The sequence below is a fragment of the Prionailurus bengalensis genome, chromosome D4, assembly GCF_016509475.1.
Source record: "Prionailurus bengalensis isolate Pbe53 chromosome D4, Fcat_Pben_1.1_paternal_pri, whole genome shotgun sequence".
NCBI lineage: Eukaryota > Metazoa > Chordata > Mammalia > Carnivora > Felidae > Prionailurus > Prionailurus bengalensis.
In genome coordinates this window covers 36,501,251-36,645,429 of record NC_057359.1, presented here as the reverse complement: position 1 = coordinate 36,645,429, position 144,179 = coordinate 36,501,251, and positions in this window count along the sequence as shown.

Here is a 144,179-nt window from a genome sequence, read left to right as displayed (position 1 = left end):
CAAAATCCAGAGTTGGATGCTTAACTAACTGAACCAGTCAGGCGCCCCAGTCATTATTGGATCTTGAACTCAAATTTTCTGGCTCTATAACCTGTTGCTTCCCCTTTGGCGCCTGTGCCTCAATTCTAAGTGCACCAGAGTTACAGGCTGCATCATACTTCCTTATTCATCATGTCTGAACACCACAGAGCATCTTGTTTGAATATATTCCATTCCTACCAGCTGATTTAATTTAAATTGGTGTAGTGTGATTGGAAAATCTTACAATATCTAAAGATTATTATAAATTATGTATCAACAAATATTTTTTGAGTATGTAAAAACTGAGTTGGACTATTTGTCCAACTGCATTTATAATTAGAAACAAGAATTTCTTCCATATTATAAATAAGAACTATACATTTATAATATGTATAATAAATGTTAGCTTGTCTAAACTTGGATATATTAGAATCAGACTTCTTTAAAATTCATAATTGCAGGAACTTGCATTTACCATAAACTTTAATCCAGAGAAATACAATTTCACTTAAATCATGTGTCTCTGCCATCTTAATATTCACTTTTTATTATTTGTATGTAATATAAGGAAAATATTGATGTTGCCTTGGTACCACTTTTCTAGGTCTCTATACCATTTCCTAAATTCATTTCATGAAAAGTATCCTCCTTGAGCTTTTAGAATCAAATGTCTTTGCTACTTTTTTTTTTCTGTCATAGTCCCAACAGTTTAAAAAATTACTCATCCACTCTTAATATTTTGCCTTCTTTCTTTAAAAAAAAGATTTTTTAGGGGTGCCTAGGTGGCTCAGTTGGTTAAGTGGCCGACTCTTGGTTTCAGCTCAGGTCATGATCTCACAGTTTATGGGTTTGACCCCACATGGGACTCTGTGCTGATTGTATGGAGTCTGCTTAAGATTCTCTCTCTCTCTTCCTCTCTCTCTGCCCTTCCCCTGCTCATGTGTATTCACACACTCTCTCTTTCTGTCTCAAAATAAATTTAAAAAGGATATTTTATTTTTACTTTATTGTCAAAGGTTTGAATTTTTTTCTTATTTAATGTGGCTTCACTTATGGTTCTTCTAGCACCTCTAAAAACATCTATCTTCTTCTTTTGCTAAGAGTTTACTTTGCAAGTGAAGTTGAAACCTCATCCACTGTACGCTAAAAATCAACTGGAAAAATTCTGACCATAAGAGAGAGCAAAGTAAATATTATTGTAATCCTCATTTGGTCATTTAGAAACAAAACATTTGAAGAAAGATTGAGTCTTTGAATTGGTCTCCCTCTGCATTTCATCCAGGGCTTAAAAACCTTGATGTGCTTGTGCTATTGATTCAGACCTGTAAGGCGCCATGACCTCATAATTGGAAAGAAAAAACAAACAAACAACAACAACAACAACAACAAAAAAAAACCTCTTCAAATGTAGTATACCAGACTGGCTTTTCCCTCTTAAAACAAAATAAAGCAAAAAGCTAGAGAAGGAGTTTGAAATGTTGTCTTAGGGAAAGACAGACAGACAGAAAGGGAAGAAAGGAAGGAAGGAAGGAAGGATGGAAGGAAGGAAGGAAGGAAGGAAGGAAGGAAGGAAGGAAGGAAGGAAGAAAAAAGTAGATGGTGTGATGAAGGTGTCCAAAGTTCCTTTACTACTGTTGATTGTTAAGTTGAGACAGAGGAGATTTTCAAGGGCATACCCCATAGCAGTCTAATTAAGACATAAGCAGTTTTCAAAGGATGTAAATCCCTTGTTGGTAAATGGACCACACGAAGTGTGGCTTAACAACAACAACAAAATTTATGAATCAGTAAAGCAATGTTAAAGAACTATAGCATTATCTTTAAACTAGGAGACTTTAATATATTAATGATAAAACTAATCAACAAAAGATCCTAGGCAGATAAATTACTTCAGTAACAAACCTCAGTAGTTTTAAATCACATTTCTTACCAAGTCTAGTTAATTCCTTCCTCCAAACTAGCTCTTTTTCCTTCCAACTCATCCTTTTTCCACCTGTCCTTCAGATTGGAAATTAATAGTCTCCCTTCTGTCTTATTTATTTTGTTTTTTGTTTTTTGTTTTTCCTTCAGCTTTTTTTCCCCCTTCCTTTCAAAACTCAGGACAATTTTATCTTGAACATATGTCTCCATGCATTCTTTTCTTCTCTACATGTTGTACCACTACTCTCTTCAGGCTTTTCTCCATCCTAGAGGTGAGTTCTGAGTGTGAACTGATACACTTCATTTACCTTCCACCTAAGCCATCCCTCATATTACTCCCAGTTAGGTCTTCTAAAGATACTGTTTTCCATGTGCTAGTTTCCTCACTATGACTTTTTAATCACTGGTTGTCTGGTGTACCATATCAAATACATAGTTCCTTTTCCTTCTTTGGAGATTTCCCAAAGCCTCACGCATGCTGTATGTCAGGAACTGTGCTAAGCAGGAAAGGACAAGACACAGCTCTTGCATTTTTTGATTTTGCAGTCTAATAGAAAAGACAGCCACTGAACAAGTAATTACAAGGACATTGAGTTTTATGAAAGAAAAGTGCAGCAAGCCATGTGAATATTTAAAGGGGACCTTATTATTTTTATTCTACTTTACACACTATTCCTCCCAGCACACTTTTCCCTAGCATGAGCATTCCTTTGCAGTCAGGCCTGTAAAACTACTTAACATTCACTAAACACATCCTGCTATTTTGTAACTGTGTGTTACTCTCCACCCTTCTGCTGTACCAAATCCTTAAACACCTAGGGAAAACAACATCCCCAGATACAAAACTTTCTTTTATGGTCCCTCTGTATCCTCTACATACCCTTCTATTATGGTACTTAACCACATTATAGTTTTATGTGTCTGTCTCCTCTCCCAAGTTGTCAATATCTTGAGGGAAAGAACTTTTTTATAAATGTAGCATCCTAGCATCTAGCATAATGCTAATCATTTTATTAATCACTTATAAAGAGTATGTTGGATTGCATTGAATTGCTTTTATAGAATGGTTGTTTTCTATCATCTTTCAAATAAAATTGGCAGGTAATTAATTAAAAATAATTACTATAACTCTTGCTTTTTATGGTTCTACACTAATGAACCTGGAACAGGTACATGTATACCATATTTTTCACACAGAAATCCCAAGCCCGTTTTTGCCCCCGTGGCCTTGTTCATACCATTTATTTCTTATATTGTGGGGGTTTGTGCTTCTCAAACTGCTATACATATCTCTATAATTTTGGAAGTACAAATCCCTGTATAATTATTGGACAAAATAACAGAATAAACAATGTAACATCTGGGAACATCAATTTATCTCTAATTAGCTGAAAGTAATTTTGAATATATTTTAGAACAACTGCAAATGTATCATATACTGTAATACAAAATGTAACTCATTTCCAAGGTGAAGCATGAGACTTCCATAAGATGTTAAACTTGCAGGGAGCTATTTAAGCTAAACATTGACATCTGTGCATGATTAAGGTACTTTGGTGGAAGACTATAAAGACCTGAAATGTAGTGGAATGAGCATGTGGGCTTTTATCTAAGTCTTTGTAAAAATCAAGGGTCTACTTATTAGTAGCCATGAGTTTTCAAAAAATTAATTGACCTCTTTGAACTATAGTTACTTCACCTATAAAGTGGTGATGGTAATTCAGATTACTCTGAATATTAAGTAGTATGGATGTAAGGTGCCTCATACATAGTAAACAAAGTATGACTGAGTTTTAGTAAGTAATTTGTAGAGAATATCAAAGTAACATCTAAAATATAGAGACTATCTTGTTGTCAATAATATAATTGTTTGTAAATTAGAACTTTTATAACTGTAGGTTTTCCTTGGGCACAATATTAAGAGAATTAGTAAAGGAGAACCATGTGTCATAAGGAAATGGGCTATGGAATAGTTCACATCTAGATGTAAGTTTAAATTCAGTTTTATTTTAACTAAAAGAACTACCATCTGGTCGGTGTCCAAGGTCTCTTGGAAATGAATTGGAGGTTTCAGTCCAATGCTTAAGGGACACAAATACCCATAATAGGATAAACCAGAGGCTACTACCAGATTTAGCACTCTTGTCAAACGCTCTAGTGGAAAGGCCAAGGTTCAAGTGGCACAGAACAAAACTCTTCTCACATTAATTACTTGTCTCTTAAGCAAGGCCTTTGAGAGCATTTCATTTCCTCAGAAAAGAGTGTTGCAAACCTTTCCACACTTACCATGAGAGCAAACAGGAATGCCAAGTGATCAAACTGGTAAACAAACTGAATAACATTAGATGGCTAAAGGCAAAAAAATGGTGTTCTGTTTTACCATTTCAGAAAAAAATTAATAATCCAAAATTAATAATCAACCTTCCCTCCTTATCCAGGGAAAAAAAGCTGGATAACATGCCAAAGTAGTTTACACAGCATGTATGCAAATGTAATGTCTGTTTTTAATGCAGAGAATTTTCAAATTTAGTATTTCCATAAACACTTAAAAGAGAAACCTTAGTAGTTTCCTTTTATTAGTTTTTTTCTTAAATTACCTTTTCTACATCCTCTTGTGAAATTGACATGATTCCACACGGGCAATTATAGTTCCATTTGAAACCATGGTTAGTCCTCCTATCACTGTTTCTCATAGAACCTACAGAAACTGTTGTTTATACTTCTTTTTTTTTTATGAAATTTATTGACAAATTGGTTTCCATACAACACCCAGTGCTCATCCCAAAAGGTGGCCTCCTCAATACCCATCACCCACCCTCTCCTCCCTCCCACCCCCCATCAACCCTCAGTTTGTTCTCAGTTTTTAACAGTCTCTTATGCTTTGGCTCTCTCCCATTCTAACCTCTTTTTTTTTTCCTTCCCCTCCCCCATGGGTTCCTGTTAAGTTTCTCGGGATCCACATAAGAGTGAAACCATATGGTATCTGTCTTTCTCTGTATGGCTTATTTCACTTAGCATCACACTCTCCAGTTCCATCCACATTGCTACAAAAGGCCATATTTCACTTACTTCTTGATAGTAGGAATTATAAGAAAATCACTGGAAACACAATGACATGATATGAAGTAAAATTGTTCTTTGAGTGTGTTTCTTTCTATAACATGTGTTATAAGTGGAGACTTTACCATGTATATCAATAGCATTCACTAGTGATGTGGAGTAAATTGATTTCCCTGCAGTCACTTAACCAACTGAACTATAATTTCAAGTACACTCCATTAACTGCAAGGACTTAAATTCCTTCTTCTGTCATGTTTTCTATAAGGTATGTGTGTGAAATTGTCTTACCAAACAACCGTTATAAATATCATTGCCATGTAAAAGAGTTCTCCATTCATGGGGGCCATATTCTGAACCAGATTTTTGTGGAACTGTAGTTGAGGATAGAACACTACTGGGTAGAATATCTGACTTTTTTTAAAATTGAAGCCAGAAATAAGTTTATTCTTCCCAGAATAAAGAGATGCTTTGGCATATTTGTTTGCTTTTTAAAAAACGGTATAAATAAACCTTAAACTATAGTATATACTGACAATGGAATATGATTGAGTGCTAAAAAGATGTGAGCCCTAAGCCATGAAAAGAAATAGAGCAATGTTTAATGTATATTATGGATGAAAGAGGGCAATCTGAAAGTGCTACATAGTATAAGATTCCAACTATACAGCATTTTGGAAAAGGGAAAACTATGGAGAGAGTACAATAAGTGGTTACCTGAGGTTGGGGTGGGAGGTGGGTTGACTAGGCAGAGTATAGATTTTTAAGGCAGTGAAAATATTCTGTATGATACTATAATGATGGTTATATGTCATTATACATTTGTCAGAACCCACAGAATGTACAATACCAAGAGTGAACCATAAGTAATCTATGGACTCTGGGTGACTATGACCTTAATTTGTATTCTCTTTATAATGTATCTCTTCTCAAAAGGTATGACTTTGATTGAAAGGGTAAATAAAAGCCATAGTCCATACATAGAAGTCTTTTGAATTTCTGGACAGAGTACAGATTTTTTAAATTTTTTTTAATTTTTTTTTATTTTGGATGGAGTACAAAGTTATAACCAATTTATTTCAAATTTCCTCTAGCTCTATCATTCATTGAAGAAAGTAGTGATGAATCAGTGCATTGAAATATGGCAGATTTCCTATCACATCTGGAGACCTAACTTATATGCTGATTTTTAATCACTATGGGTTAAGTTTCCTGAAAGGATATCATAAAAGGGTTCTCCCATACGCACACAAAATTATTGTCCAGGAATAGGCTGCTGGAATGAGCCTATGGAATATGGGGAGGTCTTTTGTAAAATTCAAGAAGATAGTCTCTTCCAAACCCTAGTCTAGGTGTAGAGACTCATGAATGTGTATAGCTAAAAGCAGGCTTTATTTTTGGTCATTTATTGGCTGATATCAAGGTCAGTGCTTCTTTAACTCTTCAGGGTATTTTACCACAGACCAAATGAGAGTAGAAAAATTTCAGACAACAAACTGCTTAACCTTCGAATTTTGCTGACAGATACGTGGTTCATTGTATAATGTAGGATTGTTGAAATTACACCTTTCATCATCCTACATTCTAGTGGGGTTAACATGACTAGTTTCAGAGAGTCAAATATGAGTAAAAATGTCACTTTCTGGTCTTAGGTCATTGATATGACCAACCTCTTATTTTCTAAAGTAAGCGGTTATTGCTTATATAGAAAATATAGAAGGTCTCTAAACTAACAGAGCTCTCTAGGCTCTGCTTTATGCATTCAACAGATTTTGATACATGGTATTTCATTTTCATTGAATTCAATGTATTTTGTAATTTTCTTTGTGGCTTTAACTTTGACCCATGGATTACTGAGAAGTGTATGATTTGAAAGTATTTATACGTTATCTGTATATCTCTTTTTTAACTTCTAGTTTATTTCAGTGGATGTCTCAAATATTTTTTATGATTTTTATTTTGTATTTTATTTTATTTTATGGTTCAAAATATCATGTATTTTGGTGAATGTTCAAAGTGCATTTGAAATAAATGTGTATTTTACTGTTGTTGATCGAAATGTATGTTCTATAGACTTCAATTTTTTTGCTTTTGCTTAATTTGTTTTAATATATGAAATTAATTGTCAAATTGGTTTCCATACAACACGCAGTGCTCATCCCAAAAGATGCCCTCTTAATTACCCATCACCTCCCCTCCCCTCCATCTCACCCTCCCATCAACCCTCAGTTTGTTGTCAGTTATTAAGAGTCTCTTATGCTTTGACTCTCTTCCACTCTAACCTCTTTTTTATTCCTTCCCCTCCCCCCTGGGTTTCTGTTAAGTTTCTCAGGATCCACATAAGAGTGAAACCATATGGTATCTGTCTTTCTCTGTATGACTAATTTCACTTAGCATAACACTCTCCAGTTCCATCCACGTTGCTACAAAGGGCCATATTTCATTCTTTCTCATTGCCATGTAGTACTCCATTGTGTATATAAACCACAATTTCTTTATCCATTCATCAGTTGATGGACATTTAGGCTCTTTCCACAATTTGGCTATTGTTGAGAGTGCTGCTATAAACATTGGGGTACAAGTGCCCCTATGCATCAGCACTCCTATATCCCTTGGGTAAATTCCTAGCAGTGCTACTGCTGGGTCATAGGGTAGGTCTATTTTTAATTTTCTGAGGAACATCCACACTGTTTTCCAGAGTGGCGGCACCAGTTTGCATTCCCACCAACAGTGCAAGAGGGTTCCCGTTTCTCCACATCCTCTCCAGCATCTATAGTCTCCTGATTTGTTCATTTTGGCCACTCGAACTGGCGTGAGGTGATATCTGAGTGTGGTTTTGATTTGTATTTTCCTGGTGAGGAGCGATGTTGAGCATTTTTTCATGTGCCTGTTGGCCTTCTGGATGTCCTCTTTAGAGAAGCGTCTATTCATGTTTTCTGCCCATTTCTTCATTGGATTATTTGTTTTTTGGGTGTGGAGTTTGGTGAGCTCTTTATAGATTTTGGATACTAGCCCATGTCCGATACGTCATTTGCAAATATCTTTTCCCATTCTGTTGGTTGCCTTTTAGTTTTGTTGACTGTTTCCTTTGCTGTGAAGAAGCTTTTTATCTTCATGAAGTCCCAATAGTTCATTGTTGCTTTTAATTCCCTTGCCTTTGGGGATGTGTCAAATAAGAAATTGCTGCAGCAGAGGTCAGAGAGGTCTTTTCCTGCTTTCTCCTCCAGTGTTTTGATGGTTTCCTGTCTCACATTCAGGTCCTTTATCCATTTTGAGTTTGTTTTTTGTGAATGGTGTAAGAAAGTGGTCTAGTTTCATTCTTCTGCATGTGGCTGTCCAGTTCTCCCAGCACCATTTGTTAAAGAGACTTTCTTTTTTCCATTGGATATTCTTTCCTACTTTGTCAAAGATGAGTTGATCATACTTTTGTGGGTCTAGTTCTGGGGATTCTATTCTATTCCATTGGTCTAGGTGTCTGTTTTTGTGCCAGTACCATGATGTCTTCATGATTACAGCTTTGTCGTAGAGGCTAAAGTCTGGAATTGTGATGCCTCCCACTTTGGTCTTCTTCTTCAAAATTACTTTGGCTATTCAGGGCCTTTTGTGGTTCCATACAAATTTTAAGATTGCTTGTTCTAGCTTCGAGAAGAATGCTGGTGCAATTTTGATTGGGATTGCATTGAATTTGTAGCTGGCTTTGGGTAGTTTTGACATTTGAACAATATTTATTCTTCCAACCCATGAGCACAGAATGTTTTTCCATTTCTTTATATCTTCTTCAATTTCCTTCATAAGCTTTCTATAGTTTTTCAGCATACAGATCTTGTACATCTTTGGTTAGATTTATTCCTAGGTATTTTATGCTTCTTGGTGCAATTGTGAATAGGAACAGTTTCTTTATTTGTCTCTCTGTTGCTTCATTATTAGTGTATAAGAATGCAACTGATTTCTGTACATTGATTTTGTATCCTGCAACTTTGCTGAATTCATGTATCAGTTCTAGCAGACTTTTGCTGGAGTCTATCGGATTTTCCATGTATAATATCATGTCATCTGGAAAAAGTGAAAGCTTGACTTCATCTTTGCCAATTTTGATGCCTTTGATTTCCTTTTGTTGTCTGATTGCTGATGCTAGCACTTCCAACACTATGTTAAACAACAGCGGTGAGAGTGGACATCCCTGTTGTGTTCCTGATCTCAGGGGGAAAGCTCTCAGTTTTTCCCCATTGAGGATGATATTAGCTGTGGGCTTTTCATAAATGGCTTTTATGATATTTAAGTATGTTCCTTCTATCCCGACGTTCTCGAGGTTTTTATTAAGAAAGGTAGCTGAATTTTGTCAAAGGCCTTTTCTGCATCGATTGACAGGATCATATGGTTCTTTTCTTTTCTTTTATTAATGTGATGTATCATGTTGATTATTTGCGAATGTTGAACGAGCCCTGCATCCCAGGAATAAATCCCACTTGATCATGGTAAATAATTCTTTTTATAAGCTGTTGACTTCGATTTGCTAGTATCTTATCGAGAATTTTTGCATCCATATTCATCAGGGATATTGGCCTGTAGTTCTCTTTTTTTACTGGGTCTCTGTCTGGTTTAGGAATCAAAGTCATACTGGCTTCATAGAATGAGTCTGGAACTTTTCCTTCCCTTTCTAATTTTTGGAATAGCTTGAGAAGGATAGGTATTATCTCTGCTTTAAATGTATGTTAGAATTCCCCAGGGAAGCCATCTGGTCCTGGACTCTTATTTGTTGGGAGATTTTTGATAACCGATTCAATTTCTTCGCTGGTTATGGGTCTGTTCAAGCTTTCTATTTCCTCCTGATTGAGTTTTGGAAGCGTGTGGGTGTTCAGGAATTCGTCCATTTCTTCCAGGTTGTCCAATTTGTTGGCATATAAGTTTTCATAGTATTCCCTGATAATTGCTTGTATTTCTTTTTTTTTTTTTTGCAACGTTTATTTATTTTTGGGACAGAGAGAGACAGAGCATGAACGGGGGAGGGGCAGAGAGAGAGGGAGACACAGAATCAGAAACAGGCTCCAGGCTCTGAGCCATCAGCCCAGAGCCCGACGCAGGGCTCGAACTCCCGGACCACGAGATCATGACCTGGCTGAAGTCGGACGCTTAACCGACTGCGCCACCCAGACACCCCAATTGCTTGTATTTCTGAGGGATTGGTTGTAATAATTCCATTTTCATTCATGATTTTATCTATTTGGGTCATCTCCCTTTTCTTTTTGAGAAGTCTGGCTAAAGGTTTATCAATTTTGTTTATTTTTTCAAAAAAACAACTCGGTTTCATTGATCTGCTCTACAGTTTTTTTTAGATTCTATATTATTTATTTCTGCTCTGATCTTTATTATTTCTCTTCTTCTGCTGGGTTTGGAGTGTCTTTACTGCCCTGCTTCTGTTTCCTTTAGGTGTGCTGTTAGATTTTGTATTTGGGATTTTTCTTGCTTTTGAGATAGGCCTGGATTGCAATGTATTTTCCTCTCAGGACTGTCTTCGCTGCATCCCAAAGCGTTTGGATTGTTGTATTTTCATTTTCGTTTCCATATATGTTTTAATTTCTTCTCTAATTGCCTGGTTGACCCACTCATTCTTTAGTAGGGTGTTCTTTAACCTCCATGCTTTTGGAGGTTTTCCAGACTTTTTCCTGGAGTTGATTTCAAGCTTCATTGCATTGTGGTCTGAAAGTGTGCATGGTATGATCTCAATTCTTGTATACTTATGAAGGGCTGTTTTGTGACCCAGTATGTGATCTATCTTGGAGAATGTTCCATGTGCACTCGAGAAGAAAGTATATTCTGTTGCTTTGGGATGCAGAGTTCTAAATATATCTGTCAAGTCCATCTGATCCAATGTATCATTCAGGACCATTGTTTCTTTATTGACCGTGTGTCTAGATGATCTATCCATTGTTGTAAGTGGGGTATTAAAGTCCCCTGCAATTCCCACATTTTTGTCAATAAGGTTGCTTATGTTTGTGAGTAATTGTTTTATATATTTGGGGGCTCCCGTATTTGATGCATAGACATTTATAATGGTTAGTTCTTGGGGCGCCTGGGTGGCGCAGTCGGTTAAGTGTCCGACTTCAGCCAGGTCACGATCTCGCGGTCCGTGAGTTCAAGCCCCGAGTCGGGCTCTGGGCTGATGGCTCAGAGCCTGGAGCCTGTTTCCGATTCTGTGTCTCCCTCTCTCTCTGCCCCTTCCCCGTTCATGCTCTGTCTCTCTCTGTCCCAAAAATAAATAAACATTGAAAAAAAAATTAAAAAAATAATAATAATGGTTAGTTCTTCTTGATGGATAGACCCTGTAATTATTGTATAATGCCCTTCTTCATCTCTTGTTACAGCCTTTAATTTAAAGTCTAGTTTGTCTGATATAAGTATGACTACCCCAGCTTTCTTTTGACTTCCAGTAGCATGACAAATAGTTCTCCATCCCCTCACTTTCACTCTGAAAGTGTCCTCAGGTCTAAAATGAGTCTCTTGTAGACAGCAAATAGATGGGTCTTGTTTTTTATCCATTCTGATACCCTATTTCTTTTGGTTGGCGCATTTAGTCCATTTACATTCAGTGTTATTATAGAAAGATATGGGTTTAGAGTCATTGTGATGTCTGTAGGTTTCATGCTTGTAGCAATGTCTCTGGTACTTTGTCTCACAGGATCCCCCTTAGGATCTCTTGTAGGGCTGGTTTAGTGGTGACGAATTCCTTCATTTTTTGTTTGTTTGGGAAAACCTTTATCTCTCCTTCTATTCTAAATGACAGACTTGCTGGATACAGGATTCTCGGCTGCATATTGTTTCTGTTCATCACATTGAAGATTTCTTGCCATTCCTTAATGGCCTGCCAAGTTTCAGTAGAGAGATCCGTCACTAGTCTTATTGGTTTCCCTTTATATGTTAGAGCACATTTATCCCTAGCTGCTTTAGAATTTTCTCTTTATCCTTGTATTTTGTAGTTTCACTATGATATGTCGTGCAAAAGATTGATTCAAGTTACGTCTGAAGGGAGTTCTCTGTGCTTCCTTGATTTCAATGCCTTTTTCCTTCCCCAGATCCGGGAAGTTCTCAGCTATTATTTCTTCAAGTACACCTTCAGCACCTTTCCCTCTCTCTTCCTCCTCTGGAGTACCAATTATACATAGATTATTTCTCTTTAGTGGATCACTTAGTTCTCTAATTTTCCCCCCATACTCCTGGATTTTTTTATATCTCTTTTTCTCAGCTTCCTTTTTTCCATAATTTTATCTTCCAGTTCACCTATTCTCTCCTCTGCCTCTTCAGTCCGAGCTGTGGTCATCTCCATGTTATTTTGCAGCATATATTTAGCATTTTTTGCTCCTCCTGGCTGTTCCTTAGTCCCTTGATTTCTGTAGTAATAGATTCTCTGCTGTCCTGTATACTGTTTTCAAGCTCAGCGATTAATTTTATGACTATTATTCGAAATTCACTTTCTGTTATATTGTTTAAATCGTTTTTGAACAGTTTGTTAGCTGTCTTTATTTCCTGGAGGTTTTTTTGAGGGGAATTCTTCTGTTTAGTCATTTTGGATAGTCCCTGGAGTGGTGCAGAACTGCAGCGCACATCCCCTGTGCTGTTTTGAATAACTTGAGTTGGTGGGCGGGGTCGCAGTCAGACTGATGTGTAACTAACTTCTCTTCCCCTCTCCTAGGGGTGGGATTCATTGTGGGGTGGCTTGGTCTGTCTGGGCTCCTTGCACACTGCCACGCTTGTGGTGCTGGGGATCTGGCGTATTAGCTGGAGTGTATCCGCAAGGTGTACAGGGGTGTGAGGGGCAGGCTCAGCTCGATTTTCCTTTGGAGATCCACTTTGGGAGGGGACTTGTGGCACCGGGAGGGAGTCAGACCCGCTGGTGGGATGGAACCGAAGAAGAAGAAGCACAGCATTGGGTGTTTGCGAGATGCAAGCAAGTTCCCTGACAGGAACTGGTTCCCTTTAGGATTTAGGCTGGGGCATGGGCGAGGGAGATGGTTCTGGAGAGCGCCTTTGTTCCCTGCCAAGCTGCGCTCAGTCGTCTGGGGCTCAACAACTCTCCCTCCCGTTGTCCTCCAGTCCTCCTGCTCTCCGAGCAGAGCTGTTAACTTGTAACCTTCTAGATGTTAAGTCCCGCTTGCTGTCCAAACACACTCCATCCGGCCCCTCTGCTTTTGCAAGCCAGACTCGGGAGCTCTGCTTTGCCTGCAGGCTGCCCCTCTGCCCAGGCTCCGTCCAGCCAGTCCGTGTAGCGCACACCGCCTCTCCACCCTTCCTACCCTCTCCCGTGGACCTCTTGTCTACGCTTGGCTCTGGAGAATCTGTTCTGCTAGTCTTCTGGCAGTTTTCTGGGTTATTTACTCAGGTGTAGGTGGAATCTAAGTGACCAGCAGGACGTGGTGAGCCCATCGTCCTCCTACGCCTCCATCTTCCCCTCTCTCCTCTATAAACTTCAATTAAGTCAAATTGACTGATAGTGTTTTTAAGATTGTCTGTATACTTTCTGATTTTCTTTGTATCTTTTATATTGATTCCTGAGAAAGGAGTGTTGAAGAATTGAACTGTAATTGTCAATTTGTCTATTTTCTTCAATCTTTTTTTTTTTTTGCTTCATGTATTTAGAAGTTCTGTTGCTAGTATCTAAACATTTAGTATTGTTATGTCTTCTTGGTGAATCCTCTTTCTTATAATTATACAGTGCCTTTCTATCCCCCTGTTAATATTCTTGTTCTAATGTCTACTTTATGTATTAATATAAACATTCCAGGATTCTTTTAGTTTTTCCATTCTCTTTATTTTCTACCCTATTTTGGGTTTTCACCAATCTTTCTTTATATTAAGAATGAATTTTTGGGGTGCCTGGGCGGTTCAGTAGGTTAAGTGTCCAACTTTGGCTCAGGTCATAATCTTGCAGTTTGAGTTTAAGCCCCACTTTGGGCTCTTTGCAAACAGCTCAGAGCCTGGAGCCTGCTTCAGATCCTGTATCTTCCTGTCTCTCTGCCCCTCCCATGCTCATACTCTGTCTCTCTCTGTCTCTCAATAATAAATAAATGTTAAAACAATTTAAAAATGAATTTCTCATAGATGGTATATATTTGGGTTCTCATGTTTTTAATTCAAACTTGCAACCCCTGCCATTTAATTCAAATTTAATATAATTATTGCTATGGATAAATTTAAATCTAACATCTTACTAGTTATTCTTTCCTTTTTTTCTTGGATAAGTTTTTTTGTTTCCCTTTCCTTTTTCTCTGACTTTTCTGAGTTACATTTTTTATAAAAAAATCCATTTTGTTTTAACTATTGGATTTTTTTCTTGTTCCCTTTTTTTAATTTTACCATATACACTTTACATATCACACAGTGTTTACAATATAGTGTTTACAATATATACTTTAACATATCACACAGTCTACCTTCATATGATATAATGCCACTTAAATAAACAGTAAAAATCTTAAACAATGTACGTCCAATTAGTCACTCTCATTTTGTGTACCTCTGCTGGCACAAGCTTTACATAAGCTATGTAACATGCAAACACACTACTGTTACTTGCTACTTTATATTTCATTTAAGAGCTCATTTCCTTTTGGAAAAATTGAAAACTACAAAAATATTTACATTAATGTTTGTGTTTATCATTTCTGGAATTCTTCATCTCTTTGTGTACATTCAAGTTTCTGCCTTCTATCATGTTGCTTCTGAATGAAGAAATGTCTTTATATTTCCTATAGCACTGATTTGCTGTAAAAGTGTTCATTTTACCATAATTTTTGAAATATATTTTCACGAGGTAAAGAATTCTAGGATTAAGGTTATAGATGTTACTTATTGGTTTTTTTTGACATGCACAGTGTATGAAAATACATTCAATGTAAATCTTAGCTTTGTTCCACTGAATATAATCTTTCTTTTTTTATTACTTCTGAATACTTGCGATAATTTCTTATTATATTTGGTCTGTAGTAGTTCAAATATAAGATGTATGTATAGGGGAGTTTTTAACCCTTCTTAGGGGTTCTTTGAGCTTCTTGGATTTTTTTAAAGTCTTAATATATTTGTAAAATTATTGACTGTTTTCTCTTTAAATATGTATTTTGATACATCCTCACTCCTTCTGGGACTCCAGTTACCTACATATCAGACCATTTGATAGTGTTCAACAGGTCTTGTGTATTCTGCTCTGTTTTTCTTGTTTTTTTTTTATGTTTCAGTTTGAATAATTTCTCTTCCCCCTCTCTCCGACTTTATTATGTACTTAGTTATGGAAAGCCTACTTGAAGATATTGAAGTAATAATTTACTGCTGACACAATGGATTATTTTGTTCCCTAATAATTCTGTTTTGCATTTATGTATATATATGTGTGTGTGTATATATATATACACACACACATATATATACATATATATACATATAATTTTATTTAAGTTACACAGTGTGATATCAGTGTCAGGTGTGTAATTTAATGATTCAACACTTACACACAACTCCCTGTGTTCATCACAGCAAGTGCATTCCCCCTCTCCATCACTCATTTTACCCATCCCAGCACACACCCTGTGGTAACAACCCTCAGTTTGCTATCTATGGTTTGGAGTTTGCCTTGGTACATAAAGAAGATGTGGTATATGTGCGCACACACACACACACACACACACACACACACACACATACATAGCAAGAACGAAATCTTGCCATTTGTAACAACATGGATGGAGCTAGAAAATATGTTAAGTAAAATAAGTCAGTCAGAGAAAGATGAATACCGTATAATTTCACTCATATGTGGAATTAAAGATACAAAGCGATCCTAGGCAAAAATGAGGGAAGCAAACTTTGTTCTTATATTTTTATCTCTCTACTGAGATTCCTCATTTGTTAATGGATGTTGTAGATCTTTTCCTGTAGATCCTCTAGTATATTAATAATGTTATTTTCTTTTGAGAGAGAGAGAGAGAGAGCACATGAGCAGGTGGTAGGGGTAGAGAGAGTATCTTAAGCAGACTCCACACTGAGCGCAGAGCCCAAAGTGGGGTTTGATCCCATGGATGGGAGATCATGACCTGAGCAGAGATCAAGAGTCAGATGCTTAACCAACTGAGCTACCTAGGCACCCTAATAGTAATTTTTTTCATGTATTTAGAGTAGAGACCCTATACTCTATAAAGCAGCTTGTGTGGTGGAGTTGAGTCCATCTAGTGAGAGGTTGAGCTAGATTTACTTTTTTTTCTGGTTTTGGCTTTGCTATTATTATCCTCAGGATCCATAGATTATATGTTCCTCCAGTAGTAGTATATTACTTTGTGATCAGATTTGGCCCAGGTAATCCTGAAAGTTTTATTCAGTGGTAGCACTTTACTTTCAGCCTTCAACCATCTCTCCACATTTGTACCTCAGATTTCTGTCCACACCTTAAACCTCTCCAGCAGCAGACTGGTGTTACCTGTTACACCATATTAGGCTTGTATTATGAAAATAGGGCTTCTTTTTGGTTTTGGTCCAGTCTCAGTCTCAGGCATGCCCGATGGATTTGAGCTGTAGGCATAGGAATTTCTCAAAATTCTTGTTTTACTTTGTGGCAGCCAAATTCTTTCTTGTACCTGTTGGTGGTCTTGGGCTGGAGTTTTATGTTTCTCCACCAGGGATAGAACAGTTTTCCTTGGGGCACCTGGGTGGCTCAGTCAGTTAAGCATCTGACTTCAGCTCAGGTCATGATCTTGTGATCCATGGGTTTGAGCCCTACATCAGGCTCTGTGCTGACAGCTCAGAGTCTGAAACCTGCTTCTGATTCTGTGTCTTCCTCTCTGCCCCTCCCCTGCTCATGCTGTCTGTCTCTGTCTCTCAAAAATAAACATTAATTTTTTTAAAAAAAAAGAACAATTTTTCTTGGTTTATGTAGAGTATCTGTATAAGTCAGGGTTCTACTACAGAAAATGAAGCAGTATTGTTATTATACATTCAATATATTATGCACTATATTATTTATGCAATATATTATATACGCAATATATATGCAATATTATTGTTTTATAGGCAATGTTATGTAATATTATATATATTATATTATATTATATCATATCTTATTATATTATATAATATATATTTTATTATAAAAAGGAAGAACATCAAAGTGGTGTTTTTTTTGTCTTTGTTTTTTATTTCACACCAACAGCAATCAGGATGGAGGACTGGGGGTGGCCCAAAGAAGCTGCAGCAACACTTTAGCCTGGTCATGCATTAAGGACACTGGAATAGCTTGTAAAGTAGCAGCTGCCATCCAGGAATTCCCTCTTGGGGAAGGAATGTTGATAAAGAGAAGGGTCACTCAACAGATGGGACAGTTGTAATTGCAGGACCACTTAATGGTTCAAAAAAAATTGCCTTTAACAGTTCAAACTGCCTGGATGCCTGGGTAGCTCAGTCAGTCAAGCATCCGACTTCCACTCAGGTCATAATCTCATAATCTTCTTGTGAGTTCAAGCACCGCATCAGGCTCTATGCTGACAGCTCAGCCTATATATAATTTACAAATAAATAAATACTTACAAATAAAATCTGGCTAAGCTAGACTGAAATCCATAGGCCAGATCAGCAGGATAGAAACTGTTGGACAGGAGCTAAAACCATAATCTATAGGTAAATTCTCTTCTTTCCTTGAAGAAAGAAAAATTGTTTTGTTGTCTCCAAACAAAAACAATAACAAAGTCATTTCCACCTAATACAACTATTCTGTGTGTACAACTAAAAATGTGCTGACCCCTTCTCCAGAGAAGAATTCAAAGATTTTGTGTGATGTTCACTTTTCTTGATATCCTGAAACTTAAACACTGTGATTTTGCTGTTATTAATATATATTTTATTATATAATAAGGGAATAAAAAAGGAAGAAAAGACCATTTGCTTAATATTTGTATTCAGAAATATTTATAACAAAGTAAGGAAGAAATATCAATAATAGTTATATGCTTTGTTTCTGCAACTGGTTACATGGTCATAGCTGGTGTTTAAACTACCTTCTTCCATTATGCATTCATTCCGTATTTCCTTTGGCCTTAGCTGGCACCTCAGATGGTCAAGGTTCTTTGCCTCGTGGGATCAGTCAAACCACTCCTAAAGAGTCTGGGCAATTAGCAGTACTGTCTGAATTGAGTTGTAGTTTTTCACTGACTTCAATTATAGGACTTGGAACTACTAAAAGATCCCTTAAGAGATGTCCTGTATTCCAGACATATTATTCCTTACTCCATGACATACTAGCATTTCAGTTTTCCCTTGGTAATCAGGATCAATGACCTCAGTCAGTTCAGTAATTCCTTACTTTTCTGGTTAATTCAAGGACAGGAGAGACCCTAAGTGTACATGTAATTTAAATTCTACTTTAATGGAATCGTTGCTGTCTCCTAATGGCAGCATTCTACTCTTTGAATGTAAGACGTCTAGGTCAGATGTGTATATGGTTATAGAGACAGCAAGTACAAATTTTTCTAGTGGATCACTAGTGGTAGTAGTGATTATCCCTTGACTCCTTGACCTGAGAATTGTGGTAATGAGAGAAGCAGCACCATATATGGGACACAGACTTAGAATATATACAACCTTCTGGAGGGCATTGTCCCATCCCTGCAAGATATTTTCAGGTAGCTAGCACTGTATTTCACTTTTCAAAAGGTCATACCACAGCTTTTATCAAGCCAGTTGTTTCAAGGTGATGAAAAACTTTATAAAATTAGTGAATTCTATGGGTATGGTCCTGTTGTCTCACTTCACAGTAATTAGAATCAGCAGTAATTTGCAAGGTCCTGCCATGAACTACCAATGTCCTCTTCACCACTGGAAATAAGAGTCTTTAGTGCCTTTAAATCATACTAGAGACCCAATTCCAGAAAAAATAGAGCTAATTCAGAAAACTCATCCTTAAGATTATCTTTGTCTAGGGGCGCCTGGGTGGCTTAGTCGGTTAAGCGTCCGACTTCAGCTCAGGTCATGATCTCCCGGTTCGTGAGTTCAAGCCCCGCGTCAGGCATCTGTGCTAATGGCTCAGAGCCTGGAGCCTGTTTCAGATTCTGTGTCTCCCTCTCTCTCTGACCCTCCCCGATTCATACTCTGTCTCTCTCTGTCTCAAAAATAAATAAAGGTTAAAAAAAATTTAAAAAAAAGATTATCTTTGTCTAGAACCACTTTCAGTACCAAAATCTGTGTTAGGGTTCTACCAGAAAACTGAAGCAGTAGGAAACATATGTATATATAAAAAAGGATTTATTGAAAGTTACTAATTTACGTGATTGTGTGGACTGACTAGGAAGTCCACAATTTGTAAGGCGGGCTAGGAGACCAGTAATTCTTAGGGCCTGACTGCAATACACAGGCAGGTTTGTTTTTTCTTCTCAGGAAACTTCAGTTTTTCTCTTGAAGCTTTTCATATGATTGGATGAACCCATTCAATAAACTCAGATTATTGGTGATAATCTCCTGCACTTAATGATTGTAGATGTTCATCAAATCCACAAAACCCCTTCACAGGGACATCTAAGTTAGTGTGTTTTTGAATAACTAGGTATATAGGTTAGCCAAGTTGACATATAAACTATACATCACTGTATTTTATGAGTAAGATGGTTTCCTTATTCACACCAAGGAATAGAGTTACTTTTACACTCTTCTTCCAACTGCAACACATCTTCGAGCCCTGATAAAAGGGGGAAAGGGTTGCAGGTTTTCTTTCCAGTTTCCACTAGCTTAAGGAGGTAGGATTCAGAGGAAGTGGCAAGGATAGGTGCCTCTCCTTCACATAGCTGATTAATCCCTTTGAGAGAATTTGTTTGTAACCCAGCATTTTGACGAAGAAGGGTTTTGGGAAGTGTGCAGTTTTTGTCCCTGCTACTTGCAAGTAGTTGATCAATTCCTGTCTACATGAACATGCTTTTTATGGCAACTTGCTCTGCACCTTATATTTCTTGAGAGCACCTGGTGGGGTTCTGTGGAAAAAAATGTGGGAGAGTGCAAACACACAGTGTGCCTGGAGCCCCAAAATATTCTGGATTGATATGCTACTACCCATCTATAAACTTTAGTGGTTCATTAACATTTTAACTGATTTATTTCTTATCACTGCATGGATACTGGTATCTTTTCCTCCTACTCTGTGTCTCAGGTGAAATGTTAGTGTGTCCATTTCCTACTTAGGGGAGCTTTTGTCTCTTTGAAAATCAGATTACATGTGTGTCTTATGACCACTGCTTACTAACAGCTACAGAAAAGTTATAATTTTTGTAGTCTATAAAGCTTTTGTCATATTTAGGATTAAAGTGACCTTATTTGCAGCTTTCTATATCATAAGTGGAAGCAGAAGCCTGTACATATATTCTTTTAATAAAATTATATTCATAATGTATGTAAAAGTGTATGTCTCTTACTCAGTTTGCAGTTACAGAGAGATTTTGATAAATTTCCTAGTCATTTTTAAAAGGAAATAAAAATTTAATATGGTAGTAAATCTATCAGCTCAAGCTTATTAGAACGTCCAAATTATAGTAGGTGAAGAGTGTAAGTCAATTGTTAATATGGTGCAACAGTGTGAGAAAACTTAATCGGGAATTAGAGCATGTCTTGTTTGTTTTGTTTTTGTTTTGTTTTTTGGTTTTTTTAATCAATACGCACAACTCATTAATTAATACAAATGTTCAGTTTGATCATTTGAGTGTTACTGATTTCTGTACTATATCACTGTTGTAAAACATATAAAATTGTACTAAGTGAAGATGAAAAACTCTTCACCATGGGAAGGCCTTGACCAAGGATTTTGAGTATAGGTGATATTGTATGGATTAATTTCAGCTGGTATAGATTGACAACATGCTTAGCTCCTGTGTTCCTGGAGTATAATGGTGACCTTTGGCTAACTGCATGGAATATATTAATCAAAGAGAAAAGACTTTCTGTATCTTCAGTCAGTAGTTGTTTCAGGACAGAGTATGTAATTCTGATTTTTTTATTTACACCTGATTTTGGAGACTCCTAGTGGGATTTGATTTTCAAGGCAGGTTAGGTAACTGGAAAGTATTTAATTTTCAAGCTCAGTGTAAGAAACCCCCACCTTGTGGGGGTGCCAGGCTGGCTCAGTCAGTGGAGCATGTGATTCTTGATCTTAGGGTTGTAGGTTTGAGCCCCACATTGAGTATAGATATTATTTGACTACTTAAAATCTTTGGGGATGCATGAGTGGCTCAATTAGGCATCCAACTTTTGATTTCAGTTCAGATCATGATCTCAGGATTTAAGGGATTTAGCCCTCTTTGGACTCTGCCACTGACAGCAGAAAGCCTGTTTGGAATTCTCTCTCTCTCCCTCTCCCTCTGCCCTTCCCCCACTTGCATGCTCTCTCTCTCTTTCTCTCAAAATGAATACATAAACTTAAAAAAATTAAAAATTAAATAAAATATTAAAAAAAGAAACTCCCACCTTGGGCTGATATTGGGTTTCATGGTACCTCGATGTTTCACACATACATCGATGGTTGTTTACAGCCTGGAGATAACATGAATCCCATGTGATGCAGGAGAGGAAGGCCAAAGATAAATGTCCTCTTGAGATCTCTAAACCCCTTTTGATAAAAATATCTCTTCTGCTATTGCTATATGTATCCTTTGCCTAACAAACCTCTTCTGTGAGGATAAACCACTTGAGTATTATGAGTTCTTTCAGGAATCAATATTTAAGGTAATTTATGTGCAAATAACACCATTATTAATAATGTGTTATATGTCTTGACATCACTGCCTTAAATTTAAACATATGCACGTGTATTTTCTTCTGTTGAATAACATAAAAGCAAGTTCATCATATATATGTTACTTTAAAATTCAACTTTTCAGTTCAACTGAGTCATTGCTTTTCTCCCATATCTATGTACAAGGAACTATTTTATATTCTTTCCAATAATTAACATTCCATATTAAATAGACACTTAGGTGGTCCCTAATAAACATTGTGTGAAAGTTCCCATATCTTTAAAAATCTCAGTTTTTCATCTGTTTGTAAATTCCAATTTGCAATATATAATTATAAATTTCAAAATAAGATAATATCTTCAAAATTCAGTTTTATTTTTTTCATATAAACTATCTATAGATATAACCAACCTAAACAACAGTTTTTTGGAATCCTCAAAAGATACTTTAACATATGAAGCATTTTTTGGATCAAAATGTTGAGAATCATTCCACTAGCTCATTAACTGTATCACCTTTCCTTTTTTTTCTGTGTTGTAGAGCTTTGTTATATTTTGGGTTTTTTGGCATGGAAGAATATATATCAGATTGTCTTGGATATATATTTTCAAATGTGATGTAGGTTGCACCAATAAGGTAAATATACAGGTGTTTTATAGTATAGAAATACAGCATTATGAGAAGGAGACCATTAATTTGATGACTCTGACCTTTCTGTATTAGCAAGCATAGTCCAAGAACCATTAGGTTTTACTATTGAGCTGTATCAGACTTGCTTTTATCAAACCTTTAACTTCATATGGGCAAAGAGAAAAATGCTGAATACCCATTTCATGCTCTATGTCATGGAGGAAGAGGCATAATCTTAGAAATAATACTTCAGAGACAGATTCTTGAATAAACACTTTCCAGCTTATATCAGGATAGAAAATTCTAGGGTGGCACTGTGGCTCTGGGAGTTGTTCCTAGAAGCTAAGCAAACTTCTAATTTTTTTAGTTTTTACAATACCTGTACAATTCTGTAAATCAATTCAACGAATCTGTAATACATTATGATTTATTATTCCCATGAAAATAGCTGGCATAGATTCTGTTCTCTGCAAGTGAATCCATCACATGCTGTTAATACACCTTCAAATATGCTAACTCCTGCTCTTAAATCTGTCAAGATCACAGCATATTTCGAGAAATAAATTTGGCCAATGTCTTCATTGATTTATAGCTGTCTTTATACTTTATAACTCTTCTTGATGAATTTTGATATTATGTACATTTCTAGAAAATTATCCAATATTAAAACATTTTGAAATCCATTAAGTATAGAGTGGTGCTAATTCTGAATATTTGTGATTAAGTGCTGCATGAATATTGTTGTCCTTTGTTTTTTTCTTTTTATTTGTTTTGAGCTATGCCCTAAAAATTCTTAATTCTTTTGGTCAATTCAAGAAATTATCTCTTGGGATAATTGGCCAATTCTAATTTCTGTTGTTTTTAAATTTATTTCTGTTTAAATTTATTAAATACTTTTGCTTTGTTTTGATAACGAAATCTGTAAGATTTACTATATGAATGGTTAGTTATTGACTTTATAAAATCTTTTGAAATAAGTGTAGTAATTATATGATATGCATATATGCATATATACATACAAATGTTATTTTTTTTCTTTCCCTGAATAATGACTGAAAACATTGTGTAGACAATTTGTTATTGTTTGGCTTTCAATTTATTTAAATAGAGTATATTTTAGAAATATTCACATTATATTTTAGTGCATAAATATTCATAAAAGATAGAGATAGAGCTTTGCTCTTAACAATTTGCTTTATCAATATTGATTTTTTTTTCTTTTAATTATTTTGCCTTCCTGCATTTCTGGATCTATCTACGTATCAATATGTGTGTGGTGTGTGCATATGTGTGTATACACGTCACACATACCATGTTCTTTTTTATTAGAGTACACAATAAAAAAAAGAGGGAATCATTTGTGTCATTAGGTGTACTTATAAAAATGTAAAGTATAAGTAAAATCAAATTTAATAGTTTATCAAATCTAAGTATTTATATTTTATAGAAGGTTTATCTTCTTATGTATGTTTTATATCCTCTGTTTTGTTATCAGCATGCAGAAAAGTTTACTGATTTTTTTCATACCTTTCAAGATTGAAAAACTCAATCTCTGTCAGCAATAATAGAAACAGTATTGGGCACCTAGGTGGCTCAGTCGGTTAAGCATCCAACTTTGACTCAGGTCATTATCTTGCTTTTCCTGAGTTTGAGCCCTGCAGGGAGTTCACTGCCATCAGGGCAGAGCCTGCTTGAGATCCTTTGTCCACCTCCCTGCCGCTCCCCCACTCACGCTCTATCTCTCAAAAATAAATAAACATTTTTTAAATAATTTTTCAGATGTTTATTTTTGAGACACAGAGCATGAATAGAGGAGGGGTAGAGAGAAAGGGAGTCACAGAATCCGAAGCAGGCTCCAGGCTCCCAGCTGTCAGCATAGAGCCAGACCTGGGGCTGGAACTCAGGAGCGGTGAAATCATGACCTGAGACAAAGTTGGATGCTTAACCAACTGAGCCACCCAGAGTCCCCAGTAAACACTTTTTTTTAAAGAAAAGAAACAGTATTATTTTGGGACTTATTATTAAAAAGAATGATTATATATTTTTATTTGGACTTGTCCTTGCTTAAGTAAACTTTCATTTACATATATATTACATTTAATACAGTTTTTATTATAATACTGTTTTAGCAGTATGTATTTTTTAATTAAGATGATATTATTTTGTTCAATATTAAAACATATACAACAATAATTTTATTATTTTACCCAGCTTTATTAGTAGAGTCACTACTTTCATATCTCTTATTTTATTTTATTTTATTTTATTTTATTTTATTTTATTTTATTTTGCTATTGTTGGCTTTTTTTCTATTTAAAAATTTTTCTGGATTTATTGAGATGTAATTGAAAGTTATAGTCTCTTCAATAAATGGGACTGGGAAAACTGGATATTCACATGCAAAAGAGTGAGACTGAAACATTATCTTACACCACATATAAAAAATAACTTAAAATGGATTAAAGACTTTTACAAGAGACTGAAGCTATAAAACTCCTAGAGGAAAAAATAGGTGGTAAACTCTTTGACATAGTATTTGGCAATCAGTTCTTTTTTTTTGACACCAAAATCAAAGGCAACAAAAGTTAACATCCGATGGGACCACATGAAACTAAAAGGTTTCTGAACAGCAAATGAAACTATCAACAAAATGAAAAGGCTGAATGGGGAAATATTTGTGAAGTATATATCTGATAAGGGTTTAATATCCAAAATATACAAAGAGTTCATACAACTGAATAACAAAACCCCAAACAAACCCAATTAAAATTGGGCAGAGGATATGGTTAGACATTTTTCTAAGGAAGACATACAGATGGCCAACTGGTGTATGCTAAACCAAACCACAATGATATATAATTCTACACCTGTTAGAATGGCTATTATCAAAAAGACAAAAAAAAAATCAAGTGTTGACAAGAATATGGAGAAAAGAGAATCTGTGCACTGTTGTTGGACACATACATTGGAACAGTCTATGGAAAACAGTATAGAGGTTTCTCAAAAGATTAAAACCACTATATGATCCAGCAGTTCTACTTCTGGGTATTTATCTGAAGAAAACAAAAACACTAACTTCAAAAGGTGTATGCACTTCCATTTCCTCTTGCTTAAAAAAAATCAATTTATTATAATATATATTCTTACCAGATTATTTGAACTCCATGCATGTAGTATAGGAACTTTTTGTCTTTGTTCAGTTTATCAGTTTAATTCCTAACTTTTCATTATATATATATATATATATATGGAATTGTACATAAATGTGTATATGTGTGTGTATATATACATATATATACATATATACATATATACACACATATATACATATATACTCACATACATATATATACATATATACATACATATACATATATATACACACATATGGGATATATATATATATACACATGTATATACTTTATATACATATATACTTTTTATTACAATTCATAAAATTTTGGTCAAAGATTTTGCCTACAATGTTTTATACTTACTCAGTTTATCCATATTTCCATATTTTCATTCCTTCCTCAAAACATATTTTTAAAGTGACTACTGTATTATAGGACTGGGAATATAAAATAAAAAATGGAAAGAGGCAGAGTAACCTATGCCTTCATGGATCTTACACTCCAGATTAGGGAGCCAAATATTATGCGATATAAAAATATATATACAGTATGTTGAAAAATTGTCTAACAAAAGGGCTTTGGTAATCGCCACATGTTTCATATGATGTAGAGTAGGATTCATAGGCAAAAGATTAGCAGTGAAATGACAAATAGATCCTGAAGACTTCTGTTGTGTTCAGAAAGGTGAACATCAGTCAGGTTTGGTATTATGCTGACTGAGCTGTAATCCAAAAGAATGACTGTCTTCCTTTGTTGTTCCACATTTAAAAAGAACTCTAGGGGACAGGTAGAATCTGAACATGTAGTTCAGGGACTTTATCATCAAGTGGTTTTGCCAGGGAGATCAAACTATCTTCAGCTGAAATCAGATGCCCAAAGGAGTTGCATACCTATGGTCATAACCTGGAGACTTTCATGAAGGTTAAGTCTAGGAGTAAAGTTTGGAGGATGGACTAGTTCCATTAGTTGCAGCTCTGTGTTGCCAGGCAACCAGACAGAGAGAAAGCTGCTGCAGTCTTTCAGTGGATGGCAGGAAAAGCAGATAAAAAGTGTCTAAAGACAGGGAAATTGATTTTTTTGAAAAGGGTGTTCAGGGAAAGTTTCATTTAGATGCTAAAATTTAAGTAAAAGCTTGAAATAGGTGAAGGAGTGAGTCATGTGGTTATTTGGTAATAGCATTCCCTGATGATGGAATAGCATGGATGAGGGCCCTGATCTTATAAGTCATTTTAAGGACTTTGGCACTTACTCAGAGTAAGCAGAAGAGCTATGGGAGGATAAAATAGAAAAGTAACATTCCAAATTACATTTTTAAAGATAATTCTGGCTGTTTAGAATATTCTGTTGGGAAATGAAAGTATAAAGAGGGAGATCATGTAGGATATTATTTAAATAATCCTTCTGTGTTGTCTCAGGTCTTCTGAGAAGTAGATGTCAATGTACAGAATTCCATGTACAACAGATTTTTATCGAAGGAAACATCTGTGAGGGAAAATGGAAGGGGACTAGTGGGGGGCTGTAAGAGCCCAAAGACTGAAGATCTGACCTCTGTGAAAGATGGAAGAAAGGAAGGGAAGGAAACCAGGAAGACAGAAAGGTTGTTCTTGGATTGCATTGTGATCTTAGTGAAAGTTTTGGAAAGATTGACAGGCAATTTATAGACTCAATGTCACCTGTGACATGAGTCCCACATCTCTCAGGAATGTGTCTGCCTTAAATCCCTGCTGTGTGCAGTCATTGGCTGGGAGCAGCCTATGGAAAGCATGGTTTAGCACAAATGTATATTGGGATTTCTAAGTGTGGCAGTTGGAACTATTTCAGTTAGCTTTCTGTAGTGGGAATTTGGGTATGCATATTTTCCTGGCCACCACCCAGATTAGCAGTGACAGTAGTTGGTCCAGTAGGGGTGATAAGAAAGGAGTCTACATATATTTAGAAGATAGAGTAAACAGTATTTGATGAAGGATGTGCTGTATGATGAGAGAGAAATAAGGGTGATCTATTAGTAATTTACCAGCACTAGCTAAAATTAATGTGTATGAAAATAATAATTCAAATTCATGTTTAATATCAATTTATTACCTTTCTCCTTTTAATGCATTTTTAACACTGTAGAACTTCCTAATTTTTATCCCATCTGAAATGATTTTGCTAGGTACTACTCTCACTGATACCAAACATGCTCTTTTTTTTTTAATCACCAGAATATGCATATCTTCAATGTAGATTAATTTTTCCATTTAAAATCTATTAAGTTCTCTTAAGATTTTTTTAAACCACTAGCTAATGAGTTTCTCTAAATTTCCATCTGTTAGAGGCAAAGATGTTACTTTATCTTTGTATCTTTGGAACCTAGAAAAGACCTTGAAGATGAGACTAAGTAAATGTTTTAGACACATATTGAACATAAGATACTTTTCATGGTTTACAAAGGTAGTATAAGGGTTTAGGAGATGCATTTTTGCAAATAATTCATACTTATAAAAATATTTTTACAAAATATATTTATTTATTGGATATGCATGTATCTCAGTATACATATACACACATTAGTAATTCTCAGATTTGCTGATACTCTTCCTGTAATTTGGAATATTATGAGAACTGTGAGTCAGTTGGAGAAATGACTTCTCATTTGAGGACCTGAGATTAGATGAAACATAGCCAAAGAAATCTGAAGTACAAACTTGCCAGCCATTGAAATGACCAGCATATTTTATTTCTCTTCAATAGCTGTGTTTAGCTGCAGCACTCAAAATTAGTATTTTTTCTCAAGAGAGGGCTTTTTTGTATAAACGTAAGTACTTTTCAATTTAGAATGTTACTTATTTCTCATGGTAGTACATTCCATTATTTAATAAGTTTTTTCACTACCTTAGACTATCAGAATTCAGTAATCCATATTTTTTGTATGTACAAATAATATAAATAACATAATCTTTGTATTCAGTAGTTCATTAGTAAAAGTAGAAAATTGCTATAACTCAAACCAATTACTCTTGGTCTTGTGTTCTTGCTGTAATTTGAGGAGAAAGGTACCCCTCTCCCCATCTTTTTTTCCATATTATTTCTTAGCAACAGCATCAAATCGTACACCCAATTGCTGACAAAGCTAATAAATTTAAAAGAAAGGTAACCTATGTTTAGTTAAATTAGAATTTAAGGAATTAGTGAAGATTAATGTGTACAACTAGCCCAGGTGCTTTAATCACCTTGATTTGTCTCCAATAATTTATAGGTAGATTTTCTTTACAGTTTCTTTTACCTAAGACTTTTAGAGCATTCATATTAAAGTTGGACTGTGTTTGTTCGAAACACTTTTATCTGACAAATAATGCCAGGATGGCCTGCTGATTTACTACTTAATGTTAGCAGATATCTCAACTGAAGTTTTCCAGTTGTGACTCCAAAGCATTATTCAGTTTTTCTATGATAGACAAAATCCTGAATGATGGCCTCTTAGATTTCTTATCACTAAGTCAATGAATGCTATTGTTTTTAGTCATTTACATAAATAAATTATGTGTACACAAATATCAAAAGTTAAAAGTTAATGTAAATGTGTAAGTACTTAATATTTGCCAATGACTATACTGTACAGCAGTTCTCAGTGGGAACATCTGTGTCCCTCAGGGGACATTTGTCATTGTCTGGAGAAGTTTTTGGTGTCACAAGTAGGAGTTGACACTGCATTGAGGACAGGGATGCTTCTAAGTATCCTGCAATGCACAGGACAGTGCCCTACAACAAAGATTTATCCTATTCAGAATGTCAAGAGTTTGGAAATTAAGACTCTATTCTAGAGGTTCAATCAGAAGCAAGACAGAATCGCTGTTCTCTCACATAAAAGTTACACTGTAACAAAATAATATGCTAGTAAGTATTAATTTTTACAATATTAACTCATGATATTTAAAAGTCGTTATGTTAAAATCATAATTAAAATTTACATTTTGGGGCTCCTGGGTAGCTCAGTAGGTTAAATGTCTGACTTCGGCTCAGGTCACGATCTCACAGTTCATGGGTTCAAGCCCCGTGTAGGGCTCTGTGCTGACAACTCAGAGACTGGAGCCTGCTTCAGGGTCTGTGTCTCCCTTTCTCTCTGCCCCTCCCCTGTTCACGCTCTGTCTCGCCTCTGTCTCTCTTGGTATTTCAAAAATAAATAAATGTTAATTTTTTTTAATTATATTTTGATAGTTTTTTTTTTCAACGTTTTTATTTATTTTTGGGACAGAGAGAGACAGAGCATGAACGGGAGAGGGGCAGAGAGAGAGGGAGACACAGAATCAGAAACAGGCTCCAGGCTCTGAGCCATCAGCCCAGAGCCCGACACGGGGCTCGAACTCACGGACCGTGAGATCGTGACCTGGCTGAAGTCGGACGCTCAACCGACTGCGCCACCCAGGCGCCCCTATATTTTGATAGTCTTAAAAGGCATCAATAAAATACCTTTTTTTCTTATTCAAGATTGGGACCAGTTAAAATGTAGAGATAAGGAGGAAATCATCAGTTTTGCACTTGTACATATTAGGTTGGAGGATGTTGCTTAAATATGCAACAACTCAACCTTCTTGTCCTATTCAATTTATTTTATATTTTCTCCATTCCATTGTGAGAATACTGCCATTCATATAAACCCTCTCCAAACTTCTGCAGGAAAAACCTGAAAGAGTACAATGATTAAAATTATGACTTGTAAAGTATGACTAGACCATTTATTAGCAATATGACCTAGGGAGAGTTACATTACCTTTCCGCAAAGCTAAGGTTCTCCAAGAGATAATATTACTTACAGCATATAGTCTTGCAAGGATTAGAATTGTTAATAAAATCCAAGAGTTAAGAATAAAAATCCAAGCCTCCCAGTACTTGCTGGTCATTATTATATTTTAAGTCTCATCTGAAACTAAGAAGAGTTTCAAAATTAAGCAAGAATTTATTTTATTTCCTCATTCTCCAAGAGGAAAACTTCTTTAAGCAAATATATGTATTTTTAAGGGAAGAATACTAATAAACATTGGAAGCTGGTTTATTTGTATCTTTATATTAGAAATCTAACTCATAAGAAAGAAAGATGAAAGGTCTACTGGTGAATCCTATCGATTATAATTTCCCAAAGAAATTCATTAGTTTTCCTATGGTCCTATGTTTGTAGGAAAGAAGCAGAAATAAAATGGATCCAAGGACCAAAAAATTGTGTGGAAAGGAAAAGTTCAGTAACTCGGCAGATAACCACTTTTTCAATTGAAGTAAGGGAAATCATAATGCTATCTACTTATTTTATCTACTTATCTATCTACTTATCATATATATGTATATATATGGTATATATATGTATATGTGTATATGATATATACATATATATGATATTTGTGAACTAAATGAACTAAATAAATGATTTAAGTACATCTTTAGCTAAAATATTGCAGTAAAATCTTAAGTACAAACAAATCTTCAAAATAATAAAACATTTGAAAAGATTAATAATTAAGATGAGTTTTAATATAATAGTTTTACTATATCTTATCTATTACTTAGTAATAAATTCAATTTCATGTTTAATTTTGTTTTCAATTGCCTGCTAATTACTCAAAAATGAAATGAGACAGAACACAAGGTTAAAAGGTCTGCTCTTAGAAATCCAACTTTTTTTTCCTGCTTGTTCACAAAAGAAAGTTTGTAATCTTTCTAGTAATTCTACACCTAATTTTCATCACTGACAGTGTAACTGTCAATAGATACGTTTGTAACAATGCCTTTCATGTATTTTTTTACTTGAAATAAGGTAGTCCTGAATTTATGAACTATAAAGTCATAATTTTACTCAATTGTGATAAGAAAATTATTACTTTGTGAAATATAAATCATAATTTAGACAGGAGCATTTAATTACTATGTATTAAATAGCATTTTTTCCATCCTAATTATTTTTTTAATATATTTCCTTGCTAAGGAAAAATCATGCTACAAAAAAAGTTACAAGACATGATAATATAGCACTTGGGAACTGGGAAATATGTGCAATTTTACTCATAAAGACAATTTTCAGAAGATTATTATAATACTAAATATCAGATTAGAAAAATAAATTCAATCTTGTGTGATTGTCCTAAAAGAGATCATTTATTTGATTTACTATATTATGTTGAATATCCACCTAAGATCTAGTCTCTTAACTACCTGACCCTTTAATATATATATATATATATATATATTTTTTTTTTTAAAGTAATTGGAAATTCAGATTCTGATGCTTAGACTAGTGTGGAAAATAGGAGCTTTGTCAAATAAATGAATTATTTGATCCAGAGTGAAGAGGTGCTATGTAAGCCAGAGACAGAGTCCCAAAATAAATAAATACTTATTCTCATGAAGGAAATTCATATCCAAAATAAAATGATACATTCTCTGTAATTTAAATATTTTTTTCTGATTTATTTTGTTATACTATAACGTAATGCCTACAAAGTGACAATTTAATTTCTAAATTTCAGTGGAAATATTGATATCTCATTATCTTATTTATAATACACTACTGTTTAAAGGTAGAAAATTTCTTTCAAAGCATAAGTTATCTTTATTCTTCAATCCCAGCTGGCTTTTACATTTCACGAGCTTACTTACATTACTTTATTTAAGGAAACATTAGCCTTTTTTCTCAAAACTTCTGTAAGTCCAAGAAAGTATTAATTCAGTTAATATTTTTGTGTGTGTGTTTTGGCTAATACTTTTGGTTGATATATCCAAAAATCTTGACTAATCTGTTTCTTCCTTTCTTGTTTTCAATATAGACAATGGAAAAGCAAAATACTTACTGAAAACACTACCTTGAAACTAGGGATGTCCAGTATGCTATTAACAGAATCGTTAGGGACATTTTTATTTGCTTAAAAGGGGACAAAAGCCAAATGAAAATATGTTGGTGGCACATTTCATTCGTTTTCCTGCCGTAATCAAAAACGAGGTATCTGGGACTCCAGCAGCAATCTTGTATCCATGGGGACAAAGTACAAGCATAGAAAGTTAGCGGCTAAGATAGAGAAACAAAAACAGAATGAGTTTTAGTTCCTTGTTACACCACTGAGTAAGTTAACTGAAGTTTAAAAAGAAAAAAAAAGTGCCTATTTCAAGACTGTTAAGTGAGAAAAATAAACCCTTATGCATTTCAGCCACTATGTGTCCTTTTTCAGATACTTGCCCTTAAACACATTCCTTACTGAAACAAGAACCTACTATATAATATATGCATTAAACTTTAAAAAATTATTCCCCCTTCTCATTAAAAATAGCTCTCCAATGAAGGCACTACATCCTCTACAGAATGAAGTCCTTTTTCCTTTTTCCTCGTATTTCTAGACCATTCTTCTTTCTTCCTACTTCAAATGCTTTAGTTTTGAATTCATCTACAGTTATACCCACTATTTTTTACTTATTTGCTAATCTACTCACCTTTAATTGAAGATCCCTTCCCCTTCATCATTGCCACATTCTCTAACACTACTCCTGTAGAGGTTTTCTCTCTCAGGTACAAAATACCAAGTTTTTATATGGATAATCTAATTAATTAATAAGGTTAAGTCTTATAAACATGAAACACATGAGAAAGCAAGGTTTATGTGAGGGTCTCAAAACTCAAGAATTATTTCAGGGTCTGAATATAAAAAAAATAAACACATAGTACCCAGTCTTCCACTCCTTTCAGAATTCCAGTGGCACATTCCAACCTTCCAGAGAGAAATTCAGACTTTTTGAGAGCTTTCCCCAAAGATCTACACTTTGACAATAAGTAATTCCCACAAAAAAATGCATGCCTGCCTAGGGGTGCCTAGGTGGCTTAATTGGTTAAGTGTCCGGCTTCAGCTCAGGTCATGATCTCAGGTTTGTGTGTTCGAGCCCCACATCAGACTCTGGGCTGAGAGCTCAGAGCTTGGAGCCTGTTTCGGATTCTGTGTCTCCCTCTGTCTGCCCCTCCCCCACTCATGTTCTATGTCTCCCTCTCTCTCTCTCTCCCCCCAAAAATAAATAGACATTTTTTTTTTAATGTATGCCTGCCTTTTTAGTCTACTACTAATGAAGGCAGCAAAGCTCGGAGTCCAGCTGCAGTCATAGATATTATAATCAACAAGAACATAATCACTTTCTTTGGAATATAAAAAGAAAGCCAGAAACTGTCAGAAATATGAAGAAAATCTACAGCATGGATGAGATAGATACTCAAATAAACAAAAACATACAAAGAAGAAACATACCCCCTTAGGCCAGGAATAACAGACTATCTTTCAAAGTGAGGTTTTCTGGGAATACCTCAAACAGCAGAAATTCTCTGTTATGAACGATTTCCATATCATATTACAAAAGATTGCATAACTCACATGTTCTCTAGGAAGGCATACTCAAGTTTGTGTGTTTATTACGAGTAATCCTCTTGCAGTTAACATCTTATTAAGGACACTCAAGAAAGAAGGTCTCCTCCCCTAGCAAATATCATTAATCTCTTTACCCAGAGACCCAGTTAAACCAGGATATTAGGCTTAAGTCATCTGTATTTTTTTTCCATCTCATGGGAACATCCACCTGGTAAAGTGAACACATAGGCTGCAGGACAGCTTTTTAAAATCCTTTCTCCCATCTCCAAATCAGTGAAAAAGTAGAGAGACTGATAATGGTAATGTATTTTTAAAGATTTGGAACAACTGGATCTTTCACACATTGCTGGTAGGAGTGTAAAATACAGAATATCGTTCAAAACCCATTTGGTAATTGATACTTTAAAAGTCATGTATAGGAGTGCCTGGGTGGCTCAGTCAGTTAAGCATCCGACTTCAGCTCAGGTCATGATCTCACAGTCCATGAGTTCAAGCCCCGCATCAGTCTCTGTGCTGACAGCTCAGACCCTGGATCCTGCTTCGGATTCTGTGTCTTCCTCTCTCTCTGCCCCTCCCCTGCTCATGCTCTGTCTCTCTCTGTCTGAAAAATAAATTAAAAAAAAAAACTTAAAATAACATTAAAAAAAAGTCACTTATACATCTATTCTGTGATGACACATTTGCACTCTTAGAACCTGAAATGAAATTTAAAAGAATGATAAAGTATATATCTATGAAACACTTGTACAGCGGTGTGCAGAGCAGCTTAATTCATAATAACCAAAACCTGAAAACCATAACATGGAGCAGAATGAATAGAGAAATTGTGACATATTTATACTACAACACTTAACGCAGCAATGAAAAGGAATGAAGTACTGGTACAACAAGGGTAAATCTCAAAACACTATGCTGTGTGAAAGAAGCCAAAAACAAAGATTTTACACACTGTATCTTTTATATGAAATCCAAGAATAGGTAAAATGAATTTATAATCCTAGAAATCAGATTAGTCACTGCCCCTGTGTAGGGTCGATGGTTGGTATTAACATGATAGAATTGGTCAAAGGGGACAAGAGACAATATTTTGGAATAATTGTAATTTACAACTTGTTTTGGGCAGTGATTACACAATTGCATACAATTGCCAAAGCTCACTGAAGACACTTAAGATTTATTCACGTTTATTATGCTTGTGATTTATTATCCATCAATTTTACAGATGTGTAGTATGTTTATTAAATATGTTTAGGGGCGCCTGGATGGCTCAGTTGGTTAAGGGTCCAACTTTGGCTCAGGTCATGATCTCACGGTCCGTGGGTTCCAGCCCCGCATTGGGCTCTGTGTTGACAGCTCAGAGCCTGGAGCCTGCTTCGGATTCTGTGTCTCCCTCCCTGTCTGCCCCTCCCCTGCTCTCTCTCTCTCTCTCTCAAAAATAAAAATTAAATATGTTTATACATACATGGAGAATTTATGTTTATTGTACATAAAATATAGACAATAAAGTTTAATAAGATTATTAATATATCTTCAAAAATATTAATACATTTTTATGGAAAAATAGAAAATAATAACACAGGACAAAGAATGAAACTGAGGTTATATTTTCAACAGTTTTTCTAGATGTTAGAAAACAAAGATATGGGGGCACCTGGGTGGCTCAGTCGGTTAAGCGTCCGACTTCAGCCAGGTCACGATCTCGCGGTCCGTGAGTTCGAGCCCCGCGTCGGGCTCTGGGCTGACAGCTCAGAGCCTGGAGCTTGTTTCAGATTCTGTGTCTCCCTCTCTCTCTGCCCCTCCCCCATTCATGCTCTGTCTCTCCCTGTCGCAAAAATAAATAAACATTAAAAAAAATTAAAAAAAAAAAAGAAAACAAAGATATGATTTCATTGTAATTCTGAGGGAAATTATTTTTAAACCAAAATTTTATATCCAATTAAGCAACATGAGAGCAGAATTAAAACATTTGGATATGAAAGAATTCAGAAAGTTACCTTCCTTTGAACCCTTTTTCTAGGGGCACCTGGGTAGCTCTGTATGTTATTTGATCTCAAGTCATGATCTCAGGGTCATGAGTTCAAGCCCTGTGTTGAGTTCTGAGTTGGCCTAGTTAAAAAAATAATAATAATAAAAATAATAATAAATGAACCCTTTCTCTAGAAAGGAATGGAAATTGGGCTTCCTTGAAGGAGAAAGATCCTGGAAAGAAACATTGGTTTCAAGAATCTGGATTAAACATTCTTCTCTCACTGAAATCCAGACACACTGGCCTTCTTACTCTGTTTTATAATAAATTCATTAGGCATTCTTTGCTTCAGGACACTTGCACTTTCTGGTCATTCTTGCACTTTTGATCACTCCAATAAATTTTTGTTTCCTAGATATCTGCATGGCCTGCCTGTTAACTTATCCAGGTTCTAGTCAATCATTACCTAATATTAGAGGCCTTCCCTGACCATCTTGCATTATACAACCACCCTACCCTTACTTCCTCACTGTCTAATCACTCACCTTATTTGATTGGTCTTCTCAGGATTAATCTCCACCTGATATTAGATGTAATACATAAATGTATGTCTTAATAGTATATATTTTATTGAACAGATTTACATATAATTCTTTAAATATAGTGTTTGCTTATTATCTTTTCCCAAGAATGTAAGCTCTTTTGCTATCAAAGATTTTGTTACTTTTTTCACAATAATCTGATAACTCAGGAAATCGATATATAGAATAATGAGTATTTATTGAATGGATAACTTTTATATTGATCATTAAAAAATATCACACTAATATGCTATACTTCTCTTTGCCTCTCTGTGAATAGACCTTCTTGTTAATTCTATTATCATTTGAAAAAAATTGTGAGAAGGGGAAGGGGAGACATATCCAATCTTCAAACTCTTTCATGAATCATTTTAAAACAGTCTTACATGGTCAGACAAAATTTCCCAAAGGAATTGCTATCAAAGCTATGCTATGACAAATATGTAGAGAGCAACTTGTTAAAAAAAGAAATGGTGAAATGTGAATAATACAATTTTGGCCATGCTGCCAGGATGCAATGGTGAGGTTATTATTTTGCAAAATGCTGTGCCAGTGTATTAAATCTGATCTGAGAAATGAAACTATCTAGATTACTGGGAAGATGTCCAAACAGTTTTTGGTGTTTTCGGGCACTGATGGTCATTTATTCACATTTTCATTTTACTTAGCTGAGAATATTGATTTAATTTAAACTGGGTAAAATTGTATGTACTTCAGTTTATTTCTTTGGATGTGAAATCACCTCTATGCTGTACCGTTATTTACTTTACATAGATGAAATATTTTTCCTCTCTTCAGTGTTTCCCAAGAGCAAGTGACATGTGTTGTATCATGTTACATGTTCACCATTTTTTGTAAAGGCCATTTGTGATTATAATTTCGCTTTATGGTTTCTAAAAAATTAAAATTTGAGGATTACATCAAGAAATTTAATCCATTTTTTGTGGGACTCAACAGATTACTTTGGCATTTTCTGTTGATTTAAGTGATGCCTTTCTTTCGTATATAGCATTGTATTTTTTGCCTTATTCATTGGAAAAGAAACTCTTAATAAAAGTCTTTTCTCCCTTCCCTTATTAGCTAACAAGCATTCCTTATTGGCAAACCACCTAACCTTTTTGCTATTTATTTTCTTTTTCTGTAAAGTAAGGATATTCATCTCAAAACATGGTTTTCAAAGTGTGCTCCTGGGAGCTCTTGTTGGAGTTCAGCATTTTCTTCAGGAACTGTCTTGCTGGGATCTCAAAATGCATTAAGGGCAGAAATTGACAGTATATATATATACTGTCTATACTATATCAGATGCATATCCAGTACAGAAACATGCCTTTTTATTCTTGTATCCCCAAAAGTTAGACTAGCACCAAGCTCCTATGGGTGTTCAACAAGGGGTTGGTTATTGACTGCTTTGATGAATGCATAAATACATTTTAGAATAAGTCCATTATCCAAACTTCCTCTATATATTTCACTACTAATATTTAAATTAACCCATATTCTCAGTTTAGAATAAGGAATATTTTCATAGCTATCAACTTCAAAACACTGACACCTTCATAATGGAACTGTTTATAGAATACTTGTTCTAGTGTCATTTCATGTGTAATTTCCCAATCTATTATCTGTTCTATCCATTAATATAGTTTGGCTTTTTTTTCTTGGGAATTTAATCAAATATTCCAAGTTTCCTTACTTTTTTATGACTACCAAGATTAAGTTAGTTTTGCTAACTTTGTCATAGATCAGTGTACTCACAGTACTAAAATTCAGGAATAAATAGTTTTCATTAATGCATAGAAAAAAATATATTGGATTAATTATAGTCCTGAACCTTTTCAGAAAGCCTACCCTACTAAACAGAATTTACATTTGTGAACTTCATGCTGAATGGAGCAGTTATTATCACTCACTGTAGGATTTTCAACTTTCCCAAACTGTCACAGCACAGAGATTAAATCACTAAGTAGGTTAAATCACAGAGGTTAAATCACTAAGTAGCCATACTGTCGTGAATTATATACAGATTAGGACAATTCTGAATAGATAATATCAACTACTTGTAAAAGCTAAATCCTCTCCATTATAAACAATGCTCAAGCCCATGGTGATAGAGAAATACTATTATTCCAAAGTGTACCATCATGATTAGAGAGGGGCAGATAAAAATGTGATTGTTATAGAACCATGAACTCACTCTGATGCATTCAAACATACCACTTTATTTTTTTTGGTCTCTAAACTATAAATTTAGGACCTCTAGGTGTTGGGATCAGTTAGTTATATGAAGTGGCAAGGCAGGTATTTCAGTATGTAGATTCACTATTTTTAATGTAACAATCTCAATTTGGGACCTGTGTTTTACTTGGTTTCAGCTCTTGTATTTAAATATGACAAAATTCATAATAAGAGAAACTGCACATCTCTGTGAAATAACTGCAAGAATAGATATTTAGAAATATCTTTTTAAAAAACTGAATAGGACACTAACAAAGACGTTTGGACAATTATTTTATCACTCATTTACTTCTACTTCCAAACCTCCTGTTTAACTTTCATTCATTCCTTAAGGTCTCTGCTCAAACTTAATTTTCTCGTTATGATACATCAGATTTCTTTGTTTCTCAGGCAACATCCTCTCTATCTCTGTTTTCAACTAATGAACATTGTTTTTTAAGCAGTTATAGGTTCACAGAATAATTGGGAAGTTCAGAGAGTTCTACATACCATTTGTACAAGTACATGCAGGTTTCCCTACTGTCAGCATGCCTGCATCACAGAGGTAGGTTCGTTAACAAGTGATGAACCTGCACTGACAGATTGTTACTCAAAGTCTATTGTTTACACTAAGGTTCACTCTTGGTGTTCTGTGGGTTTGGACAAATGTATAATGACATGTTTCTGAATCCACCACAGAATAGTTTCACTGCCTAAAAAATCATGGAGCTCTGTCTATTCATCCCTCCTGTCCCGCAAATACCCGGCACCACTAATCTTTTTACTGTGTCTCAAGTTTTATCATTTTGAAAATGTCATATAGTAGGAGTCATATGTAGTATGCAGCCTATTCAGATTGATTTCTTTAAATTAATATGCATTTAAGCTTCCTCCATGTCTATTCATCACTTGGTAGTTCATTTATTTTCAATGCTGAATAATATTCCATTGTCTGGATATACCACAATTTATACATTCACCTATTGAAGGATTTCTTGATTGCTTCCAAGTTTTGGCAACACTTTGAATATTTCACTCCATTCTCTTCTTACTTGGGTGGTTTCTGAAGAGAACTTAGATGCATATATTTTCTTTGCTCTTATATTGGTAATTTTTTAACTTCCTCTGGCTTCTTTCAAGGTTTTTTTATCTTTGATTTTCTGAAATCTGAATATGTTTGATATACCTAGGTGGAGATTCTGTTTTGTTTGGGTGTTTATTCTGCTTGCTGTTTTCTGAGCTTTCAGGATGTGTGGCTTGGTGTCTGAAATTATTTTAAGGAAAATTTACAGTCTTTTCTACTTCCAATATTGCTTCTGGTTCTTTCTCTTTTCTCCTCTGGTATTCCCATATGCATATGTTGTACCTTTTGTACTTCTCCCACAGATTTTGGATATTATGTTCTGATTTGTTTTTCAATTTTTTCCTTTGCTTTTCAGTTTTGGTGTTTTCTACAGTAATGTCCTAAAGCTCAGAGATTCTTGCTTCAGTAATGCTCCATCTACTATCAAAGGCATTCCCTAACATTTCTTTTTTGTCATTATTTTTTTTTAATTTACACTCCCTTTATAAATTAACCATTTATGCTTGTTCATTGGTTACCTCTTCCATTAAGCCCTTAACTTATTAATCATTGCTTTAAAAAAAAACTTGTTCTGATAATTGCACCATTTCTTCCATATCTGACTCTGGTTCTGACATTTCTTCAGTCTCTTCAAATTGATGTTTTTTCTTTTTTTCTTCTTGTAATTTTTAGTTGAAAGATGGATACGATATATTGGGTAAATAGAATTGATAAATAGCCCTTCAATGATATAGTGATAAGGATTGTGGGGAGGGGAACCTTTCTATACTCTTATTATCAAATCTCAGTCTTTGGTGAGATATGCCCCTGGACTGTTAATTTCACTCATGCTTCTCAATCCCCTCCTCTTCACTCTGTTAGTGATAACTGGATGGCTATGTCTGTAATTGACTATTTCCCTTCCCACATGAAAGGCTAGAGTCAGTTAAAGTTTGTTATTTCCCTTCCCCTAGGTAAAACCCCAGCAGGTTAGGCTCTGATAAATTACTTTTTCCTAAGGGCAGGCTTTATGAAGAAGAATAGAATACTCTGACATATTTTAAAATATGGTTACTTTTCCTCTCTCTCCTACAAGAAACAAGAGGGAATTTTTCTCTGATACTCACTATGAGAAACTGATAGAACATCTGGATATAGAACTCACAAAAGTGGGGACAATTGGGTGGTTCAGTTGGTTAAATATCTGACTTTGCCTCAGGTCATGATCTCATGGTTTGTGGGTTCAAGCCCCATGTTGGGGCTCTTTGCTGTAAGCGCAGAGCTTGCTTCGGATCCCCAGTTTCCCTTGGTCTCTGCCCCTCCCCCACTTTCTCTCTCTCTCAAAAATAATAAACATTAAAAAACTCACAGAAGTGTAAGTTCCTCTTTATGATTGAGTCCTTTTGGAGTTTTTAACACTCAGACTTGTCTACACTGAGTTTCTAGGAATTTGTTCATTGAGGGTTTCCTATTAAAGCACTGGTTCCTGCAGGGGTTTCTGTACCTGGGTTTCTACTATGATAAATTAGGATTCTCTGTATCCACCTATCTTTCTCTCCAGTATTGGGAGCAGTGGTTGCCCTGTGTCCTCACTTATTTGTAATCTCTAAAAAGAGTTGATTGTTTTTCCAGCTTTATTGGTTTATAATTGATATGTAACAATGTCTAACTATAAAGTGTACAAAATGATGACATGATACATTTAAGTATTGTGAAATGATTACCACAATAAGGTTAGATAACACCCACATCTCCCCATATAATTATTTTTTTTTGATGGTGAAAACATGTAACATTTATTCTCTTAGCAAATGTCATGTATATGATACATTGATATTAACTATATTCCCCATGGTGTATAGTAGATCCCTAGACTTATTCATCTTATAGCTAGAAGTCCGTACCCTTTAACTGACATCTTGCCATTTTCCCCACATCCCAGTCCCTGGCAACCATTATTCTTTTCCTTGTTTCTATGAATTTGGCATTTTTTGATTCCACATGTAAGTGAGGTCATGAAAATTTGTCTTACTCTTTCTGACTTACTTCACTGAGCATGATACACTCAAGGTCCATCCATTTTTTTGACAAATAGCAGGACTTCCTTCTTTTTTATGGCTGAATAATATTCCTTGTATATATACATATAACACATATTCCTTATCCATTCATCCATTGATAAGACTTAAGTTAATTCCATGTTTTTGCTATTATGAATTATGCTGCAATGAACATAAGAGTGCAGGTATCTCTTCAAGAGAATGATTTCCTTTGGATATATAGCCAGAAGTGAGATTGTTGGATCATATGATAGTTCTATTTTAAATTTTTTTTGAGGAACCTCCATATTGCTTTCCATAGTGACATGGAAACATACACTGTACAGGCATTCTCTTTTCTTCATGTTCTTGCCAATACTTGTTATCTATTATTGTCTTTTTGATAATAGCCATTCTAACACGTGAGAAGATATTCTTTTTGTGGCGCTGATTTGCATTTCCTTGTTAAGTAGTGATACTGAGCACCTTTTCACATACCTGTTGGACATTTGTATGTCTTCTTTGGAAAAATTTAGGTCCTTTGTCCTTTTTTAAATTGGTTATTTGGTATTTATGCCATTGAATTGTATCAGTTCTTTATATATATTGCATATTAATGCCTTATGAGATAACATAGTTTGCAAATATTTTCTCCCATTTTGAAGTTTATCTTTTAGTTTTGTTAATCATTTCTTTTGTTGTGCAGAAGCTTTTCAATTTAATATAGTCCTGTGTGTTGATTTTTGCTTTAGTTTCCTTTGCTTTTGGTGCCATGTCCAAAAATCATCAAGAACAATGTCTAGGACCTTTACCCCTATTTTTGTACTAGAAGTTTTACGGTTTCAAATTGTACATTTAAGTCTCTAATTCATTTTGAGGTATTTTTTGTGAATGGTGTATGATAGGGGTATAATTTTCTTATTTTGCATGGTGCAGTGTCCATGCACCATTTATGAAGAGACTATCCTTTGCCCATTGAGTATTCTTGGCTCCCTTGTCAAATGTTAGCTGACCAAATAAATATAAATTTATTTCAGGGCTTTTCATTCTGTACCATTGGTCTATGTATCTGTTCTTATACAAAAACCATGCAGTTTTCATTATCATAGCTATGTAATGTAGTGCAATGACTCCGGCTTTGTTCTTTCTCAAGATTGTTTCAGTATCCAGAGTCTTTTGGATTTCATATGTATTTTAAGGTTTTTTTCCACTGCTGTGAAAAATGCCTTGGGGATAGAAACTGCATTGAATCTATAGATGGCTTTGGGTAATACGGACATTTTAACAACATTAATTCTTCCAGTTTATGAACATGGAGTATCTTTCTGTTTATTTGCATTTTCAGTTTCTTTTATCAAAGTCTTATAATTTTTATTGTTCAGATCTTATTTCCTGGGTTAAATTTATTCCTAAAAATTTTATTCATGGTGATGCTATTGTAAATGAGATTGTTATCTTTACTTCTTTTTCAAGTAGTTTATTGTTAGAGTTTAGAAACATACTTGATTTCTATATGTTGATTTCATATCCTTCAATTTAACTGAATTTGTTTATTAGTTCTAACAGAGTTTGGTGGAATCTGTAGGGTTTTCTAAGTATAAGATTATGTCTGCAGATGGAAACAGTTTTACTTCTCCATTTTCAATATGTATGCCGTTTATTTCTTTTTCTTGCTTAACGTCTCAAGGTAAGATGCCCCATACTATGTTGAATAGTGTTGACAGTGGGCCTTATTCCTTTCCTCTGTCTTATTCCTGGTCTTAGAGAAAAAAGGTTTAATCTTTCACTGTTAAGTAGCATGGTAGCTGTGGGCTTGGCATATATAGTCTTTATTTAATTTTGTTTTTCAGCACCCAATTTGTCGAGAGTTTTAAAATGAAATGATACTGAATTTTGTTTAATGCTTGCTCTGCATCTATTGAAATGATCATATGATTTTTATCTTTCAGTTAATGTTGTATATCATATTTACTTATTCGCATATATTAAATTATCTGTGCATCCTGGAAAGAAATAACACTTGATCAGGGTATATGATTCTTTTAATGTGCTGTTGTATTTGGTTCGCTAATATTTTGTTGAGAATTTTGCACCTATATTTATCAAAGATACTGGACTGTAGTTTTCTTTCCCTTTTTTTTTTTTGTTTTTTTTTTTTTTTTGGTTTGTTTTGTTTTTAGTATCAGTCAGGGTAAGCTTTCCTCGTAAAATGAGTTTGGGAATGTGCCCTCTTGTTCTGTTTTTTGGAGGAGTTTGAGAAGGATAGACACTAATTCTTCTATAAATGTTTGGTTGAATTTATCAGTGAAACCGTCTAATCCTGGGCTTTTCTTTGTTGGGAGGTATTATTTTTCTTTTTATTATTATTATTTTTTAAGTATAGTTGACACACAATGTTATATTAGTTCAGGAGTACAGCTTAGTGATTCAACATCTCTATATGATATCCTATGATCACATGGTGTAGCTACCATCTGTCACCATACAACACTATCACAATATCATTTACTATATTCCCTATGCTGTGCCCTTTATTCCTGTGATTTATTCCTTGGATAACTGGAAGCCTGTATCTCACACTCTCTTTCACTCATTTTGTCCCTCACCCTCCCTTCCCTCTGTCAGTCATTACTTTGCTTTATTTATAGGTCTGATTCTGCTTTTTCTTTGTGTATTCATTCTTCTTAGGTTCCACATATGAATGAAATCATATACATATGTAAATCCTTTTCATAAGAAAAAAGTAACACCTAGAAACTTGCTCCCTAAATTCTACTTTAGTGTTCCATCCAATATTTCTCTTGAGATAGCTCCAGAATGGTTACTTCTGTGAATATTCAACTCTTTCCTAAATAGAATAATAGAATTCATTCTTTCAACTCCCCTTTTAAAATGTAAATGTGGTCTGATAGTATATACACAGGGATATACTACCCCTGCTAATATATAGAGGGACAGGTACCTCCTGCTGGATGCTTTTATTTTCTTTCTACTGCCCAAGTGGGTTCCTTTTTTTCTTTTTTTCCCAACCTTCATCGTAGTAGGTTCCTTCTGTTTTATTTTTTATTGTAGCCTTAACAAATTGATAAAATGTAAAACATTTTTATGTTGAAATCATATATAAAACATTTTTAAAGCATATGTTTTAAGGTTCCTCTCTCTCTCTCTCTCTCTCTCTCTCTCTCTCTCTCTCTCTCCTTTTGGACCAGTGTTTCTTTAGAACAATAACCTCATCTTTGGAGACCTCTGTGCCCTAAAACATCTTCAATTTCTTTTCATTATTGTTTAGGAAGACTACATATACATAATTATTTTCTGATTGAATGTCTGAGAATTTTTTTTTCATTAGTTCAATTCAACAACCTTAACTTCAAGTGAGTGTTATGTTTTGAAGTCAGAATATTTCCATATGACTATTTATATGCAACAATTTCTCTTTTTCTTTAGTCATATTAAAGAATCCAATTGAATCTGTGTCATTCCAGAAGATCTCATGTGTGGGTTGTCTATTTTTTCACACTTGTTTAGTTGACATCATTGAGGAAATATGTTCTTTTTGAGTATACAGGACATATTTTATAAAATGTGTATTTTTCTTTATTTAAATCTATTTCAGAAATTCCTGAGTTTTCTCTTAGCATTGCATCTTTTTTCATGATATCAGAATACATTCATAGGTTTCTTTTTTTCAATTTACTCATTCTTAAAAAATAATTGATTCTGATTACTCTGTATTGATTAATAACCCAGATGGAATTTCCTCCTAAAATGTTCCCACAAGATCAATAGAGAAAAATAAAAATCTGTTAAGTAACCTGTGTGGAGGGTGAGACAACCACTGAAATAGGTTGATTCCTTTCTTTCTGACTCTAGTTCTGAACAAAATGAGTCCCATTAAATGAACCCTTCAACATTACATTATTTTTGGGGTTTGTATTCTGGTACAGTTCTTGTGCAGATTTCATACAACCATAGTTTCAAAAACAAAAAAATTCTAAGTCTTATGTTTCCCAGTTAGTTTCTCCCTGCCCTTGCTGCATGTGTGTATCTGTGCATGTATGTGTGAGTGTGTATGGGGCACATATGCTCAGCCATGAGCATGTTAAATTAAGGCTGATAACTGAAATTTGTGGAAGGGAGTCAGAGTAGTCTATGGAGTGTCCAGTGAACTTACTATGCTACCACATTGCTTAACTTTCCATTTACTTTCTCAATCTCTACATTATTGGAGACTGCTGGTATACTTATATGTACAATGGAGAGAATCAAGAAGTTACAGTGCATGTGAGAATAATGATTGGAATTAGATATGCCTAATGAATTAGAACTAGGGACAAAAATTAATATATAGTTTGGTTATATTGGAGATAAGCAGGAAAGATCCCTTCAGAGTTTTAGGTAAGTTAGAATTTCTGTAGACTAGCAAAGAAGAAAGGGCAAATTTATAGTGTATTGACTATCCTAAAAAATACTGGCAAATAAAATATTTATACTATGTATGTGACAAGCATGTAGAATGATGAAATTGTTATATATTTCATGATTTAATAAAAATAATAAATTTCTTTTAAAAATAGTTTTATGAAATTTTATGCAATATAGAAAGGACTTCCTTAAAATAAGATGGTCTTAGACCTAGCTAGTTTCATTTCCCCTAGTATGTAGAGGGATAATTCTTTTACTCCTGATTTTTTTATTCTACTTGATTTATAAAGAGACTTCATAAAATTTTAATAAGACCTTATGTTGATTTCATATTTCATTGATAGTCATCCAAAAACTATCATTTACCATGTGCCTAAATCATGCACAGGGTAGAGTGGAAAGCAATTTTGTTGAAGTTACTTTTGACTTAAAACTCTAAGAATAACCTAATTTAGTAGAATCTTTGACTTCAAGTGACAATGTATCGCCAGCTGTCTCCTAAAAGATTTAGGCTTTTACTTTTTTTTTCACCTGCAGTAAATAAATAATCAAAATCCTCAGATGCCACATATAAGAACTTCAGAATTGGAAAAATTCAAGGCTATTTCCTGAAAGATTCCACAGAAATACTTTTGGCTGGGAGTAGAGATGGGGATTCTTGCCAGAGACAGTTCCTGGGGGCAAACCATGTGTGTGCATGTGCATGTGCACTCGTGCATGTGTGTGTATGTGTATGTGGTGTGTGTTGGAAAGCAGAATTGAAACTTAAATCAGATGAATTGTTCCACCAGCCTCCTACACAGGTGAAAATAAGTCAAACACAACTCATAGTTTTGAAGGTGGATGAAAGTTTAAAAGTGAGTAGGTTGGATTTTAAACTTTTACAAATTTTCACCCACTTTTAGGCCTAGCAACAGAAGGGAGAGATGGGAATAACTTGTAGAATGGTGTGTTGATTGTCATGAAATCATATTCCAGGAGAAATGATTTGTTTGTGAAGAGCTCACTAGACTTCAAACTCTTCCTTAGGCATTCTCTCTGGTCACCAATCAATGTGGTTTCCCATCAGTATTCTGACCATTGTTTATGGGAATGAATTATTTGAAAGATCTCCCATGATTCTGCCATCTTTTACCCACTAACTCTGGAACTTTTTTGGCTGGTAAATGCATCAGAATTGTAATTAGATGCATCATTTCTTTCTTGCTCATAAATATGACCAGTCAAGTATTGGTCTGATTTCTAATCTAGGGGGAAAAACAAAACCAGAAAATGAAAACAATAACAGTATAAACCAAAAAGTTGGGAGTAGGAGAAGGAATGATGAAAAAGAAAAAAAGCAAAAACTAAAACTAAAACAAAAAGACAGTATTTTCCCATGATCATTGGCTTGATTTCTGGAAATGTATGAAGAATAAAAAATATTGACTAGTATGGAGGTAGAATCATAACTCTGGAGTAATTATAAAAAGGAAAAATTACCAATTTCACCCATTAGGTTCCCACCACTCTACTCCCTTGCAATAATTTTGAAAAATTCTATTAATAGGAAAATAATAATGAAGAGATTATAAATTTGGGAACACATTTTTGATAGAAAAACATAATGGTCATTTTAGACAAAAACAGAAATGGTTTCTGTTTTATAAATTTATAAAATACCGAAAGGAGTGAATTTAGAACAGAATAAAATATAATGTGGCCATAAAGAGATAAACACTGCTAGTGTTCTGTTTTCTATCCTTCCAGTGTCTCTAATTCTGTTCACACTGTTTACTTATTGAGTGCTTAAAAAATGCCATGAATGATTTTGTGTGCTTTATATGTATAAACTAGTTAGGTTCGAGAAACTTTTGAAATATTGTTTTTGTTCTTATTTTATGAATAAAGAAACTATTTAAAGAATGACAAAACTTTTCTAGGCAGTGGTAATACAAACCCAAGTTGAAAGAAGATATTTACAGTTTTCAAATAAAACAGTAATACAAGAATGAGCATTTTTTAAAAGCAACCCTAGTCTACATTATGCAGCAGTTTGACTCATGTTGTCACTTAATAAAACATAGGATATAATTCCTAAGGTTTTTTTTATTTTATTTTTTTAATGTTTATTTTATTTTTGAGAGAGAGAGACAGAGTGTGAGCAGGGGAGGTGCAGAGAGAGAAGGAGACACAGAATCAGAAGCAGGCTCCAGGCTCTGAGCTGTCAGCACAGAGCCCGAAGCGGGGCTTGAACTCATGGACCATGAGATCATGACCTGAGCTGAAGTCAGACGTTCAACTGACTGAGCCACCCAGGCACCCCTACAATTCCTAAGTTTTAATCCTACCACAGTTTTTTATATACTACTGCATTTACACTCTCTTTCACCAGCACTATTCCACAAGGAATTCCTCAGCATAAACAGGTGCTATAGATTTGGCTTGGTGTTTGCTATCCATTGCCTCTCTTACCTTGCTGTCCTATAATTCATTCTTTACCAATAACCACTTTCATCAACATGAACGTTCATAAAGACACACAAACATACACACACACACACACACACGCACACACACACACAAACACACACACACATTCATTCCCTTACACACAGCTTGACCTTGCTGTTCTCTGAGGTCTCTGTTCATCATCCCTCACTAACCTTTTCACATGGAAATACAATGAACTCTTTTCTGTGTGTGTGTGTGTGTGTGTGTGTGTAACATGCATCATATATATATATATACACATATATATGTATATATATATATACACACACACATATACACATTATATATACGTTATAATTTCTCTTTATATTTCTATGTTATATACATGTATAAATTCTTTGTAAATAACTTTCATGTAATTGTCTCCCAATGTACTCTGTCATCTCCTTCCAACAGGGAATAATTTTGGGTATATTTGTGATACTGCATTTGTTTTATAAGTGGCCATTTTTTTTAATCATTTGCTTTATTCTCTCAATTGAAGAATACTGATGTGTAATTACAAATAATTCAGAAATTATATCAGTGTTATTTTTTCATCATATATCAATGTTCTTGTGAACAAGATATATTAAGCAGAATACAATAAATACAATGTTAATTAACTAGAAATTATTAGTAGGTTCAAATATTTTTCCACAGATGTCTAAGCTTGGAGTTTTTTTTTTAATTTTTATCTTCTTGCTAATTAGTTCTTATAATAATGGCCGATTTTTCTTATTAAAAGAGTCATACTATTATTTAATGGATTCTGATTATGTAACTGTGTGTGTGGGTGGGTGGGTGTGTGTGTGTGTGTGTGCGCGCGCGCCGCGCGTGTTTGTGTGTGTGCCTATAATCTGTTACAATATACTGTTCTCAAACTGGCTGAAAAGAGATTTCTCAGGGCACCTGGGTGGCTCAGTCAGATAAGCATCTGACTTCTCATTTTGGCTCAGGTCACCATCTCATGGTTCATGAGTTCAAGCCCTGAGACAGGCTCTGAGCTGACAGTGCGGAACCTGATTGGGATTTTCTCTCTCCCTGTCTCTCTGCCCCTCCCCTGCACTCTATCTCTGTCTCTCTCTCACAAAATAAATAAATAAACTTTGAAAATAAAATAAAATAAAAAAGTTCTTTCTCTCTCTCTCTTTCTTTTGGTTTAATTCCCAATCCATTGTGTACCTGTCTGGAAATGTTTCAAATGTGAAAGTTAGTCAGGAATTTGAATTTATTTTATTATTAATGATAGAAGCAAGAAGTGCCCATCATAGAGTGGTGATGTGGTGATGTGCAGCTAAAAAATATAGGATAATACAGCAGATACTTCTTTGTATGTATCAGGTAAAATTTAAAGTATTTTCTAAAATAGATCTGACTTACAGGACTACCGAATTTTAGGTTTGAATCTCAGATAATTTTGTTTTTCATATGGAATAAATGTTAAACTTAAATTTACATTACCTCCATTTATTTTCCTCTACCAAACTGGCCAGTCTTAGAATACTTTTTTAAGATGATGACTTATTACACTATATAAAACCTTTACTTTTCTTTAGAGAAAGTCATATTGCTAATAATAATGTATTTGGTATTGTAGTAAAGTGTTTTGATTTGTAAAAAGTTAATCTAGCTGTACTTCAAGTGCAAAAAACAATTTGTAACTTGCCTGTAAAATTTGTAACTTGCTTATAAAAATCATCTTTTGAAGAAAAGTTTTAATGAATTGTTACTGAGAAAGCTTGCTTGGTTCATTTATTAAAAATGATGCCTCCAATTATTAATGAAGTTTACCATGAAGAAATAGGATTTTATGTCATTTTTTTTTGCTTAGAATAACATTAACTTAAAAAAAACTTCAATAGAGGAAATTTAATAAGAAACCTGCTATTGTTAGATTTTGTTTTGTATCTAGTTGTAAATGAATAATTGAGTGGTGCACAGAGTGTATTACTTAATCAGTCTTTAAAAATAAATAAAGCATTGCCAGAAAAACTCAAGAGATTCCACTACATTTTTTATATGGAAGAGAAATACAACACCATTTTAGTAAATACATACATACATACACACAGTCAATTAAGTAGTCTTAAAATCCTTAAGAAATTTAAGGCATAACTGACTGCAGTACACTTAATTAAGTAAAAGCAATTGCTTAATCTGGCAAGCTTTTAAAATGGAAAATTACAAATAAACTAAAATTCATGATAGTAAAATTGAAAATTTACCCAACAAAAATTTCAAAACATCTTGGAAGTGCTATGCAAAGGTGTTTGTTGCAGTATTTTTTACTTTAAAATTCAGGAAACAATCAAAATATTTATGAATAATAATTTTCAAACAAATAACATCAGACAAGAATTTAAAACAATGAACTATCTTTATATATCAATGTGCCTAGATCTCTCAAACAGGAGGTTGGTGAAGAGAAGATACAGATTGAGCAAGAATAATGCAGTTTATAAAAAAAAATCATATAAACAATTTTATACATTGTTTATGAAAATCCTGTCTGTTTGTCAACATAGAAATTGTGGGCTGGAGAAACATGCCTGGTGGGGTAGGAGAATTAAGGAGACCAGTAAGGAGAACTTCAACTAAATTTGTTACCATAAATGTTTCTATTTTCCCTTTTCAAAATGGCAGGAAGCGATTTAACAAAATGTTTAAGGTGAACCCTCAAGTAATGGAAACATGGCTGTTTTTTATAGTCATCTTCATTTTTTAAGTTTCTCATACCAAAAAAAAAAAAAAGAGAGAGAGAGAGAAAGAGCTATTCATTCTTTGCAGGAAACAAAAGTTTCTACTTTCTAACATGTTTAAAGAAACTATCATCAATGTTATATAGAAAACATAAGTTTGTGGGATGCTGGGGTGGCTGAGTTGCATCTGACTCTTGATATCCGATCAAGTCATGATCTCAACAGTTTGTGAGTTTGAGGCCCACATCAGGCTCTGTGCTGACAGCACAGAGCAGAGCCTACTTGGGATTCTCTGTCTCCCTCTCTCTCTGCCTCTCTCTTTATCTCTATCTCTCAAAATAAATTAAGGAAAAAAATAGAAAACGTAAGTTTGCTTGATAATTGAATCAGAGTCAAATCATCAGAAACAATGTCAGATACATTGATGGTAAGTCAACCTGATTACTTTTTAAATAAGATTAAAAACTAGAGGGTTTCAAATGTGCATAGTTGCTCATAACCCATATTGGTTAAACATTTCTACCAAAGAAGTGAATTTCGATTTGGGTTCTTTTGTGGACTAAACATTTTATTGAAATTCATACATGGAACAATGGAAATTTCAAAAAAAAAATTCCAGGTCATAATGACTAAATTACTGAAAGGGAACAAAGGACATTAAGGGTAATTCATCTTCCAAAAAGAGTCTGTTATCAGACTCCTTGCCATGAACCTTCTCAGGGTTTGGATACTATTCATAATCCAAAACAAGATGTCACCAGAAATGATGCTGTTTGCCTTGGGCAGTATGCTTGCACAAGAGAAAATCTGATCATGATGTCAGACTTGTGAAACATTATAAAAATAGGTATGTTTTATTAAAACAAATAAACATGATACACTGTAAAAATACCAATATTTGTGAAAAGGTCCTTCTGGACAGAAACTCATCCTTTATGTTGTTCCTGGGACAAGAAATTTGGCTCTCATAAAGCATAAACAATCTGCCTCTTAACTCAGGAGAGGATAGAACTTATTTAAGATCCACCAACAGCATATTACTTGGACAGTATTACTTCTTGCCCTTCAGGGATGGGTGTTTCAACTCAAAGTAATATTTATTCCAAATACCACATTAAATATTTTGTAATCTTCGACTCTATTTCCTGAGTAATTCCTGTCTCATAGACTCATCAGAATGACTTTTAGGTTAAAGGGAGCCCTGAGAGTCAAGATAGACCAAGGATCTCAATGGAACGACATGACTTGAGAGGAGAACAGTTAAAATAACAAATTGTCTGCAATAAGGACAGTAAAAGAATTGCCTAAGACTCACAGGAGAAAACTGAGCCTGTGGTAATGAAACCACTTTGTCTATTGCTGTAAAACTGTTCAGTGAAATCCTCAGATCTCGCTGCCCTTACTGCCTCTAACAGGATCAAAGAATGCCTACTATAAAGAGTAAATAATTTCTTATTGTTTTTATCAAACATATATATATATATATGTGTGTATATATATGTGTGTGTGTATATACACACACACACACACATATACACACACTAAAGAATATATACAAAATATGAAGATAAAATCTTCAGCAAATGCATTTTAAACCATAAAAATATCTATGCAATTGAACCCTTCTATTAAAATATAACAGCATCATGTTCAGGACATGCTCTTAATTAGAACTCTAGTTACATAGATCCCAGAAGAGCTTTTTGTATTTCCAAGTTGAACTTTGAATGAAAACATTTATTTGCCTTCATTAGAGTAATCTCTATAGACACAAATGCTACTACAAATAATCTAAAAAATAAACAACACTAATATTTATTTTAAAAATTGTATTGTGTGTCCATTTTGCTATGTTGTAGGTATGTGTGTTTACAGTGATCAAATCTATTAACTTTTTTTTTTTACATTTTCCACTTAATTGCCCCATAGGAATAGTTCTAGTAATGATCTACTTAATATGTATAAAGTGCTTTCCACACAAAAAGCAGCAATTTTCAAAATGTTATTGCTAAGGAAGAAGACAATTGCTAAGTTTCTAAAGGTATATTAATCATGCCAAGCCCTCAGGGTATCATTTACTTTGTTGGGGAAAAGTTAATTGTTGAACAATGCTCTAATGACCAAAGACAATAATGCACTTTAAAAATGTGTGTTGATTTCCTTCGTAGCCATTGAAACTCCAGTAGGATTCTCAGTTTACATGCCTACATTTCCAATGCTTTCATTCCTGTTGAATTTACGCCTTACTGAACTTGAATTACCTCCTTTAAAATGGGATTAGTAATTATTTTTGCAATTTTTTATGTTGCCACATAAACAGTAGGTCACAATTTATGCACCATTAGCTTTTATCTTAAACTTTTTTTAAAAAATTAAGATTTTAGATCTCATGCTCTATTTTACTGCTCTCCACATAATGCATTTTATTATTTATTTAATTTTATTTTTTTATGCTCAAGTTAGTTAACATACAGTATAGTCTTGGCTTCAGAAGTAGAAGCCAGTGATTCATCTCTTACATTGGACACCCAGTGATCAACCTGAAAAGCGCCCTCCTTAGTGCCCATCACCCATTTAACCCACCCCCCATCAGCCTTCAGTTTGTTCTGTATTTAAGAGTCTCTTATGGTTTGCCTCCCTCTCTGTTCCACATACTACGTTTTATTTTATTTTTTTATTTTTTTAATGTTTATTTATTTTTGAAAGACAGAGACAGAGTGCAAGTGAGGAAGGGGCAGAGAGAGAGGGAGACACAGAATCCAAAGCAGGCTCCAGGCCCTGAACTGTCAGCACAGAGCCCAATGTGGGGCTTGAACTCACATGACTGTGAGGTCATGACCTGAGCTGAAGTCTGATGCTTAACCTTCTGAGCCACCCAGGTGCCCCTACATAATACATTGTGAAGAAAGCTTTCTATTTGGGGCACCTGGGTGGCTCAGTCAGTTAAGTGTCTGACTTTGCGTCTGACTTCAGTTCAGGTTATGATCTTGCAGTTGATGAGTTTGAGCCCCACGCCTGGTTCTCTGCTGTCAGCACTGAGCCCACTTAGGATCTTGTCTCCCTCTCTCTCTGCCACTCCCCCACTTTCTTTCTTTCTCTCTCTCTCTCTCTTTCTCTCTCTCAAAAATAAATATTATAAAAAATTAAAAAAATATTCATATTTTAATAGTGTACTTATTTTTTATAAATTTATCTTAGCAGTCATTTTGTTCAGGAGCTTATGAATTCTCTCCATCTGGTGGGATTTTATTTATCCTAAAGAGGCAATGCACTATTGGTATTATTAAATGTGATTTTAATATATATCTTTCCATCTTTAAGGTATCTATTCTAATGCATTCAGTGCTTTTTAAAATTTAGTTACAGTATTTTTCACCTCTGACTTCCATGTTCTTATTTAAGTCATATATATGTATATATGTGTATGTATATGTGTATATAAAGATGGAAATTTGTGTAGCTGTAGAATAGCATTGTAAAATTACTTCTCTTTTAAGGATGAGTAAGACTCAGAAAGAGACATACTTTCTTGCTCATTTGTCTTAACTAAAATTGTATTATCTTATTTGGAACAAATAATATATTCATTGTTTTTAGTGGAAGTTGTTTATTTAGAAATCATCTGAAGACCACTTTCATTTTCATCTTCTTCCTCCTAGTTTTAATGAGATACAATTGGCATACAGTATTATATTAGCTTAAGTTGTACAATGTAATTATTCAGCATGTACAAATTGGAAAATAATTCTCACAGTAAGTTACATTTATTACTTCACATAGTTGTACACTTTTTCCTTTGTGATGAGAACTTGTAAGATTTATTCTCTTAGATCTTATTTTATTTCAAATATAAAATATAGTGTTATTAATTATAATCACCATGCTGTATATTATATTGCCAAAACTTATTTATCTTATAACTGAAAGTTGGACCTTGTGACCACTTCTGCCACACCCCCATTCATCACCCCCACCACTGGCAAACCACCAATCTGTTCTCTATTTCCATGAGTTTGTTTATTTTTGTTTGTTTTGTTTTGTTTTTAGATTCTACATATAAGTGAGATCATACAATATTTGTGTTTCACTTTCTGAACTATTTCACCTGGCATAATGTCCTCAAGATCCATCCATGTTGTCACAAATGGCAGGATATTCTTCATTTTTATGGCTGAGTAATACCCAAATGTTGTTTGTGTGTATTATGTTTACGTCATTTTTCTTTATCTATTTACCCATTGATGGAAATTAGATTGATTCCATGTCGTGGCTATTATAAATTATGCTGCAATGAACTTAGAAGTGCAAGTATCTCTTAGTAATTTCATTGCCTTTGAATATACATCAGAAGTTGGATTGGCAGATTATAAGGTAGTTCTGCTTTTAATTTTTTGAGAAAACTCCAGACTGTTTTCATAGAGGTGTACCAATTTACAAACTACCAACCTTGGTTGAGGGTTTTCTTTTCTCCACATCCTTGCCAACACTTGTTATCTATTGTCTTTTTGATGACAACAATTGGAATAAGTTTAAGATGATACCACTTTGTGATTTTCATTTGTGTTTCCTTGATGATTAATGATATCAAACACCTTTCATGCACCCATTGGCCATTTGTATGTCTTTGGAAAAATGTCTATTCTGTTACTCTGCCTGTTTTTCAATAGGATCATTTGGGGATTTTTGCCATTGAGTTGTATGAGTTCTTTATATATTTTGGATATTAACTCCTTATCAGAAGTATGCTTTGTAAATATTTTCTCCCAATCAGTGGGTTGCCTTTTCATTTTGTTAACAGTTTCCTTTGCTGTGCAAAGCTTTTTAGTTTGATGTAGAGGTACTTGATGTAGTTGATTTTTGCTTTTGTTGCCTTTTTCTCTGTTGCCTTTAGCCAAAAGCTAAAAAAAATATTGCAGTCACTAATGTCAAGGAGCTTATTTCTCTCTGTTATCTTGTAAAAGTTTTATGGTTTGAGGACTTATATTCAAGTGTGTAATCCATTTGTGTTGATTTTTGTGTACAGTGTAAGATAGGGGCCCAGTTTCATTCTTTTGCGTGTGTCTGTCCAACTTTCCCAGCACCACTTACTGAAGACACTGTCCTCTTTCTGTTGTATGTTATTGGCTCCTCTGTTGTAAATTAATTGACCACATATATATATGTGTGTGTGTGTGTGTGTGTGTGTGTATATATATATATATATATATATATATATATATATATGAGTTTATTTCTAAGTTCTCTGTTCTGTTCCATTGGCTTATATGTCTTCTTATTTTTTAATACCAGTATCACACTGTTTTGACTACTATAGCTTTGCAATGTAGTTTGAAATCAGGAAAGGTGATGCCTCCAGCTTTGTGTTCTTTCTCAAGATTGATTGCTTTGGCTATTTGGGATCTTTTGTGGTCCCATACTAATTTTAGGAATTTTTCTATTTTTGTGAAAAATATCATTGTAATTTGATAGAAATTGCATTAAATCTGTAGATCACTTTGGGTAGTATGGACTGTCAGCAATTTTAATTATTCTAATCAATGAAACCAGAACATCTTTCTGTTTATTTGTGTTTTCAGTTTCTTTCATCAAGGCGTTATAGTTTCCAATGTACAGATTTTTGCCTCCTTGGTTAAATTTATTCCTAGTTATTTTATCTTCCTGATGCAATTGTAAATGGGATTATTTTCTTAATTTCTCTTTCTTTTTTAATTTTAAAAAATGTTTTAATGTTTATTCTTGAGGGGGAGAGAGAAAGAGAAACAGAGCACAAGCAGAAGGGGCAGAGAGGGGGAGACACAGAATCTGAAGTAGGTTCCAGGCTCTGAGCTGTCAGCACAGAGCCCAACATGGGGCTCAAACCCCTGAACCATGAGATCATGACCTGAGCCAAAGTCAGATGCTTAACTGACTGAGCCACCCAGGTACCCTTAATTTCTCTTTCTGATACCTTGTGGTTAATATACAGAAACATAACTGATTTTTATATATTGATTTTATATCCTACAACTTTATTGAATTTGTTTATTGGTTCTGACATGTTTATGGTGGGATTTTGGTGTTTTTTATATATATGATTATATCATCTGCCAATGAGACATTTTTACTCCTTCCTTTCTGATTTGGATGCCTTATTTTCATTGTCATCTTAATTGTATTGTTATTCAAAACCCACTCTAATTTTTGATTATGACAAATTATTAAACCTAAAGTGGGGAGGCTCTTGCTAAACAAAGTAAGTACACCTTCAGTGACCTTGTTTGGGGAAAAATATTTTTTGTTCTTTTTTGGTTTTGTTAATCAAAATAGTACTTTCTGAGATTAATGCTTTGCATTTTATTCCATTTTATGGACTGTGTGGTTTACTTGATAAGGGCAGTAACTTTCAGGCAGTCACATCACTGTAGTTTTATAATAATGGGAAATTGGAATAATTCAATTAAAACATCACATTATTTCATCATCTCAATTAGAAATCAGACCATATATTTTGAATCCCTCTGCCTAGCACAGTACCTGTAATATGGTGTGTATTCAACAAATGTTATTTCCAATGAATCCATGAGTTCTACTTTCCCATGGAAGAAAGTATTAAAAAGAGATATTTTTCCTTTTTTTAAAAGTTTATTTATTTGTTTTCAAAGAGACAGAGTTTGTACAAGCAAGCAGGGGGGAGACGCTGTGAGTGCAGAGACAGTCAATGAGGCTCAATCCCAGGAATTGTGAGCTCATGATCTGAACCAAAACCAAGAACCAGATACTTAGCTGACTGAGCCACCCTTGTGCCCCTAAAAAGATATTTGTTTTATTTTTTTTAAATTTTTTTTCAACGTTTATTTATTTTTGGGACAGAGAGAGACAGAGCATGAACAGGGGAGGGGCAGAGAGAGAGGGAGACACAGAATCGGAAACAGGCTCCAGGCTCTGAGCCATCAGCCCAGAGCCCGACGCGGGGCTCGAACTCACAGACCGCGAGATCGTGACCTGGCTGAAGTCGGACGCTTAACCGACTGCGCCACCCAGGCGCCCCTACAAGATATTTGTTTTAGATGTACCCTCACTGTGGACAGACCAGAGGTCTGTAAGCATAAATGTCCTCTTTACAACAAACACTACTTTTCGGTTGTAAGTGGCTCCTAATTCAATGCACATTTTTTTTCTCTTTTGGTTAGGATACTTAGTCAAGATTCCTAATAAACCATCCATTAGTTTTCTAGCTCTGATGTATTCTCTCCTACTTACTCCTGTATTGACAGTAAAGATTCTAAATTATTGAAGAGTCTGATATTTGTCATTTATTTTTGCATTAATGCTTCACTTTTTATGAAGCACATTCATATATAATTTTGAATATCATTTTTTTCCATTTATTTTGCAAGAGAGAGAGAGAGAGAGAGAGAGAGAGAGAGAGAGAACAGGGAAGGGCAGAGAGAGGGAAAAGAAAGAATCCTAAACAGGCTCTTTGCTATCAGTGCAGAGCCCGACAGGGGGGCTGGAGCTCAGGAACCATGAAATCATGACCTGAATTGAAATCAAGAATCAGCCGCTCAACCAACTAAGCCACCCAGGTGCCCCCCAAAATCATTTTTAAATACACATAATGTTAACATTCTCACTGTAAAATAATTCATACAATTCAATGGGACAGTTCCCCTTGGCTCCTTCCACATTGCGGGGCACCTCTTAAAGAATAATCCTTTTATCAATTTTGTGGGAATATTTTTGTATGTTTGTGTACATTAAATAATGTCATTTATTAATTTGCTATTATACAGAGCAGCAATATTATACTGTATTTCATCAATTTTATGGCAAATATTTTTCCAGTTTTAAACATCTCTGGATGAAAATGGGCTATGTTTTACAGTCATTGATAGCTCATGACTTAACTGGCCCTAATTTTTCTTTGTAAGAAATAAAAGTATATCTTTAACATGGTGAATTGTGGTATTTTTTTAAATAACGGTAGTTGTTTGCAAAATATTCAATTTCCGAAGACTGTATGGGGCACACAAACTTACTACTAGAAACTTGTTAGCTTACTGCTCTAGAGTAGTGGGAGGTGGGGGAAAAGAGAGGATGGTTTCTGTTTTTGTTTTGTTTTGGTTTTGTTTTCTGAATAGCTTCTGTGTTTACCAGTCACATTAACCTTGGTCTTGCAGTGACTCTTGGCACTGCAGTTTAGGGCCCAGTTTATTCTTTTCTCTTTTCCCAGGGGTATTGTTTTATTTTTATTTCCTTCCCCAGCTGCACAGAATTTTCACAGTGTCATTAGAGTAATGATGTTTGTAGCCCTTCTCCCTATTTACTAAATTCCTTTGTGCTGCAATGGAGATAGGAAAAGAGTTAAGGCAGAGATTTGTGTCCATCCTTCACAGCTTCTCTTCCTTTTCCCCCAGGTCACCAAAACAAAAATTTGTTGTGCTCTCCTTAAATTTGTGGGTCTGTGTGTGTGCCCAGTGGTATTCACAGAGAGTGAGCCTGCAAGTGTGTGGCTATCTCTCCATTTTCTGCAGCCCCCAAAACTTCACATTATTTTCTGGAACTTGCATTTTGCAAGCTTCTTGCTGGTTATGTTTACTCCAGTGACTACGCATGTGACTTTGTCTCTGTTAGATTTGGGACCAGTTGATCGCTTTGCTCCGTAATTTATTGATAAAGAAGTCATTAATTTCAATTTAGTATGACTTTTATTGTTCTCTTGTTAGTGTAAGGATGTAAGTGACACTCTTTCCAACTCTCTACGGCCTATAGCAGTAACCAGAATTCCCATTATGGTTTTGAAAAATATATTTTTCATAAAACATGTTATTTTCACTAATGTAATGTATTTTTGTTATTTTGCATGAACTAATTTGTATTTGAAATCTTATTTTAATTTATTAAAGGCTAATATGTAAAGATATAACCCACAAAACAAAATCTCATGTAAGAGATTGCTTGAGTATACTCGTTAAAAGCGTAGAGGAGTTTTAAAACCAAAATGTTGTAGAATCTCTCCTCTAGATTTATATGGGGACCAAGAAATACCTCAAGTAAGTGACCAGATCTACTTGTATGTTTTTGAGTCCTCTATGCCGTACTGTACCTCTGCTTGAAAAGGAGTGAGAACCTTGAAAACATCCTCATTTTTAGGGAGAATAATTCATATGAGGAAGGTTATATTTGAGGAGTTATAGAGGAATTAAAATTGCAGTATTTAAAAAAAAAGGGGGGGGCGCCTGGGTGGCGCAGTCGGTTAAGCGTCCGACTTCAGCCAGCTCACGATCTCGCGGTCCGGGAGTTCGAGACTCGCGTCAGGCTCTGGGCTGATGGCTCAGAGCCTGGAGCCTGTTTCCGATTCTGTGTCTCCCTCTCTCTCTGCCCCTCCCCCGTTCATGCTCTGTTTCTCTCTGTCCCAAAAATAAATAAACGTTGGAAAAAAAATTGCAGTATTTTTAAGCATAAACTTCTAACTTGTTAACTTTCTTCTTAAGAGTTACCACTATTTTCTCTGTGCTGTGAGCACAGAGCCTGCTTCGCATCCTGTCCTCCTGTCTCTGTACCCCTCCCCCGCTCTCAGGATGCTTGCACGTGCTCTCTCATTCTGGCTTTCTCTCAAAAGTAAATAAACATTAAAAAAAAAAGAATTAACACTGTTTTTTCTTTGGTCACTGATTTCTCTGAAAACATTGTTAGTTCTGTCTTAGGCAGAACCAGGTACATAATTGCAGGGCCCAGTGCAAAACAGAAATGTTGGGACATCTGTTTAAAATAATAAGGAATTTCAAAACAGAGACAGCTGAGCATTAAACCAAGCATGAGGCCCTGTTTGACTGAACAAGTAGAACACCATGAAGGCAGCTGTGGGCCTAGGTCCACCATTCAATTGAATTCTTTAACCACACGTTTATTCTTGATCCTAGACATCCCTTTTCTTACTTTTTTATTGTTTGTGTGCATTTTACTTCATGGTGTGTTCACCCCTAAAGAAAGCAGCTACAGGGGCACCTGAGTGATTCAGTCAATTACACATCTGACTCTTGGTTTCAGATCAGGTCATGATCTCACAATTGGTCAGTTCAAGCCTCACGTTGAGCTCTGAGCTGCCAGTGTGGAGCCTGCTTGAGATTCTCTCTCTCTACCTCTCTTTCTCCCCCTTCCCAAAATAAATAAATAAAATTTAAAAAAAGCAGCTACTAAGACTACCAAATACCAAGATTTTCCAAATCTTCACATTAGATTTTCAAAGCAGCTGCCTATACCCAAAAGTTTTAATGTTTTTATATTTTTCCCTTTGATCATCCTCAAACCAAGTGCATGTTTTTATAAAACTTTCTGATGATGGAATATTTCAGAGTTGTAGTTATGATGTCCTTTTAAATTATCCAAGCTGATTCAATGTCATGGAACATTGCTAAAGATAAGTTATACATGCAACGAGAGAAAAAAACACACATCAAATATGATAAAGCATAGATGAATATACATATATATATGTATGTATATATAAATACACATACTTAAAGCCAAGTGAAATTAATCTTTATAATTAAGAAAAGTAGTTACAGATACAAAAGAACACAACTCGATATATTTCTCTACCAAATGGTATCTGTGTGGTCTTCAATGAACCAAGACACCATTTTATCCACTTACATTTCACATTTGAATTTACAACTTTTATTCTGCTTATCACACTGGAATACTGTTTTGTTTTCATGAATGTCTCTCCCAGTAAACTAACTGCTTCCATGGGGAAATTCTGTCTTATTCATGCTCAGCCTAAGAAATGGTTGACATTTTAACCTAAAGAGATCAATCAGATAAATTAGACCATGATCTAAACTTACATTGCATGTACAAATGGAATTTATCATTTAATGACGGATAGTATTCTTAAAAGGAACTTCACTGAATGCAGAGGGTCCCCAGCTTAGGATGCATCAGCCAATAGATCGGCCCTCTTTTGATTTGAGCAAAAAATATTTTATCACTTGCAGCAAGTATGGAGACAGGGAAATTGGCCTCAAAGCATTGTCTCCTCTTGGGGTTAGTGCAGGAAGCTTTTATTCAGTATGCTAGGGGTCAAGGGCAAGAAGCCTGCATATTCATTAGGGAATTTACTCATATTCTATTAGTTAGACACCTATGTTAAATGCACATGCTTTAGCATGTTCGCATGCTAGTGCATATGTCATATGTTCAAAACCTTGCAGAGCATCTTGCTGCTGGGAGATTTTAGTATTAAAATGCACTAAGGTAACTGTAAGGCAGTTCATAAGGCATCTGTGTAGGTCTGGTCCAGCTTATACTGGTTCTGTGTTAGTGTCTGCATGTGCACCGCGGTGTTACTCAACTCTTCTAATGGTTTTGGTGGTTCAGTTTTTCATGGCTCCTGTGAAACATTTCATGGAAACAACTTTTACATACCTTGTAGATTTCTTATGCCTCATTAACAGAGCCACTTAAAGAGAATCCACTAAAAAAAAGCCAGAAAACTCATAGTAAATGTTGAAGAAAAAATGTGTTTGGAATTTTATCTTAAAAATAAAACTTAGCTTGTAAAAGTTATGTTTTCATGTGTTGGGCAACAATTAGACTTATAATTACATGTTTTCTCTAATACTTAAGACAAAATATGAATCAGGGATTGAACTACTGATTACATTTTGTCCAAAGTTATTACGTGGTATGATAAAATATCTCTTGCTTCATCTTTGCTTCCATTGCATATTCAGAGCTGTTATTTAGAAAAAAAATGTTCAGGATCTTTTGATCCCAAAGTCCTAGATCTTTTGACCCTGAAACCATTCTCTTTTGACATGTCATCCATTGTCAAAATAACTTCTTAAACTACTAATCCATTTTAATTCTCAAAAAGACTCCATTGTTAATGCCATGCTGATGATTTGAGCTGTTCTTCAACAGCACCTTCGTCTACCTTATGAAATCTTGCATCTTTCTTGAGATCTGTTATTTAAAGTTGCTCTCATTATCATATTTGCAGTCTAATGTCAGATGTTCTTCTGTTCATCTGAAAATTCAATAAAAGATTGACGGACAACATCCAGCCGGAATAAATTCTAATGTTAAGTGGTAAGTCTTTAGTTGGAGACTCATTTTAAGTCATTCATTAGTAAATATGTTTTCAATAAAATGTTTTTTATTCTTATACCCAGAGACGTGGATCATGCATGGTTAGATAATGAGAACAGCTCTATATTTGAGAGATGTAGCTTTTATTCAGTGAGAACAAAATTGATGTTTTACTATATAGGTTCAGAATATTTTCTTGGAAAAGTGGCATGCATTGTGTTCTTTGTGTGATTATGAGTGTTTAGATATTTATGCATTTCATACACATACACACACACACACACACACACACACACACACACACACACTATCTCTCAGGTTCTGCCCAATTGCCAGAATCATTAATTAGCTAACCAGGCTCCTAAGGATCACATTTATAAAATGGTAATGCATATATCAAGTAAAATATGATCCTTAGCTAGAATTTTAGCTTTAATGAATTTCAACATTAATCCCATATGACTCATCTGTCAGGAAGTGTGAGAATCAAAACTGCTCCTTTTGTTGCCTTTCACTCGCTGTAAAAACAGAGCAAAGAACAGTCCCTTTGGCACATTCATCAAAACTGTGATCAGGTTGATTAAAATGCACATATAGTGGGGCTTATCTTTTATCTGCAGTCCAACAGTGATATCTGATTTATTTGAATCTCATTAACACTCTGTTTCCATGTCCTTTTTACTATTGTTTTGCTGCTGTTGCTGGCATCTAATTAAACAAGCACAACTGGAAATTGTGTATGCGCATTTGCTCTATACGTTCCTCTGATATCATTTGAAACCTGTCTTCCTACCAGGAATGTACTCCTCAGGCATAGCATGAGTGTGGAATGGTGATTTGATGTTGTTCTACACTGTGTTACTTTTGTGTGAGGAATCACAGATCTTACAAATTTTAAATTGAACAATACCCTCAATCTGCAATATGCTTCCATTTATTTTAAAGAATTTGCCACTTGGAATAAAAGCTTTTGATGTCTGGATGACAAAGCCTGCATTTCACAGGATATTTATCTATTATTGGTCTGATTTCTGTAGTGATACACATTGTGTATTTTGTTTTTGTTGCACACATTTTCACTAATCTGTTTCCCATATACGTTTTCTGAATTGCTAAAATGCAATTCAGATCTTTGGAAAAATCAGGTCTGCTGAGTGTCCTCTTTTAAAGCACCATTCGCTTTATACATCACTTCAGGTTTCTCAGTTGCTATACGAAAGCACATTTTCTAGCCCTTTCTCTTTTGCTTTTTCTGAAAAGAGCCACTTAGCTCCCCAACCCCCACAAATAGAAAGTAGAAAAGGAAAATAGAAATACATCAGAAATATGAAGTTATTTTAAGTCAAGATCAACTTCTTCATTCTATATTAATTTTTATACTACAGAATTACAAATGGGAATCTTCCAGAGTTAATGCCCTTTATATTAGCTTCATGTCTATGTATTTGGTTCAGTGCCATGAACAGCAGGGAATACATCATGCAAACAATGATATACTTTTGTGATTGTGTCCCCCTATTCATATTAACCAAAATAATTGAATTTAAGCCTTAGTAATTGTGAAAGCAATTTGGATATAATCATATTTCAATTACTGTGATGTTACAACTCTATATTATACTATCTGATGCTTCTAGAGGACACAGTATGAACAAAAGGAGAAAATTTGCACCAAATATCTTTGCAATCAATTATTGTTTGCTTTTTGTTGGAAAGTACCTATCAAACATGCATGTATATAGTTGTTGGCAACCATTTTCCTACTTTGTTATCTCAGTGACCTTGTATATTTAAATTATTTTCTTCCTGCTTTTTTGTTCATAGATATCATGTGTATATAGCTGATCTTGTGCTACTGTAAGAACTATTTAATTAGTTAATTGCACTCTTCAGGTGAATACCTAGTAACATTTGATGGTAATAAGTAGAGAATAACCATTCAAATACATTATTTATGTGGCTATAAGTTGGTGCCAACAGTTTGGAGACAAGATCTTAGGATGAATTATGCTTGTTTTGTGGCAGAATAATACCTCTAGGATTTTGCTACAGAAATAACAGCATGAATATATAAAGACATTATCTATATACTACCTATTTATCACTTACTAAAACATATGTTGTAATAGAATATTGACAACAATTTAAATGGCCATGATAAATGACTCCTTAAATTTAGCGGAGGAATAAAATAAAATACTAAGCAGCATTTCCAAAAATTTTAAGGTAGATTTATATGTACCTATCTAGGAATCTGTTCATATTTTTTAATGAAAAATTAGGTTGATGAATGTTGTATGTTATATTATTCCATTCTGTAAATGGGTTTTGTACAACACATGTACATATGTTTATATAGAGAGGTATGTTTCTGTAACCTGGGTGAGGGAATACACCAAGATGCTAACAATAGGTACCTATGAGGTAAATACTTAAATAACGGAGAAGTTTCCTTTTCCTAACTTGTATAATTAGAAGGGAAGATGGAGGATTTTAGGTGAAAACTGGTTAATAGTTTTTAGTCCTTTACAAAGACATTATGAAATCCTCACAATAAGATTTTCTAGTTATGCTTTCTTGGGGTTAGGTAGTGTTACAAAAGTCTTAGCCCTGCATGTGAATGTTGGTGATTGACAAAATAAATATTTCACACGTCTTCCCTTGAAATTCTGAATCAATTGAAAACTAAGTGGCTTAAATAAGATAGATGATTATTCACCCACCCACTTCCCCCTTCTATCACAATCTGACAAATCTAGGCTAAGAAGGGGAAGCTATTTGATGAGATCATTTAGAGACCCATGTTTCTTCTTCCATATTATTGTTCTGTTCTCCCCGTAGTCATATGTCTTCAACATAGTCAGAATTGGGTGACTGCATATGTGGAAGGAGAAGGAGAGAGAGTCCAAGGAAACAATTTCCTATAGGTAGGGGAAGTCCTCAAGTGAGTGAATATTTTATTTCTGTTCTCATTCCATTGGTGATAACTTAGTCACACAGTCACACCTAGACAGAAGGAATGTTGTGTGTGTTTGTTGTGTTCATCCTAGACCAGCCCCTAGACCACTATGTAATGTGTTTCATGTACATACTTGAATGTAATCTTGAGATGTGTATTATTTGTGTTAAAATCTCCTTCAGTATTTGAAAGTGGATGGCTGTGTGCTTTAATTAGATGCTACCACAGTATGAAAATGTATTTGTCTTATGTTCATTAGTAGAATAAAGTTACAAATATTAGTAAATGAGAAAATTTTCTTTCATCTTTATGGGCCATAACAAGTGAAATATAAAACACACCAACATCCTATCTTATATTTTAATAGGTTTACTTCTTTCAAAGTTCAAATAATGTTGTGATTAATTAGAATTTTCTTTTTCTTCTTCTTTTTTTTTTTTTAAATTTTTTTTTCAACGTTTATTTATTTTTGGGACAGAGAGAGACAGAGCACGAACGGGGGAGGGGCAGAGAGAGAGGGAGACACAGAATCGGAAACAGGCTCCAGGCTCTGAGCCATCAGCCCAGAGCCTGACGCGGGGCTCGAACTCACGGGCCGCGAGATCGTGACCTGGCTGAAGTCGGACGCTTAACCGACTACCCCACCCAGGAGCCCCAATTAATTAGAATTTTCAATGAAAATATCAGTTATACAAATCTACTCACAAGTGCCCCAACAGTGTTTCTTAGCCAGACATGCTGTGAATGTTAGTATAATGTACCACCGTTTGTTATAAAATTACTCTCATGTCCTGGAAGAAGAAAAAGAAAATCAAGACTCTAGCCTTTTCTTCTTAATTTTAAAAAGCATCATCTTAGTTTATAAGAATATATTTTCAGATTTTTATAATTTTTGTATCTGTACCAGAAAGGGGTACAGTCCAAGTTTTATGGATACTAGTATGTCTTAAATAAAACAAGTATTTTTTACAAGATTAATATAATTCTTTTTGAAATCTGTCTATTTTAACATTTCACTTTCTTTAACCTCATGTATGTAATTACTTTTAACAAGGACTATCTAATTTTGGTCATTTCCTAGTGATGCATCAGTGAGCATAAATTGCTATTCAATTGTGTCAGTTTTCATCCCTGAGTCAATGACCCATAAACCACTTATACCACAAATGTGAAATGATTCTGTTAACACAGAGCAGTTTTCTAGTTTCTCTAATCATTTAAAAAAAAGCACTTAATATAAAATGTTTTTCCTTCTACTCCAGGAACCTATCAAACTAAACTATATCTTTATTTCAGTGCCCTATTTCTTATTCAGTGCCATATTTCTTATTGATGTCTACACTGTCTAATCTAGTCTGGTCACATCTCAATTATTTGTCATTAAGTTTCTATCCTGGTAAATATTCTCAAGCTGCTCATTCAGATCACTGTTTAGTTAACAAATACCCTTGGGCCTTTTTCATTCTCAATCTTAGCTTATAGTCATTATTGAAGACAATGTAGTTTAGTGGTTATATCACATTCATACAAGCTTGAAATTCAAATTCCAGCTTTGCCAGTTTGTGGATATATACCTTTAGTTCAGTTACTTAAACTGAGCCTTGTTACCTCATGTGGCTATTACTACTATTTAAGAGACGCTATGATTTTAAATGAGATAAGGTACCTAAAGCACTTAGTACTGGAACACAGTCATGTAACATGATGGTTATTACTATCTGATATGATTTCCATTCTCACTAATCCTCATATGTCATTTTCTGTGAGATATATGATACCAGCTCTCATCCTCCTTCTCTGATTACTTCTTCTTAGTCTCTTTGGTTGTTATTTCTTCCTTCCATTTCTTATATTTACATATTCTCAGAGTTTTTGCCTGTCCACAGGCTCCCCTGGGTGATCGTATCCTCTTTGTTTGCTATGGACTGCATGCTTATTTCCCCCCCATATGAATTTATGAACATAAATTCATATGTTGAAACCCTAATCCCCAAATGATGGTATTCAGAGAGGGGGCTTTGGGGAGGTAATTAGGCCATGAGGTTAGAGCCCTCATGATGGGATTAGTGCCCTTGACAGTTTGCTCCCTCTCTCTGCTTTTTCTGTGTGAGAATACAGTGAGAAGATGGCCTCATGCAAACCATAAAGCAGCCTCCCGCCAGATACCATATCAGACATCACCTTGATCTTGGACTTCTTAGCTTCCAGAACTGTGAGAAATAAATGTTTGTTGTTTAAACCACTCAATCTGTGGTACTCTGTTATAGCATCCTGAACTGACTAAGTGTCTCTTGGTATAAAATATCACTTCTTAATTCTATCATTTCTGGAATATAAATCTCTCAGCATACCTACTCTTTTCATTTTCACATCACCTCATAAATTTCATATTTCCTTCATAATATTTCTAAATATCTTTCTGTAACTCACTCTCCACATGCTTCAGTGTGAATTAATCTAGTTTCCCAAACCTGTCTAATTATCTATGGATTTCCAGTTAGTGCTACTTCTACACTCAGAGTTACTCTCATTTTTTGAATATGTTATAATCTTCCAACTAACCATTAGCCTAACAATGTGAATTCTACCTTCAGTATAACTCCATTTAAACTTTTTGTTTCCACTCTGTCCCACTGTTATTCAGGCCCTTCATATTGTCTTCTGAATTTCAGCATCTCCTACATCTTTTGGCATTGATGCCAGATTAAACGTCTCCATATTCCAAAGGTCCTCTGGGTTCCTAATTATTATTCAACATGCAAGCATAGTCATGATTTAGTCCTACCCATCTTATCATCAGTAGATGACTCTCAACATTGATAACTTGAAATAGGTTAAAAGCAGAAAAAAATAAAATTATTTCATATGAAAGGGAGCAGGGTGAGGAGTTGTCTAAAAATCCTGTATATGAAGGTCTTGGAATTGCTTCACCTGGATAGGAAAAGTCATATTTCCTGCAAGTCAGTTTCTTACATGCAGTACCTGAGAATGTATACATTTATTTCAAGATGTAATACCCAGGTATATACTATTAAAAAGAGAGAAAGAAAGAAAGAAAGAAAGAAAGAAAGAAAGAAAGAAAGAAAGAAAGAAAGACTATAGAAATCATAGGCATATCGTTCTTGAAATGGAGACTTGTTAAATGATCAAAGGTATTGTCAGTCTCCAGAATTATGATATTCCATTCCCTGCAAAGTAATTAATTAGAACATACATGAATGCTATTAAGAGGATCAATAAGATACTTGACTTAAGAATTTGTAGAACTTTTGTTTGATTAAGGAATCACTAAAATTTTATTCATATGGATAGAAGCTAAGAATCCTATGGCTGGTCATGCTTTGATTTAAAATGTCAATTTCAAAGTTACTAATAGTCATTTTGAGGGTTGAAAGATTTGGCTGAAGGAAATAAACAGAAATCTAAGTATTTCTGTGTAATGTGGTCCATATATCTATAGGTTATCCACGGTTTCATTTTGAATATTGTTAATAAATAGTGCAAGTACAGGTAGGGGCAGAAGATGGGAACTGACAGATCTAGATAAAAATATGGTTGCATCTTTCTAATTTCATGAACTGAAATATTCATGACTGTTGAGAATAAAGAAGAGAATATATTAAAGATTGAACCTTGAAAATGAAAAGAACAAAATGAAGATTTTTTTCCAAAATCTCTTATTAATTTATAAACTCTCTGGCAGGGCTGATGCCTTAAATTTTGTCAGCCAGCACCTTGGGTTTCAGCTGTCATCTTAATTATCAGCTAACACTTTAGCAGAGACTAGCAGTGGAGTGCAGCCTGCTTTGGGAGCCCAGGAAGGAAAAGTTGAGGTGTCTGTATAGAGCCCAATTTTAGACAAGCAGCCTTGAGCAATGGAATGTAGAAGGGCCTCAAGGCAACCCCCTGGCTGGATACAGACCAACCTATCAGGCGACCCACCTCAAGATATCCATAGGCCCTAACCAACCAAAGGGCTACTTCACAACCGCCCCTCCCCACAAAAAAAGGAAAATTCCATATGGCACTCCCTTGCATGAACTTCTATCAACCTTGTTCTGCCTCAGGCTAATTCTTTCACTTCCTGTGCCATTGGCTTCCACCCAATCATCGCCAGTCATTTGGGACCCTCTCATCCTATCGAGAAACACCCCATTTAGATACCACAGTTTGAGAGGCAAATACAGATGAGTCTGGAGAGAAGAGATGCCAAAGATTACTGCATCATTTGCTGATGGCCATTTTACTAACTAAAATACCTACCTATCTTAAGAATAAAAACTAGTGTTGCCTGGGTGGCTCAGTCAGTTCAGTGACCAACTCTTGATTTCAGCTCAGGTCATAATCTCATCCTTGTGAGATCAATTCCCAGGTCAGGCTCTGTGCTGGACATGGAGTCTGCTTGATTATCTCTCTCCCTCCACGAGTATGAGTGCTCTCTCTCAAAAGTAAATACATACATACATACATACATACATACATACTATTCCTGAACTATCTGAAGTACGAAAGACAGCAGAAAAGTGTTTTGTGTTCTCACCCCCACCCACTTTCACCACCTGCTTTATTTCTCCTTACCCTTCAGGAGGTTGTCTTTGGTAAGACAATGATTTCTAACTATTCGTGAAAGTTTGCTGTGAGAAAAAGGCTCTATTAACAAAAGAAAAACTTTGTTGATGTCCTGCTGTAATGAAATTTAAAGCTTATGAATCATATTTCTATTACCATAAGAAACCCATAAATACTCCTCAGGTGGAAGTCAGAAGAAAAAAAAAATGTGCACACACACACACACACACACACACACACACACACACACACCCCACCATGAATTTGAAGATACAACAGCCAACCACCAGGATAGAGCAGGAACTGGGGAGGAAGTGGGAGTCAGAAAACAGAACCAAAGAGATTTTCATTACAATGACAGTAGAATAAGGGGAGCCTGGGTAGCTCCATTGGTTAAGCATAGGACCTCACCTCAGGTCATCTCACTGTTTGTGAGTTTGAGCCCTGCATCAGGCTCTCTGCTGTCAGCACAGAGCCTGTTTTTGATCCTCTGTCCCCCTCTCTCTGTGCACCTCCCCCACTCTCTCTCTCTCTCAAAAGTAAATAAACATTTTAAAAAATGACAATAGAACAAAAGAAACAAGACTAAAAAGAAAGGACTGCTTGATACTCATCCAAAAGGAGCTCTGTATGAATTTAAGTGTATGTGGGGGTGGAGGGGAATGTTTTTAAATACTTGGTACTACCTTCTGAAATCTGCTTCTGTATGTCTAAAAGTGAAATAAGTTTATTTTTCCTAAATAAATGCAACCCATTATTGAAATGTTTTGGGAAACATGGCTCGAACCCATGAAGCATGAGATCATGACCTGAGCCGAAGGTGGACACTTAACCGACTGAGCCACATAGACGTCCCAGTATTCAGTTGTTTTTGATGCTGAGTATACCCTTCTCTGTGGATAAACCACAGTTTGTTTATCCATTCTCCTGCTCATGGGCATTTGGATTATATCCAGTGTTTGGCTATTACAATAAATCTCCCAAGGACATTCACATGTAAGTTTTTTTCTTGCACATATATTTTCATTTTTCTTGCCTACAACGATAGGAAAAATGACATACCTTTTATTCTATAAATTTAATAATTTTAGCATTTTATATTTGTGTTTGTCCTATTTAAATTAGCTCTTATGTACAGTGGGAGGGATGGATAAAAGTTTATATTTTAATCTGTGGAGAGCTAGCTGTTACACCTCCATTTGTGAAAAGTCTCTCCTTTCTGCATTAAATGATTTGATGCCGTTGGTGATGAAGCAATTGATTATATACAACTCAACTATTTCTGGGTAATCTATTAAGTGCCACAAAATAATCTCTTTAATTTTATATCAAGATCATACTCTCTTGTTTACTGTAACATCACAGCAAGACTTGAAATCATGTAGTAGGGTTCTCCAACATTGTTCTTCAAGATTGTTTTGGCTATTTTAAATTCTTTGCATTTCCATATAATGTTAGAAATAACTTGTAAATTACTTAAAAGCCATGCTACTTTTTTTCTTCAAGTTATATTGAATGTAAAGATCAATTTAAGAAGAATAGACATAAGTAATAAGGATTTTAATTGATGATCATGGTGTATGTTTCCACTTACTCATTGCTGTCCTCGTCCTCTTTCATTTATCTTACTGATGCATAAATTTTAGTGGAGAATTATTTTATATTTTTGTTGACCTTATCCCTGAGGATTTTTGTTTTATTTTATGGTATTTTTAAACATTTAATTTTACAATTTTTCTTGATTTTTTTTACTATCGAACTTATATGTTTCAAATTTGCTAAATGCACTTATTAGCTTTAAGACTTTTATAGATTTCTTAGAACTATCTATGTGAATTACTTAGAACTATCTATGTGAATTTAAGACTTTTATAGATTTCTTAGAACTATCTATGTGAATTACTAGGCTGGTGATAAATATTTAGTTTTTCATTTCTAATTTTATGCCTTCTAATACCTTTTCCTATTGACCTAAGTCTTACATTAAACCAGATACTTAAGTTGAATATGTTGGCCCAGATACATAAATGTGTGTGTGTATGTGCATGTATGTATGTGTGTGTGTATATATGTATATATATATATATATGATTATATGATTATACAAATGTACTTAATACATACCTACATGTATATTGCTTTCTAAATATTTTCAAGTATGCATGGATGTGTGTGTGTGTGTGTGTGTGTGTGTGTGTGTGTGTGTATTATTGTTTTACAGGTATTTTGCAATTGAATTTTGGTCTCCTCATTGAAACCATCATTGCTCAGAAAAGTTTCTTTTCAATGTGTGACAGAAATTTTGGCTTCTGAGGACACCTGGCTGGCTGAGTGGGTAGAGCATATGACTCTTGATCTCAGGGCCATGTGTTCCAGGGTCCGTGAAGGTTAATATTATGCCCTGACCGGAATGCAGGAAGGCTTGTCCTGATCTTCCCTAAAGTGGTACAGAAGGCGCCACTTGAAGTGAGTAGTACAGCGTCTAGTGCACAGATGGTGCCACTTTAGACGATTACCTTGTGACCTCATCGCCAAGCTCCTTGCTTGCTGTGTAAAAGCTGAGGATTAAGTTCTGGACTTGGTAGAGAATAGGGACAGGGAATCGCTGCATACCGTCTGGGTCATCCTCCATCCAATCCTGCCAGTAAGTTAGCCTGAATAGAACTCCATGGTAATTGTATAGAATGGCTTGTCTATCTCAAAGTGAGTTCGTAGTCTAGAGGATACCTTTACTGTCCCTCCCTTAAATTCTAACACTGACACTGAAATTAGAAAATTTCTCAGTTAGATTTAAGATATTTTATTTAGTACTTGCCACTAAATATTTAGTACTTGCCACTAAATAATACCACGTTACCTTGAAATAGCAACTTATTAACAATGAAATATTTCTTCAGTGCATCTAGGATTCCTATTCATCTAGGATTCCTAATAACTTTAGAATTTTATCACATTATACTCCTCAAAATTAAGAAATAAATAGTTTTCATTCAAGATATTGGACTCCTGTGAGAGAGAAAACCTGGGTTTTAACTCTCACATTTCCACTTAAGAATGTAACCAGAAGCAATTTCTTAATTTTTTATTCCTCAGTTTATTTATTTCAAAGGGTTGCTATGAAGATTAAATGAGTTAATATTTTTGAAGTGTTTAACCAGTGTCTGGCACAGACAGAGAAAGCAAAATATGTGTTTAATAAATTAAATAAGTTAATGCTTTTTAATTCCACCATTCACTTTATTGTTAGAAAGTAGTAATAATTGTTGCTTCTAAATAATGACATGTTTATTATGTAATTAAATATTAATATCACGTTAGAAATTGCTGCAACTTACTATATTCTTTTATTCCCATCAGTTATTAAGCTTAAAATTAAAAAAAAAAGATACAGCTGTCATTTGATAAGCATTTTCTGTGTGCTAAGCACATATTAAGTCTCTCAACGATCCTATAAATTCCATTAGCCCCATTTTACATGTGAAGAAACTGAGGTTTAGAGAAAAAAGTTACCTTGCAAAGGTCACATATTAATAATGTCACAGGTGAATTCAGGTGTAATCTCTGTATCTTAAGCCATATACACTGACTTCCTGAGTCCCATATTCAAGCAACTGATATTCACACCTTAGAAGTAGCTTGTAAATGTTAGTATAGTGAGAAAACACAGAGCTTAGAAATTTTATTTTACTCAAATCCTTATGTACCCCAAAATTCAGAGAACCAATCCTTTAGAAGTAAAAATCCACAACCAAATAAATGATAGGAGAGATTGGAAATTATTATCTGATTCTCTCTGACTCCTATTAACACAAATTCAGGTAGCAGGCATTCAATATATTATGAAATGTATAAGTAACTGATAATTGTCAAACCCATGAAACAACCTCTCATATGTTTTTATTACCCAGATTGAGTGAAGGTATAGTATACATATATAATAAATGCATTATATTCACAACCATTTTGCCAATGTCTGCGGATTTCAGAACTAAAATACAAAATCAAGTTTGTTAGAAAACCATGTATTCAGTCTGTTTGATTTTCAACCTTTTCAGTAACAATCCTGGTGACTTACGTGAGAAAATTTATATTTTAGTGTTTCTGCTTTACCTTTGGAAAAGTGGGATTAACAATAAAAAAAAAAGAATGATAAAGGTATTGACCAAACACTTGGAAGATGACATTAGTTAGATTTATGTTGCAGGAATGATGAGGATAAATTTCTACCATGAAAATTTTCATTATTGACAAATAGTTATTTTTCAGGACACTTCAAAATTAACACTGATCTAACTAAGAATGGAATTCCTCAGTATACTGGAATTTTACAGTATTTTTTTAATCTTTTAAATATATACATTATTGACTAAAAACAAAAGATGAAACTCTATATGATTTTATAAACAATGTGCTTTTGTTACCATTTGGAGAGTTTAATATCATGATTATTAATTGAAAGCTAAATAATTTATTTTTCTTCTTTTTTTTATTTATTTTTATTTTTTTTAACGTTATTTATTTTTGGGACAAAGAGAGACAGAGCATGAACGGGGGAGGGGCAGAGAGAGAGGGAGACACAGAATCGGAAGCAGGCTCCAGGCTCTGAGCCATCAGCCCAGAGCCTGAGGCGGGGCTCGAACTCACAGACCGCAAGATCATGACCTGAGCTGAAGTCGGATGCTTAACCGACTGAGCCACCCAGGCGCCCCAACTTATTTTTCTTCTAAATGCATTTTTCTTCTCAATGAAAATGTCCAGATAAATTATTGTTTCCCATGATGTCTCTTATTTGAAAGTGTGTTTTGTTTTTATACAAATTTTGGTTCTAATCTAAAACTCTCAATCCCTGGTATAAAGTTCCAAGATAAACCAGCATTAGTATAGGACCCCAGGGTAAAATATTTCATATTTTACTTAAAATACATTTTGTTGAGATAACATAAAATTTAATTGCCTAATGGTAATTCCCAGGAGATACAGATAGAAGCAATGGACGCCTGGTAGGCTTAGTTATATGTATCAACACCAAGGCCTGTGCTAGATGCTCAGTCCTCATCGCTTAATGCAAATCTGGTGGCTTTGTTATTAATGAAGGGTATTTAAATCAAACATCAAATATATGCAGATATTTCTGCTTTATATATTTTCTCTCCTTTTTTTTATCTCACCCATTTGGCTAGAATTCTGACCTTCTAGGTCTCAGTTTAAATATTACTGTCATATGAGGGACACTTTACTGACTATCTCCACCAGTTATCTCCCACCTCCAGGCTTGGTAGACCGTCATCTTATTTATCTGCTTGTTTACTTCACGTTCTTTGTTAGCATTTATGCATGGCTGAAATTTAAAACTTACTCATGCAGTATTTGTTTACTGTGTATCCCCAATGTAGGCTGTTAGTTCCATGAGACAGTGCCTAATTCCCTTTATCTTATTTAGAACTCTACACAATATTTGTTTTTCAGTAAATGTTTTTTGAATAAACCATGAACAAAACAGGACAAAAAAATAATTTGCAAAGATCTAAAATAAGACCATTTGTGAACTGTTTGAAGGATTGCCAGACAAATTATAGGTGGAGATATAATTAATTAGTTTCATGTATAACTAATTACTGTGAAGGTAATAATGTACATCCTTATTTGATCATTCATCTATCTTCACAGTGTGACCAATACAATCTACTAATTGCTAATAGGTGAATGCCAGGCTCAGTCCTGTTTCTACTTTTCTTTCCATTCTGTTTCTATTTGCATTATGTGTTGTGTGTGTGTTTTGTTTTGTTTTTTCTCACAATGATTTGTTTTCCAGCTGACTAAAGGGATTCCCTCACTTACTTTGCATTGACAGATTTTTGCCTTTTTTCTCCTATAATTTATCTACATTTCTGCTTTGAACCCTTATTATTTTGGTGTCAGAAACATTAATTTAGACAATGTAGCAATTCATCAAATCCCTTTTGCTCTGAACCGGATTCAGGTTTGGGAGTAGGATGCTAACACATGTGTGTAGTACATCTACCATAATCTGATCAGCAGCTGCCAATGCTAGTTTCGATTGTTACTATCTCTGGCATTTCAGTTTTGGTCCATAATAGAGTTATTGTAGCATCTCTTTCCTTTGACAAAGGCCCCTTTGAATCTCACCTTTACCCTACAACTTCTGGGAAGATGGCAGTATATTTATATGGCACAGGTAATATTCTGCTACTTTTCCATGATGGTTTCTAAAGAGCTCTATGAAGCTTTTTCCTTTCTCTGAAATGGCTTCCTTCATGACTTATCCTTGTTGCCATAGTTTTGTCTTATTACAAGTGTGGTCTATTTATTTTAAAGGTATTTATTTATTCATTCAATCAATCATTCATTCATTATTTTTTAATACTAAGTAATCTTGTGGAGTAAACCTCTGAAATCCAGGTTATTGGGGGTTTTGTTTTGTTTTGTTTTCTACTCAACCGTCACATCAATTTCTAGAGGCAATTAATGTTTTGGATAATAACTGATAACAACAGGAAGGGAAAATATCAGGGAGTAATTGCTTACTATTTCCAAATAACACTCCATGTATATAATTGCATTACAACTGTTTGTTAACCTTAACACAATATATACTTGTTTGACACTGGGGCAAGTACTTCTACTTCACTACCTTCACTTTATCTTGACAATTATAGCGTGTTATTTTATGCTATGTTTGGTTTACTACATGCACTGTTGTGGGTAATTTATTCTGCATCTGTTTTATATGATATTGAATTGTTCTGGACAACTATACTCCTAATACTTGGCTTAGGCTTTTATTGTGCTTGCATGTAGACAGGCCACTATTGTCTTTCTGGTCTCATAAGCACCACTAGAATTATTTGTTCCATCACTGAGTCTCTTCACATTCGCCAGGTTAGCTCATGACAAGTATTGACCTCACATTCCCTACAATCTCTTTTTTCAATGACACCCACTACTCCTGATACATTGGTGACACTGCGTTTTGAATTCAACATCCGGTAGGTTAGGATAAAAGGACCTATTTGAGCTATCCCCAGATTTAGTAAAGAAAGAAAATCTCTGGTGTAGATTGCTTCTAGGAAAATCGTAATCTCAAGGAAAACAATACATCCTGTACTGGATGGGTTTTTGTGTTTCTTTTTTTAAACTTCCTATTTGTCAGAGTTCATTGATAGTAAATAAGCATATCAATGACTATCTACTGGAAGAAAAAGAAAAAGAAAACAAGCTTTACAATACTTTAAATCCCTAAATTTCTCTCCTGCCTAACTGCCTGGAGGATACTGGAAAATGAAACTCTTTTCTTTTTTTTTTTAAGTTTATTTATGTATTCTGAGAGAGAGAGAGAGAGAGAGAGAGAGAGAGAGAGCGCACAAAGAAAGACAGAAAGAGGGAGAGAGAGACTTCCAAGCAGGTTCCATGCTATCAGCACAGAGACCAATGTAAGGCTCGATCCCACAAACTATGAGATCATTACCTGAGCCAAAATCCAGAGGCAGACATTTAACTGGCTGAGCCCAGCCAAGTGTCCTGAAAATGGAACTCTTTTATCTCCCTGTTCCTCTTTTCCTTATGTGTCCACTCTATTACTTTAGCTAAAACATGGATGTACTGTGACAATCCCCTAATGTCATACATACTATAGGATTATTTTACAGACATTTTCCTCACCTCTTCATCTCATTGGTAGACAAGTGAATTTTCAATACTTATATTAAAACTATACAGACTGCTTAGTATTGATTACTAACAACTCTATTTACTTTGTATAAGAAATAATCCCTCTCAGGGTGCCTGGGTGGCTCAGTCGGTTGAGTGTCCGACTTCGGCTCAGGTCATGATCTCACAGTTTGTGGGTTCAAGCCCCACATCAGGCTCTGGGCTGACTGCCTGCTCAGAGCCTGGAGCCTGCTTCAGATTCTGTCTCCTTCTCTCTCTGCTCCTCCCCCGCTCACGCTTTGTCTCACTCTGTTTCTCAGAAATAAATAAATAAATAATGTAAAAAAAAAAAAAAGAAATAATCCTTCTTTAGCATCACTATTAGTAATAATTTGGATTAAAATTTGGCTCTGGAGATATCTTCTTTTTAATGTTTTTTATTTATTTTTGACAGAGAGAGAGAGAGAACAGGGGAGAGGCAAAAAGAGAGGGGACAGAGGATCCATAGCAGGCTCAGCAAGCAAGCCTGATGTGGGCCTTGAACTCAAGAACCATGAAACCATGACCCTAGCCCAAGTAGGACGCTCAACCGACTGAGCACCCAAGCACCCCTGGAGATTTCTAATTTTAAAACCAAGAGACAAGGAAAGAAGTCAGAAAAAAAATTGCAGATGTATTTCTCATTATACAAATGCCCTAAGGCTCCCCAAATTTTGTATATATTCAAAGTTAATATAGCTCTAGATAAATGTTCTTCCAACATATAGCAAGTTTCTCTCTCCACTGTCAACATTTTTCAGGTTAAACTTTAGTCCTCTAATTAAAAAGGGAAACAGTCAGGAGTATATAAAACACAAAGCTAGAGCTTTTAAAAAGTCAAAATGTAAATGTATTTATACAAAATATAAAATCTACACAGCAAACATTCAACAAAGTTAAGGAATGTATGTGACACATATGTAGACAAGAGATTTCCTTGATTTTCCAAGTGTTTTTATAAGTCACTTTTATACAAACAAAATACAAGCAGAAAAAGGGACAAAATATTATACAGACAGTCACCAGGAAAAAATAGATAAAGGGAAATTATCAAAAAAAGATATTCAAACTCCCTGTGAAGTAAGTAAATAATGAACGAAATCAGATGCTGTGTTTATACATTCGGCAATTGTTTAGGGGATGTAATTTGGCAAAATCTGTCAAAATTAAAATGCACGAACTGGCCCAATAATTCCAGGGCTAAGAAATTACAACAGATATCTTTATACCAGTATGCAAATATAAATTCAGTACTTTTTGATCTTGTAAATATAAAAAACATTCTAAATGTTTATCAGTACCAATCTTTTAAGTAAATTGTATTTATGGGCTGTAGGCTTTTTGAGAATAAGTTCACATTCTTCTATATTGTTGAATTCCTTGCAGGAAGTAGATGTGGACACTCAATAACTTATTTGGATTACTGAAAAGTTGGGTCATAAAAATAAATTTAAAATACTTTTGTAAATTGAATCAATTAAATTGTTGACCAGTTATGAAATATAAAATATTGTATGAGGCATATGAGAAATAAATAATAAAATTAGATGTGGTGCTTACCATTACTGACCTTATAAAGCAAGTTCAAGAGATTGTAAGGTTAATTTACATAATAATCCTAAAAGTCATTAGCACCTTACCATCTATTCTCCATGGTATTAATTAGGGTAAGTGGTAGTAAGCAGATACTACATTGTAAGTATATTTTCGATTAACACCTCCATGAGTGGGTTATTGTATTAGTTTTCTATTTCTGAGTAACAAATTACCACAAACTCAGAGACATGAAAGAATATTAATTTACTATCTACAAGTTCCTAGATCAGAAGGCCAGGAGGACTATACTGAGTTCACTGCTTAGGGTCTCACAAGGCCTTAATCAAGGTGTCATCTGGGCTGGACTCCTTCATGGAGGCTCAGAAGATGAATCTGCTTCCAAGTCAGTTAAGGTTTTTGCAGAATTCTCTTCTTTGCATTTGGAGGACTGAAGTTCTCATTTCCTTGCTAGATATCCACAGGGGCAGCTCTCTGCTCCTAGAAGCCACCCACTTTCCTTCCCAGGTGGCTTTTCCATAATAAATCAGCAAGGACAGGTTAAAAACCTTTGTGCTTCTCCTCTCTCTGATGTCTTCAGTCACACCACCACTGCTGCTAAAGGATTTGTGTGAACAAATTAGGCCCACCCATATAGCCTTCCTCTTGACTAGCTCAGAATCAACTGATTAGTAACTTTAAAAATATATGCAAAATCCGTTTTTGCAAAGACAAATGCATATCATAAAGAGTGTGACTTCTTATCATATTTCCAGTAGCCTGGGGTAGGGTGGCAAATATTGGCAGGTGTGGGGCGTATCTTAGAATTCTGCCTACCACAGTCAGACACACCTCTTAGATTAAGTACTACAATCAGGGTTAACTTCAGGAAGATATGTGCCTTGCATGCTTTCCTAAATCTGTAAGTAGTAGTCTATTTTCAACTAGTTTTATAAGGCCTATAAAGGAATCTCAATATATAAGCTTTCCCTTAATTACTTACATTTACATATCAACATAAAGATTTACATTTAAGACCAATAAAAATGAGAGAAAACCTGAATGGGAGATTAAATTAGATCCAGAAGGCAAGACTTTGCCTGAAAAAGGAAAATGTGGAGACTCCATTTTAATAAGATGATTATTAAAGATATGCAGTTTTCATATTTGTTACATTCACACATTGACAGCACCTGCCCTTTTGTAGCTATAGAGAAGCAAATGAGTTTAGAACCTAGGTTGCAAGCTCAATTAGTTAAAACTGAAAGCTAAAAGATGACCTACATTGTTAATAACACTCCCATCATGAATTGTAATGTTGATCTTAGAGTGTTTGGGGCTGCACACCTTGGTCAGCAGTATTTTTTAGTTGATAAGCTAGTAGCAAAAACTCAGAAAAGAGAGAAGTTTTGGCTTGCTATAATGGGACATGGAATATCAACCTGGACCTCAAGCAGCTCTGATTTTCCCCACTTCTTTTCTGCATGGGAAATTCTGAATATCCATCAAATATTAGCTTAGGTGCTATTTTACATAGGAAGCACCTATTCCAATGGCACCAAATGTAACGTTTATCTTTTTTACTACTGCACTTTGTACTTGTTTACATCACATTGTACTTGTTTACATCAATTATCATCTTTAGTCCCAACTTTTAACTCATGTGTTTTGATTACCTCACTTTGTTTAAAGTTTATTTACTTATTTTGAGAGAGAGAAAGAGAGAACACTAGCAAGGGAGGAGCAGAGAGAGGGAGAGAGAGAATCTCAAGCAGGCTCTCCACTCACACCAACACAGGGCTCGATCCCACGAACGTTGAGATCATAACCTGAGCCAAAATCAAGAGTCAGACACCTAACCAACTGAGCCACCCAGGTGCCCCTGATTACCTCACTTTTTCTGCAACTCTCTCAAGACCAGGAAAGTGCATATTCATTTGTATCCTAAATGTCCCAAACTAAATAGTAGATACACAATTCGTATTTTGTTAATAATTTCCCTAAAACCCAAATATTTTGATTATTAAATTACCTTCAATGGTGAGTAAATTTAAAGCAGTTTTTTTTTTACACACTCTTTGTACTGTAGAGGAATCCCAATTTTATGTATGGATCTTTTTGAGATGGAGATATAGACAGTCCCACAGTTAAAGGTGTGATTTTATGACTTAGGTCTGACCAGTTAGATCACCCAATTTGTTGGTTTGGCCTTTGGAGATTGTCCAGGGGAAGAGATTATTCCTATGGTGTGGCTTCCCTATGTCTATGAAAAAAGTCTACTGGCATATTGAGTGAAATTGCATGAGATCTACATAATTTGAGGAAAATCCCCAGCTATAATTAATTAAGATTTAGCAATCATACATGTGGAATGTGTTTGCATTTATTCTGTTGTTATTGTAGGTCTCTCCCAAAATTGTATATTGTTTTTCAATAAAGACCTAGTATTTCATTTATTGAATAGTTAACAAGTATGATTTATTAATACATTTATATTTTTAAATTTTCCTTTTTTTGCTAGCAAATATATGCTGTTAACTTTTATATTTTGCCCTTATGACCATCAAAATTTTAATTTATTATTTATAATATTCTGTAGCTTTTTTGGAAGTTTTACTTAGAGTCTTACAATCTAAAAATATTTTGTTTCAAAATTTAATCCTTTCTATCAAATGATTTTAATTCAAGGTTACATAATATACTCATTTTTTACTTCGGTGTGTTTTGTGTAGTTGAGGAATTCCCTAAAAATATCAAAACTAGGGGCGCCTGGGTGGCGCAGTCGGTTAAGCGTCCGACTTCAGCCAGGTCATGATCTCGTGGTCCGTGAGTTCGAGCCCCACGTCGGGCTCTGGGCTGATGGCTCAGAGCCTGGAGCCTGTTTCCGATTCTGTGTCTCCCTCTCTCTCTGCCCCTCCCCCGTTCATGCTCTGTCTCTCTCTGTCCCAAAAATAAATAAACATTGAAAAAAAAATTTTTTTTTAAAATATCAAAACTAGAACATTAGCATTGATACAATACTATTTTCTCATTTGCAAACCTTACTCATATATTGACAATTGGCCAAATAATGTTTTTTCTAGCAAAAAAAAATTCATACTTCTGAAATTGTATTTAGTTGGTGTCATGTCTCTTTAGACTCCTTTATAAAAGTTCCTGAATTTTTTATTGTATTTGATGAAACTGCCATTTTTGAAGAGCACAAACTACAAATTTTGTAAAATATTCCTTAATTGGTCCATCTGATATTTTTTCATGATTAAGTAGTAGTTATGCATTTTTGGCAGGAATGCACAAAAAAATGATGCAAAGTGTGTCTCATTGTATCATATCAGGAGAAACTCATTATTGATTTATTGGCCATTATTGGCAATGTTTAACTGTGGTCATTTGCTTTGGGTAGTGAGTGCCATGTTTGTTCCCTGTGATAATGTCACTAGTTTACCCTTTGCAAGGAGTAAGTATCTTGTGGGCAGATAATTTTAAGACTCATGTAAATATTTTATACTCTTCACATATTCACCCACTAGTTTTGATATCCCTTGATAATCAGAATCAATTGTTACCAAAAGGTGGTTTCTAATTCCATCCTTTCTTTTCATTGATTAATTGGCATTGTACTGTAAGGAATTATTTCCCTCTATATTTTAATTATTTGTATATATGCTTATTTATGTATTTACTTATTTGTGTTACTGTGGATTTATTGATTCTTACTTTAGTAATTTGGTTGTAATCCTTTATTTTTATATTTAGTTTGATGCTTGGATTTCCCTAGGTTTTTTTTAATAGATCAAATTTTCCTACATGTGACCCTTGTAAGCTTTTGTTCTTTCCTTTTGTCATGCTCTTGCCATTCTTTGAGCAATTCCTTCTTTGGAATAAGAAGATGTCCTCAGCTAATCTTATGCTTTCCTATGCCCTAAATTCAGTAACCAGAATGTAGGTGCTAGTTTTTTCTCATTGCTCCTGAGGTGTCATTGCATCCAGACCCTCTCAACTGACAGAAGATATAAAAGATAAATGTATATTAACATACACATGCCCATACATGTGTGCATGTGCAGATACATAAACACACCCAAAGCCAACTAGTTTATATAGCTTAAGCATGTGCAAATTGACAGCTTAATTCTGGTCAAACCTATTAGGCATCATGACTTGGCCAAGTAACAAATGTAGCATATAAGAAGCTAATAAAGCTGCTTCCTTGACTCAACTAAAATAAAGATTCTGCATGGAAAATTTTGTGGTTCATGTTCTACAAATAAAACTCCTGTGCAACTAAAACAGGATCCTGGGTAACTGAGCCTGGAAGTCTCTGAGTACCCCCGAGCTTGCCTGTGATTTACTTCTGCTGCACCATACCCTTTACCAGTATATTTATGTTCTGTAGAGTCTTAGGATTCCTTTCAGTTGTCCAATCTGTGTAATTTTTGCAACATATTCTTACTCATATATATACATATATTTTTATATCATGCTATCTAAAAATACATAGACAAAACTACCAGATTACCTTGATAACTCTAATCCCAATCCAGTGCCACAATGTTGTTGTTATTCTTTATCCCTTCCCTGTTTATAACTCCCTACTTTGACAGTGAGAAAGCGAATTTCCCATTATCCAAAATATATTCACTTATTTCCTAAAGTCTTTAATGTATAAAAATCAGTTTCAGAAGTGCTATTGTTTCTGCAAAATAAGCCTACTAAGTAGAGTTTAATGTCTGTCTGGATGAGTTTATTTATTTTTATTTATTTTTTTGTCTTTAGCATGAGAATATAAAATTCTAGTATTGTATTCAAAAGTTACTTGAGTTAATTCTTTTTTATTCCCTTTGGTGTAATTATGTTGTTCATTTGAAATATGGTTTGGTTCATTTGAGCCTGTTTTGAATTTTAGAGATTTTCAACTATTTAAAAAAATATTTTTCAATGTTTATTTATTTTTGAGAGAGACACAGACAGAGCGTGAGTGGGAGAGGGGCAGAGAGAGAGGGAGACACAGAATCGAAAACAGGCTCCAGGCTCTGAGCTGTCAGCACAGATCCCGAAGTAGGGCTCGAACCCACGAACTGTGAGATCATGACCTGAGCCAAAGTCGGACACTCAACCGACTGAGCCACTCAGGCACCCCTTTTTTCACCCATTCTTTATGTATTGTATTTATTTCTTTATTCATTTATTCATTTGTTTACTTATTTATGAGTATGTGAAAAATGAAAATGGTTTGAAGTAGTAGGACTATGCAAAAAAATGTATTAAGAGAAATATTATGGGTGCCTGGGTGGCTCAGTGAGTTAAGCGTCTGACTTTGGCTCAGGTCTCGATTTCCCAGTTCATGAGTTTGAGCCCCACATGGATCTTTATTCTGTCAGTGTGGAGCCCACTTCCAATCCTCTGTCTCTCTTTACCCTACCGCCACTCATGCATGCAAACACTCGCGTGCACTCCTCTCTCCCAAAAATAAACATTAAAAGTTTTTTTAAAGATAAAAAAAAGTTATTTTCCCAAATTCCCTGTATTCTTTCTATCTCATTTATATCCATGCCCTATAGGTAACCAGTTTCATTAATCTCTTGATTACCTTTCCTGTGTCCCTTTACTCAAAACTTCAAATACATATGTATTTCCTTATTTCTCCTTTTTCCTTGCACACACAAAAAAACATACCGTAGATTTGGGATCAGCAACATTTTCTGTCAAGGGTCAGATAACAAACAGTTGCATGTGTGTTGGACTAAGAGACAAATCAAGGCTGTTATATAGATCTTACTCTAACAAGAGAGAAAAAAAAATCCACAACTTTTAATTGATAATTTTAAAATATAAAAATGAAAATCACATATACCTTTGGAGTACGTATTTAGTGAGTAAGAGAATGGAATTGTTTAGGGGGAATTTTTTTTTTCTTAATTAGGTTCCAAGACAGTGTTCATTAACAAAATCAATTGCAGAACTTCCTCTGTTAATACTGATCTGATTAAATTTTATATGTCATTTTCAAATGTGTCTTTTCTCATAAATAAATACTGCTAAATTCTGTTATTAGTCTATGAGTGTATGGTTTTAACTGAGCATGTTTACAACTTGAAAGGCATTTATAGAATTATATTCAGTTTTTCTTTTGAATGTACCCTTAGCATGCCATCACATTGCAGAATAGTCAATACCAGTTGAAGCTTAGTTAGAAGCTCCCCAATTACACAGTTACGTGGATTGTGAAATATCCATATTTCCTTTGTGCTTGCACTGAGGTCCCCAAAAAACTGTTGACACGTAATGTAGAAAATATAATTACTGCAAATTTTTGTGGGAGCAGACATCTTTCTCTTTGTTTTAACTTTTGACAGTATAAAAAGTGTATTAAGTCGCTTGACATTACTTGTGATTCCAACATCAGTCACTCTCAAAATGACTTTGCCACAATATAAGTTTCACATGTAAACAGTATTTTACCTTATAATTTTAGATCAAATTCACTAAGAAATATTTCCAAGTATATAACAAAAGCTAATTTCCAAAATCACTCAGTGTTAAATAATAGTCATTGAAAATGGTTCTTCCAATCAAGAATTTCAGTTTTGCTCTCGAGCTCAATAAATTGAAACAAAACTTCAGCAATGCTAAAGTATAAACTGGTTGTGTTGTAGGATGAATAGGGATATTAAGCTTCTATTATAATAAAAAATCCCAGAAATAACAATGATTAAGTGCACAAATGTGAATGTCATTTACCATTGACATCACTAGCTTAATTGCACATTCTAGAGTCACATATTTTAAAAACTCCTCAAAGTATCTGCTAATAAATAATACAATGAATACTATGGACTTTAAATACCTTAATTTTTCATAATCTTTGGAAATTTGTAGAAGGAAGTCTTTTTTTTTTCCTGTTCAACACATATTTTTACTACCATGAATTTTAACACTTCTTAGAAGATTTCACTTCAGTTTATACTAAATTAATATTTCTAAACTTCTAAAAGGTGTTTGCCTATAATTGTTCATGCAGACTATTCATATAGGGTAGTTCTCTAATTTTTTAGTCACTTTATACCTGGCAGTAACTCCTTGAATAAAAAACTGAGCAGGAAAAATCACATCTGTAGTTTTCAAAATCCAGAGCAAACAACAAAAAAATCAATTGCTCTTTTTCATTTTTCTTCTTCTAAGTTTTTATTTTAATTTCAGTTAGTTCACATACAGTATTATATTATTTTCAAGTGTACAATACAACGATTCAACAATTCCATACATCGCCCGTGTTGTTGGGTTTTTTTTGTTTTTTACTTTTACAAATATTTAGTGAGTACTAAATGTGAGATATTATAGAATTTAGGGTAATTTACTTTCTATATGGAAATGATTTTGTTTTATGTTTCATATCAATGCAGATTATTGCAGAAATGTGAAAAATACTATATTTGGTAATTTACTCCTAACTAACTGTTGATGTTGCTCCCAGTGTTCTCAACTGTCCAAGAAACTCTTCTCACTGAAAGTGTCATATTAAATAAGTTTATTTTCTCTGGATATATTTCTTTGACTCAACCAAATAGTGTTTAATCAATTACCTATCTGTGAATATCTTTCATTATGTGGCTAGCACATGAACCACTGAAACCTTACTTTCATCCTAGCTTCACTTTTAATTTTTAAATTCTGCTGTGATAAGCTATTCTATTATAAACATTCTAATTTTTCCAGCCACTGATTTCTTGTGAGTTGAGGATATTCTGATGAGTGCTTAAAATTCAAAAACAAAGCACAAGTGGACCAATTTTTAAAAAAGGCAAAGGAATCAGATAAAAATATTATGAAAGAAGATATACAAATATCCAATAAGCAAATGAAATCATGCATGGCATCATTAGTGATTAAGAAAATGTAAGTCAAAACTACAATGAGATGCACTCACTAGGATAGCTTTAGTTAAAACAAAAAGTAGATAAAGAATAACAAATGGTGGTAAGAATGTGAAGAAATTGGAACACTTGTGCATTGCTAGTGGGAATGTAAAATTATGTTCCAGTTTGGAAAACAATTTAACAGTTTCTTAAAAACTTCAATCTAATTTTACCATAGATCCAACAATTTCATATTTAGATATTTATGCAAAAGAAATTAAAACATGTATATACACAAAGACTTGCACACAGATATTCTTAGAAGCATTTTTTATGAAAGTCACAAATTGGCTCCTGTCTAGTACCTGGAGACGAATATAGTGTTTTTTTTTCTGTTAGTCATAATGGGGACTTATGCAGTTCACATATGTAAGAAGTCTGCCTCACAGTGAATTAATTCAGTGGGAACAGAGACCCATCTTAGAGTTTTGTTTTGTTTTGTTTTGTTTTCCGGTCTCCCAAAGTACTATGGAAAAAGTTACACTTAAAAACAGAAAAGATTTCTCTTTTTTTTAATGTTTATTTAATTTTGAGAAAGAGAGTGTGTGTGTGTGGAGGGGGAGAGGCAGAGAGAGACAGGAAGACAGAGGATGTGAAGCTGGCTCTGCGCTGACAGGAAAGAGCCCTATACAGGGCTCAAAATCATGAACCATGGGATCATGACCAGAGCCAAAGTTAGCTGCTTAACCAACTGAGCTACCCATTTGCTCCCAAAATAAAAACATTTCTAATAGGGTTCTTTATTTCTGGAAAGAGGACCAAGTGGAAAATTCTTTAGCTACTGATTTTGGCCAAGGAAGTAAGATAATAAGAGTACCACATTTCCGTTAGAATTGAGGATAGTAGAGAAAGATTTTTGGGTAATTCCCATCTTATTTCCACTAGTACCATATTTTGGCCAGTGCAAAAAGTAGATGGATAATAATAGTAAACTACTGGAAACACAGTCTCATCCTTATGCCAATCTCAGCTGTGGATACAGATGAAGTATTCTTAACTCTAACAAATTAATGCAACCCCTGGTACCTTGTATATAGCTATCTGCCACAATTGACCTCAATAATCCCTTCACCTCCATTCATATAAGAAAGATAATCACAAGCAAGGACGCCGGGTGGCTCAGTCCATTGAGCATCCGACTTCGGCTCAGGTCAAGATCTCACAGTTTGTTGAGTTCGAGCCGGCTTTGGGCTCTGTGCTGACAGCTCAGAGCCTGGAGCCTGTTTCAGATTCTGTGTCTCCCTCTCTCTGCCCCTTCCCTGCTCATGCTCTGTCTCTCTCTGTCTCTCAAAAAATGAATAAACATTAAAAAAATTTAAAAAAAAGAAAGATAATCACACGCAGTTTGTCTTTACCTAGCAAAACCATTTTAATACTTGCATTGTGTCTTAGTTATTATAACTCTTCTGTTTATCACAATATTGCTTGGAGAATCCTTCATAGTATTAATGGCCCAGGAAATACACAGCTATGCATTAAAGTACTTATATCTTACTATATGTTCCTAATAAACCAGAAGTAGCATGCAATCTAGAAGCCTTAGTAAAACACTTGCCTGGCAGAGGAGGATAAATTCTGCAAGGTGTCTGGTTTGCCATATTTAAAAAAAAATCCTAGGAATCCAATGATCTTGGGAAAATTGTGTGTTTTTCTAAAGTGAGGTAAAATTTGCTGTATTTTATGCCCCCCCACACACACACATCACAAAAAAAGCCAGATATTTAAGGAGGTGCATTTTGAATCCTGTAGGCATCATATACCATATTTGGACATGCTATTCAGATCCATTTACCATGTGTCCCATAAGGCTTCCTGTACTCAGTAATATCTGAGGCAAAAGTGAAAACAAATAAACAAAAGGTTCTACTGTAAGTCTCAGCTACCACACAAGCTCTTTTTCCACTTGTGTCATATGACACAGCCAATGCTGTGAATAGTGTTTTCAGCAAACATGTGCACTAAATACAGCCTTTCCTCAGTCCCAGTAAAGAAATCATAGAATTGACAGTTTGAATTTTTGAAGAGAGACCATGATGATTTCTAGCAATTTCTATCCTTAATTTCATGTTTTAAAGTTTATTTAATTATTTTGAGAGAGAGAGCGAGGGAGCAAAAGAGAGAGATTGTGTGTGCCAGCAGGGGCGGGGCAGAGAGAGGGAGACAGAATCTCAATCAGGCTCAACACTATTAGCACAGAGCCAGACTCCTGGCACAATCTCATGAACCATGAGACCATGACGTGAGCCAAAAGCAGGAGTTGGAGGTTCAACTTTTTGAGTCACCCAAGCACACCTAACTATTCTTAAACAGAAGTTCCTGAATGCTCTGGGCCCTGATAGACATTAAACCCATAATAACAAAACACCAAACTGATCATCGTGAATTGTTATATAATCAAATAAATAATGAAATTAGACTGATGACAGAATTTTTTTTATGAAATTGAGGTAAGACCCAATCAGGTTCACAAGCCAAAACAAACACACAATAGATTGACAAACTCCTTTTCTCTCTTTTCCTACTATTTCACTACCTCTCTCTTAATCCACATTTATGGCTTTATGAAGAACTTACTCTAAGAGAATGGAGAAGATAGAAGGCAAATGCAAAATGAAAAGGTAGGGATTAATATATTATTAGATAAAAGTGATATGAAATATATTAATTAAAATGATATTGTGTAGTGATAAAAATATAATCTATAGCAAATACCTAAATAACATGAGTAATTTAGATAGCTTCAAAATACATTAATCATAAGCTATGAAGTCTCAAGAATAATAGTATTAACATGATTGCAATATGGGACTTAAAATCACCTCTTAATCTATGGAATATCATTTGGAAAGAATAAGCACATGCAAGATTTAATTACTGAAGTTATGCAATTGATGTTATGTCATATTCTGAAAACACTGAATGTGACTACTTTTTAAGTTACTAGCATTAATAAATAACAAAGGAGACATTTATTAAACCAGGAAAAAAAATCTTTAATAAATAGTTAAAAAAACACTTCCTTTTTGGGTGGAATTTGCTTCATTCTATAAATTTTGCTATATTGTTTCCATTTACTTTTGTATAAATGTTTTGGTTTTTTTCTATTTTCCTTTTGTTTTCTTCTTTGACCCATTGGTTGTTCAAGAACATACTGTTTAATCTCTATATACCTGTGAATTTTCCAGTTTTCTTCTTGTAATTGATTTTTAATTTCATACCAGTGTGGTTGGAAAAGATGCTTACATGGTGGCCTAACATATAATTTATCCTAGAGAATTTACATGTATGTTTGAGAAAATGTGTATTCAGAATGTTCTATACATGTCTGTTAGATCTATCTGATCTAACTGTGCTTTAAGTTCATTGTTACCTTACTGATTTTCTGAAACGTATCCACTGTTGAAAGTGAGGTATTAAAGTCCCCTGCTATGATTGCTATTTCTTCCTTCAGAACTGTTAATATTATGCTTAATGTATTTAGGTGCTCTGATATTGGGTTGCATAATTATTACAATTGTTACATTTTCTTGATCAATTGACCCCTTTATTATTATATAATGTCCTTCTTTTTCTGTTAACAGTTTTGGGATTATAGTTTGTTTTGTCTAATGTAAGTATAGCTACCACTGTTTTTCTTTTGTTTGCATGGCATATCTTTTTAAATCTCTTCACTTTAAGTGTATGTTCTTACCATGGAAATGAATCTCTTGTAGGCAGCATACCCTTGAGACTTTTTTTAATCCATTCATCCATTTAATGGGGGAGGGGGGCTGGAGGATTTAGTCCATTTACATTTAAATAGTTATTGATAGGTATGGACTTACTATTGCAGTTTTGTTAATTGTTTTTAGGTTATTTTTCTTGGTTTTTCTATTCTTACCTCCTCACGCTCTTTGTTATTTGATGATTTTCTGTAGTGGTGTGCTTTTATTTATTTATTTTTTCTCTTTTGTGAATCTACTATAAAGCTTTGTTTTGTGGTTACCATGATGAATACATAAAATACCTTATGGACAGAACAGTCTATTTTAAGCTGATAATAATTTAACTTTGAACACATACTAAAGCTCTCCACTTTTATACTAATCTCTATCTTTTGCATTTGATGGCACAATTTACCTCTTTTTGTAATGTTCCTAATTTTTTTTGTAATGTTCTAGTGTTCTAATGTTCTAATGTTTTTTTTGTAATGTTCTAATGTTCCTAATTGAGGTATCCCAAAGGAGAGGATCCTAGTACCTAGATGGAGACTGATTAGAAACTGGGCCTCAGTTAGCAGCTGAGAAAGTGCACAGTTGAACCCCTTCTAGAAAGAAACTGAGAAATAGGCAATTTTGCCTACTCTTTATGCTCTGAGGCCAGGTGCATAGCTGTGGGATGTGCTCCTGTTACTGTTTAAAACTGCTTCTTTGTTTGCTGTAGTATTGTGGGACTAATGAAAACAACCCCTTTTGTCTTTCAGAGGTGGGTGTTCTTAGAGGGCCATGCCTAAGGTGGGAGCCTTAAGATCTGAGGCAATAGGTATGAGGTCCAAACCCTGAGCTCCCCAGGGAAGAGCTAGGAGTTAGGGGTTCCCTCTTGATTATGTGACAGGGGAAGGGGTTTGTCATGAGAGTATGTCTCACTCATCCCTTTCTATACATTTCAGTATGGTATTTTCTCAGTTGTCTGATGTATAGGAAGCACTCAAGTCAATCTGGATTTCTCTCAGATGGACTTACTCCATTAACAACTGTGCATTCCATGCCTCTGTGGAGGGAGAGAAATTTTTCAGGAGCCTCCTATGTCATCATCCAGTCTAGTAACATCTGCAATAACAAAACTTAAAGAAAATAAAAGCATCTAGCAAAGAGGATAAATTAAAAGATTATAATATGCATCATATAGGAGTTCTAGAATAAAGTATCAGAAGGAATACATTAGAAGGAATATATGAAAAAGTAATTAGAGAAATCTCCAGTTCTAAGACCTATGTTTCCAGACAGAAAGTACACTCCAGTAACTTAGAAGAATAAACCTAAATCAACATACCCAAGGATACTATTCTGAAGATGCAAAAAAAGCAAGGAAACAATAGAGAATTCTCATGGTTATAAGATACAAGAAAATAAAAGAGAATTCTCAGATAGAAAATTCTGAGAGAAAAGCAAATTGCTTATAAGTGAAAAATAATTTGGTGACAGTATTTTCCTTGTGAACTCTAGGACAACATTCAAATGGTATTTTCAAAATAATAATGGAAAGTATTGGTCAACTTCAGATTCATACATAAGCTATTAAAGGTGAATATAAAATAATGACATTTTCTTGATAGAAAAAAATAAGAATATTTTTGACACACTGTGACACAGCAAACTATTAAAAATATTGTTAGCATGTATGAAAACGAACCAAAAAGAGGAAGGAATAAAATATCACACTCCTTCAGCAATTGGCATATTTCAGAAAATTTAGACACCTATTGATTATATAAATAACAACTTATTTTTTGTACGTTCAGCAAAATAGCAAAATTAAAGCCCTAAGCAGTAAGATGAAGAGTGGGAGAGTTTTCATAGGTAATTAAGGAAAGTTATGTCTGGATAGAAATATAAATATTGAATGACTTGGAACATTTTTATTAAAAAAACTATAAGCAAATAGGTGACTATTTGTGGTAGACAGTATGTGTGATAGGTAACACCTCTCAATGGTGTTACCTATCAATATGGAAACCTTTCAATATGTTATTTGAGATGGCAAAAAGTAACTTTGCAGAATAATTAAGCATGTTAAGATGGGATGATAATTTTGTATTTCTGGATGAATCCAATGTAATCACAAGGTGATTTCCTTTATAAAGCAAAGAGGCAGAAGGGCCAAAGGAGGAGACGTGACAATTTAAGCAGAAATCAGAAAAGGAAAGAAAGACTGAAAGTTGATGTACTCCTGGCTTTGAAGATGGAAAAGGGGTGTAAAGTCAAGGAAGGCAAATGACTTTTAGAAGTTGGAAAAGGAAAGGGATAGATTCTTCCCTAAGCCTAAAAAAGGAATACAGTTGTGCTGACACCTTGGTTTTAGTGCCATTAGTCCCATTCAGATTTCTGACCTTCAGAACTATGAAATGATAAATTTGTGTGTTTAAGCCACTATGACTGTGCTATTTTGTTGCAGCAGAAGAGAAAACTAAGACACTATGATGCCCTTAAATGTGGGCTGTGCGTCGTGATTTTCTTCAAAAAAGTAAACTATGAAAAGGAAGAGAAAGAGTATAACTTTACAGTGGAGAACCAGACATACACTCCCTCAGCTTTGTGATTTAGCTCAATGTCATAAATAAGTGAAATTGATAGCGTTTACCCTTAATGTGATACAATAAGCATGACAGTTAACCTCTGTGGTCTTTCTCTTTAAAACCTGTAACTCCAATATAACTGTGAAAACAACTATCCGACAGCCCTAAATTGTAAGACAGTCTATAAAACACATGACCAGTACTCCTCAAAACATCTCAAGGTCGTCAAAAACAAAAAGTCTGGGAAACTGTCCCAGCAAGGTGATATTAAGGAGACTGGAAAAAAAAAAAAAAAAGAAAAAAGTTGTAATGTGGTATCTTGGATTGGATCCTGGTACAGGGAAATAACATTAGGTAAAAAGTAAAAAAAAAAAAAAATCTGAACAAAGTATGTACTGTTTCATTAATTGTCACAAATATGTCATATTAATCTAAGATGTTAACTATAGGGAAAAAAAACTGAGTGTGGCGGGGGAATATATGAACTTTTTTGCAACTTTTTTTACAAATCTAATCTATTTTAAAATAAAACATTTATATACTTACATGGTTGGTGATAGACACACCTATAACAAAAATAATAAAATATTTGTGAAATTATTTATTGCAAAGATCAGCTAAAATAATTGGTGTAAGAATAATGACACCAGGCTTGGAAAATATGAAGGGTAAACAATAGGTATAAAAGTGGAATAGCTGGTGATCTGCTGATTCAGGCTGCATTCAGTTTGGCAGTCCTACTACAAGCTGTAATTCCAGCTGGGTTTGCATTCTATAGATGCTATGATTCAGATCTCCATATGTGATCATTCTGGGTACAGCAGCTATCTAAGAGAAGCATTGCTCATGGAAATGGTAGAGAAGTAAAGGACAAGCCCAACTGTGTAAGATCATTACCTGCCCCACTTCCACAAAATCTGCTAAGAACACATGATTTAAAGCTAGTCAAGTCAGTAAAGAATCAAGAAAGTTCACTCTGCTGGGCACCTGGGTGGCTCAGTTGGTAGAGCAACTGACTCTTGATTTTGGCTCAGGTCATGACCCCAGGGTTGTGGGATCGAGTCCCACATCAGGCTCCACATGTGGTGCTTGCTTAAGACTCTCTTTCTCTCAACACTTCTCCCAACTCTCTCTCTAAAAAAAAAAAAAAAAAAAAAAAAAAATTAAAACAAAAAGAAAAAGAGAAGATAGTTCACTCTGCCCCTATGAAAGGACTTGCAAAATTACAAAATCTTGGGAATAGTGAAGGGCAAATGCCTGAGAGGTAATCATTTAATTTACTACACACTCCATCATAGTGATAGATTTTTACCCTCTATCATAGTGATAATAGACTTTTAACTTTCTTCTCTCTGAAATTTATAGTTTAAACTGATGAAAACATAACAGGGGAGTTTTTAAAATCACAGTTATCAAATAGGACCTAATAGAATCTACAAATTTATAGTGTCTATCAAATAGAAAGAATGCATTGTTTTTGAATTTTGAAGAGTTATTTTAATAGATGAACCACTAATTAAGATATATAGAACTTCTCAAGAAGTGTTAAATATTCAAAAGCTTATAGGCCACATTCACAAATTACAATTAATTAAATTATAGAACAATAAATAGCCATTTTAAGACCCCCAGTGAAGAGTACTTGTTGGGATGATAACTGGGTGCTACATGTAAGTGATGAATCACTAAATTATACTCCTGAAATCATTATTACACTATATATTAACTAATTAGGATTTAAATTTTAAAAATTAAAAAATTAAATAAAAATCAAAAGTCACTTGGAAAGAAAAAACCCAGTGAAAGAACTTCAAGAAACTAGAAGCTGATTTCATTAAAATCAAGTAATAGAATTAAGCTGGGAGCTAGACCTATAAGATAAAAAGAGAAAAGTATAAAATATTAAGAGGTGAAAGAAGCAATAGCCATAGTAAAAATAGATACTTTATATATGAGATTAAAAAGAATTACTTTATTCTAATGAAGTCCAAAACTAGGCAAAATGGATGTTTTTCCAGACAAATGAAAATTTACCAAATGCCAGAGACCAGCTCCAGCAACCAGGGGTTCCAGAAGGAAGAATGGCATCAGTGAAAATAAACAAAACTAAAATAAAAAACTAGAAAATAAAACACTAAAACTAAAATAAAAATGGACACAGACAACAGCAGTGTGTTGAACTGGCCAATTTATTGTAGCAAACGTGGCATTATATTTGCTAGTGATTTCCTTGTAGCATACGTCATCTCGGTTTTTCTAACATTACCTAACTTTGAAAATGTTCCTATGTGTAAAAAACCGTTAAGAAATAACATGGCGATTTTCTCGTAAAGTTCCCTCATACCCTTTGATTATTGATTAATTTCTTACATTATTCCATTATGCAACTGAATTTATCTATAATCTACAAAGCATTTGCTTTGCTGTTCTCGTGAAAGGCCCTCCATTTCTCAACACCTCAAGTGGAACAGTTACAGGGACATGACCTCCTAACCACATGAGCCAGGAGAACAATGTGTTTGCCTCGGTCCAAGGTGCCAGAAAGGGGTTGAAAAAGCCTTAGAAACCCATGCCTCATACATTCTCAGAGAGACAATGCACCTAGGAACCAATGAACCATTCTATACCTTAACCGACTAGGTTCAGTCATCATCTGGAATGCCTCCGGGGGGCCAGGTGGGCCTAGGGGTTGAAGTCACTTGTGCCCAGAGATACACTCCTTAGTTGCCGGAGTGGGGCTTTCAAATCCATATGTCTCTCCTTAGTTGGCTGCCTTTGCTGGCAAAGGTATGAGGCTATCCTTCCTGTAAGTAGAGGAGTCTCCATGGGGGATGGCAAGGGCTAAATGTAAGGCCGCACAATTTCTTGCGGAACCTTATTTTTCTTCCCTAATGGTTCTTTTCCCAGGGGCCTGCTGAGGGCAATTCCCCAACAGACAATACCCCAGGTAGTTTTAAGGCCAAATTACCTAAAAGCGGGAGGACAAGAAGCTTCACTGTCTGTGGGCCGCCCTGCAGTCACCAATCCGTCCACGGCCCGGGCCCTGCCACTCAGGCTGGGATAGCTCGGCTTCCAGCAACAAAAGTAGATCCAAAAAGATATAAAAAATTATGAACAATAAGTGAAAAAACACTATTGAGAACAAATACGTGTCATCATTTAATTAAAGGTAATACAAGTGCCACCTTACTTCACATAGAAATATTGAAAATGATTTGGGGCGCCTGGGTAGCGCAGTCGGTTAAGCGTCCGACTTCAGCCAGGTCACGATCTCGCGGTCTGTGAGTTCGAGCCCCGCATCGGGCTCTGGGCTGATGGCTCAGAGCCTGGAGCCTGTTTCCGATTCTGTGTCTCCCTCTGTCTCTGCCCCTTCCCCATTCATGCTCTGTCTCTCTCTGTCCCAAAAATAAATAAAAAACGTTGAAAAAAAATTAAAAAAAAAAGAAATATTGAAAATGAAGGAAAACAATTTATGTAAAGTCTTAATACAGTCTTGGCACAGAGTAAATTTGTTTTTGTTTGTTTGTTTGTTTCTTAACATTATCATATTGTTTATTGACAGATGGGAGTAGGCCCTGAACCTTTTGCAGTTAAAAATTCTTTTTTTTTTTCCTCTGAGTCCCTCTTTTCAAGTCAAAGGCACTTGGAAGAGGTCCTTTCAGTCTCAGACATGTAGGTCCTATATTCCAACCCAACCTACCAGTTTCTACAGAGGTTACCATATTATTTTTTGAGTTAAATCAAAATGATGCTTCTTGTTCTCTTTTGCATTTGTCCTTATATGTATTTACTCTCATCTATTTGATTACATTAAGTGTATGGTTCGTACATGTTTTCTCTCCTGATCCCAAGCTTCAACAGTCATTTAAGGACTCTCTCCCAAAAGTGAAATAAACAATGGTGATATTGCTAGGAGCTCATGAATCGCACAAGTGTGGTTTTGTTCCTTCACAAATATGCTTAAAAGAATGAGTCAAACACTATCTTCTTGAAAAAGCAATATTTATTAGCTAATTAACTCTGAGCTGACAGTTGTAGCATCTGTGGTTTTATTTCAATTTATTGATTTATTTGCAGTTTTGCTTATTGGTACAGTCGTTTGAGAAAGGGAACCTCACTCTGATCATATTTTAAAGTACCTAGAGCACTGCAGTCATATTATACTTTACTTTAGCATGCCCAATTACCATGGCAATTATACAGAGTATTCTCAACCCAATGTGATTAACGTCCAAGAGACAAACCAGTTTTTTAGTATTTTTTACCCATATCTAGAGACAAGACACACTCATTTTTTTAATCACATTATGTTAGTGACCATATTAATGAAGTTAATTATTTGATTTCATCCACTTCATGCTTTAAGTTAAAGCCCTAAGCAGTAGAGGGGTTGGTCAGGGCATCTAAAATGCTCTTTCTGTTTGAGCAGAGCTAAGCTATGAAGGATGTGACAGATAAAACACATTAGGTAGCAATATATTTCCTTAAGAAAGAAGTTTAAATGCAGTTAAACTGTAATGAATGAAGAGTCTTAAAACTTACCCTCAAGAGGAGGACTTCGAGAGAAGATAGTGGAGTAGGTGGACCCTAAGCTCACCTTTTCCCATGGATACAACTAGGTAACACCCAGATCAGTGTAAATAACCCAGAAAACAACTTGAAGACCGGCAAACTGATTCTCCACAGCTAAATGAAAAGAAGAGGGGACATCAAAGTGGAGATATGGTTAGAGTAGGACCATCCACTGCAGGGAAGGTTGCTGCAGGCATGGAGAGGGAAGGGAACCAGACACCATCCCAGGCACTTTAGGTACAGGGCATCTACACGGGGAAGATTAATACCCATAACATTTAGCTGTGACAAACAGAGGGACCTAATAATCAGTGGGGTTTAGTACCTAGAACTTTAAAAATCAGAGAGCTCAACTCTGGGACAGCAAGGAGGCTAGAGTCCCTGTTAAAGGGACAGCACAGCAAACAGCTCTGATAAGAGACATACTAGAAGCGGAAGTTTGAAAAACACCCGGGGTATACAGGAAGGAGATTCATTTATCAATTTCAAAGCATGTGCTGGAGGGGCAGAAATCTCTGGGGCACTTCTTTAACAACAAAAGAGTTGGCAGGCACAATTTCCCACTCTCAACCCCCAGCATAGATACACAGAAACCTGTGGGAACCAGTGCAGCATGTATATGCTCCACCTAACTTACTAACAGCATGCCCTGCCCCTTCACTGTCCTGCAGACCAGCCCCTTCCAATGTGCCTTTGCCTGGGGCCCATTCAAAGTGGTACCACAAGCTTAACAGCCTGCAAGCAATCCCCAAAGGGGCCAGCACTACTGCAAAGTTGTGACACCTGCCCCAGGGAGAGGAAAATAGCCACACAAACCCGGCCACCTGCAGCCCCAGCAGTGGGCTGGGAGCAGACTGTGGGTCTGATTACAGGCCTTGCCTACCAATTAAAGCTTCTGCAGAGAAATCACCCTGTAGTTTGGTGCTACTGCATCTCTGGTAAGCACCTGGTCTAACTCAAGTCAAGCCCAAGGAGGCCCCAGACTGGCCCACCGGCAACTCAGGTGCCAAAAGCTGCTCACAACAGGCAAAGAGAGTCATTGCAGACAACTGGACTAACAGCAAACACAGCTTCTTTGTAGAGTGGGGACATGCAACACACATAGGAGATGCACCTGGAGTGCCAGGTTCAGGTGAATAAGGGACATGGCACTGAAGAGCACTACAGGACCTCTTCTTCATAAGGCCATTACTTTCAAGAGCAGGAGACATGGATGACTTTTCTAACACATATAAGCAGATCCAGAGAGGTAGACAAACCGAGGAAACAGAGGACTATGGAATATGAAAGAACAGGACAAAATCACACCAAGGGAGATAAACAAAATGGAGGTAAGTAATGTGCCTGATAGAGAAATTATGGGACTTAAGAGTGGAGGACCTCAGTGAGACCCTCAACAAAGAGAAAACATAAAAAAGAACCAATCAGAAATGAAGAACACAATAACTGAAATTCAAAATACTAGATGGAATACATAGTAGATGAGAGAAAGCAGACGAATGGATCAGCAACTTGGAGGACAGAGTAATGGAAAAGAAGCTGAATAGGAGAGAGAAAAAATAATAAAAAACGAAAATAGACTAAGGGAAATAAGTTACACCATCAAACATAATAATATTCACAATATAGGAATCCCAAAGGAGAAGAGAAAGAAAAGGGGACAAGAAATTTATTTGAAAACAAAGGTAAATAGTCACGGCAAATAACAGACTCTTAACTATAGAGAACAAACTGATGATTACCAGAGGGGAGGTGGGTGAGGGGATTGGTGAAATAGGTGATGGGATTAAGAGCACATTTACCTGATGAGCACTAAATAATGTATAAAATTGTGGAATCATTATATTGCACACCTGAAACTAATATCACATTGTATATTACCTATACTGAAATTTAAAAAATATATAAACAAAAAAAGTTACCCTTAACAGCTCCATAAAACGTTTTTAGTTGTAAATACAAATACAAGTGGCAAGCATATGTGATTCATGTTATTCTATGACCATTATCATTGTATTCTTACTAAGCATATCTATAAGTATCTGGCAGTATGTTTGTCATTTTAGTATAATATAATGTGTCATTTTGGGGGACAAAACAAAAGAGACTCATAAATATGGAGAACAAACTGAGGGTTGCTGGAGGGGTTGTGGGAGGGGGGATGGGCTAAATAGGTAAGGGGCATTAAGGAATCTGCTCCTGAAATCATTGCTTCACTATATACTAATTTGGATGTAAATTTAAAAAAAAAAAATAAGGTTAAATTATAAAAAAATAAAAATAAAAGATATATAAAAATAAAATTATATATATACATATATATATAATGTGTCATTTTGATTTTTGATAAGTGTGACATAAAACCTTAGGAGACACTTGAATTTAGTAGTATAAAATTTGTAATTACTGTGAGCACACTTTCACACATAAAAGACAAGAGGTTCAAAATCATACCAAGGTCCAAAGATGAAAAAATCAATGCAGGACTTGTTGATATTTATGGTGAACAATTATTGCATTATCATTTACAATTGGAAGACAGACGACACCCGGAGAGCAGTAGATGCACTAGGCGGTTCTGACTCTGTTTCTGATCAGTTTCCTTAGAAAGGCAACATGTAATTTTCACTGGGTCAGGACTTGTTTCTCTATGAATCAGCATACACAGATTTATATTAAGGTCTAACATTCTCTATTATAACTTCTGTAAACATGGAACTATAAAAGATAATTTTTCAACATCACAATTGAAGAAGAACATATAGCAGTGCCTGTCAAGCACATGTGTGTATTGATATTTTAAGATAAAGCTTTCCACCAAGAGGGATGTTTTTGAAACTATCAGCTGTGGCATAATAGCATATTGTTCACTGTACTTTGGGGAATACAGCCAAAAAGACTTTTAATATTTTTTAATGTCTGCAAAAGGAAAAAAAAGTATTAAACTATTGATAAGAATACACTATTATCCCTATATTAATAACAAGATATACATGAGGCTCTAAAAACAATCTATTTCTTTGAAAGTTCCTTTATAATGGTTAGTAGGAAGTATGTAACTTATTTTCATATTTAACAATGTCCAACATCAAGTTTATCAATTGTTTAGTAGGTGTTATATTTCATATAAGAGACTTTTTTTTTCCTATTATAAGGGTACTTTGCAGAGAGATAAGCAAGAAAAATATACAAAAGCACAGTTTGTCTAAAAACAACAGATGTAAGATATTTATCACCCGAATCAGTGATTTCTAGGATTAAATGTTTATTTGAACCGTGCTCTGTGTTTGCTTGTTCAACAAGACTATTTCAGTTTTTGTTATACAATGAGGTATCTGATTATAGTTAGAGTTAGTTGGTTTGCCAGCCACAGTCTCAGGAGCTGCAAGTATACATCTATCATGCCCCATTTTTCAGTTGTGTGAGTTGATGGTTGGAATGGAAATACAGAGTTAATGGATCTCAACATAGCAAGCTAGGAGCTAGATACCTGAAAATGAAATATTCCATTGTGTCATCACAGTTCATCTGCTGTATGAAGTGACTTTGGACAATGCTCCAGTGAATACAGTAATAACATGAGATGGCAGATGTAATGCTGCGGTGTATTAGAGTGGGGCTGAGTTAGTTCAATAAACTTTCAGAGAATGACAAAGAGTATATTACAGACACTGGAGATAATTTTCATGTAGAACCCCATAGCTTATCAGTTGTCTTGAGCACATCACAAAATTGGCCTACACCAACTTGATTTTTATTCATGTTCCTTGGCTAAGGACTAAGATTTCTCTCAAAATTCAAATTAAAATCCTATATGTCCATTTAATTCAATGTAGTTTTATGTTTTTCAACATTTTCTTGTCATAATATGCCAGTATTGTAATTTTTTATTCATAATTTCATTGAATGAATAAAGAACAGTTGAATAATGAAATAAGAGGAGTGTAAATGTACTTGTGTTCTTCGTTCCACCTTTAGGGTTCTAGGATCTAAAATCTATGAAATGTTCTCAATAGAAAGTAATTTGCCTAGATTTTAAGGACGAACAGTGTGAGAAATTCTGCAATCTGCTTGTGCAATGAAATTGATTATCTTAATGACAAGATTCCTTCATCACTATGTAGAAACAGACTATTTTCTCATAGTATACTGTTTAAGATGTTGAATTTTTTTCTGTTTACTGCAATGTTATGTGCTTCACAGTCTCTAAGCACCACATCTCTGTTTTTGTATGGTTCTTGCCATTTGAACTTTATTTATGTACGTACCTTCCTTTCAAAATTGTAAGCATTTCAAATGTAGTATCCATGGTCTATTATTATTTTACCCTTATCACTGCCTTGCAGAACCTCGAAAAAGGTAGGGGGAAGAAGGAAGGACATTTTTTTACACATTTGTCAATACATAGAAATCTCTCTGCATTTAATTTCACTGTAGTGAAAAAAAAAATCTGACCTCAGAGGAGATACACAATAGTATCACCATTATACCCAGAGTAGTTCTTGATATACACAAGTAACAATAATTATTTTCTAGTAAAAGTAGATTTTACATTGCTTTTTAGATTTGATCTGCACTTAGTAGCCATGGTCATTTGAATATAGAAAAACACTGTATGTTAACTAATTGGAATTTAAATAAAAACTTAAAATTGCCAGAAAGAAGTATCTATTGTCTTTTTCATAAATAGTAATACTGCTAAGAACATATACTTGAATGATGTTTATTCTTTTTTCATTTTCTTGTGTATTTAGATTAATTTATAATGGAGAAGTCTGTACTCATATGTTAATTTTCCTTAAATTTTAAGGGAAAAAGAGAGTCATTATGCTTCTACATGTAGCAGATGAAGAAGGTTATTTTTTCCTTGTGTTTTAAGCTAAAATATTTGAACCATGATAATATAATGAATACTTTTATTCCAGGCTATTTAAAAGATCCTCTCAGTGTACAAAAAGGGAATTATATATGCAGACAAGTATCTGGAAAATTCTTTTGAGAGAGAAAGTAACACCTGTTTCTTCCGCCTTACTCTGTAGTCACAATAACAAAAGCATGGATAAAAGAGATGTAGACTTTATTTTATGAAATGTATCTAGTAGGATGAAAAAATGAAAAAAAAATGGTGTGTGCACATGATGATGTGAATGAGGTCTAGAAAAATAGATACCAACCAGCGTGTGCTTCATAAAAAAATAAATAAATGTTTCTGCAAAAAAAAATGTAAAAGAAATCAGATTCTGAAGCCACAAATTTTTATTGCCAAGCAGGACTGCTTTTCAGAAGCCTGCATCTGTTATAAACAGACCAGACGGATATACACAGAAATAGAAAGCTTCAAAGAAAGGGTGTGATTCACATGCCTTGCTTTAATAGCTGTATCAAGCTTTCTTTTGAAGTGGATCGGTCTTCGAAGCAGGTGTCCTAAAGGTGCCATCTTACTGCTGAAAGTCAGCCAGCGTTTGAAAGCTTGCCAGCTTGAAGGCCATTAATTGACAAGCTGTGAAAGTCCAGCATCACAGGAAAGGAAATTACACAAAGAGGTGAGCCTTGATTCCTCGCACCTCACCCAGAGAAACAGCAGAGGGAGCTGCCAATCTTTTCAAGACCGAAGTATACGCAGTGTGCAACTTCAGTGATGGACCTGTAAATAAGAATTTTACTGGGCAGAAATCACTGTAGTCTCTTTAATTACCTTATGGCAGTTGATTTATGTAATTTTCCCACACTGCCAACCTAGAATTATTTTGGGAAAAAAATGTTTAACAATAAAAATATCTTCTTGCTGGTAGCTCCTAGTTGCTAACATTTGTGTAGTGGCCACAGTAATATGACAGTGTAGTTCCAGGTTAAGGGCAATAGGCAGAGATAAACTCATTCTAACTACAGGTATTTCAGGGCTTTTCAAATCTGTTCTTGTCTATAAGGATTTTTTTTAATAAATATAAATTTCTCTTGGTCTCTTTCTGAGAATATGCCTAAGGACCGCAAACAAGATTTAAAGTGGGTTTGTCCACTAAGCCATTATGAAGATTTTGTTATAGATTTTTTTTTTAAACCCAGCAAAATGATTATATAGCATCAGAAGTATTTATTCAGTATCAACCACGACTTGGGAAGAGGCACACACCATCTCTCTCTTCACTTGAATGCTAATTGCCTTAGGCAATCCTTTTGAAAATACAACAGAGTGATAAACTACAAAACAGTAGAAAACCTGCCAATGCTAAATGGTGAGAGAACCTCATAAGAATTTGAAATTGGTTATCAGAAAATTCATTCTGTCTGCTGCAGAGGTAATTAAACATGGTGACTTGACATTATGGAGTGTCTCATAGCATTTACTGAGTACGAAGCTATTCTGATAGACAGGGGTTTCATTGCTTTGATTTCTGTGTTATATTGTACAACAGTTTCAATCTAAACAGGCCTACCTGAGAAAAAGATTTAGAAAATGGTCATTCCTACTTCTACTACCAGCATGTTGGTATTTCTTAAAAAATATGGTTTTGGTTTCTCTTGTCTGCTGCATTGATATAGGACCAAGAAAGGTAAAGATATGGGATTATTCACATTTACATTTGTATAGAAAATAATATTGATAACACCTTTTAAAAATTCCAGAATCTAAAACACCCTCTATGGAATTATTTAAATAAGATGTGTGCCTGCCAGTTCTGCACATGGGGTGGGCATTCCTATACACTTGGGATAATGGTGATAAATTGTTTGAAGACATGTATTCCTTAAAGATCTCAAGATGACCCATTTTTTTAGCTGCTGTTCTATTTCTAGTACAAGCAATTTCGAACTTAAATATTTTCAAATCATAATTTAAGATTTTTTCATGCAGGGTTTATCTATAATATAATATGTGTTAAGGACATTCTAGAATCGTAGTTAATCTGGTTTTAAATATATTTGAATGGATCTATTGCAGATAGTATACATTTAACTTTATATTTTGAAATGAATTTATATTTAAAGAAAATTTGCAAAGGTAATACAGAGGCTATTTATATATTCTTCAACAAGCTTCTCCTGGTGTTAATAGTTATATACTATGGTGCATTTATCAATCACATTGGTGCAGTGCTAGAAGCTAAACTATAGACTTTGAATATATGAATTTTAAAATATATGCATTTATTTCCCCAGCTTTTCCTTTGTCTCCCAGTACACAGTTTAGGGTATCATGTTGCCTCTAGTTGTGCTGTCACTTCAGTCTCCTCTAATCTGACAGTTTCTCAGTCTTTTTCTTTTATGAATTTGACATTTTGGAAGAGTACTGCTAAATTATTCCATTGAATATAGGTATGTTTTCTTATGATTACAATGAGATTATGAATTTTAGGGAAGAATAACAAAGACATTATGCTTCTTTCTTATATCAGAGAGTGCTAATCAAAATGACTCATTAATGGTAATGTTAAACTTGTTCATTTGAGTGAGGTAGTGTCTGCCACATTTCTCCACTGTGAACTTGCTGTTTTTCCATTTTTATATTCTGTTGGTGAGAAATGAGTCTCTAAATCCAGGTATACTCAAAGGGAAGTTTATGTTTAAATTCAACATCTCTTTTCCATTTGTCCTGTTTTTGGTCCGTCTCTCCATTTGCACATTCTTCCCTCTCTCCCTCTCTCCCTCTCTCCCTCTTTTCTTTCTTTCTCTTTTTTCTTTTTTTTTTTTTTACTTTTTTAATGTTTATTTATTCTTGAGAGAAAGAGTGTGAGTGGGGGAGGGGCAGAGAAAGACACACACACACACACACACACACACACACACACACAGTCTGTAGCAGGTTCCAGGGTCTGAGCTGTCAGCACAGAGCCCATCGCAGGGCTTGAAGTCATAAACTTGCTGATCATGAGCCGAAGGTGGAGGCTCAACTGAGCCACCCAGGAGTTCCTCTTTCTTTTCTCTTTCTTTCCCTTCCTTTCTTCCTTCCTTCCTTCCTTCCTTCCTTCCTTCCTTCCTTCCTTCCTTCTCTTTCTTTCTTTCTTTCCTTCATACTCTCTTTCTTTCTTTCATTATTTACTGTTGTGATTCTATTTTTTCTCCTCTGTTTTATTGACTACGACACTTTGTTTTATTATTGTAGTGGCTGCTTTATGGTTCATTACGGACATCTTTAAAAATCATCACCATCTAAATTAAAATGATAATACAAAGCCTTAAAATAATACACTTTCATTTCTCCCTTCCTATTCTTTGAGCTACTAAGGTCACACATTTTATTTTTACATTGCATATCTTTTGAGCCCCACTCTATATTATTATTCATTTTATGTAGTCAATTATCTTTTAAACTGATTTATATCATGTTGTACACCTTAAACTTACACAATGTTTTAGGTCAATCTTATCTCAAAAAATTTTTTTTTAAAAAAAGAGGTCAGTGGTTGCCAGAGGTGAAAGGGTAAAGAAGAAAAGGCAAAGCACAGAGGAATTTTAAAGCAGTGAAAATACTCTGTGTGATATTATAATGATGGATATATATCATTGTACATTTGTCCAGACCCATAGGATGTACAATGTAAAGAGTAAACCCTAAGGCAAACTGTGGACTCAGTGTAGGTTCATCCTTGATAAAAAAATGTACCATTCTGATGAATGATGTTGATAATGGGGGATACTATGATGTGTAGAGGGAGGGTGTATATGGGAAATCTCTATACCCTTCTCTAAATTTTGTTGTAAACCTAAAACATATATGTAAAATAGTCTTTAAAAGTATATATTTTAAAAGTGACTTACATAAAAGGATTATGTTTATTATTTATCTTTGTAATTATCATTTCTGATGCTCTTCATTTCTTGTGTAGCTCCATATATGTATCTGGTATCATTTATCTTGCGTCTGAAGCACACCCTTTGACATTTCTTTTAGTGTACTGTTTCCCTAATGATTTCTTTCAGCTATTGTATCTCCAAAAGACTACCTTACTTATGTTTTTTATATATAGTTTTCCTGAGCATTAAATTCCAGGTTGACACCATATTTCATACATTAAAGATTTTGCTCTGCTGTTTTCTCCCATACACTGTTTCAGAAATGTGCTATCATCTTTATTTTTATTTTTATTTTTTTACGCAACATGTCTTTCTTCTTCGGTTGCTTTTAAGATTTTCTCTTATTACTAGTTTTAAGCAATTTGATTATGATATGCCTGGGTGCAATTTCTTCATTATTCTTAGGCTTTGGGTTGAGTTTCTTGGATCTAAAACATTTTAATCATTATTTCTTCAAGAATTTTTTGCCTTCCTCCCCAATTTGAGGAGTCCAGTTGTATACTAACAATAGGTTGCTAAAATTATGTAATGGTTCACTGATGCTTTCTGTATCTGTGTGTGTTCTATGCTTTATATGTTCTTTATTATATATAGTATGTTGTATTTTATGTCAAAGTCATATATAAACAGTATATTCCTTTTGTTCTCTTAGTTGTAGATAGCTTATATTTCTATAATTTCAAGTTCACTAATGTTTTGTTTTATAATATTTAACCTGCTATTAATCCCATCTTATGTATTTTTATTGTCCTTTTCATCCCCAGATGTATGAATATATATATTTACAAGTTATAATAACTCTTTTAATATCTTTGATGCCAAACTCTATGTGTCAGTGGTGAGAGGATGTCTACTGTTTGATTTTTCTTTGAATAATGGATCATTTGGTCTTGCTTCTTTGTATTCTACAGCCTAACACTTTTTGATTGGATGCCAAATATACATTTTACCATTTGGGGGGTAGAATAACTTTGTATACATATATTTATTCTTGAACTTTGTCCTAGACACACTTCTATTACTAGGAATCACTTTGACCCTTTGGGTTATTGCTTTAAAGATTGTTCAGGCAGGACAAGAGCCATGTTTATTCTAGAGCTAATTATTCCCATCTGAGTACTCTTCCCAGTATTTGTGAATTATGAGGTTTTCCAACATAGTTGGTAAAATAAACACATAGGGGCACCTGGGTGGCTCAGTTGGTTAAGCATCCAACTCTTGGTTTTGGCTCCAGGTCATGATCTCACAGTTCATGGGATTGAGCCCTATATTGGGCTCTGTGCTGACAGTGAAGAGCCTGCTTGGGATTCTCTGTCTCTCCCTCCCTCTTTGCTCCCCCCCCCAAAATATATAAATGAACATTATTTTTTAAATAAACACACAAAAAGAGAAATAAAGCAAATATAAGGTGAAGTTTTGTTTTTATTTTTTTAAGTTCTGAGTATCAGGTATTGTTTCCTCTTATCTGTTATTTTCTGTACGACCTGAAATAGTTTCCTCATGAGTATGTGTTGATCAATATTCTTACCAATATTCTAGGGAAATCTTTTGCATATCTACAGAACTCTTGCTCTCTGTGTAGCTCTCCTTTTCAATACTCTGTCCTATAAACCCTAGCTGTTTTCTCTTTCATAGCTGCTCAGATGTCTCTTCCTAATTCAAACTGTCAGCCTGATCTTCCCACATCCCCTCTCACTGGATTGTGGCTTGAAAACTTCTAAGGCTGTAAACTGTGGCAGTCATGCAGTTCTTCTCATTTGTTTCCCATCTCTAGATCTCTACATTTTGTTTCATGATGCTGAGTGTCTTAAAAGCAACTGTTTCTTTTTTTTTTTTTTTTTCAGTTGCTATTTTTTTAATTAGTTCAAGTAGATAGGTAAACCCTGTCTCTCTATTCCAACATGGTCAGGGGTAGGATTCTTTCAGCTCTTGTTGATTCATTACTGTATTTACTTCAGCAGGTATTTTAAAACCATGTTAACTCTCTTCTCTTCTCCAAAAGTTTAACCTATCCCTGTGCTTTCCTTCTGGGTTCCAAGCTCACTTTACCAGCTGTTTATCGATTCTGCCTTGGAGATATTCAAAACCAGGTTACTCGATTAGTCTTCTATATCTCCATGAAAAAAAAATCTCTACAAAACAAACAAAAAAATTATAATCATATGAACTGTCTTGTCTGAGTATAATTGAATGAAACTAGAAATCAGTAAGATAATGACATCTATAAAATTAGAAAAAGCATTTGGAAAATACACAGTTGACTTCTAAGTAATGCAGTGGTTGAATAGTAAGATACAACTGCAGTTAGAAAATTGACAAATTGACAAAAATAAAAGCACATCTATGGTATATAACTAAACAATGCAAATAAGGAAAATTATAGCATTGTATGTATGATTATATTAGAAGAGAATAAAGGTCTTGAATCAAGAGTCTAATTTCCACCTTAAGGCACTATACTTCAGGGGCAACTGGGTGGCTCAGCTGGTTAAGTATGAATTCTCTTGTGAATTAACTTACTGTTTTGCTTCCAGTGGCACAAGCTTTACTTGTTCTTTTAGGCCAAGTTCAAGCTTCAACTTCTTATGCTTCTCCAAAATGCAAAGATTTCCATCTTTAATGCACTGCTTGTATTATACTGTGAGTACTGTTTGGGAATGAACCTAAGTTAATTCCAATTTGAAGGTATTTTTCAGCTCTCCACCCTCTTATCATTGAGTCCATTGTTGAATCTTTGGAGATAGAACAGTGCCTGGAATAGAGTAGGTATTCAGTAAGTATGTTGAGTAAGTGAATAAACATTAACCAGTGGTATTTATTTTAATTACTAAATTGCATGAGGCTAATTAAATTAAGCATTCTTAACATCTAGTTTTAAACAAGAGATGCAATGATCTAAGTAGCAAAGCCAGTAACCCATCATCATTTCTTCTCTTTCCATCTTAGGAATAATGTTCTTGTCTAGACCATAATCATAATAGATTGCTATGGAAACAGTGGAACTGACTCTTCCCTTTGGACTGGTGTAAAGATTTCCCTGTGATGATCAGAAATTCCACATCACGAGGGTCCTGGATGTTGTCATAGGATGTGTGCTTTTGATTATCTGATATGGAAAACAATTTCACAATGCCCCTTTTTCGATTGTCTTAAAATGATTGCCTTTACCATTTTACTTTGAGAATGTTTTGCTATTTCAATTTTGTTTTAAGTTTATTTACTTATTTGGGGGTGCTTAGAAGTCTCAGCCAGGTGAGCCTCTGACTCCTGACTTTGGTTCAGGTCATGATCTCCTGGTTTGTGAATTGAGCCCTCCTGGGGCTCTGTGCTGACAGTGTGGAGCCTGCTTGGGATTCTCTAGCTCTGTCCTTTCCTCTCTTGCTTTCTTTCTCTTTCTCAAAAATAAATAAATAAATGAATAAATGAACTTAATTCTTTCAAGTGTATTTACTTATTTTGACAGAGAGAGAGAGATAGAGATCGTGACCATGAGCAGGGGAGGGGCAAGGAGAGGGAAAGAGAAGAGCCCAAGCAGCAGGCTCCACACTATCAGCAAGGATCCCGACACAGGCTCTAACTCACGAACGGTGACATCATGACCTGAGCTGAAATCAAGAGTCACACACTAACTGACTGAGCCACCCAGGAATCCTTACTGTTTCAATTCTTTTTAAATATTTTGTATTCTGTCAAATCTCACATCCCATTTGTATGAGGAGATTACTTTGTTCTGATTACTGAACTGGTAGAATAGATTTATATATTTTTATAGGCATATTTTGATAATGGTCTACAAAAACCACTGAATTCAGAGAATATTGAGAAGTTAGTTTCATGAAATAATTAAACATAAGTGACTTGAATTCACTATTTTTGTTATCATATGTAGATCTTTCACCAACGTAGGTGAAGTTGGTAGTGATTTAAACTTACCGAGACTCTGTTTTTTCTTCCATTTAATAAGAATAATAGTAATCATTCCATAGGTATACTTTAGGAACTCTTGCTAAGTGTTAGTAGTAGGAATAATGACAATAGTTGTATTAGTATAATTTTAATCATTTTCAAGATGTTTAATGATATTAATATAGTTTAATATTAAATAGTATAAAATTCTATCAAATAGTTATATCTCTTCCTACAGTAGGAAAATACCTGAGGGGTCTGTAGTCTAACAAAGATACTTATAATTAAGCCCAGTAATGACTAGTGAATGATTTTTCCTTCAATATTTTGTTCTTGATACCAGGCTCTATTTAATACCCAACTTACTCAAAAAGCTAATTGATGATGACAAGAGGGACATATTATATTGGATAACATATGTCATTAACTGGATAGTGAATTTTCTTAGAAAACTCTTCAGCAAACCCCAGGTGTATTTCTCACTTTTCACTAGTGACTGAGCTCACCATATATCTGCTAAATTAACAGCACCCTAATAGAGTTTCTGACTTTTCCAAGGTGAATGGTGATAACTTACACTGCAATGTCTCTGTTTTTATCCTGAGCTGAAGGCAACACAGATCTTATTAAGATCAGAACTCCAAACATGGAAAAAATAATCAAGCTCTAGAACAAAAAAAATGTATATATCTGCCTTCCTAATCTCTTCTGTTTTGTTTTGGCTTCATGCATTCAACCTTATTCTGTCACTGGCATTGACTTGCATACTGAGTTTTGTCATAGTGGTGACCTCCAACTAAAATATGTTTGGTAAAGATCATTTTGTGTTTTTTTCTTTAATACGTCTGTTTGCCTATATAGAGTATTTTTAAATTATCTTTGGAAAAAGTATTTATTCACATGGTGGCCATATTAAATACACATCTCATGCTTATCTTTTGAATTATTTACTCGTTCAATTGATAATCGCCTTCAGAAATAATGCATCACTTTACCAAAAGGTTTTGACTTTCATGTATTGAAACAAAGAAAGAGGAAGGTATTTGGCATAATATTGTGGGAAAATTTAGTATGTTCTTTTTAAATGAGGTTCAAAATAATTTATTTCAAATATATCTTAATAGCATGGTGTAGTATTAAGACCCACTTCATTATATTATGCTATACAGTATGGAATTGTAAAAATAAATGCAATTGTTAAAATGCTGCTATTGGAAAAACATGCTGGAAGCAAATCATGATGACATTTTTTTTTTGGTAAATTTGTAAACTTCTGCTTAGTTTTCTCAATGCATATGATTGATCTTCAGATTGGTAGGAAGAAACCACTTATATGCATGCATAAGGGGATGCATGCACGTGCATTTTTTCATACACACACACACACACACACACACCCCTCAACTTTCAGGCATTTCTTGCTGCATAGCAAACCATCTGAAAACACAGGGACTTTTGTTTTAATGGCGATTATTTCTTTGCTCATGACACCATTGGTTGATGTTTTGGACTAAGATCAGCTGAACCATTCTTCTGCTGATATCAACTCTGGTCACTCACAAGTCCTTAGTAATATGACCTGATGATACAAGATTACCTCACTTACTTGTGAATCAATTGTGTTGACTGTAGGCTGATACCCTCTCTGTGTAAGATCTCTCATTGTAAAGAAGTTAGCCTGAGTTTCTTATTTTTTCAATTTTAGAACATCAAGATGAGTAGAGCAAAAGTTGCAATACCTCATGGACATTGCACAGTGTCACATTTGCCATATCCTTTTAATCAAAGCAAAACAAGTACACAAACAGTTTAGATTTGCGGGGTAGAAAAATAGATTCTACCTCTTAATTGAAATAGTACAAGCACATTGCAAAGATGCATCTGTACAAAGATAGAAAATATTATAGCAGCTGGATTTGCAAAAAGTCTGCTGTAATTCTTCTATTTGTTCAGGCTTTAGGCAATGACATGGGAGTTCATAGAACCAAGGTGGAAAGTAGTGTCATACTATGCAGTTTTTTTTTCAGATGACTACTTAAGGATTATGATTCTGTTTTTGTCACAGTCAAAACAGGTAAGATCATACATTTATACTGTGTGCCCTTACCCATTTTTTTCAGCTTACATGAACATTCTGTTAGAACTTATATTAAGAAATTACACATGCAGAAAAAGCTTTTGACATAATACAACATCCTTTCTTAATAAAAACTCTCAAGAAGTTAGGGATTGAAGGAAAATACCTCAAGATCATAAAGATCTAATATAATTCTGAGCTAATATCATTCTCAATGGGGGAAAACTGAGAGCTTTCCCCTTAAGGTCAGGAACATGACAGGGATGTTCACTCTCACCACCATTATTCAACATGATGTTGGAAGTCCTGGCCTTAGCAGTCAGAAAAAAAAGAAAGAAAGAAAAGGCATCAAAATCGGCAAGTAGGACGTTAAACTTTCACTCTTTGCAGATGACATGATACTGTACATGGAAAACCCAAAAGACTTCACACACACACACACACAAAACTGCAAGAACTGATACATGAATTCAGCAAAGTGGCAGGATATAAAATCAATGTACAGAAATCGGTTGCATCTCTATACACAAATAATGAAGCAGCAGAGAAAGAGATATTAAGGAATCAATTCCATTTACAACTCCACCAAACACCATTAAATACCTAGGAATAAACCTAACCAAAGACACAAAATTTCTATACACAGAAAACTATGGAAAGTTTATGAAAGAAATTGAAGAAGACACAGGGAAATGGAAAACCATTCCATGCTCATGGATTGGAAAAACAAATATTGTCAAAATGTCTTTACTATCCAAAGCAATCTACATATTCAGTGTAATCCCTATCAAAACAACACGAGCCTTCTTCATAGAGCTAGAGCAAACTATTCTCAAGTTTGTATGGAACCAGAAAAGACCCCAAATAGCCAAAGTAATGTTGAAAAAGAAAACCAAAGCTAAAGGCATCACTATTCTGGACTTCAAGCTGTTTTACAAGCTATAATCATCAAAATGGAATGGTACTGGGAGTGCCTGGATGGCTCAGTGGGTTGAGTGTCTGACTTCAGCTCAGGTCATGATCTCACAGTTTGTGAGTTCAAGTCCTGCGTCTGGGTCTGTACTGACAGCTTGGAGCCTGGAACCTGCTCCTGTGACTCCCTCCTTCTCTGCCCCTCCCCCACTTGCGCTCGCTCGCTCTCTCTTTCCAAAAAAATTATATTATTTTTAAACAATAAACATTAAATTATTTTTTAACAAAAAAAGTTATGGTACTGGCAAAAAAGCAAAACATAGATCAATGGAATAGAATAGAGAACCAAGAAATGGACCCACAAACATATGGCTAACTAATCTTTGACAGAGCAAAAAAGAATATCCAATGGAAAAAAGATAGTCTCTTCAGCAAATGATGTTGGGAAAACTGGACAGTGAACATGCAGAAGAATGAACCAGGACCACATTCTTACCTTGTACACAAAAATAAACCCAAAATGGGAGAAAGACCTAAATTGTAAGACAGGAAGCCATCAAAATCATAGAGGGGAAAACAGGCACCAACCTCTTTGAAATCGATCACAGCAACTTCTTACTTGACATGTCTCCTGAGGCAAGGGAAACAAAAGCAAAAGTGAACTGTTGGGACCTCATCAACATAAAAAGCTACTGCACAGCCAAGCAAACAATCAGCAAAACTAAAAAGCAACAGACAGAATGGGAGAAAATATTTGCAAATGCCATATCAGATAAAGGGTCAGTATCCAAAATCTGTAAAGAACTTCTCAAACTCAACACCCAAAAAACAAATAACCCAGTTAAGAAATGGGCAGAAGACATGAATAGACATTTTTCCATGTCAGAAAAGAAGCTCAACATTTCTCATCATCAGAAAAATACAAGTCAAAACCACATCACACCAGGCAGAATGCCTAAAATTAACAACTCAGAACACAACAGATGTTGGGAAGGATGCAGAGAAAGTGGAACCCTTTTGCACTGCTGGTGTGAATACAAACTGATGCAGCCATTCTGCAAAACAGTAAGGAGGTTCCTCGAAAAATTAAAAGTAAAACTACCCTATGACCCAGCAATTGCACTACTAGGTATTTATCCAAAGGATGTAAAAATGCTGATTCAAGAGGGCACATACACCCCAATGTTTATAGCAGTTCTGTCAACAATAGCCAAATTATGGAAAAGAGCCCAAATGTCCATCTACTGATGAATGGATAAAGAAGATGTGGTACATATATGCCATAGAATATTACACAGCAATCCAAAGAATGAAATCTTGCCATTTGCAACAATGTCGATAGAATGAGAGTATATTATGCTAAGAGAAATAAGTCAAAGAATGACAAATACCACATAATTTCACTCATATGTGGAATTTAAGAAACAAAACAGATGAACATGGGGGAAGGGAAGCAAAAATAAAATAAAAACAGAGTGAGATAATAAGAGACTCTTTTTTTTTAATTTTTAACATCTATTTATTTTTGAGAGACAGAGTAAGACAGAGCAAGACAGAACATAAGCAGGGGAGGGACAGACAGAGAGGGGGGACACAGATTCTGAAGTGGGCTCCAGGCTCCAAGCTGTCAGCACTGAGCCTGACATGGGGCTCAAACTCACAGACCATGAGATCATGATCTGAGCTGAAGTCAGATGCTTAACCAACTGAGCCACCCAGGCGCCCCAACAATAAGAGACTCTTGAATGCAGAGAACAAACTGAGGGCTGTTTGAGGGGTGTTGGGTAGGGGGATGAGCTAAGTGGGTGAAGGGCATTAAGGAGGACACTTGTTGGGATAAGCACTGGATGATGTATATAATTGATGAATCACTAAATTCTATTCCTGAAATCCTTTTTACACCTAACTACTAACTACTAACTACACTACTAACTACACCTACAACTAACTTGGATTAAAAAAAATAAAATGATAAAATATAATAAAATAAATAAATAAGAAATTACATGCCACTGCTTAAGGAAATATTTCCAGATGTCCCAATGTTTTGTTTTATTTTTTGAATTTACTTGTTTGATTTTCCCAAACTAAGAAACCAAAGGGAGAAAGAAGAGTCAGTGCCCAGGTGTAACTGAATCATGTGATACCACCTCCCCAGTGTCCAGAATTGCATATTCTTGCAGGCTGAGACTTTTAACTTGGAATAAGAGAAGCATTACTTTTCTGCTTTTCTGATTTTCATAAAATCTTTAAGATATATACCAGTCAAGTATGAATCATTTGTTTTCATTATTACAACTATCTAAAATACTCAGATTATTCTATTATAAATGTTTTTATGGACTTAATTTTTACTGGATTCAATTAAGTTTTACATAGTTATGGCATGATATTTAAGAAATATTATTTGTCTTTTCTCAATGTTATTGTTAAGGTTTGCATTTCAATGTGTGACTAGAATTCAACACAATTTTAACAAAGTTTGTTCTCCATTAAATAAATCATCATTTTAAAATGCGAATTTTATTTTTTATTTGTCCATAGTGGCATATTCACAAAACTGTATAATTAAATATCATTCAAAATGAAAATGGCATTTCTTTCTACCACTTTTATTTGAGTACTCAATTAGGAGTAAACTTTATTCTTAGATGTTAAAATACCACTACTTACCAAAACAATGAGGTTTTATTCCCTTAATTAGTAATGCCCTGTGCTACATTTAGGGGTAAGTAATGTGTTTAACATGTTAGTTGTTTGAAAATGGAAATACATTTCATCAAAGGAGAAGTAGTATGAAATATGGTTTGGATTCCAACAGGTCCACAAAAGTCATGCTATCCACAATGTGGCTTAAATCTGGTCTAAGAATTAATGAATTTTTCAGTATCTTATTCTGCAGATCTAATTTAACAACTACAGTGTGCAAAGAATTTTTGTTTTTGACCTAAAACTATGGACAAGATAGGCAAGATGGTAGCAAGGTCTTCAGTCATGGATTGCAGTAATGTTCAAATTTTGTGATTGTGACCTTGCATATTTTGCCATCTTATTTGTAGATAGTGATATGGGCCTATGTCAAATAATAGGGTTGTTTTTCAGGCTTGATTGTGATAAAGAAGCATAAATTTTTCATCTTTTTATGTAGATTTAAATATTGCTATAATTTAGAAGCATCATGTACTTTTATAATTTTTCCTAAAGACATATAAAACATCCATCCAAGAAGATATTCAGAGATTCAGAGCCCATCTAGCTCACATTATTCAGATGAGGATAGTGAAACCCAAAGTGGCTATTACAGAGTGGCAGTTTTTGCAAAGTAGGTTCCAGAACCCTAAATTCTAATTTCCAGTTTCATATTATTTTCAAGATACTATGGCAATAGATATCAACTCATGGGCATATATTATGTGCTGTACCCTCTGCTTGGTACTGTTAGAGCACCCACATGATTGAATAGCATTATCCTAAATTTGCAGATAAGAAAAATTAGATTCAGTGAAGTTATTTAGCAATAAGGAATCTTCAGAATAAAACTCTAAGTCTTTCTGATGCCAAGTTCAAACCCTTAACTACTTGTCTGCACTGCCTGATTAGGTCATTCTGCCTGATATTCTGAAAGAGAGAGAAAGAGGAAGAAAAAACGTAGTTTTAAGTTAAGCACTCATCATGAAGTTGAATTTTTCTTCTCCCTCCCTGGGCTCTGCTCTAGATAGGACCAACTTAAAAATACCTGTTCTAGCATTTAAGAGCTTACTTCAAATTTTACTTATTCTGTTTTGTTTTCTGAAATCTTCAGTAAATATCTTTGCTCTAATAATGGTGGTCAATATTCTCCCCTAAACAAAAATAAATATAAATCTCTATTGATGATTTAGATTATACCTAGAATTTGCTTCTTACCTTTTCCTTTGAGAATGTAAACCCCACATTTCATTGAAAATATCAAATTTCTTTCTTATAAGCTTAGTATCTTTCTTGTTTTGCTGTAGCACTGAGGTATCTTTTAAAAGAAATTTTGCCTTGAAATTCTTAACATTTCAGAGAATACAAATCTTATTTCCCTAGATGTTTTGCAGAATGATTCAGCTTTTGTATAATAGAGGTCCTAAATTTTAAATACATCTTAACTCTTTTAAATTGCAACTCATTACCGGTTAAATATGCTTTCTTACATGTGATACAAATGCCATTAACTGTGTGGAATGGTGAGAAATAATTGTATTTCACTTCAAAGGTCAGGGCAGACAGAGTTGAGACTGCCCACAGGAGCAGCACACTGTATTAGTTGTCTTTGAGTTTGAAGCACTTTCAAAGTCATGTTACTGAAAGGAGTCTCCAAAAAAGATGAGTACCAAGGAAGCTGGATGCACATACATTCATTTAGGAAACACTACCCTACACTGCCTTCTGAAAAATGAAAACACTAGAACTCATTTGGTCATAGATGACTGGAACTGGATCGGGGTCTCTTTAGAGTGCCCAAGGGACTATCAGGTACCCTGGAATGAGAAAACTACCTATGAGTCTTTTGAAATGGATAATAAAAAAACTAAATGAATGAATTATTCTTTCATAGTGGTTTAAATGGGAAATAAGAATGAGTCAGTAATTGGTAGTGGGAGCAATTGATAAATGTCAACCATAGAGAGAAAAATATCCAGAATGCTTATGTAAAGCAGATTTGGAGTCCGTGGCAAGCATCATGAAAGATCTCAGAGTAGCTGAATTACCAAATTATACACTAGAGTAGGGAAAAACATGTATCTACTGCTGGACCAAACTAGCAGACAAGGTGTGTTGTTAAAACTGCTTTGGATTTTGTATTCTTCCTTTCCCAAAAGCCTGACCCTCAGGCTGTTGCAACTGTTTCCCTTCATTTTTAGATTTTTCAATTCACAAAACCTGTACCATAAATCCAGGTAATTACCATCTGTGCGAACTAAAAGTGCTTGCCTAGCATCAGAGCCAATAAAGACTAGATTAGATGTCAAGGGAAAGGGGTGAATATTAACTATTAACATTGCAAAGTCTGTGGTTAAATGGAGTTTGAGAGAGAGCATTTGAGCACAGGTTTTAAAACAAGCATAGAAATGATCAATCCAGCAGCGCCAAATACACAATATTAATTTTATGCTGAACACCACAGCCTCACAGTGGGGTGGAAGGGATAGTTTTTAAAAAGCATTGCATAATTTGGCTATTGTTAAAAGTGTTGCTATAAACATTGGGGTACAAGTGCCCCTATGCATCAGCACTCCTGTATCCCTTGGGTAAATTCCTCGCAGTGCTATTGCTGGGTCATAGGGTAGATCTATTTTTAATTTTTTGAGGAACCTCCACACTGTTTTCCAGAGCGGCTGAACCAGTTTGCATTCCCACCAACAGTGCAAGAGGGTTCCCGTTTCTCCACACCCTCTCCAGTATCTATAGCCTCCTGATTGGTTCATTTTAGCCACTCTAACTGGTGTGAGGTGGTATCTCAGTGTGGTTTTGATTTGTATTTCCCTGATGAAGAGTGACGTTGAGCATCTCTTCATGATACCATATGTTTTCACTCTTATGTGGATCCTGAGAAACTTAACAGAAGACCATGGGGGAGGGGAATGAAAAAAAATAAAAACTTAGAGAGGGAGAAAGCCAAACCATAAAAGACTCTTAAAAACTGAGAATAAACTGAGGGTTGATGGGGGGTGGGAGGGAGAAGAAAGTGGGTGATGGACATTGAGGAGGGCACCTGTTGGGATGAGCACTGGGTGTTGTATGGAAACCAATTTGACAATAAATTTCATATTAAAATAAATCATAAAATAAAATAAAATAAAATAAAATAAAATAAAATACATTGCAAAATTCCAGACAACTACTAGATTGAATACTGATCAATGATATTTAAACTGTTATTTAATTAAAAACTTATCAATTTAATTCTAATAAAATTTTGATTTACCAGTATTTATTTTAGCAATGGGAAATGTGATTTTCAGAAAGTAATTATTATAATTTATCTTTTTCATATTTTATTCAAAATTGTGTATTTAAATTAAGAAATATCCCATAATGTATCTTAAACTTGATATATAATATTTAATGTTGTTTAATAATAGAAATCTTCCTGCATCATATTTAGTTTCCAATAGAATGTGTAAAAAAAATTGCTAAGTTTGTTATGGAACCAGGCTGGATCGCTGGCGGAAAAACCAAGCGGCACTCGGAGATCTTAGTGGAGCAGTTTTATTTTGCACTGGCGGGCTCAGAGAAGATCCTTCTCCAGAGATCTGAGCCCCTAGCACAAGCATGGGGGACAATTTATCCTCTGTTACTTCCGCGTTCTGCATTAGTAGTAATTTGGCATCCACAGCAAGCAGGGCAGGAAGAAGAATCTGAAAGAGGAGGCTCTAAACTAGGAACTGGAGCTTATGTTAGTCCCCTTGGCCGTTTTATGGTGCATAACTTTACTTATTTTCCCAACAAGTTAAGAAGCAAAGCAATGATAAGGTGGTTTTAAATTACTGTTTGAACTGCCATGTGAAGTTTGTAAAACAATATTTTCTATTTCATTTATCATGTGGCAGAAAAAGTAATTACATTTTTGGAAAGGTCTTCAATTTGTATTACATATTCATAATGTGGAAAACTATGGAAACATTGACAGTTCAGTATGTAAATTTCAATGTCATCCACATGTGAATTTCTGTAAAATGAGGAATAAATGTGATTGAAGCACTACTGTAACAGCTGCATAAATCACCTTTTTTTTTTTTTTTTTTTCAACGTTTATTTATTTTTGGGACAGAAAGAGACAGAGCATGAACGGGGGAGGGGCAGAGAGAGAGGGAGACAACAGAATCAGAAACAGGCTCCAGGCTCTGAGCCATCAGCCCAGAGCCTGACGCGGGGCTCGAACTCACGGACCGCAAGATCGTGACCTGGCTGAAGTCGGACGCTTAACCGACTGCGCCACCCAGGCGCCCCAAATCACCTTTTTTCTTGATTCTTGTTGCTACGTAGGTTTGACAGAGAAACCAGTTTTCAGTGCAGTGTAGAATTCTGCAAACACTAACATGTTCTCTTTGATTTGTACGTTACATGTTTTCATTAGTGATTCAAAAAAAAAAGTTTGTATGGGTGATCAAATGAATATACTTACACTAAATTGACTTCAATAGAGTAAGAATAATAAGGCAAAATGATCTAACTTTTTTTCTGGAATCCCATTAGCTTGAAATAACAATAACAGTCAGCCAGATTAAATAAAAGGAACTTCAAAATTAAGGTTTGGGCTAGAGGTTACTCATTTTTAAAAACATTAAGACTAAAGTGGTCCTTGACACTGAAGGGGTACAGGATGAGATGCCCCCAAAATAAAGATGCCTCCAGTAATAAAAGCAGTGGAGTTCCTGGGTGGCTCAGTCAGTTAAGCCTCCAACACATGGTTTCAGTTTAGGTCATGATCTCAAGGCTCCTGGGTTCTAGCCTCCCATCTGGCTCCATGCTGAGGGTGGGGAGTCTACTTAGGATTCACTCTCTCCACATCTCTCTCAGCCTCTCTCCCACTCACGCTTGCCAGTGCATGTGCACATGCTCACTCTCTCACTCTCTCTCTCTCTAAAAATAAACTTAAAAAAAGAACTTTAATTAAATCAAAACAAAACAAAACAAGGGTAATAAAAACAATGGATGCTGGAAAAGCTCTGTGCCTCCTCCATATAACTGCCTAAATTTACATTGGAAAAGAGATCCTGCAAAGTGAAGAGTATTAACCAAGACCCCCATTACCAAAGGAACTGATCTGCATGATAGAGCAACCTCCTTTTCCTCCAGAGATCCCTTTCAACCTTCTTGCTAATGAGTTTACTCCCCTTTGTGCCCTCAGGCTCACAGCTCTCTCCTTAGTTCAGATAAGCTTCAAGTAACCTTACTGTCTTTGGAATTTCATGTTTATGTGGATTTCCCATATTTTCTCCAGTTAATCTGCTTCTTATCCATTTGACTCTAAATTCAACTAGAAGGACCATAGGACAGAGGAAGGTCTTCCTCCCCAACAAAGCCGCACACATAGATGTCATTCTTTAGGAAGAATAAATGCATTGAAGAAGGCAAAGATCCTGGGTTGGAGCCCAAGGGACACTGACATTAAGGAAAATGAACCTATAAATATTGAGCACTTCAAGTGGGTGGAGGAATCCCCAAATAGAATACCCATTACAAATGTCAAAAAAGGAGAGTCCTTCCAGGAAGGAGTAGTCAACAGTGTCATATGCTGGAGATGTATTCAATAACATGATAATGAAGACTACTTAAAAATCTAATGTACTACTATAATAATGTATGTCAACCATACTTCCATTAAAAATACTTAAAAATCACATTTGGAAGTCCATTGTGATCTCAGTTATAGATGAATTACTCTAGATTGACAGAAAAAAAAATAGAAATTGAGTATAATCTTTTCTTATACTTGTCAGTGAGGGAATGCAAAGAGAAGGCAGACATTTGGGGTTAAAACAAACAAAGAAATACAAATATGAAAATCAAAACCCTGAGGAAACACAAAAAGCAAATTTGAAGATACACAGCCTGTAAGCTCTTCATTTATGAAATGATGCTGGTTTAGAACTTTGAGCACTACCTTCTTAGGTGAAAGGGTACTAAAATATAGCTAGTGGCTAGTGATATGGAAATGTTGGGGTTTAGAATAAATGGTCAAGAAAGAATTCTTAAGACATCTTCGGTGCAGAAATGTGGTTTTATTAAAGTGTAGGTGATGGGGTTTTGGAGTGGCAGTGGGGTTTGGAGCTAATAGCCAAGGAAGAATTCTTGAAGAGGACTTTGGTGCAAAAAAGTGATTATATTAAAGTACAGGGCTAGGACCCATGGGCAGAAAGAACTGTATTGGGGTTGTTGAAGAGTGACTGGTTATATACTCTGGAGTTGGGGAGGAAAAGACAAATGAGAGGCCTCCAGAAGGACTTTGATATGATAAAGAGGACTCCTTATATACTTGAGGCCTTGTTATTGTCAAGCTAAGGTTGTTTTTCCTCTAGTAAGGCATTAACATTAGGACCGTAGGGGGTTCCTCGAGAAATGTTCTACGCTATTTAACTGAAGTATTTGTCAATGGACTGCAGGTTATAAGGAAATTTCATTTTTACCTGCCATTTCCTAAGAAGTCTTTCTTCCCCACATCGCTGTGGGGGAGGTGATATTGGGACTCCAGGAAATGAGTCTATAGGTTTCTGGAAATTAAGCTATTAATTAGATTGCCTTTTTCTTATAATTTACTAAGATATTTGTAAACTGATGGGAGACTCATGTCCTGCATGACTGGGATCTCTATCAGTTAACCATTTGTTTTCTTTCCTTTCCTTTGTTCCTGGGCAGCCAGAAGTGCCTGAGAAATGTTACACATATCCCACCTGAGGGGGGGGGGGTGCGGAGGGAGTGGAGGGGGAGGGGGATACTGTTAGCTTGTACTTTGCCCTCAGCTGCCTTATGTCCGTCATCACAAGAACAGGACACATGGGCAGAGAGAAGTGCACTGGGGTCATGAGGGATGACTGATGATAAACTTTCAAGTTGGGAGGTGGTTAGGGATAGCATAAGTCTCTAAGGAAATTTGGAAGCAAGGTTTCTAGGACCTTGAGGGGACTAGCTATTTTTAGGAAAAGGTCATTTATTACTATCTAATAAAACCTTAGTCATATGACCCTTCAGGTGTATATCAATGGGCCATATGCTTGGAGGATGATTGCTAATATATATCTTGCAGGTCAGACATAAAGGAAGTTTCCAAAGGAATTTTTATATGTTAAAGGAGACTTACAGGATCCTGGAAGTTGGGTTAACATTAAGATAAGATTGCTTTTGCCCTTAGCAAAGTATTAACAGCAAGGCAGTTGACTTCCCAGAGGAAGGTCACTCTGCCTGTCTCAAGTACTTGTCAATGGGCTGTAAATTGTAAGGAATTTTTTTCTTTTGCCTTTGTTCCTCACATCAGTGAGGCCATAAACTCTACAGTGACACATACCACACATCTGTCTTTTCACTGCTATATAGTAAATAATTTACTTAAGCCTATATTAAGTTTTTAGTATGGTTGAATAAATTAATATCCTTAACCTTCCTAGTGGCTTCTCTTCAGTCTTTTCCAACTTAATAGAAACAACGCTTAATTAACTGTACTGATAACTTTGTATCAGGTGCAACTTGTGCTCAACTACTGGTAACAGAGACCCCAAGTTAACACTTGTTACTATGACAGGGATTTATATTTCTCTCATATGAAAAAAGAAAAGCACAAAAAGCCAAACCACGTTTGCAGGTCAGAGACACTATTATTTACATTTCTGATAAAAAGTAATACAGAATGTTTTTTTCATAGAGGGTGTATCAGTAATTGCAGTCCCTCTGTAGTTAAGAATATAACAGCTCTGTCCATTCACTCACCCTCTTTTACATTCTTGATGTCAGTTTACCGAGTTTTAGATTGTGTATTCATTAACAAATTATAGCAGCTGTAGTTTTGTAGTACTTTCTGGTTTACTTTTATGCAGCAGATAAGTGGTTGACAGAGCCATCAAATTACAAAATTAGTGTTTTCTAATTCTGAGTGTTTATTTAGCTTTACTAATGTTTTTGATTTTGACAGTGTCATTACGTTCCTTGCTGATGATTAGATACACATATTGACCAATAGAATAAAATGGAATACCCACAAATAAACTCTTAAATCTATGCTAAATTGAATTTTCACAATGGTGCCAAGTCAGTTAATGAGAAGAGTCTGTTCAAAAAGCAGTGCTGGGAAAACTGGATATATGTTTGCGAAAGCATGAAGAGTAGACCTTTATCAAACAGCATATGCAAAAAAAAAAAAAATTCAAAATTGAGCAAATGCTAAATTTAAAACTTAAGCTATAAATCTCTTAGAAAAAAGCATGGGAACAAATATTCACAACTTTTGTATTTGGCAGTGGTTTCTTAAATACCTCAATATGACCCCAATAACACAGACTAATAAAACAACAGATAAATTAGAGTCCACCAAAATCGTATAGTGGATAATTATGTTCTTAAATTAGATTACATAATGTATATTGGTATAGATTTCACATGTATAGATTCCTTACAAATCAATACTTAGCACAGCAGTCATTGCTGTCTCTTAACCTTGTATAAAATACGGAATTTTATGTTTTTCATATTTAGATTTTTTAAATATAAAAAATATGTACTTTTTTTTTTAATTTTTTTTTTTCAACGTTTATTTATTTTTGGGACAGAGAGAGACAGAGCATGAACGGGGGAGGGGCAGAGAGAGAGGGAGACACAGAATCAGAAACAGGCTCCAGACTCTGAGCCATCAGCCCAGAGCCCGACGCGGGGCTCGAACTCACGGACCGGGAGATCGTGACCTGGCTGAAGTCGGACGCTTAACCGACTGCGCCACCCAGGCGCCCCAAAAAATATGTACATTTTTTAAGAACATTCTAGATTTAGAAAATTAATCCACTGGTTCTTGCCCCCAAATCACACACCAAGATGTAACCAAAACTTTGTTCCTTTCCATGTTGATCTATGTTCTAGAGGAAACAAAGCATTCCTGGCAATTTCTGTTGCCTTTCTGTGCCTCTTATTGTTTAAAGTATCTATGTGATTCCTTGGAAGATGCTGCCTATATACAGCAACAAAAGTCTTTATACTTAGAAATAATTGTGTTTATTCCATGATTAACAAGCTGAGAAGAGACACAGATTATTCAAAAATGATCACCTTAATGCTTTCACCAGTGTTGGCTGTTTCTTTATTTCAACATTACCCAGTGACAGATTAGCAGGGATCAGAAAGTGAACACATTGGTTTTCAGGATATGGTGAATGACAAGGTCATGCTCTCAGAACTACACAAAATAATCTCTATATGAATTTCATGCTTGAAAAATGGAAAGTTTGAGAGACATTTATAGCTATTAAATAAATTTCTTAAAATGTGGAAGTATAGTCTGCAAAGGAATTAAAACAAGTCATTTAGAAAGGCTGCTGGGCAATTAGGAATATATGTGGAACTACAATGTTTTGGCATCTGTTTGGAAAACAGATTCTTACTTGGCATCAAGGCCTTCTGTTGTCAAGCATGCCTAATATTGTAAATCCCATTTGTGAGTATGGCGATTCAAAAAGGTTAAAATATGGAAATGACTTGTAAATCACCATTTAGGTCCTATATTACAGAATTAAAATTATAAACATGGCCAGATTAGTATTTTCTGTCTAATTGTTTTGGTTTTAAAACAAAATATGCTTAATAGGGACATGTGGGCAATATATAAAGATTAAGCTATAAACAAATACTGATTACAGATACTGTTTAGTAAAGGAGACTTAAATCTTACTCATGCTATTCTGAGAGCAGTTACAAATTAGCAAGGGATGTTTATTTGCAAATCAGTGGGTCACATTACAATTGCATAGTGAGATGATACTCCAATTGCTACTATGCTAATATTGTAAGGGGTGGCCAGTTAGGAAAATAGAAAGAGAGAGATACTGGGAGAAGGAGAGAGAGAAAGGAAAAGGGAGTTATCCAAAGAAATAAACCCAATGCAACTATTCCCCATCATTTTTGTAAATTAAATCTGTAACCTCTGGCCATTTAGTCCCAGTGGTTCATAAATAGTCTTGTTTTAGTTCATTTTCATTAACTGGTTCATCAATATTAGCTAATTCTACTTTACACCATACTATTATGTAAAACAGTACACATGGGTGGGCCTACTTTTATTTTGTTTATTCAGATTGAATACTAGTAGACAGGTATGATTCCTTCAGTTAATTAAATGTTGTCTTTCTGAATCATGTAAGGTAACTTTGATTATAAATAAGAGTTTGACCAACTAACCACTGCTAACTAAACTACAAAACTAACAACTTAAAAATGTTTGATTATGTTGAATAAATGTAGCTACATATATTTATGGATGATTTCTCCCACCCTGTTATCTTGGTGGCTTCATTTTCATAGTAAGGCTGGCAGTTCAAGACTTCATGTATACTGAGTACTATGTTAGGCACATTGCTGCATTGCTTCAAATGTCATGTCTTCACATACCTGTGTTCTATATTGGAAGGAAGAGCATAGAGCTAAAAGTCTTGTTTTTTGTTTGTTTGTTTTCCCCTCCTTTATATTGCAAAGTTTTTTACTGAAGGAAATGTTATTGGGGGGGGGGGCAGGGAAAGTATATCCCTCTACAGACCTTATCTTTTGATTCAGTGGCCAAACTGAATTCCATCACTGGCAATGTATGTGTGTTGGGGAAGAGGCAGATGTGTAGATAACTCTAAGTAGTTCCTGAAGATTACTTAGCAGTACCACCAAATCCAACATGCTAGTTATCCATCATTCCTGTATCCCAATTATAACATTCAATGGGGAAAACTTGCATTCTTGAAATTTAAAGCCATGCTTTATTCATTGTTTTATCTCAAACACTGGTATGTGCCACCTTACAAACTATAAACATAAATAAGTGTGTGCATGTGTATGTACATACACATAATATAAATGTAAATAGATATATATGCATGCATAGAGGAGATATATACTAATAAATATGTATATACACTCCATCCTGTGTTATTCTTCGGTATTATGTTGGCTAATTGAGACCTTTTCTTTATAACTTTAGAATCAACTTGTCAGTACCCACAAAACAGCTTGATGGAATTTGTTAGAATAAGTTACTTTCTAACTCTTATGTGAAACTTGATACTTGACTGACATAACCTGTAATGTTATATAGGATTCAACCTAATGGAATTTAAAACTTCCTAAATCCTAAATTAGAACTTGTGCAATCAATATATTTAAAATGGAAATTGAAGAAAAGGAAATAATGTCGACCTGTAGAAGACTTTGAAACAAGTTGTTGGTATAACCTAACCTAATCTGTTTGCTGCTAACTCAACATCTTTACAAAATTAATCTTCTCAACCACCAGTCTATCCAGTCACCCAACAAAGAAGTTTGATTGCTTATGCTTTATTAAGTTTTGATACCTTAGAGTTTCAATGATAAATAATAATGTCTATGATTCTCAAAGTATAATATTCTGCCATATGCCAATTACATTGCTCTTTGTAGAGAAGACACTTAATAGATCCTTGCCTACTGAGATTTAATGTATTCTTTTCACTGTCTCCTTTGTACTCATTCTTTTTCTTTAAAAAAATTGATTTTTTTTTTTAGAAAATGTATGTTTAAAGCCTAAGGTCCATATTCATATCATAAATAATGAATATCACATTTATGAATATATGTAATGTAATGTTTATAGGTATGAATATAGGTAATGTAATGTTTTTTTAGATATAATATTAAATTATTTACCTGGTTTCATAAATGTCACATTTTCAGTAGTGTTATGTTAGCTTTTGCTTTCTTTTCCTTTTCTTTTTAAAGACTGAGATTCTCAGCCTGTGCTAGTTCATATGACTCTATAGAGTATTGTAAAGGATCTCCTAACATGCTTCAATTGAAATCCTAAATTTACGTTGTATTAAAATCTCTCTATGGGGCGCCTGGGTGGCGCAGTTGGTTAAGCATCCGACTTCAGCCAGGTCACGATCTCGCGGTCCGTGAGTTCGAGCCCCGCGTTGGGCTCTGGGCTGATGGCTCAGAGCCTGGAGCCTGTTTCCGATTCTGTGTCTCCCTCTCTCTCTGCCCCTCCCCCGTTCATTCTCTGTCTCTCTCTGTCCCAAAAATAAATAAACGTTGAAAAAAAAAATCTCTCTAATACTAGAATTTCATGTAGACATGACTAGAAACTTCTCTAATTCTTAGAAAATGAAGCTAGTGATAATAATATCACATGTAACTTTATTGTTTCAATTTATTTTCCTCTGTTCTTTTGTGAAGAAATATATGCTTGGGATGCCTGGGTGGCTCAGTTGGTTGGGTGTCCAACTTCGGCTCAGGTCATGATCTCATGGTTTGTGAGTTTGAGTCCCGCATCGGGCTCCGTCATGACACTTCAGAGACTGGAGCCTGCTTCGGATTCTGTGTCTCCTTCTCTCTCTGCTCCTCCCCTGCTTGCTGTCTCTCTCTCTCTCTCAAAAATAAATAAACAACAACAATAACAAAATTTAAAAAAAAGAAATATATGCTTAAGCATATTAGCTGACATTTTTTGTTCCTATTAAATACAGTGTTTTCTAACATTTATATGAATTTACTATATATAAATTACTTATAATAAGAAAAATAGCATTTTCACTGTTCTTTATTTGGATCACAGGTTTATTTACTTTTTGTCTTATAATTTATCTTGGTTGGGATTAGATTATTGCTTTCTTGAAAACATCAGTACTGTATTATCATTTCCTTAATTTGAGAATCAACTTTTGTCTTAGTTATATACATGTATAGCATATTACAATAGAAATCATGTTACCTACAGTCATATTAATCTCAGAAAATCCTCTCATTCCAAATAACAGAATTATTTTTGTTTAATATGTATCATGTTAAAGTTCCTAAAATTTGATGCATTGAAAAAGTGGTACAAATAATATGATTATTATGACATTTAACATGGCAAAATATGAAATGATACACTGCCCAAACAGGTGTAATAAAAAAAAAAGCGTTAAGTCTAAACCCAAGCAATTCAAAACATGGATGCTATTGAGAAAGAAAAAGAAAAAAAAAAGAAAAGAAAGGGTGGGAGGGAAGGGAGGGAAAAATGAACAGTATTTCACTTCCATGTAATTAGTGATTTCTTGTCAATATGGTTGAGGAATCAGAGCCTCCAATTCCCACAGGTATTTATATGCCTCTTTTGAATATCTGTATGGTAAAATAAAGTAAGAGTTGTTGCTGCATGTTAGGCTTTAACACACATATGTACATACAGACACACATACCCATATACATACATGTACTATAATTCAAAATAGATTTAGTGAAATCTGTTGCATCATAAATATATAAATATACCATTTAAAAATAAACACAGCAGTCTTGAGTATTCCAAATAAAGCTCATGATTAGGTTAGTTTATTCTGTGTTTAGTATATTTCCCAGAATGTTTTTTTTCTTCCCCCCCTTTAAAAAAAAAAAAAAAACATTTTAGATTCTTCAAGATGGTGACACAGTAGGAGGATCCTAGGCTCCTCTCGCCCAATGAACACAACTAAGTAACTATCAAATCATCCTAAATACCGCTAAAGACCTGAAGACTGACAGAACAAACTCCACAATTAAAGGGAGAGAAGAAGCCACATTGAAGAATGTAGGAAGTGCTGAGACATGGTCTAGGGGAGAAACAGACCCTGGGTGCTATGGAGGCAGGGGGGAAGCCATAGTCATGGAGAAAGGAGAGAGAGAGATGAGCACACAGGGAAACACATAAGGAAAACATTTCCCCAAAGCCATTGACTTGGAAAATGAGAAGGACTGAATTTTGTAAGTTCTTGCAACCAGCGGAGCTGAAAATCTGGAGTTTTTAAAGTTCAGCGGTGTTGGCTGGGATAGAACCTGTAGGGCATTGACCTTCTCCTGGAGAGAAGAGAGAATCTGGGTGGGGACAGACAGCATAGAAACAGCATCTGAAGAATACCTGGGGCACACAGTGGAGAGATTATTCATTGTTTTCCAAGCACTTTCTTGACGGGCAGCTTCACAAAGACGCCCTCTGCAGGAAGAAAGGAGCTGGCTGGTGCCATTTCCCTCCCCCACCTCTCAGCATAAACAGAGCCACCTGAGGGAAGCAGCTCAGTGCAGACACTGGCTGTCTAACTTGCTTACACCAAGCCCCACCTCCATGTACTCTGGTGGGACTGCCCTTCACAGTCAGGTTTGTGTAAGTCCCAGCACAGCACACCTGGCCCCCTACCCCAGGAGACCAGCACAAGCCCCTGCTCACACCACATGTCTAAAGTCTGGGGTTTTATGGGTCAGCAGGCATGGGTGGGATGGAGCCAGGAAGGCACTGTGCTGCTCCTGGAGAGAAAGAAAGCAAACAACCAGGGATAGACAGTGTGGAAACAGTTATCTGATAAATGTCTGGGGCACACAGGGAGAGATTATTCACTATTCTAGGAGCTCTTTCCTGAGAGGCAGCATTCATGGAGATGCCTCTCTGGGAACATACGAGTTGGCTGGCACCATTTCCCTTCTCCACTCTTAGGGTAAACATAGAGTCATCTAAGGGAAGCAGCTCAGCACAGACACTGGCTTCCTAACTTGCTTATATCAAACTCCACCCCTGAGCTCCCAGAGAACTTCATTTCTGAGTCAAGTTTGCCTCAGTCCCAGTGCAGCAGGCACCTCCTGAAGAAGACTAGTACAAACCCTTCCCCATACCTCATCTCCTGACCAGAGAGTTCTGCAAGAAGTTCTGGTGGAGTTAGTGTCAGATCTCATATCACAAGCAGACCAGAGCACACCTAGTTAAAATTTGCCACATTCAAGCCAGTGACCCAACAGTGATAAAAGCAGGCAAGGAGATCTTCTGCAGACAACTGGTCTGAAAGATAGAGCAGCCAAAACACAATAACTGAGCACATGCAGCACACATCTGAGACACTCTGTGATAGACAAGGCCTTGGGCATTATGTGGCCTTTTCTTCATAAGACCATCACTTTCAGGATCAGGAGACATAACTGGCTTTTCTGACACACAGAAGAAGACAGAGACTGAGAAAAAATGCCAAGATGGAGGAATTTATCCCAAATGAAAGAACAAGATAAAGCCAAGGCTAGACATCAAGGCAAAGCTGTAAGTAACAAGCCTGATGGAGAATTTAAAGCAATAATTATAAGGATATTCATTGGGCTTGAGAAGAGAATAGAAGATATCAATGAGACCCTTACCACAGAGATAAAAGACTTGAAAAACAATCAGAGATGAAGAATGCAGTAATTGAGATTAGAAACAAGTTTGATGCAATGAACAGCAGGCTGGAATAAGCAGAAGAATGAATTAGTGACATAGAATACAAAATAATGGACAATAATGAACCTGAACAAAAGAAAGAAAGAAGAATTATGCAACACGAGAATAGACTTAGGGAACTCAGTGACTCCAGAAAACATAGTAACATTCATATTATAGGAGCCCCAAAAAAAGAAGAAGAGAGAAAAGGTGGACAGAAAATTATTTCAAGAAATAATAACAGAAAACGTTCCTAATCTGGGAAAGTAAAAAAAAAAAAAAAAAAAAAAAAAAAAAAAGGATTTTCAGTTCTAGAAGGTACAGAGAACTCCCATCAAAATCAACAAAAGCAGGCCAGCACCAAGACATATTGTAATTAAATTTGCAAAAGAGAGTGATAAAGAAAAAAATCTTAAAAGCAGCAAGGCAAAAGAAGTTCTTAACTTATAAGGGAAGACCCATAAGGCTAGCTGAGATTTCTCAACAGAAACTTGGCAAGCCAGAAGGGAATGACATAATATATTCAAAGTACTGAATGAAAAAAATCTGAAAGCAAATATACTCTATCTAGCAAGACTGTCATTCAGAATAGAAGGAGCTATAGAGTGTATCCCAGACAAAAAAAAACTAAAGGACTTCATGACCACTAAACCAACTCTAGAAGAAATATTTAAAGGGGATTCTTTGAATGGAAAGGAGGGACCGAAAGTAACAGAGACAAAAAAAGGAACAGAGAAAATGTCCAGAAACAATGACAGGCCAAGTAATAAAATGGCAATAAATACATTTCTATCAGTAATGACTTTGAATGTAAATTGACTAGATGCTCCAATTAAAAGACATTTGTTTTCAGAATGGATGAAAACACAGGACCCATGTATATGCTGCCTATAAGAGACTCATTATAGACCTAAAGACATGCAGATTGAAAGTGTGGGGATGGAAGAACATTTATCAGGCAAATGGATATCAAAAGAAAGCTGGGGCAGCAATACTTATATCAGACAAACTAGACTTTAAAACAAAAGCTATAACAAGAGACAAAGAAGACCATTGTATAATCCTATAAGGGATAATCCAACAAGAAGATATAACAATTGTAATTATTTATGCACCCAACATGAAACATCCAAATATATAAAACAATTAATAACAAATATAAAGGATTAACTGATGAAAACATAGCAATAGAGGACTTTATCACCCCACTTACAACAATGGAAATCTAAACAGAAAATAAGCAAACAATGGCTTTGAATGACACACTGGACCGGATAGACTTAACAAATATATTCAGAACATTCCATCCCAAAACAGTAGAATACAGATTATTTTCAAGTAATCATGGGACATTCTCCACAACAGATCACATACTGGGTCACATATCAGGCCCCAACAAATACACAAAGATTAAGATCATACCATGCATCTTTTCTGACCACAATGCTATGAAACTTGAAGTCAACCACAAGAAAAAAATTGGAAAGACCACAAATATATAGAGGTTAAACAACATGCTACTAACCAATGAATGGGTCAACCAGGAAATCAAACAAAACTGAAACAAATACATGGGAAAAAAATGAAAGTGAAAACACAATGACCCCAAACCTCTGGAATGCAGCAAAAAGGTTGTAAGATGGAAGTATATAGCAATGTAGGCCTACTGAAGAAGCAAGAAAATTCTCAAATAAACAACCAAACCTTACACCTAAAGCAGATAGAGAAGGAACAAAAACTGAAGCCTAGAACCAGTAGAAGGAAGGAAAAAATAAAGATTAGAGCAGAAATAAATGATATAGAAACTAAAATAACAAAAAGAAGAACAAATTAACAAAAAAACCCACACAGATACAATGAAGCCAGGAGCTGTTTAAAGAAAAAATTTAATAAAACTGATAAACCTCTAGCCAGACTTATCAAAAAAAAAAAAAAATGAAAGGACCCAAATAAATAAAAGCACAAATGAGGGAGGAGAAAAAACAACAAACACCACAGAAATATAAACAATCATAGGAAGATATTATGAAAAACTATATGCTAACAAATTGGACAACCTGGAAGAAATGAATAAATTCCTAGAAACATATAAACTACCAAAACTAAAATATGAAGAAATGGAAAACTCGAATGGACAGATAACAAGCAAATAAATTGCATCAGTAATCAGAAAATTTACAGCAAACAAAAGTCCAGGGACAGATGTCTTCATAGGTGAATTCTACCAAACATTTAAAGAAGAATTACAACCTATTTTCTCAAACTATTCCAAAAAATTATAAGTGGAAAGAAAACTTCCAAACTAATTTTTGAGGCCAGGATTTCCCTGATCAAAATCAGATAAAGATTCCACTACAGAAAACTACAGATCAATATCCTTGATGAACATGGATGCAAAAATTCTCAATAAAATAGTAGCAAACTGAATCTAACATACATTAAAAAAATCATTCACCACGATCAGAAGGATTCATTCCTGGTTTGCGTGAGTGGTTGAATATGTGATGCATCACATTTTAGAAGAAAAAATAAGAACCAAATGATCATTTCAACAGATGCAGAAAAAGCATTTGACAAAGTAAAACATACATTCATGATTAAAAACCTCAACAAAGTAGGGTTAGAGGGAACATATCTCATATAAAAAGGGCCATATATGAAGAACCCACAGCTTATATCATCCTCAATTGGGAAAATATATGGTCAGAAACAAGACAGGAATGTTCACTCTCACCACTGTTATATAACACAGTACTGGAAGTCCTAGCCACAGCAATAAGATAAATAAATAAATAAATAAATAAATAAATAAATAAATAAATAAATAAAATAAAAGGCATCCACATTAGCAAAGAAGTAATACTTTCACTATTTGCAGATGACATATACTCTATACATAAAACTTGAAAGACTCCACCAAGAAACTGCTGGAACTGATAAATGAATTCAGTAAGGTTGCAGGATACAAAACCAGTGTACAGAAATCTGTTGCATTTCTACATACCAGTAATAAACCAAGAGAAAGGGAAATTAAAGAATTGATCCCATTTACAGTGGCACCAAAAACAATAAGATACCTAGGAATAAACCTAACCAAAGAGGTCAAAAACCTTCTGTACTCTGTAAACTATAAAACACTCATTAAAGAAATTAAAGATGTCACAAAGAAATGGAAAAACGTTCCATGCACATGGACTGGAAGAACAAATTTTGTTAAAATACCTATACTACCCAAAGCACTCCACACACTTAATGCAATCTCTACCCAAATGTCAACAGCAGTTTTCAGAACTAGAACAAACAATCCTCAAATTTTGTGGAAACACAAAAGACCCAAAATAGCCAAATCAATATTGATAAAGAAAAGCAAAGTTGGAGACATCACAATTTGGGGCTTCAAGCTATATTACAAAGTTGTAGTGATCAAGACATTATGGTCCTGGCACAAAAATAGACACACAGATCAAAGGAATAGAATAGAAAATCTAGAAATGGACCTACACCCACATAGTCAATTAATCATGGAAAAAGCAGGAAAAAATGTGCAATGGAAAAAGGCAAAGCATCTTGGGAAAACTGGACAGCAACATGCAAAAGAGTGAAATTGGACTACTTTCTTACCTTATTACTCAGCAATTCCACTGCTAGTTATTTATCCAAAGGTTACAAAAATGCTGATTTGAAGGGGGCATATGCACCCCAATGTTTATAGCAGTGCTATCAACAATAGTCAAGTTATGGAAATGTCCATCAACTGTTTAATGGGTAAAGAAGTTGGAATATTACTTGGTGATCCAAAAGAATGAAATCTTGCCATTTCAACAGTGTGGATGGAACTAGAATGTATTATGCTAAGTGAAATAAGTCAGTCAGAGAAAGATAAATACCATATGATTTCACTCATATGTGGAACTGAAGAAACAAAATATATGAACATAGGAGAAGGGAAAGAAAAAAAGATAAAAATAGAGTGAGACAAATCATAAGAAACTCTTAAATACAGAGAATAAACTTGGGGTTGCCAGAGGGGTGTAGGTGGGGGGATGGGCTACATGGGTGATGGGCATTAGGGAGGGCACTTGTTGAGATGAGCACTATTATATGTAAGTGATGAATCACTAAATTCTACTGAAACCAATAATAATAATAGTAATAATAATAATAAATAATTTAGTCAAATGGCATATATCAAATATTGTGGCTAAATAGAAAAACAGAAGATCAAAGCATACACTGATGCAGCTCCTGATCTCAATCCTATCTCTCAGAAACCATGTTGCAATGTGAGAAAATTTCTGATAGTTGTTATTATACCTTCAAATCTATAGAAAAGTGAATTCAGTGGGAATCATATTTTCTCTCAAGATCCTGGAATCAATAGAATATCTGACTTGGAGAGGCACTTGAAATTGGATACATTGCTATCAGATACAAATGATGATTGAAGGTTTTATATTAAATTGGGGGGAATATGAATAACTGTAGATGCATGACATGAATAGAAGCCCCATAATACAGCAATTCTAGTAACTAAATTGAAGAAGCTATTATGGAAATTATAAAACCCAACTACAAAAGATAGAACTAACCAGTGCTATACTTACCATCCAATGATCCTTCTAGAAACCTCACCCATTTGCCCTCAGGTTACATAAAAGTGGACAGACCACGATATATGTGGACACCAAACTTTATATAGTCCAGAGGTAAAAAGAAACCAATCTGATATAGAGTTGGAAACAAGTCAAGAGATAGTCTGTGCATTTTTAATTAAAGTGTGATCTGTGGGCTGATGGCATTCCATTATATGTGTGTCACTGTCTCATACTGAGAAAGGTATGGAAATGAGAGGAAACATTTAAGATCTTTGATAGAAATTTGGCATTATTGATATTTTAAAAAATCTTTACCAGTGGACTCATTCCATTTAACAGTAGGTATTTCAGTTCAAATGCTGTCAAACTTGGGTGGTTTGTCACGTGTGGTATGATCTGTGGACAAGTCATGCACAGAAATACTAGGCATTAGTCCTGGATGGATTAGAAAAAAAATAAGCTTGAAAGAAAACTCATCTTAAAATAGCTAGTTTGAGCAACATTTACCTCCTAGCTCAAATCAGTGCACAGCTGCTGATTTATAAGCAAATATACTTAAAATGGCTTTGTAAGTATGCAACTTTACTTTAAAAAGAGTAGTAGTGTATTCAAAGAAGATATAAAACACCAAGTATATGAGTCAAGATATGCAGTGGGAGAAAATAACTAGTAGAAATAACGTTTAGTCTATATTAAAAATACATAGGTTGATTTGATATCATTAAAACCAGATCATAAGCATACCAAATAACATGAAAACATATATTCAGGAGCTAAGGAAATAAATTGAAAATCAAAACAGCACTGTTAAAAATAATTTGTAAATGAAAAGGAAAAAACTTGAAAAGATGGAAAATTAATAGCTTAATAAAGAGGAAAGACTAAGAATACTCATAATGAATAGAGGAAAATTACAAATAGGGCAAAGCAATTACAAAGCAGTTAAAGGTGTGGAAGCCAGAGGTAAGGTAATATTTTTGAACAAAACTTATGGATCAGTATCCCCCAATAAAATATACTTGAAGTCCTCATGGGAGTTGGGAAAAAAAAACCTTGATTATGAAATTTAGTCAAAATTTTAAAAATTAAACATACTCTTACCATATGATGCACAGTCACACTTCTTGGTGTGTGGCCAAAGGAGTTGAATACTTGTCTACACAAAAACGTGCACACAGGAGTTTATAGGAGCTTCATTTATAATTGCCAAAACTCACAAGCAACCAAGATGTCCTTTGGTAGGTGAATGGATAAACAACAGACAATGGATTGTTATTTTGTGCTAAAAAGAAATGAGCTATCAAGCCATAAAAGACATGGAAGAACCTAAACACATTTTACTAAGTGAAGGAAGCCAATCTGAAAAGGCTAACTAGGGTATGATCCCAATTATATGACATTCTTGAGAAGGGAAAACTCTGGAGACAATAAAAAGGTAAGTGGTTGACAAGGGTAGGGGTAAGGATAAAAGAATAGGATAAGCACAGAGGATATTTAGGGGAGTGAAGCCATTCTATATGATACCACAGTGATGGATACATATCATTATACATTTCTTCAAAGCCATAGAATGTACACCAAGAGTGAATCATAATATAAACAATGCACTTTAAGTGATAATGATGTGTCAATGTAGGTTCATCAATTGTAAGCAAAGTACAAAGTACATTCTGGTGGGGATGTTGAGATTCTGTTTGTATGAGGAAAGGGAATATATGGAAAATACTATCTTTGCACTTAATTTTGTTGTGAAGTTAAAACTGTTTGAAAGACCAAACTCTATTTTTAAAAATCTAGCTAATTAAACGGACTCAAATTAAATAACTCAGTAATGACTACAAAATTTTATAAAGTTTGAGGGTGATTTTTTTCAAGAAATTTAAATGCAAAGCCAAGATTAAATAATGTGGGGGAACATTATGATATGACTATTATAATTTAAAATAAATTATATATTATAATTATAAGATATAAAAATAATATCACTATACATTGAGTGTAAGAAAATAAAAGAATGTTAAACTTGTCATCTGTGTCAGTAAGTTGAGATACTATTTAAAAATTTAATATGCAGTTATAATTATTTGTCCAATTTAAAACTTCATGACCTCAATGCAAATTTTCTTAATCTCAACACTATTGACATTTTTTTTCAATTTGTTTTTAATCTTTGTTTTTGAAAAAGAGAGAAAGACAGAGTGCAAGTAGGGGAGAGGCAGAGAGAGAAGGAGACACAGAATCCAAAGCAGGTTCCAGGCTCCAGCTGTCATCACAGAGCCCGACGCGGAGCTCCAACCCACAAACCATTAAGTCCATGACGGGAGCTAAAGTCCGACACTCAACCGACGAGCCCTCCAGGCGCCCCTCAGCACTATTGACATTTTGAGCCAGATATAATTTTTTGTTCAGAAAACTATCCTGTGTTTTTTAGGGTGTAGCTGAACCCCTGTCCTCTTCCCACTGGACACTAGCAGTGTCCCCTCTTATACTCCTATTGTAACATCCAAAATGCCTCCAGATGATGCCAAATGTCCCTGGAGACACAACTCCTCTTAAGAACTACTGCCTTAGAGGTATCATTTAAGAACTTTTTCTTGTAATTGGAAAAATAAATTACCTAAAATAAAGCAGTTCTCAGGTTCATTTTTTCACTATCTACTACATTTATATATAATTATACTTAATAATTTCTATTGACCTATAATTATGTTTTCTTTTGTTCCCCTTATCCAATTTGATATCAGTAATTGCCAAAATCAACAGTAGTAAGAGAATTGTTCTCAGAATTTTGACTATTATGTGCTCTGCACATCTAGGATATCATCTAGGATGACAATGAAAGCAGAAAATATGAACATGATTAGTTACATAAACCTCATCTTAATAAGGGAGCAAAGGATATTTATAATTTTCCAAAGAATCTTTAAGCATCTGTTAGTTAATACTAAAATTTGTATAAAACAAGTCATTAATATTTCATACTAACCTACCAGTCACTTTTGACATGGACAAATGGAGATTTAAAAATTTTGTCAGGGCACCCGGGTGACTCAGTCGGTTAGGCGTCCAACTTCAGCTCAGGTCATGATCTCATGGTTCGTGGGTTGGAGCCCTCAGTCGAGCTCTGTGCTGACAGCTCAGAGCCTGGAGCCTGCTTCCGATTCTGTCTCCCTCTCTCTCTGCCCCTTTCCTGCTTGCACTCTGTGTCCCTTTCTCTATCATAAATAAATAAAATTATTTTTTTTTAATATTGCCTTACAATGGGCAACCTGTCTTGGTCCTGACTTTATCGATTCAGCCTCAAAATACTAGACACTGATTATTGTTCTTATATACATCAGCAGCTGTTCTTGAGACACTGTAGGCTACAGTATCTGAGGTTTTTATTAGGTCAAAGATTGTTCTGATTTTGCTCACTGCCCTAACCAAAGTGCCATAACTACTATAGGCACATAGTAAATGCTTAATAAATGTAAATGTGCAAGTAGTCATTCAGTTGGGCTGCAGTGTGTTATTTTTAACTTTAAATTATCCATTCAATTCTAAGTTTCCTATTATACAGCAATGTATTACTAATGACTTTCTAACAATTTTGAGAAGTGTTAAGCATTGATTCATTGAAAACAGCCTTGATTAGGTGATTTCCTTTACTTTTCTGTTCTAAAGAAGCACATATGCTTAAACTTCACTATGTTATTCTCAAGTCCTGGGAATTCATCCAAATGTAAAATAGCATATTAAGCTGTACCTACAGAAGGATAAAGTAATCTTTTAAAATTTTATGAGAAATTTTTGACACATCTTTCTGCCTCACACCCTTATTTCTCCCTCATTCATGCAACACATGGAATTGTGTCTAATGTGGGAAACCCACTATCTCTGCAAACTGAAATCTATATTCAATATGCTTAGTTTCAAATAAACAATATTTTTAATTTGGATTTTGAGATTACCAACTCCTCAAAGAATGAAGCTCTACAATATTATAGGGTAGAGCTCCTTTTCTGGGTTTTGGGCCAGGTTTATAATGTTTTTTTTAATATGGTAGTGCTTTTAGAATCATTTCAGGCATTACAATTGATCATGTTTATGAGTTCTCAGGGACTTTTAAGTATACATATTATTTCGCTGACACGTATACAGACTAATGAAATTTTGCTAAATATAGAGCTATAATTATAAGGAACTAGTTTGTAATATTTTAGTATGCATATCTAAACTGTATATTTTATGCACTTTATTAATTATATTTTATTAATTACAATAAGGTTAACTTGTTTTATAAGGTAATTTTTTAAAAGCAAGTCTCTCCTACTGTGTTTTACATGACAAACAAACACTGTTTCTTTTAGTCTTCATTATTTCTCCATTTGTAATTACAGTTTCCTTCTTCATTTTTAAAAAAAAAATTTAATGTTTATTTATTATTGAAAGACAGAGAGAGACAGACGTGAGCAGGGGAGGGGCAGAGAGAGGTAGAGACACAGAATCCAAAGCAGACTCCAGACTGAGCTGTCAGCACAGAGCTGGATGTGGGGCTTGAACCCACGAACCACGAGATTATGACCTGAGCTGAAGTCGGACGCTTGACCGACTGAGCCATCCAGGCACCCCTTCTTCTTCATTTTATTAACATTTTTCTTGTTTATAACTCCAGGTAGTCCCTTGCCCTAAACAATTCCATTTACGTTTACAACATTTATATAAATTCATATACTACAGCTATTAGTTCATGAAAAAGAGAGTAACATGCAATTTTAGTCTATTTTGCATTAAACTAATGCTTCTCCACTGTGGGTGAAAACACAGAAAGAATGATTGAAAGTATTAGAAAATACTCAGTAGAAGGTGAAGGGAATGTTTGGCCCAGTTTTGAATTCTGTATGTCACTCTATGTCCATCATCTTGCCTCCAGGTAGAATCCAAGAAACATATACAGGATAGTGCTGGAAAAGATTCTGTGATGTTGAAGTGACACATAACACTGAAAATCTTTTATTACTTTGTTTTAGGTCTTTAAAAAAATTGATATTTAAACCCAGCTATTAATCCTTGAAAAAAAATCTCCGTGGCTCAATCCAGGTGTCACATCGCTTTGTCTTGTGATTCTCTTTTCATAGTTAAGGATATAACTTCTTTCTCATTTCTTACCTTAATTTCCTCATGCTCTTAACTTGTAATGTTATTTACATTACAGTTTTGATTAACTTGCTAGTCAATATTCCTATTATGATTATGTAAAATAACTTCATTGCTGAGATTGGTAGTATAGTATGATTACATTTCCTTTCTTGTATAAAATTTTAATTTCCTACATTTAAAAATAATTTCACTGTTTTTTCGTTTAGTTTTTTTATGTACCTGTTTCTGCATTGTTCAAAAGTGCAAACAGAATTGTTGCATACTTATAAATAATATTTCAAAATGAAAATTGTTTTAAATTTGCTCTGTTATATTTTAATCGTTTGGGGGGAAAATTTTACTTTCACATTTGTTACATGACTTCAGTCTAGATGTATTGCTCTTTAGGCAAAGTGCACAGAAGTAGCCAAGAATTCTTGTCATTTTTCTCCTAGATTGAATCCCCTGGTTTCTAGATTTCATGTTGTTCTCTTTCTTACATGTTCATGCATATATTACATTAACTCTTCAAGTAATTTAGGAAGTAAATGTAAACGTACCTTTATTTTCCTAAAGTAAATAAAAGATAAATTGGTCACGGTGCTAAAGTTCTGAAAATATTTTTACTCCCTTTTCATAATTGATGTGTAACTTTGTATATAATGCAAGGGAAATATAATTTTAGAAAAAATAATTTTCCTCTGTGCTTTGGATCCTTTGTTCTAGTTTATTATTACTCTCAAGTGTTTTTGAGAAGTCTGATGACATTCAGATTGTAATTCACTTCTAAGTGAACCCTAAATATAAGTATCTAGGTGATTTCTCTGGAGCTTCTCTTTTTTCTCCCAAGAATTATGTTCAAATTTGCTAATTCTGTTATAATTGTGAATCATGGACTTTTGGAGCAAATACTGGAAGGGTCTTACGATTCAGTAGGTGACTTTCAGTTGGTCTTTCTTTTTACCTTATTTCTTTTCTGCTTAGTGACTCCAGTTTTCTTCCTTTCACCTTCAGTGACTATAGACACTAATTATTATTTTGTTTTTCCCAGGGCCGATGAATGAAAGTTGTAGGTCTATACAACATGAGGATATTGGGTTTCTCTTTCAATTACCTGACCAGTTTAAGTTAATGCAAAACAATTGCCCAGTTGTAATATTTTGTCCTATATTTTTTCCTAAAAATGAATTCAGTCTAATGATTTGTTTAAATTTACTAACTTATTTATTTTTTTAACTTAGTAATTTATAAAAAAAATTTTATGGATTAGTATTAGGATTTTATGGTGTTCTTACTTCTTTTTGAAAAATTCTATCTCAATCTGTATAGAAATCAATTTAATTTAAACACAAAGATACATTTTTTAAAATAAATCTGTATATCCCCAAACATAAAAATGGATAATTGTAATTTGGCATTTGTACCAGATGGAAATGAATGTTCTTGAGTTAGCAAGAAACCATATACTTTCTTTCCGGTGTTTGTTTGCATTTGTATTGGATGGTTATATAGTGATTTATAGAGAATAATAATAGAAAGAAGTGTGCCTGGCTCTTTAATTATGTTGCATTATGGGTGACTTCTTAATTATTTCTATTTTTTCCTTTTTTCTCCTAAAATGACTATGCATTAGTTTTATAACCAGGAAAATAAACTGATTTAAAAGATATCTGTGTAGGCAATGCAGCTTTGTGTATTTCAAAAAAGCTATGAAACAGATTATGACAAGTAATTCCACATATTGGCTTATAAAGTCATTTTAAACTTACTAATGTATCTTGGGTGAGAAAAAAAAAGATTCATCATGATCTAGATCCTTTTAAGTCCAAGTTACTTACTAACAGAGACACTGAGTAGGAAATACCCAAAGGAAAAGAAGGAAAAGATGTTAGCATGTTGT